The sequence below is a fragment of the Calypte anna genome, chromosome 1 (assembly GCF_003957555.1).
Source record: "Calypte anna isolate BGI_N300 chromosome 1, bCalAnn1_v1.p, whole genome shotgun sequence".
In the NCBI taxonomy this organism is placed as follows: domain Eukaryota; kingdom Metazoa; phylum Chordata; class Aves; order Apodiformes; family Trochilidae; genus Calypte; species Calypte anna.
In genome coordinates this window covers 129,451,796-129,595,974 of record NC_044244.1, presented here as the reverse complement: position 1 = coordinate 129,595,974, position 144,179 = coordinate 129,451,796, and the positions used below count along the sequence as shown (strand labels likewise).

General features: G+C 37.0%; 1 protein-coding gene across 1 annotated transcript; it reads right to left on the bottom strand.

Annotated features, from left to right (window-relative positions):
* Positions 1–37,564: 37,564 nt before the first annotated feature.
* PRKX (protein kinase X-linked) lies at positions 37,565–93,963 on the bottom strand. Its single transcript, XM_030451996.1, has 8 exons — positions 93,474–93,963; positions 62,518–62,686; positions 58,134–58,397; positions 52,157–52,276; positions 46,273–46,368; positions 41,963–42,020; positions 39,494–39,571; positions 37,565–37,713 (listed from the first exon to the last, which is right to left on the bottom strand). Exons 1-8 carry the CDS (start codon positions 93,658–93,660, stop codon positions 37,588–37,590), a joined length of 1,098 nt encoding a protein of 365 aa, XP_030307856.1. The 5' UTR covers positions 93,661–93,963; the 3' UTR covers positions 37,565–37,587.
* Between the last annotated feature and the right edge of the window lie 50,216 nt (positions 93,964–144,179).

Genomic DNA, 144,179 nt, shown 5'->3' with positions numbered 1-144,179 from the left:
TAGAAGGTACTTATAAAAAAAAAAAATGCTAGGGTTTTTTCGACCAATTTACTCAGTTTCTGTGGGCAAATCCATGACCATGCTTTGTAGCTTCCACAACCTGCCCTCTGTGTAACTGCTTTTTGTCCTAAATTTGAAAATACAAAACCAATGGTTTGTTTAAAAAGGGGAAAAGGGGAGATATCACTTAAACAAATGCATACGTTGAGGCTGTGATGGTTTTTATATATTCTGATGGAGATGGGGTTTTTTTTTTTGTATTGTTTGTTTTATTCTCCAGAAAATATGGTAAAATCTTCCATAACACTGTAAGTAAGTGAAAAGACAAAGCCTGTTTCTTCCCACTTCCCCTTTATGGAACTGTGACATCAAACATCCAGGCAGAAGGTGTCAGGCACCACTTAATCACTATGGGAGCACTGTGAATTTCCTGCTGAGTGGTGTAATGACTATGCCAGGTGTACATTAACAGAGAATCAAAAGAGTATCAGTTTAATATGCTTATTTGAAATATTTCTGGAGGGATTTTCTAATAGCTATTTCTTTGCCCTTTTCTCCAAATATCATTAATGCCTATGCTCTATTAGAGTACAATTTATATGTCTAAATATTTACCAGACATTTTAAGATAATTGGTGCCAAGTACATTTCTAAGATAATTCCATTTCCACAACTCTTAGCAGAAGAGAGTTGCCTAAGATAATTGTTGACCATAGCCCACCAACATAGTACCAAATCACAGTCTGTCCTAAATTTTTTGTAATACAAATGATGCTAAGAAGAAAATTATAATAATTATCATAGAATCACAGAATGGCTTGAGTTGGAAGGGACCTCAAAGATAATCCGGTTCCTTTAGAGAAACAAGATAAACCAGGTGCCTCGAGTTGCCAAAGAGTGGGTGGGAGTCCACCTGTGCCTGGTTAGGGCAGGCCCCCTATTACCAGGGGGCCAATAAAGGTGGGACACACACCCACAGAGGGCAGCTCAGCTCACTCTGGTGTGAGGCAATGGAGAGGCCAGCAGCTTGTCGAGCCTCAGAAGCAAGAAAGGCTCTTCCTGCTACAGGTTCCAACTTCCCTGCCATGAACAAGGGCAGCTTCCACCAGACCAGGTTGCTCTGAGTCCCATCCAACCTGGCCTTGGACACTTCCATGAAGGGGGCAACCACATCTTCCTGGGAAACCTCTGCCAGCGTCTCACCTCTCCACTGTCTCACCATTCCAGTTCACCTGAAGCTGGAGTACAGGGAAATCCCATGGAGTCCATTCTTGTCTATGCTGGGTATGGTCAGCTTCATCAGTTCTAAAAGCCATGTGCTGATTGAGATAACAGAAGGTGCTGCCAGAGAAAGAAACATCTACAGCAAACAATTCTTTTGCACTACCATACTTCTCAGCTAAAGTTCAGCCACAAAGATCACAAAAATGAAAATCCAAAATGAGAGATTTTAGGGAAAATTCTTCTGTGATGTTGCCAGTGTGGGCTTGAGAGGACTGTACTGCTGTATTGTTCAGCATCCTTAGAATGAAGCTGGAATTTCAGAATTCAACTTTGGAGAAACTTCAATTTGGCATTATTTAAATTCAGTAGAATCCAATTTAGACATAAAGGACTAGGCTACATTTTTAGACAGGACACATGCATGTGTATATAGATATATATCATTTTTATGTGTATATAAAATTATAGGAATCCAACATCTACCTCTGCTATAAAAAATGCACACAGTTGGGGTTTCAAATATGCTGATAGATAAAACACATCTGTTTTACTACATGGGCTGACCTCTCAAAATGCATCTACATTTTCACCCTGTGACCTAAGCAGCTGTGTGGTTCATTTAAATATGACACTTTTTTGTTACTATTAAGAAAAACAGAAAAAAACACGTGTATATATATATATATATATCTTCTAAAAAAAAAAAATTGTGACCTATAAGCAGTATAGGTGCCTCTCTCATTCTCTCCCACAGCTCTTAGGAGTTTACAGTTTCTTAAAACCCAAGTGAAAACAACCCCCCCATGAGATATTACAGTTTGAAAGCTGGAAATGAATTTATGATCTTTGTGCACTGATATAGCAAAATCAGTGCTACATAGCAGCTCCACATAGTAGTAACAACCTCTTTCTATCACTCCCTGTAAGAATGAAGAAAATCAATGAAAATCTCTTTCTGTTTCTCAAAAACCATAATCGAATATTTTGGAAATATATTCTATTAAAACACTGAAATTCCACATTTACTCTTTTTAAGATAATCTCATTGCCAGCCAGCATGACCTGGACAGGTTGGAGAGCTGGGCAGAAAAGAACCTGATAAAGTTCAACAAGAGGAAATACAGTGTCCTGCATCTGGGGAGGAAGAACCCCAAGCACCAATATGGGTTAGGGGTGGACCTGCTGGAAAGCAGTTCAGAGGAGAAGGATCTGGGGTCCTGATAGATAGTAAATTAGTTAGATAGCCATCTGTGTGCCCTTGTTGCCCGGAAGGCCAATGGAATCCTATGTTGCATAAAGAGTGGGGCCAGCAGCAGGTCAAGGGTGGGCATCCTCCACCTCTATTCTGCCCTGGTGAAGCCACAGCTGGAATACTGCATCCAGTTCTGGGCTCCCCAGTTCAAGACAGATAGGGAACTACTGGAGAGAGTCCAGTGGAGGGCAACAATGCTGACTGGGGATTGGAGCATCTCTCTTATGAGGAAAGGCTGAGAGAGCTGGGACTCTAGCCTGGAGAAGAGGAGGCTGAGCGGAGATCTTGTCAGTATCTACAAGTAGCTAAGGGGTGGGAGCAAGGAAGATGGAGCCAGACTCTTCTCAGTAGTTTCCAGTGACAGGATGGAGGCAATGGGAACAATCTGGAACATGGGAATTTCCATTTAAATATGAGGAAATCTTCCTTCCTATGAGGGTGACAATAGGCACTGGGACAGGCTCACCAGGGATATTGCACAGTTTCCTTCTGTGAATATATTCAAAACTTGCCTGGATCCAGTTCTGGATAATGTGCTCTAGGTGGTCCTGCTTTAGTGGGAGAGTTGGACTAGATGAGCACTAGACGTCCCTTCCAACTCTGATAATTTTGTGATTCTTTATTTTTTTCTGCTTAGTTAATTATTTATTGCACAATCATAAGGTTTAAAGTGACAGATATGTTGGATGGACCTATAACAACACAAAAGACATTTGAAAAGAAGACACTTTTGAAGAAGTGACTCCAGCTTTTTAAAATTTCGTCTATATTACATCTCACCCAGGTGCTGCCTAGGCCTGATCTAGCCTGAATCATGAGTTTGAACAATATTCAATCTCTTTTTTCCTGACAGATACGCTTATCTGTAGCAGGAACTCCAGTTCCTACTGTTGGGAACTCCAGTTCCTAGGGTCTGTGGTTTTTTGCTTGGTTGGTTGTCTGTTTTTTTGTTTTTTCTTTTTATTTTTTGTTTGCTTGTTTGTTTTTGTTTTATTTTGTTTTTTTTTTTCATAAAGATGTCAAATCTGTATAGAAATATTTCCAGAGGTTCCTGTTCTAAATGCAAACCTAAATGCAAAGCTGTCAAAGTCTCAATTCTTCGCTGTGTTTTGGTTGTTGGTGATATTTTCATTTACTACAGGAGAACCCAGGAATCTTATGCTCAAATCTTAGCAAAGTGAAAACACAAGAATATCACTGTGCTATATTGCCTTCCATTTGCAGATCATTTCTTTGCATCTGTAAAAATAGTCATGTAAATTTGTGCTGTAAAAACCCATTCCATTTCTATCTTTTGCTTTTCAGTAAAAATAAATTAAAATATCCAACTACTTTTACTTATTAGAAGTAGGATTTGGTATTTTAAAAAAAAGTTGAAAAATGGATTATGAAACTATAGAAGAAACATGAGAACAAGTGACAGAAATATATTATATTGGTCATTTAGAATGTGTGAAAGGAAATTTGCTAGAAAGTAAGTGTGGTGGATCTAGTAAGACATACCTTGGCACTGATGGTAAAATGAAGCAATGAGTTTGTAGCTTTCTCTTAGTTACCAGACAAATTTCTGATCCCTGGAAGTGTAGCCTCACACAAAGAACTGTTGAAACAGGCTAGATTCACTAAGAAAAATTATCTGTGAGAGTTCTTTGTGTTTTTGGAAAAGGGTTTGGTATGGCCCCTTATTTTCAGATATTGGCTTTGTATTTGAATTGGGGTTTCCATAGTCTTAAGGCTCAACCCACTTGGCAAAACTTGTAGTCATTGGCTAAGTGGGTGTTGTCATTTCTCCATGTTTAACAAACCATTTCATATGGAAATATTAAAAGCTGTAAAAAGAAAGACTGCTAAATCTTTTCAAGATTCAATGGTGGTACCTTACCCAGACAGATAATTTGTAAGCAGGACTACGTATTCTGGGATAATGTATACAGTCCAGTTGAAGATCAAACCATCTCTGGTCAGATTTTCCAGGTTTTCAGGGTGTTTCTAAACACCTTTTGAAGAGATAACACATCATCTATCTTCTCTGCACTCACTGTGTTTGTCAAGAAATAATTCACAGTACTCATGTGTTTACAGAATACAGGAAAAAAGACAAAAGACAGTCCACATGTCAGTCAGGAGAAGACGTTTCCATATTAAAAGAGGTCAAATTATTATTTGACAATGAGAGATTTATTTGTTCAAATATGAAAACAAACAGAACGACCAACCTGTACGTAAACCACTAAGATTTAAACATATGTATCTGTAGGAAATTTGTTCCTGCACACTGAATGATGTATGTTGTATTAAAGATAAAGTACCTCATGTAAGTTTGAATTGGATCTTAAAGATTTTAGCTTTTGATATGTATGTAACACTTCACACAGCCCTACCCAGAACAGAAGAAAACAGATAACTTCTAGATTTCTAAAATGTTCGGAAGAAAGGTCTAGTATGGGAAAAGTCTTCTTGTTTGCATTTGTTCAATTTTCAGGAAAGGAAGACTACTAAAATCCAATTATACATAGCTGTGTCCCTGGGATGAATGCCAGCTAGTGGCTCTGACTCTTCTCCTTTGACTTTTAGAGCTTTGGAATTACATCTGTAAAGAATTGGTAAGAAAACTAATTATATCAGATGTTTACTTCAATCTAATCTTCTATTTATTTTCCCTCCAAACTGCTACCTTTTCCCATACCTGTTTTCTCATGCTGTGATGGTGATCCTGGGCTGGTGAAAAAAAAAAAAGAAAAAAAAAAGTAAGTTCTGTTCTCACTTTACTTTGGCCTACTTCCCTACTCAAAACTCAAAATATCCATATTCTTTATTCTTTCTCCCATATACTTTCTGAGATGGTAATCCTTATACAAGCAAAGAAAGGGAAAAGAAAAACCTGTTTAAAATTTTCAGAATTAAAAAAAGCTCTGTTTCCTGTAATAAATCATATGAATACAAAGGAGTGATGCTGAAAAAAGTCCATATAAAAATATCATAAGAAACAGTCTATAAAACAAAGTATTATGTTCATTGAGGACCATTCTCAGTAAAAGTAACTTAAAACTAAGTCAGTGGCAAAAATGGGAAAACTGGCAGAATATTTCTTTAGACAAATACTTTTTTAACCTGGAATACATAACTTTCCCCCCAAAGACTTTATTTAGTCTAGTATCAGTAGAGGTGATACTAGTCCCTTACCACACACATCGTAAGAGCAGCTGAAACTGCAATACAGCTTTTCAAGGAAAAGCACTGCTGGTTTTGTCTTCCTAGGATCATCTACCCTGAGTCCTGCCAAATGTAGGCCTACAGAGCTGGCAGCAGTCTTTATTTTGGGTCTGCAACAAAAGAAGTGTGACTGAAGTCAAGGGAGGGAGCTTTCCCATTCTACTCTGCTATCAGGAGATCTCACATGGAGCAGTGTATCCAGTTCTGAAGCCTCCCACACAGGAAAGGCATGGACCTATTGGAATGAGTCCAGATGAGGGCCACAAAGATGCCCAGAGGGCTGGAACACCTCTTCTATGGAGACAGGCTGTGAGAGTTGGGCTTGTTCAGCCTGGAGAAGAGAAGGCTGCAGGGAGACCTTATAGTGTCCTTCCATTACTTGAAGAGGATACAGGAGACCTGGGGAAGGACTTTTTACAAGGCAATGTGGTCACAGGAGAAGGGGTAATGGTTTTAATCTAGAAGAGGGATGATTTTGCTTAGATAAGAGGAAGAAATTCTTTAGTGTGAGGGTGATGAGACACTGGAATGGGTTGCCCATGGATGCTGTGGAAGTCCCATCCCTGGAAGTGTTCAAGGACAGATTGGATGGAGTTTTGAGCAACCTGATCCTGTGAGGTGTCCCTGTCCATGCAGAGGGGTTGGAATTAGGTGATCTCTAAGACCATTCCATGATTCTATTATAGGATGAGTATCTATTACTGAAAGATAGGTAGATTTAGACTAGATCTTAGGAAGAAATCCTTACCTGTGAGCATGGTGAAACACTGGAACAAGTTGTCCAGAGAGGTCATAGATGTCCCACCCCTGGAAACACTAATGGTCAATTTGGATGGGAGTCTCAGCAACTATCTAGATGAAGATTTCCTTGCTTATTGTAAGGGAGATTGGACTAGAAAATTAAGATTCCTTTCCCAGAAAGATGGTAATTAAAAAAGGAGAAATACTTTAGTACAGAGGTTGAGAGACCTTGAGTGGAAACTTATAGAGAAACTCCTCAAGGAATACTATAGAAAATAAACAAAGCCTTCAAAGATAACTATAAAAATAGCTGGATTTCAAAGACTATAAAGGTTGTTACTTATGAAGGCCTTGTTTCCTCTCTGTACCACTTCCCAAGCTTCAGAGAAGGGACATCAGAAGGTGAAGTAGTTAATTGAATTCTACTAAAATACTCTTTTCTAGAAGGCTTCATACAAAATAGGCACAAATCTATTGTTAGCAACTGTATTGTAACAGTGTACCCTGTTACTTGTTCACTCCACTAACTTTCCCCTTTACTAGCCACATTCATCTGCCAAATGGCTATTCAAAAGGGAAAATTAATCAGAATATGCTTTATAATTCACCTGCTGAGATCACATTACTATTCTTGGTAGCTATTCCAGCAACATAGAGCAGATATCGTGCTGAATTACCCTCTCCATTGTGCTTGGGGGTCTGCTGTATTATTAAAGCAGTGGAGGGCAATAAAACCACACCTATTTTAATGTTTATATAAAATATTGATCTCTGTTGGATAAAGGTTTCCATTTTTAATGCATTACATAACATTCCTGACTTCAGTGACAGGGGTTACAATTTACGTTCTCTGAATTTATTTATATTTTTCATATGAAAAGAGATTTTTGCTTTGGTTTATATAAAAACAAGCAAAGCTGTTGAAAAGTCTGCACCTTCTGGGCTCAATAAAAGACCAAAATCTTCACTTAGTAACAAATGTAGTTTTCATTTCCTGATTGATGTATTGGTAAATACAGCTCTCCTTGGTTGCCAGGTGTAAGGAGATATCTTAGATCCACTCTGGAAAAAGATCTGGGTATGCAACTAGGAGCCTGATTTCTGGAGGAAAGTACATCAACATCTGCAGGAGATTCCCCAGGATCCAGTTGACTAATCCTATAAAGAACAATAATGAGGTCATAGACTCACTCAATTATAATTGTCACAAAAAGTATTTGCTGGGGTTAGAAGGCTTCAGCCCTCCTTTCTGATTCTTTTTCCTCTGATTTTTTCTGACTTTATTTCCTTTCATGTCTGATATTTTGATTCTGAGTTGGTATTGATGCATGTTAGGGACTGGGCTCTTTAGAAAAAGGTAAAGGCAAGAAGAGGGAGAGGGAAGGGAAAGGAAGGGAAGGCAAGGCAAGGCAAGGCAAAGCAAGAGGGTTTGGAGATGTGCTTTACCCTCCTGCAGCTGTGACATGCAGTTGTGACATAAGGTTTCAAAAGATAACTATTTTTTAAAGAATTTCACAGAAATTCAGAAGGGATTTGGGAAAAAAAATAATGGTTTTAGTGATTTTTTAAATATTTTCATCAGTCAAGGCTCATTTATTGAGTCAAGACTCAAATAAATAAGTCAAGACTCAATAAATGCTCTTATTTACTTATCACTAATTTTGCTAAAAGATTCCTTATTCTCTTTTACCCTTCCTTTCTTATAGTCCTAAAAAACTGGCTCTTGTTGTTGTTTTGGTTTTTTTTTCCTAGACATCCTCCCTCTTTTCTATTCCAGTACTGAACTATTCAAAAGTTCAGTGAAATGTCTGTAGATGTGTGCTACCCAAAACAGTGTAAAACAAATTATCAGATCCATCAATATACAGAAGAAATACAAACTAGATCAAGAGGAAACTTGGCACAACTTTTGTAGGGAAACAGAATGCAATGCTGCAGTTAATAGCTATTATGGAGTGGGTAGGTTATTATGGAGTGGGTAGGTTATGAGATGCAGATGGCTTTGGCTGCTCTAAAATGTAGATTCTCAGAAAGCTTAGGCAAAATTTTCTCCAATTCAGAAATGTTCTTAAAAGAGAGGAACATCTGTAAGACAGTATTGCACCTTCGCACAAGTGCTGGGTGACTCTGTAAAGAAACCTGGTGAAGTGCTATGAGTGACAGGTAATCTGTGTAGTAACATCACAAGCTCAGCTAAGCTAGGAGAAACTCAGCCCTCTGGCAGGGTCAGTTTTCAGAACACCATGCAAGTACCCAGGCAAGAAACCTTTGCCTCTCTGCTTGCATCTGGGGGCAACACTATTGCTCACTTCTCTCACATAGCTTAAGGATGGAATAAGTTAAATAATTCAATTTACCACCTGGACCACAGTTGTAGAGACACTAGTGAAGGCTGTAGTGTAACAAGGCAACCAGATGCCCCTAATTGCCAGGGAGTGGGCATGAGCTTGTGTTAAGCCCCCCTGTGCCTAATTAGGGCGGGCCCCCACTGCGCATGAGCAGGACCAGGGGGCCAATAAAAGGTGAGTCCTGAAGCACAGGCTCGGCTCAGTCCTGGGCTAGCCAGCAGAGAGGTCAGTCGCTCTTGGAGCAACAGCACCAATCTGGGCTAGTCAACTCTGAGAGCCATAGGCTTAGAGCATTGCTTGTGAGTCTCTGCTGGAACACCTGGTTGGACCTTGAAGCGCCGTTCCCTAAGAGAGGTTCGTCTTGCTACAGAAGGCAATGATAAAAATCTTGTACTGTAAAGTATGTGCCCCTTGTAGCTCGTTCCTGATACCCTGATCAAGCTTTTGCAGCCTTTACAAGTTACAGGTTCCTGTTCAGCCAACATCAGACAAACATTAGAAATCAAATTACAAGAATGCCAGACCAAATTACGGGTCTATAACCTGTGATTGAGTCTGTTTATAATAGATAATGACAGGCATGGACTTCAAGCAAATGCTGAGGAGAATTGATCTCCTCTGTGTATTCAGTTTGTTTTCTCCGTTAGTTTTTCCATATTTACGTGCTCCCTTTATGTGGTTTGTTCATCTGTGCTTAATGAGTGTGAGCTGTGGGGTCCCTAGGGTGAAGCTACGTTTATATGAAACATAACAGAGCAGGGTTTAACCAGGGGTTGTAGCTCTACTCTGAGGAGAATAAACATGACCTTTTTTCAACTTAGAAACCAGGAACATTGTATAATAGGCTATTCTGTTTATCAAATGTAGTATAACTACAGATGTTATTTTCTTTTCTCCTCTGACAAGTATTTTCCTGCATATGCCAGGATTCTAGAAATACTACAATAAAGGACAGGTGTTTTGGAATTCTTCATGTTATTTAATGTGTTCAATCCAATGAGATAAAATGAACTTTTAAATCCTGCAACGTATGTCTGATCCTTTACAGAAAACTAAACACAGTCTAACTGCATTTAAGGAATTTACAATGTAAATGGGAATTTCAGAAACTTGTTTTGAGATAAAGTTATCATATTTGGACAGAAGGATAGTTCATTCAGTGCACTCCTGCATGGCAGAATTAGGTTGGTACAAATGGAGTATATCCTCATGCTTATTACAATCTGAAATATCACTTCTGTACTGATTGTACAAAAACCTCTGTAACATCAAAGTATGCTTTGGAAGCAGATCATCACTTGGAAGGAATAGCTTACTGAATAGAGAGTTTGAGTCCCAGAAAAAAAATGCAAAATGAGAAAGGAGATTCAGAATACCTTGTAACATACTTAGATCATCTAAACATCCCTTCTGTTTAGAAACTGCGCGTTTGGAATAGTCTTGATTTCCATATGCTGACTACCTTTATTTCCTTTCATTGTGTATCCATCATAGTGCTAACTTCTATTTTTAAAGATATGACATGGAAGAGTTTGGTAATTAAATGCCTAAATTGTGTTTCATAATTTTTTTTGTGTTCCCTTTTAGAACATGATTTTAGAAAAGAGGTTGTTGGAGATATGGTCACAAATGCTCTGGGACAGGACTTATCGACTGCAGTGCAAAGTGATCTCCTTGGGGATGATGGTAATATAAATAATAATAAAATGCTAACAATTCTGCCTGCCAGGCTTCCTTCTTCAGGATATTACTGCAGTGCATCTGAATGTGCTTTGACGTGGCCAAGGTTTTTCACTCCCTTATTCTGGGAACTATGTGTTCCTTCCTACACATTTGTGACTTTCCATTAAGAGGGACAATAAATAATCGAACAGATTTATCCTTATTTGTGGTCAGCAAAAGTCAACGAATTGCTGAAGATTTCTTTTTAATTCTTGGTTTCACAGAGGCTTCAGATCTGCCAAGAGAAAATACTACATGAAACTTTCCTTCTGAAATATTGGGAAATACATACCTTTAGTCATTTACTTAAGTGTTAAGAAACCATCCAGACGCAGTTGCCATAAAATTTATAACCAGAACCTACCTTTAATTAAAACCTTATTGCAACAACAGAGAAACGGTGGGCTTTTCCATCCAGCCAAGTGGAATCTGCACATACTGGTTTATAATTCAATTTTTTTAGTGGCCTTTTCAGAGGAGGCTCTCTTCTCTTTCCTGTCTGTCTTCCATTATTTCTGGGCTGGTGCCACTATCACGGCCTGAGAGCTGCAAGGCCAAATCTGAGTTTACGCAATGCAAAAGAGCTGGTCCAGCTCTTCAGTCACTCCAGACTTGCATCTGACAGCACTCATGAAGCACAGACCTTGCACAAACTGCCAATAAAAGCCAACCTTCCCCACTGCATTCCTTTAAAAGCCACTATTGTTCTCATTCATGACTGAACAACTCAGCCTCAGTTTCAAAAGAAAAAAAAAAAAAAAAGTCCAGGCTGCACTGAACAACTTCCAGACGTTTCCTCCACCCTCAGAGCATTTCAATCCTATCATAAGGCTTTTGTGTGTAGTGCCCCTGAAGTGGGTATGGTTGTTATTATTCTCTCCAATAGGACAAAACCTCTCCAATTCATGCCAGCTTGATATTTCTTTAATCTTTTAAAATAAAGTTTCTGTATGTATGAACATGCAGAATTGGAAGAGACAAACAGCAAATATATGGTATAATTTTACTGGCAGACAAGTAGATGATGGATTATGTCTCGTGATACTTCAGCTTCTTAGGTATTAAACTATTTTCATTGTGATCCCACATTGTTTTCTAAATCACATTCTGGGCTTCGAAACAATGCAAGCATTTATAATTATTTTCATTTTACTCAGTCTTATGCTAGAAAAACAATGAGCTTCAGGAAGATGTCATGAATGGATCATTTTTAACACAAAGACATCTAGATAGCCCTCTTCACCTATTTCTGGTTTATGTTTCTTAATTTATCCCTTTACTACAATTACTACTAAAAATATGCTACCAACTTCCAGTGTGTTAGAAACAAAAGCAAGGGGATGGTCTTTACCCAAGAGACACAGCAATCTAAATTACAGGGCAACTAGACAGTTAAACTGGTGACCTATAAAAGAAGCATTTTCCAAAATATGTATTAAAAATGAAGTTGTATTTTACAGCAGCCAGTTTAATTTTTTGACATTATTTTTAGGAAATGTATATTAGAAAAAGAAAAATAGAGATACAGATTATTTATGTTCCCTGGTATGATACATACAAGATAAAATAAACCTGGGCTCTCAGCTGTGAACTAGAAGAGATGGGAATGAGCAGTATCCATGGGAAGGTCAGACAGATTTCAGTACTTTGTTTCCCATTGGAAAAGGGAGCAAGGTACTGAGGCCTCTCCCCACAGCACGAGGGAAAAATTAGATAGATTCACATAAAATTATTAAACAAAATCAATTCCTGGTGTAGGAAAGAATTTGTGGGAAAATGCTGAGTAGAAGGGCATCTTCAATCCTGCTTTCTGGTGCTTATATGACTTTTACTATGAGGAAAATATCCTTAAAAACCAGAAGCCTCTCTGCTAAAGGTGGGTCCAGACACTAAGTGAAGGATATAAAGAAAGAAAGCTTCTTCTAAGTGCAGTCCTGGACAGAATTAATCCCTCATGTGAGACTGTTGGAAGTCTCCTTCCACCTGGAGGGATTCATGCTCAAAGTTCCCATCAAGTCAGGCTGGGAGCATACATCAGAGCCCCCACTGAAGCTTTGCATAATAAAATCACTTAGACCTCACTCCAAGAGGAAGAGCAGAGAGATGCAATGTGTGATTCTATGCACACTGATCAAGGATATTTAGCTGGGAGGCAGGGCAATAACTAATGATCTATTATTTGTATCAGTTTGCAAAGTCAAAACCACATCCTCATCAAAGAGCACTCCTGTGAAATACAGAGACACCTAAACAGGGGATTGGTACAGCTCTGGATGGAACCTACTTGAGCTACCTTGCAGTAAATGCCAACACTGAGAGAGTTGTTCCCTGTCATCGGGATATGATGTTGTACCTAATCACCAATGTTTGTCCTGATTAATAGGGCACCTCTCCTTGCTATCTTTGGGATCCCTCTGATGTTTTTAGTTAGCTGCTTGCATTAACCTTTTTATTTACACAAAATGAACCAACTAGCATCTCTGATAGCTAATGATCTGGTCATTCAGCATTTATACTGGAAGTCATAAAGAAGGAAAACCTTGTGGACCAGATTGCTTCCATAAAAGAAGATAAGCTTGTTTCCATTCCTCATTTGACTGAGTATTAAAGAATTTTATACAAGGTATAAATAGCATTAATTAGTGAGCAGGAAAGGACATTCCTCCCTGGTACATTCACTAGAGAGGAGGTACTGTTGGTTCAAATCTTTACAAGCAAAGAGAAAACTGAATGGAATCCTGCACAAGTTAAGTAATTTTTCTGTCCACTGAAATTCTGGGAAAAAAAGGACCCACTACCTTGGGCACAGTCTCATTTGCTCTAGATACTCAGAATACATCTGCAAACCAGACAACATTAGCAGTTGTGATCATGAATCACAGATACTGATTACTGTCTCCTGCTAGGACAGTAGTGGACTAAATGTATCTATACTGCTTAATTACATACCTATGAACTAAGATGGCTGCTGTAGGAGAGTTTTGTGGTTCTCATGAGCACATGGTGCTAATGCAAAGTCCTTTATGGTAAGAAGATGAACGTTGGCTGGGAAAATATGTATATAATGGGTTGAATAATATCCACAATACTAATTTCTTCAGAAGAATAATATTGTAAAAGCATTGTCTGTCTCCATCTAAATTTAGCATGAAGGATCCTTATTGTTTTTATTTAGTGGATTAATAGTTAGCTTATCCAAACATCCTCTTTCCTCTCACTGTTTCCTTCCTTATTGCCTGTTTTTCCTCTACAGCTGGGAGGAAGCACTCCTTGGCCCCAGAGGACTGTCCATCAGGTTACATTGGAGTCAGCCAGTACTCCTCACTCTAGTTCAAGCTGAACATACATATCTTAGAGATGCCAGAAGACTAAAATATATGGGCAGTGGTAAGATTAGGCACAAGGGAGGGGAGAGAGAGGAAGTCTGTCATGAAGTAGAGAGCTTAAAATTTTTTCCCTTCTGTTCATCTCACTGCTGTCAGGAAGAAGAACAGATGCTCAGGAGAGTTTCTTATTCAATACAAGGCTCTCAGTCTTTGTATTGCTGGAAACAGGTACCTGCTAAATGTAGAGCTTCATTTCCCTTCCCTCCTCTAGGTGCTAGAAGGGATGAAGCCTCTGTTTCTCCCTACTTCCTTCCCATCTGGGCCATTTTCCTGTTGCAGCACCTTTCAGCATCTCTGACTGTTGCACCCAGGTCAGTGGCATGTGTGAGGAACTGGATTTTTTGGAAAAACCTGGTGAGATGAGGCTAGCTATTTTGCACACAAAACCCTAGAAGGTCTTAATGGGTTCGGTATGTGCAAGCTGGTTAAGTTCTGATTGAAGGGAAACATATAATCATCTCTATATAGTTGGAGGTAGTAAGAAGTGAAGTTATTAGACATAGTATGAAGGAGTTTATTAGGAGTAGTAAGTTGGAACTGAGAAAGCAAACATTTTAATATATGGAAAAATTGCCTGACAATGAGATCAACTATAGGTATGAAAGTATAGAATAAGAAAGCAGTAGAAACCACATTTCAAATTAGACTTAAGACTAGAAAATGTGCTGTGGGGAACACGCCTGCCTTGGAAGAAAGATGTGCCAATTGATGGAGTAAATCTTTTCCCGCTGCGCCTAGTATACAAAATCTGACAACAGACCCAACCAGACCAGACCATGATTTGAGGCTTCATGCCATCTCTGTTATGATCAGCAGAAAAATGTTGTATATATGCCAATATAATTTTTATAATATATTATAATTTTAATATATGCATAAGAGTCACGGAGGAGATGGGGAAAGGACACAAGGTAGATTAAGCCATTTTTTGCCTGATAAGAGCCAAAGAATACCTTCACAGAACTGTAACAATTATTTCAACACTTGCCATCTATTCTGGCTTTGTCTAATGATTTTATTATGTACCTAGTATTTTCTGGGTGGAGACGGGGGTGAAAGTAAGATATGTGATACTAAAAAATAAAGTTATTTAAGATTATCATCCAGAGTGAAGGGAGTGCAGGCAACGTGTTTTGCCTTTCTTGCTTTCAGCAAGAGGGGAAGGGAGCTGTTGGGAAAGTCTGGCTTGGGAATTTTTACAGCTTTATGACTATTGCTAAAGACAGCACGTACACACCGAAAACTGGAAATGCCCCCACCCCCCCCTGCTCTGTATTTATTGTGAAACCAAGGCAATAGCAGAAGGCATCAGTGCTGCTGTTATCAAGTCAGCAGGGAATACCAGAAAACCTCATGTTGTCTCAGCAGCTGGGAGATTCTGCAGCTCTGGATAGGCAGCAAAATCTCAGTTCTCAGCTAGTATGGCAGAACATGTGTGGGTCTAAGAAGTCTTGAATCAACTGTCAGACATTGCCTCAGGGCAAAAAGATGCATAGATTTTTCCACTGTCTTTTTTTGCAATCTCTCCACTTAATCCGTCACAGCAGCTTCGGTGAAACCCGATAGGTCACTGGTGGGTTGCTTCCTGCAGCTCCTGTTTTTTTCCTGTGCAGACAGTCTCAAAGAGCAGCTAATCAGGTTTAAATGTCTGGAACAAAAATACCAGAAAAGAGCAGAGGTTTGTTAGGCTATATTAATCAGCATATTGATTTTATATGATTAAATAGTGCTTTTAGATGAAAAAGGCTAAAGCCATCGTTGCAATTTTGTATTTTGGGGGGGTTTTCTAGTCTTAGGACTTGAGATTTATATTTTTGAAAAAAATATCTGTCTTGCTTTGCTTTATGCTAAGTTAGAGTTTTACACTCTCATGTATGGACTCTGGAGGTGTCTTTGTCCTCTTGTATAATTTTTATGTACAAATAGAGAGTATTTCACTGTGTAAACACATACTCAAATGAGGCAAATTGAGCCATTTCTGTTCCCAACCACCTGCTCTATCTCAGAGTCCCTACAAAGCAATTACACATCTGAGTACAATATCTGTGGAAATTGATGCTTTTTCATTACAAAGTCTTGGATAAGAAATTGTGAGTTTATATTTTTCATCATTACTTTTACAGACTTTGGCAGCATTACACTAGTAAATCAAATAAAGTCAGTTTCATTGTTTCATCCAAATGATAAAAATTTTGATCATGAGGTTTATAGAAAATATTGTCAGTGAAATGCTGTGGGGAGTTGATGGATACTTACTAATCAATATACCCAAAAACTAATGGCTTGTAGATACTTAAAAAACAATCAGCATATGGTCTTCAGAGCTCTGAAGCTGTGAACCCCCATTGGTATTTGCATTAAACTGAAACATTGATGTTCTTTAGAACATCAAATAGATGAACTCAAATATAGACCACAATAGATGAACTCAAATTTAGAACTCAAATATATGCAGTCAAAAGAAAATCAAGAAAATCAGGAAGTACTACAAGTTTGTGTTTTCTTTTCTGTAAGTGAGAGAAAAGATCAGTGTGTGTTTCCTTCATTCTTCTGAATTATGCTGTCACTTGGCCTGCAAATGCAATTAATTTGTCTTCATGACCATGCAATCTGAAATACTCTTCTGCATCTATGTTCCAGATCTGGCCTTTGACGTAGGTGACAGGATGATGGCTTCCTCTTAACCAAAGTTGAATGTGTTCTTAGAAGGTTGTCAAGAGTTCTCTCAGCTGTCCCGAAGCCTCTGGTGACTCAGTTCCATTATATTTCTTGCTTTTCATTTTAATGTAGATGTATATGAGTAGGAGGTACCCAGTGCCTTTTTGTCTGTTGTGCTCCTGTGCTCCTTGTCATCAAGGGATCAAATAGAGAAGAGTAAGTTTTTGGAGGTCAGGAGCCTTGGGTGTCAGGCTTAAATTAAACATTTAATTGAGTGACCCTCAGCAAGTAATTTCATTCTGCACATTAATTTTCCTTCATGACTGTCATTTGTAATATCCATGACACTGAGATGTCTGTGTGGCTGGGACTGTTATTAATTATTAGCATGACTCACATCCAAGAGCCCGAGTCACAGAGTCAACCCATCTGTGCTAAACACAGTACAAAACTGACAATCACACATATACAGATTGTAAAACTCATGTTTATCCCTAAAATAACTACAGTCCATAATGCAAACAGCATTAATGCTGGCTGTCTTTCATGACTCGTGCTCTAGAAAATCCTGAAGGAAGCAGAGCTTTGAAAATGAGACAAATAGATGAAACATCCACTAAAAATGACTTAGTCATGATAAGTTAGCTGCTTACCAGCATATTGTTTTGAGAAGCTTCTATCTGGAATATCTGAGGCAAAGCAGCTGTTTCCAGCTACACCCTTCCACAGTGAGCTTTGCATAGAAGGAGTACAGTGAGGACACATGAAGGCAGCTAGTGCCTGTATGATGTCACCCTGAAGCACTCAAACATCTGAGTTTTGGTTTATTTCATAAGGCTTTTTTTCATTAACTAAGCCAAATGCCGTGTTCTGTTATCCTAGTCCTTCCCAGGGATAGATTATAGCTGTCTAGATTATCAGAGTTCACTTATTTTGCTAACAATGCCCATGTTTCCTTCTCTTTACAGTATGATATGACATTAATCTTGATTTTCTACTGATCAGTCCAAGGGTTTTAACACTTAATACTTTTATGCATGAAAAGCAAAAGTCCTGTCAGCATGATACAATTAAATTCTCATTGACCCTTAATGTCTTTAACAGAACTTCTCACAGTCACATAATTACAGTAAATTGCAAGGAAAGTGTCCAGATTCAGTCATATCTCCTGAATAATAACTGCCTTCTGCATTCCTGAACCCAAAGCTTTTAGCATTGTTGTGAGATGTGTTTAAAGAACCTTGAAAGAGTAACAACTATAAAACCATAGCAATACCAGGAAGAAAATCCTACTTACATCATTGGTGATTTGTTAGATGCTGGAAAAATCACTGCAAATCATTTTGATTTTCCATTCAGAAATGAGTATCTAGGATTTAATCAAAATAATTTACTAAATACTGGCTCTCTGACCTACTTGCTTAGTAGCCAATCTACATAAAAACATACTCATTAGAAATGTTTCTGATTAGAGATATTCAGGATGTTCAACGAGTTTCAGAAAAATGAATAATATCTCAAGGCTTTTAATGGCAAGGTTCAGGAATGGATACATAAAAAATTAAATATCAAAGTAAGCTTTGATATTGCCTGTCATTCTCGCACACAGAGATAGGACATCAGGGTACTGACTGTTTGTGTCCTGAGACAGCCCACAGATTATATCTAAGATAGTGCCACCTGATATTACAGTCACAGACATCCTAAAGTAATATTTTTCTTTTTTCATATTTATGATGACTAAGTCGCAGTTTTAATACACACATACACACATACACACACTCACACACATATATGTACACAAAGGATTGCATGGACAATTTTGTACCAAGAAAGGAAGGTCTTTGTATACTCAGATCTTCTTTTTTACAATGCAGAACTTCCATGCAGTGACAGCTGGAATCATCATACACACCAACACCCTTCACTTCACCCTTCCCCACAAATGTCATTATTTCTGAATGTATTCCTGAAAATATATTAGTTTGCCACCTGCATCTTCTGGTGGCATTTACTGGCTATTGATTTACCAGAAATTCCCTCCTCTGAGTTCTCCATGCAGGACTGACCATGCACTAGTGAGCAAGTGAAGGGGAAGACTTGCATTTCAAGGGACTTCACTGATGAGCAGGAGCAGCCACCCAGTTGATTCACACCAGCAAAGACTAGTTCCCATAAATCTTATTTCCCTAGACTTTTCCTGCTGATTAAAGTGTCACCCGGTGATAATGTAGAGCAGAAGTGGAGGTTTCTTGGCTGCTGGATGCAGACATGACAACACTCAAGGTTCACAGATGGTTTTGCTTTATCAGAAAATGATCTCAGCTTCCACCCCCTAAATTTCTCATGCTAGAGGAAAATCAGAATAAACGAATAGAGCAGATTTTTGAGGAGTCGGAGAAGAATTATATTCCTTCAACCTAGGCACCACTAGGATCCCCCAGCCTCCAGCTAGAGCACATCCATCTTCCCTTACTGCTGTGAGCATTTAGGACAGGCAAAAGCCATTTTCCTCTCTCTCTTATTCCACAGCATGTTCAGGGCAGTGTTCAAGGCTGTTATATGCTTCCCCAGCCAGACATAGCAGCTGGGCCCAGGGCCAGGACTCCTACTCATTGTCCAGAAATGTGATTCTGATTTGGACTTTGTATTGGTTCAGGGAGCTGTGCTGAGCTTCCTTGGGGAAGAAAGGAGTTTGGCCAAAGCCTTTGTAACACAATGAGAGTGCAAACCCCAGAGCTGCAGAACACATAGCAACAGAAGGAGCTTTGGCCAGCTTCATTTATATCACTTGCAGCACTGCTATGATTTGCAGCTGCAGCACAACTGTATTGCCTGTGAATGGCAATAGATCATCCCTGCCTTCACAGCCCTGGAAGGGCACAGGAACTCTGACGTGTGCTGGAAGAAATGGTTCACACTGACCTCACAGCTGTTTGCTGAAACTTTGAAACAGGATTAGAAATACATGGAGATCAAGAAAAGGGGCTTCATGCTAGTATCTCGCTTGCATGGAGCATTCCCCCTTGGATATTAAATGCAGAAGAGTAAAAAGAAGGGTTCTTCTTCCATGAACACTGGCTCTTTGCAGACTCAGTGGGATCTTAGGTAGATGGGGACAGCGAAACTCAAGTCAGCTTGGCAAGGCTTGGCCACTCAGCTTTAATCATTCAAGATGTTTGCATTTTGTTTATTTTCTTGGTTGTTACATGATTATATAAGCAATCTGGTTTAAATAATTTATTCCCAATGCTTTCAATTTCCTCAGGAAAGAAGGAACAAAAGAAATTAAGCAAAGAGAAAAATGTGAAGTATTTCCAAGGTTTTCTGTCCTATGGGACCAGGACTAGAAAGACAGCAAGCTATCAAGTGTACAGTTACAAACTACAACTACTACAAAAGGAGTTACGATGCTGAGAAGGCAAGGATATGTATTTCCTAGTTAGGAAGGTTTACATTGCATAGAAATAACCTCTGGTCAAGGGATGGAGACAAAGACTCTCTGCCAGGCTCCAAAACCCTGAGCTTTTGCTCTCCCTTCCATTCAATCACACTAGATCCTTACCCCTACAATATTACAATGCTTCAAGAAAAAATAGTGGTCAGGTGCTGTGTGAAATTGGAGCTCAGAAAGTAAATAGTAGCCTTTGAATTTCTGTTCTTATTTTTTTTTTTTTTTTTTATAACTGACCACTGCATTTTGCAGAAGATAACAGTAGCACCATTTCCTTGGGAAACTGCTTTCATGGTTATACCTGCCAATCTGTAAAAGAGGATTTGAGGCTTTCAGACACACTGAGGCATCCCAGTAAGTGTGTTCATGTGTGTCTGCCTAGGCTCAAGAAAGAGGAAATTCATCCCCTTGACAGCAATATGTCTATTATTTCTAGCAGAAGCACCTATTTCACTTATTTGCTCTCTCAGATACAGACCTAATTTTTGTCAGTTTAGTAGTCTTGTAGTAATTCTTACTATGTGAGTAGCTGTAAGGCCATTTTGACACTTCCCCAGAGGCCAAGAAGCAGTGGTTTAACTGTGCTGGCCCTGTCAGCAGACAAAGCAGTATTTCAGAGAACAGGGACTCTTTCCTCAGCCACACAAATCTCTAGGAGATTTACAGCTCTGTGTCTGCAGGCTGAGTCTTTTATCAGAGGTGTCCTCTGAGGCATCACACTTATCTCTTCTCAAGTCACGGGGTATTATTTGATTTTTTAGGGTTCTAAAAAAAAAAGGATCTTTCTTTTTAATTTGCCAGGGTCAGACCAGATCTGGATATAGCTGTAGGTAGGATTTGACATTTTACACTTGAAAGAAAAGACCTTTATATAGAGCAAATACAAGGTCTGGATTCATTACACATTAAGATAGATCATTCTCTTTCTCAGCTTACTGCACTGGATTTTCAACTCTCATTTTAAAATCTTTCAAATAATTGTCCTATAATTTAGGAAAATCTTTGCTTAACACCTCCTGACCCATACTGCTGACACCACCATTCTGCAAACATGGGCACAACAGTTCTGGTGTAGAAAAGTCAAAAAAGGGAGAGAGAGACAGAGCAGGTAAGAAACAGAGCAGAAATTGTTTGGGGGCTCCCTGAGGGGCTTTGTTCAGATATCCATTGAAGTTTGTTCTTAGCAATTAGTCAGCAAAATCAGTTGCTTCTCTAGCTTCTACTATGATTGTTCTTCCGTTTTCTCAATCCCTGGCTAAAGAAAAATACTTTATATCTCTGGCTCTAAATAATTTTCTCCTCTCTCCTGCTACAGGATTTCTGCATAATTTTATCCCAAGAGGATTGAAAAGCATCAAATCTCACATGTTGATCAAAGCTCTTAATGATATGAATGTACTGCTATGCAATGGTACCAAGCAGAGTCATCCACAGGGGATGTAGCACAGGTAACAATATAGGATCTCACTATAAAGAAATTATTACAGCTAATGAAATTAAGCTATTTATGCTAGAAAACAAAATCAGACACAGCTCAGGAGTGGCACAATGGATAATTGCTACTTAATGACTAAAGTCAGTTTTTACAGGAAAATCCATGAGTGAAGGAGAGAAGGCTATGTTACTATATATGTGACTAAAGTAATATATCTGTTTATTTAAGTTATACACAATATTGTAAAATAGTGTTAATCAAAACTGATTGAAAGAAAGAGGACTGCAAGGAGAGAACAAGCAACTCTGAATTTACAGCCTCCAGACCCAAAGAAACCTGGACTTCCTAGCAGGGAAATGAACTTTGCTAAATTGATAGCAGCAGCCACAAGAAACAGGAGCCCTGTCTGCTCTTGTGAATGGGACTACACTGCTGTAAAGCGTGGTGAGGTGAGATGGGGCTGTCCTCACTCCCCTGCCCCCCTTGGGGGAAGAGGATTTCTCTGCAGAATGACCTACATCGAAAGAGCAGGCCTACTCCTAAGAAGCAACATGCTAAAATAATTAAAAATATTCTTCTTTTTTTTGGATGTTGTTTTTTCATTCAAGAGGCAAATGAAATCTCTCGTTCGAGGCAAATGAGACCTTACATCCTTATTCCTTTTTATTTAATTTTGGCTTTGGGACATCTTTCCTTTCCTACACTGTTGCTCTTTCCGATTTCACCTCTTACACCAGCTAGATGTCAGAGCTTTGTTTTCTATCTCTGGCTGCTATTTAATATCTTTGTGCAAACCCCAGACCACAGACTCTACCCCACAACTTGGGTTGGTTTTTTTTTGTTTTTTGTTTTTTGTTTCGTTTTTTTTCTTTCTTTCTTTTTTTCCTTTTCTTTCTTTCCTTTGTACTCTCATCTTACTAAAATAAAATGGAAAAAGGCCATTCCTTATCTTAGTTCCCATATTTATTCTACAGTTATAGGAACCATCTGCTGAAAGACTGCAGAGAGGTGTGGGTCTTTAGGTTTGCACATTGTACAGTGGGATACTTCAACATTTTCCAGAACAATTGCATCTACTGAAAATGCCTTTTTGAGGAAGGAAGCACTGAAGGTGGAGGCAACTCCTCTGCATCAGCTGGCAGGTCACATCTTCCCCCACTGTGGCACCATCAGCAGGGTTTTACCCTCACCAGAACAAGGTCATCCAGCTCCTTCCAGTGGTACAGAGAGCAGCGCCACTTCGTTGATGCCAGCAGACACTTGCTGAGACAAAACTATCTAAGAATTTTAAGTACTAACTTGACTCCAGAAGCACATCTATGACAGCTCATGATAGGTGCTGGACAACTGCCTGGAAGGTACTAAGCCTTTGACTCAGGCTGAAATAAATGATTCAAAGTGCCAAGTTCGCTTCATCACAGCATCTGTGCAAAAATCTGGAGTACTGCAGGTCTTCAAGATAATTTTTTACCCACTACTTGGACATAAGTAGGATATGGTGCACAGCTCAGACTGAAAAAGGTCTGCAGAAGCTCTTTACTGGATCTTTCTCTTCACTGTCATTTTACATAAGGATGACGCACTTTCAGAGTCCTGAATCACACCTTTCCAATGATTGTGTTTGGGACCTGGATATGAAAACATTTTTGTCTACTGGTAAAGGTTTTTCTTGGCTGTGAAACCATGTGTTAAAGCATTCTTATGAAGTGAATCAGTTTGTCCTTAATTTATCGCCCTGTTACTTCTCCAAGAGAATATTTAAAGCAAATATGAGAAATTCTGATTCAGGTTTGTTGGTGCTCTGTTGCTAGACCAAGTACCATACATTATTCACTTCACATTCATTCACAGAATACCTGATTTACACAATCAAAGATAATAATTGTTGTTTCATTAGAAGTTTAACTTTCATTAAACAGAAACATAATTGTAACCTGCTAAATTCAGTTAAGGGAGTTAGAATCATAGAATGGTTTTGGTTGGAAGGGACCTTAAAAATCTATTTCCAACACCCCTGCATGGGCAGGGACACCTTCCATTAGGTCAGGTTGCTCAAAGCCCCATCCAACCTGGCCTTGAACACTTCCAGGGAGGGGGCAGCCACAACTTCCATGGGCATCCTTTTGCAATGTCTCACCACCCTCACAGGAAAATATTTCTTCCTACTATTTAACCTAGATCTCCCCTCTTCATGTTTTAAACCATTTCCCCTTGTCCTCTCACTACACACCCATGTAAAAAGCCCTACCCAAAATTTCTTGTAGGTCTCCTTCAAATATTGGAAGGTTGCTATAAGGTCACCTCAAAGACTACTCTTCTCTAGCCTAACAACCCCAACTTCCTCAGCTTGGCTTCATAGGGGAGGTGCTCCAGCCCTCTGATCATTTTAGTGTCTCTCCTCTGGAAATGTCCCAGGAGCTCTATGTCCTTCTACTCCTAAACTATTACAGAACAAATAATCTTTTCCAAGTCATTACCATATTCAAGTGTAAGCCAAACCTTCAGATGCCATTAATTTGATGACAAATCTATTTTTCAGTGAGCAAAATCAATCTAGAAGGATAGCAGAGCATATCAACATCTTAAATCATATCAGAGTTACTTGTACGACCTTAACTTACCTGAATCAAGAGTCTTTAATGATTACTCATTTAAACAGCCTTACAGTTTCCACCTGAATAAACTTACATTCGCCACTCCAGGTAAGAACTTCATAGAAAATAGCAGAATAACAAATGAAAAACAAAATTAATGTTTGATTCTGAAAATACTCCTATTAGGTGCCTCCCAGTTCAATGAACTGTGTTTTGTGAGTGATGTCCACCACAGTCCCTGACCTCAGTGATGTTGTCACTTTCAGAATCACTAGTAATTGCAGACACAAATATCATAAAATATACACTTCAAGTATAAAATATCAAGTTTGGTGGACTTACAAAGTTATTAGAAAAAAACATTCATCTTGTGAATGAAGTCATAAAACTCTTGAGCCTCCTCAGACTCTCAGTTCACACTTAGTGTCTCAGAAGAATCCTTGATCCATGTGAACATAGCTCCTGCAGAGGTCTGTGCAATCTCCTTTCATCTAAGCTAATTTTGAAGCTTTTTGGCCATTAAACTCTCAGGACACAGTCTCAATTTCTCGATTAAAATTCATCACTCCTTTTTGAATGAGGATCCCTGTGAGGAATCAGAGCACTTGGTGCATGACTGTTAATGTTCTTGTTATCTCACTGTGCCTTGCTGTGCTTTTATTACCATGTATTACAATTTTGTGATCAGCAGCATTAGAAGCATTGCACAATGTTTTCAAAACACAGCAAGCTGAAAGTTCTGTACACAGTAGTATAAAATCAATAAAATGCTTTTAATAGTGCTGTGGCTCATTTTTAAAGAATAATATAACTTTTTTAGAACAGGCACTAGATTAAAATTTTATGTTTATTTATATAAGATGACACTTTGTGATCTTTGACTAAAAGGGTAGTTCACAGAGGAGTAATGCTTGCCAAGTTAGCTAAAGAGGAGCCCAAATTCTCATTAATTCAAATGGAAAGGAAAGGTGTTTTGTTTTCCTGCATGTCTTCAAGATAAATGCTTTAATTCCAAATTCAGAACTGTTTGGAACTAAGCCTGGTTAAAACAATTGAATGGTTTACTATTGCTTAAAAATAAATCCAACAACTCCAGAGTATACTATAAAAGTACTTCCGTGGTTATTTCATTCTTTTTTTTAATTATAAGTTTTAGAAGGAGAACAATTCTTTTATACTGCTGTCACTGAAAGGACAAGAACAGTTCAGGTTCTGTTAATTAACAGTGGTCAAATATTTCTTGACTTTGCCTGGAATGTTTACTTTTTCAGCACATGGTATTTCAGAAGAGTGGGATTAAAAAATAGATGATGCTATTGATATATATATATATATAAATATATATATATATAAACCCATTGCTAAGTAAACAAGGAGTACATCACAAGAAAGGCATTACTTGGAAATGGCATCAACCTTCCTCTGTTTTCCATAAAGCATATTCCAGGCCAATTCCCATGGAACAGTTTTCCGTGGAGTTTTACTCAATGTATTAGTAAAAGCCAAAATATTAAAGGGAATTACTTTGTTGCCACAAGGCAGCCTACATGAGCAATATGGTATTTATACATTTGAGGTGCTGGAACAAAGCTGGGTGGGCACAGACAGATCTGTGTCTTTAGACCTCTGGCACAGCTCTGTCACTCAGCCCAAGGAGCAGATGCAAAGCTACCCTAGCCTTTGCCTTGAATGTCTTTCCTGTAACATTTTCTTTTCCGAGAAGTCTTGCTTTGCTCCGTTTCTGTCTCCCTGTGATGAAAAAGCTGGCTAGCAAGCCAAAAAGGATCATGCTTCAGCTTCTGGTTTCTGGAAGGGCTTTTTTGTGATGACGCATTCTCCATCCCCACTCCAGCTAGCTCTATGGGAGCTCTTCAGTGTTTATGAATCATTCAGACAACCACGCCTGGTGGAAATGCAAAAAGCACAATATTGCAAGATTTCATTATTTTCCAGTATGTCACATCACCATAGAAAGAACTGGGTGGAAAGAAGTTTCTGGTGAAACTTCTTTATTTGACAGAGGCACATTTTGAACAGCATCCAGTACTCTTTGGATTCAATACACACCCAGCAACATGTGAGCACACCTATTTTCTGTTCCTCAGGGACAGAAGAGTGCAGTGCTGGGCCCTGCACCCATTTCACTCCATCCCCACTGCCAGAGGAAGGCTACAGCAGCTTTTCTAGACTTGAAAAAAATGAGGCTGAATGGCACGGCCATTTCAAACACCTCTGAGGTAAAAAAGTTTATTAATTGCTGGGAATGGGATTCTGCACATGGAAGGCAATGAGGTAACGTTCTTTCTAGCACAAACTGGCTGACATAGAAACTGTATTTCCTTCCAAATAAAAATCCAAAGCTGCCTATAGAGACAGTAAATCAGCACCACGTCCAAACAGAAGAAACGATTTGTCACAAGCAACCAGTGAGCAGCAGTTGACATCAATACAAAGTCTATTCCACAAGTTCAGACCTCCATTAAGTTAAGAGTGGTTATAAACAGTCCTTCCACAGCATCTGAGAAAACAAACATCTGAATACATTTCTTAGCTTGGTATTTCAACTCTGGTGAAGTTAAAGTTGTGAGAACAATTAGTTTATTAGTTTGGTGGCTGGACAAAAATTTTGCAATGGGAAGAACAGATAAAAAAATTGCTCTCTCTTTATTAAAATACACGAGGAAAAAAAAGCATTTCAGGCTTTATTTTTGTAACTTTTGAGGACAGCTCAAAAAATGTAATTTGGGATGCAAAATCCTGTTTTGTTGTTTTCACTCTAGATGGGCCTGTGTACACAGGGGGGTTGGACCAGATGACTGCCAGAGATTCCTTTCAACCTCAACCATCTTGTGATTGTGTGAAATGGTCAAACAAAAGTCAAAACTTTTCCTAAGTACTTCCTCCCATCCCAGATTAATTTACCTAATTTGATCTTTGAAGTCCCGAGACCCTCTGGTGTAATACAAAGGGACTGTGTATGAGATTCAGATAGAAAATTTTCAAAACCAAGCAAATAACTTCCTCTCCCACTCCTGAGACACTGCTATTTGTTAGTTACAAGTATTCTCTCCGCTCCTAGATGTTGCATCTGCCTTAAATCAGCTACTTAATGGGTGGTGGAGTTTTTTCGTTTGCTTTGATTTTATTCTTAGAGAAGTAGGAGGATACAGTATCACAGGAAACAGGCGCTGAAAATTTTCATTTCATATAGTCCCTTTTCCAGTTTGAAAACATGAAAAAGAAAGGAATGCTGCCTAAATGTGCTAGAGTGATACCAGGAAACAAATGCAATGGAAATATAACTTTCCCCCCTTCTTGCTACAGGTAAAGATTTGTTATACAGTATTATGTTACTATTAGAACAGTATGTAGAACATTTTTTTTTTTTTTTCACTTATTCACTGACCCAGAAATCCTATTTTTCTTCAACCTATTACATACAGCTTTACTTACTGAGTTCCCCTATTCAAAACATCCAAAATGAGAGAGATTGGGTTGATGTAACACATGACATTAATAGGAGAAACTGTCTTCGATCCTTAAGTTTGGTATCTTAAGACATTGTTTTAAAGCATTTTAACTTAATCATGCTACTGAAAATCATTTTAAAGACTCTAGCATGAGAGGGCTTTTGTTCTCTCTTTTGTACATTTACTTCTCAAACACATCTTTCATATGACTTATGTCTGTAATTTATCACTGCTATGTCCTGCAACACCTTTCGAAGAAACAGGATCAGAGATATTTTTTTTAATAGAACAAACAGAAGTGAACTCCACTGAACACCCCCCTCAAGGGCAACTGGGAAACAAGCTTGGACATGAAGCAAGAACTTCTAAAACAATACAACAAAATACAGCTATTGACATCTTTTTAATGGGAACTAGCTAAAAGAAGCCAGTAAGTGCAAAAGATTTTTTTTTTTCTTTTTTTTTTTGGCAATATATGAAACTACACTGTAACTCAAGACTCATTTTCAAGGCAGCTTGATTTTTTCCTTCCAATACATCACAAGCTATGGCACTACGCAGAGAAGTGCCAGAAACAAAGAGCACACTTTTGGACAACATACGTTCCAAAAGTCATTGACTGTTTCTATAATCTTGTTGTGCCTCTTCTCTTTTTAGCTGCTTGAACTTATGCCAATCTAAGATTGACTAAAGAGATTTAGAAAGAAGAAAGTTATGGACTGATTTATTTCAAGTAAAATTGAAAACTCCACTCGTTGTGCAGAACACAGTAGAAGCTTAGAGACATTTCAAGGTAAATGTATTCTCACTTGTATTTTTATTTACTACTATTAATTATTGTGATGGTTTGGTATAAAAAAAACTCAGAACAGAAAGACTCATAAGAAAGTTAAACAAGGAAGATATGTTAGATATGTTTCAGTACTGTCCATGATTTTGGCACTGGAATAAAATAGTTTTCTTGTTTTTAATTTTTAATTATGACAAAAATCATCACTCCCCTGTTTCACCACTGTATCATATCTTATGCTTTGAAATTTAAAAAATCTTTTGAAACTGCTATCAGCACAAGCTGAGTGGAAATTTATTTCCCAAGCTGACAAATTATCCATAATATATCCCCTATTTCACTGCATGGATCCTATCCCCTCATAGATTATTACCCATTACATGATATCTATTCCACAGAAATGCACAAGCTGAAAACTTGCTTGTATTAGCAGCTTCATCCTTCCTTCCGTACATATTGCTTAATACACATACAGGCACAAAAACAATGAAAAAGTTCTGCGTTCTAAAGATGCAGTGCAACCTAGCCTTAAAAAATGTGACACATTGCATCCTGTACTTCAAGCCATTTAATACTGCATGTAGATGTTCAGTAATTTCAAATGAAGAAATATATATACAGTTAACTCTTAAATAAGCTTGCTCTTTTCCATCCAGGTAAATGATGGTTTTGAGGGTATATAAGCTAAATTTTACACTTCTGGACAAGACATACTAGAGTCATACAAAAGGCATATAGAGTATGGATGAATGACATCAACAAATAATTTGTTTTCAGGAGGTATGTGACAACTAATGTGTCTCTTCTCATCAGTTTTTTTATGGAAGCACCACCGTAAAATCTGTCTAACACAAAACAGAGGTCAAGCTCTGAAGCATTCTTCATGATCTGCAGTTTGGAGAAATGCCCTATGGATATATCTTTGCTTCACTCTAAGACACCAGCTAGTACCACAGCTACAGGTTTTTCTAACAGTAATTTTTGACACATTGATGAAAGACAGGAATGGGTACCAAGTTCCTCTTTTCATTCCTCACTCATTTGATTCTAGTTTTAATCCTCAACTGAAGAAGTGAAATTAGCCTATCTTCCTGATGCCTGTTTATTCTTAAAATATTACTCTATTTTCAGTGTTTAAAGATTTTACATCAAAGGCTATGATATCTGTTGAACTGTATGCACAGATTTTCTCTATTTGACTGCCAAGCCAGTGTATTAAAGTATTAAAATTTCAAACCCGTCATATTTTGCATGTAAATAATCTGCTGTTGTATAAAAGAAAAAATGATTTTTTTTTTGTTTGTTTTTTTTTTTTTTTTTTGTTTTTTTTTAATATTTAATTGCTGGCAGAATCTAGCGAGTTCACAAGCATTTTCACAATCATGATATCCATTATCTCCAAACCAAGGGCCAACAAGATAACCTGGCTGGAGCCTAACAGTCACTCACATGTACTGATGGCCTGTCCAGGATAATAATAACAGTAATACAAAATTCTCCCTTTCCATAATGGTCAGACAGTAAAATAACAAACATACTCAGCTCCTAACCAAGCTTACTTAAGTGATCAATCATAACACTTTCTTTACTGCCCTGCCAAGATTTTGCTGGCAATTACATGAGTCACAGAAGCTTCATGTAAATCTTTTCAAATGGATTCAAAGTATATTGGCTGTGTTTTGTACTACTTGATACCGTACTGCAATAACCTTACTCCCCAGTGGTAAATACCTGCAGAGAGAACAGAAGAACTTCAGCTCCACTCAGTTATTGGAAATTCCTTTTCAGATCAGCTGAGCAGAAGTATTGCTTTTGATCCAAAGTTCAGTTCACAGCAGGGACACATTTCTCATAGCTCAGTTGAGTTACTGGGATCACTCACTGCTGCTAGGTGGCTGATGGAAGCCTGGCAGAAGCAAGGAAGTGGCTGGGCACAGCACTGCAGAGATGCTATAAGACAGAGGCCAGAAGAAAAATTCTAACCCTGAATATGCTCAAACCATGAAATAGATTAATCCGGAACAAATTTTGCTATTCCCCAATAATGCATTTACCAACATACTGACAGCTCAGTCTTCTTAACACAAAGACAAAACAATTTACCTATTTCAACTTTCTTACCTGCGCTTATTTTTTTTGCAAAATGTGTGACTAGAATGGGTAAAGGCTTCACCAAAAACTAAGAACAGAATGTTCAGTAATTTACTCAGCATGCCTCAAAGGAAACTATTTATCAGCAGAAATTAAAGAAATGCCACTTGTGAAGGTTTTACTTTATTAGCACAGTGTAGCCCTGCTTCAGCTAAATACTTTTACAAGAACCTTGATTAGAAGAGGGACCAAAACTAACTGAAGATTTCTTTTTAGTTGAGAAATTAACATTGGGTCAGAGAAAGTACTAAATGTTACACACACAATTTGAGACATTCCACATTTGTTCACTGAACTCCAGAAGCACTGAACAGAGAAGAATCTTTTATTTTTGTATCCTGAATTAAAAATTGTCTAATGCTTAACTTCTGAAATGTAGACTCAAAGAAAGCTGCCATTGAAAAGCTCAGAATTTTCTCAAGGCTCAGTCTTGAGACTCGCTAAGCAGCTCAGTTACACTCTCACAAAGCTGCTGAAAGAAAAGTACTTGGTCCTTTAAGGCAAGACAACATAAGCATTGGCTCTGAAAGAAGCCTAAAACACTGCATGCTTGAGTGAGCTGCTGTTTTCTTCATGTGATTTACAATAGAAGCCACATTCAAAACACAACCACCTCCTCAGTACAGCTTACACTTGTGCAAAATAGACAACTAAAAGGATGATGCACAGTAGGGAATATTCCTGTACAAGACTCGAAAAATATTTGGATACACTGAAACAAGGTCTTACAATTCAGCTTGGCAAAAGTTTACAGTATCCCTGGTTTCAATGATAAATATGAAGCTTGACATACTTTTTTTAAGGTGGATGGGAAGCTGGGAACAGCAGAAGAGCTTTTTACTTTCCCTGTGAAAAGATGCCTAAATTATGAAGCCAAGACTGTAGCAGTGCACATGAAAGAGCTGGTTGTATGAATTATGTATCAATTTGCAAAGTTACAGCAGTGCCAGTTCCTTTCAACCATTTCTTATGATATCATACTGTTACGAGTTAACAGTAGGTCACAGAAGGGTGGGCTCCTGTCAAATGCTGTTTTAACAGTGTTTTGCAGTAAAAAAGAGATAATGAACCATGGAAGTGAGACAGATTTGTGAGGAGTGAGTAACGGTATGTGAGCATGGTCCAGACAAAGTTATATACCAGCAAGACTTACCTGCCCTGCATGAGAGAAAAAGCATATTTAAAATGGTCTTTGTTGCATAAGATCTGGAGTTACAGAAGCAGTCAAAAAAAGACATAGGGTTAGAACAAATGAACAAAACCTCTACCCAATGGGACAAAGCTGTGGTAAGTACAAGATGCCAAACCAAATCGTTTACAAACACCATGGACACTTGCTAACATTCAAAAATTTCATATGATTTAACTGAGCAGTTCTTTTGAATCATGTCAAAGACATGACTAAAAGCTTTCCAGGGCTCATTGAAGCATTCCTTCACTTTCCATGAGCTGTTTCTTGAAGGACATGACATAGTGGTTTACAAGAGAGAAATGTCAATGAATAAAATTTAGAATTAAGCCACGCAGAAAGAAAGCATAAAGTTCTTTGTCTAAAATCCAACCCTTACCTAGTCCAAACTGTATGCAGCTGGTTCTATGTAATTATCGCTACAAGACTGAGCTGTGTAGTGGGTAAGAAAATATAATTGAGAAATTTTGTTAAAAACCAACTTTTCAAGTTCTTGATGAAAGATGGAATAAAGGTTTTGTTAGGTGTGGCTGATACTGTACAAAATTCTTTTGATGATTAAACAAGGAGATTGAAATGAGAGTTCCAGACAGTGTTCAGGTCATTAAGTTGTGAAAATGTCAAAGCAATTAGGGTCACATAATCAAAGTCTAATGAGAAGTCTGAGTTAAAACTTCTCATTATTTTGCGCTACCTGAAGTAAATTTTAATATATATCTTTGGGTGCTTCTTCTACAACAACTATGTTCCATCACCCGGGTCTTGTTTGGGAAAGACTTAAAACCCAAAAAGAAGGAACACTTGTTTTTCTACTCCTTTCTACTTAATAACTTTTTTTAGATGAATAACCTCTACCTCCCCCCAACATAAATGGAAGCAAACTAGGTTTAAACATTTAAAAAGATATAAAGATTTATTAAATGAATCAAGATTTGACAGATATTACATAAATTAAACAGCAATAAAATTTTACTTGGGTTTATGTACAGATCACAGTGATTTTCATTGTGCAATGAGGGCCGACTTTGTAACTTTGAACAGTACTTACACATGTGAGCTACAACAAGTAACCAGCAACACACAACATTAGTCCAAGTTCAGTCTAGAAGTTCAAACTGGTCATCCAGTACACAAATGCCTGCTACTACTATCACTATTTCCTACACAACATAGTATTTATAAAGCAGTCAAGGTTTGCCATAGAAAAGTGCAAAACATGAAAGTCTGTACACAGTACAGTACAAAAAGGAACCATGCTACAGTCATTGAAAGCTGAAGAATAATTCTATAGCATAGGAAGCACTGCATCACAACTCTTCTGAATGGCAAGCAGATAGGCTGAGCAACAGCCATATCTTAATTGCTTTCAAAACTGCAAAATCCCTGTTCATCCATTTAAACATAGTTTAGTACCTATATCTGATCCATTAACAATGACTTTCTACAGTGGAAGATCACATTAGTTAAAGCTCAGTAGCACACATATTAATTGATCAAGCTAATTTACAGGAAAATCTACAGCTTGTTCTCCATTGAAATCATGATGCATTATATCATTTGGTTACAAGGCAATTGAGTTTACAATGCATGTTTATCACTTAAAACCTCAAATTGGGCAATTAAAAATATATATGTATATAAAACTCAAAAATAAAGGTTGTTTTTTAATGTTTTAACATTCTTGTTCACTGAAGCAGAATACCAAAGGCCTATGGGCTCTTGCAAGAAAAAGTCCTTATATAACAGTCTAGATGCAAAACCACATTAAGAGAAGCAACCACAATAAAATGAACTTCAGATGATAACATACTTGAAGAGAAAATAAATGTTCCACTCAGTTTAAAAGAAATATACATAAATCCAGAGTCCTTAGTGAAGGGTATATCCAGGGACTTCTGCATGAGCACTCTAAACAGAACGTTAGTGGCCCATGAAGTCCCAGCAAGGACTTTAAGTAAGACACTCATTTGTGCAAATAAATAAAATGGGCCAGTAATATCACCTCATGAAGTTCCAGATGGTGGAGAAATCACAATAACTTAAAATGATGCTTCAAAAATGTTCTGGTTTTAAGTTTACCATTTTAATTAAAAACAACTGAAAGCAGTTTTGTACCAGAAAGCACATTGACGAGGTCAGTAGTTAGGCTTACATGTATGCACATGGCTCTGGAAACAATATAAAGTCAATGGATGAGCAATACTAGTAACAAACATCATACTAGCTTGTTTAGTCTCTATCACGATAAGTGTCAGTGCATCCACTGCCAGCAATGGATAAGATTCATTCAAAAGAAAATCCACTATCTCCTGAAGCATTCAAAACTTCTAACCACCAATGTGGCACATTAGTCAAATGCAACTTCATTTCCTCAGCTTTGAAGACTTAAACACAGTGCATTTTTCTAATTTGAAAAGCAAATAAATTTTTATTTAGCACACTTGCTTGTTTCAATAGATAAGTTTTTAGAAATTGGTTTTGTAGTACTGAGATTTCAAAAACTACTGTAAGCTTACAAATTAAGCCCCCCTTGATCTGTGCTTGCTCCTCTTAAACAAATGTGCTTGACTTTTTCTGATTTACTTGGAACAAATAGTTCCCCATATAAAAATACAGTGGACCAGATTAATTCTTTCAAGTATGTAAGGTTAAAAGTTTCCTATGGATTTTCCTATAATTCATCTTGCATTCCTACACAGTATTCACTGTGGCACTTGCATAACATCAAGAAGCATTTGTGATATTTCAGAACTATATCACTTTGACATATCCTGATTTTGTTGTGCATTTCTGCAAAGAGTTATGCAACCTCTTAAATTTAGACTTGCATTATGAAAAATAGATCAAATATCCTAGAAACGTCAAGTTCTCAGAAGCACTTCTGTACTATTTAGAGCTAAACAAAAGAAAATGAAGGTGACTTTTCCCAAGGAGACTCCAGCTGCACACAATAATAAACATGGTAGTATCATTAGTGATTATTAGAATGTCTACTTCATAAGCATTCAGGGTTTAGTTTTGAAAAACTGAATCTTTGGCCTACATTTCTTATGTCATTTCAGACCAAAAATGTGGAGAGCAGTTTGTAGGAGAAACTATCTGTATGATCTACCCAAAAAGTTTCCTGTAGAGCCATGAGTCATAGTAGTGGAAGTAGAGTGGGCTGACCATGCTTTTGAAAAAAATATTTTTGGTCTGAGTATCGTAATTTCACTAAAACTTATCTAAAACCACAACATCTGAAAGAATGTATTTACTTTCTGAAATCAAAGCACTTCAAAATCAATTCCCCTATAATTAACACAAGTATCACAATAAGTAATATTAAAAAAGAACCCAACAAGCCTAAAAAAGTTCCTGACTTGAATACAATCTCTTAAGTTTATGTGTATTCATATACATAGATGCACACATGCACATACAGGTACTTGGTGCTACTTAAAAATGAAGTACTAATGCAAATACTTCCTCAAGCTGCTAGACAGATGTTAGTACAGCATGAAAAAAAGACTCTTTACATCTGAAGTTTGAACTCTGTATATAAGTAATTCCTGGCAGAAGAGACTTTAGGACATGTACAAAAGCAGAAGCAGAAAAATCAGCCTCTAATATACACTCAGTCTTCCATCTGATATTCCTGAAGGGCCAAGCATTCAATACAACTATTTCAATAACGAAAAAAGTCTGTTATGGCTCATGAAGACAGCAAGCTCTAGAGAGAACATCTCCATTAAGAGCCCTTTTATCAGTATGCACTGAATAGTATGTTTGCAGATTGTCTTCATGTGAGGAATCTAATTTCAGACAGTGTATGCTCACTCAATATCCTTGTTTCTAAAGAGACATTACTGTAACAGAACTTCATAAATTGGCCGTAAGATGCATTTTAATACACAATAGAGCATGCCCTTGTCTTTCTGCTTTCAAGTACTATGGTTACAAGTGTGAGGCATTGGAAATTTTAGGTAAAAATCTTGTTTAAAACTTAACTATTTTTATTTTTTACAGAGAATTATAAAATGTGTATAAGATGATGAAAAACTCATTTTTCCTTTTAAGATTTTTATTCCTAGAGAGCTTCTTGAAAAACATTATTTGAAAAATAAAAATCATAGACTCTGCAAAGTACAAAAATTTACATCTTTGCACAGTTCCTGTGCTTTAGCTGTATTGTTTTCATTATATACATATATACTAATTTGTGCTTTTAATTACACAAGTTTAGTATAAACTTATAAAATTAAGTCTATGAGCTAACTATGCAAAAAGGATCTGGGAATAGCAGGAAACTTAACTAAACCATAAGTTAAAAAAAAAAATAATCCTAAAATATACCATTTTAGTGAGTCTACTTCAGAGCAGACTATCAATATTACATCTTCTTAAACTAAAGTCCAATGTTTACAGCAAAAAATTCATGCCTGCTTCCAACTCTTTAGATATTTACTATATACTAATATGCGTATCTGAATGCTGTATCATTCTCTCTTCTCCACAAAAAATCTTCATTTATGTACGAACTCCATTTTGTTCTCTTAGCACTTCAATTTCCTTCCAGTTTCTAAAACAAAAAATAATGAAAGAATACAAAATATAATGTGGAACATGTGAAATGAATGACAAGTACAAACCTACCACAGCCTCCTCTTCTCCAAACTACACAATCCCAACTCCCTCAGTGTCTCCTCATACAACTTTTTCACCAGATCCTTCACTAGCCTGGTGAAGCAGCTTCACTCCATCAGCTCAATGTCTTTCTTGTAGTGAGGGGCTTAGAACTCACAGTACGTACGGTGTGGGCCTCACCAGTGCTGAGTGCAGAAGGATGGTCACTGCCCTCATCCTGCTGGCCACAGTATTCCTGATATAAACCAGATGCTGTTGGCCTTCTTGGCCACCTGGGCACATTACTGGCTCATATTCAGCTGGGTGCCAACCAGAACCCCTGGGTTCTTTGCCACCAGGCAGCTTTGCAGTCAGTCTTCCCCAAGCCTGTAGCGTCGCATGGGGTTGTTGTGACCGAAGTGCAGGACCTGGCACTTGGCTTTGTTAAACCTCAAACCATTGGCCTCAGCCCATCAATTCATCTTGTCCAGATCCCTCAGCAGAGCCCTCCTACTCTCCAGATCAACACTCCCACCCAACTTAAGTCTGCAAACCTGCTGAGGAAAAACTCAATCCCCTGATCTAGATCATTAATGAAGCAGCACTGGCCTCAATACTGATCCCTAGGGACACCACTGATGACAGGCCACCAACTGGATTTAACTCCATTCACTATAACTCTCTGGGCTTGGCCATTCAGCCATTTTTTTAACCCAGTACATCTATGTCATGAGCTGCCAGCTTCTACATGAGAATGCTGTGGGAGGCAGTGTCAAAGGCTTAACTAAAGTCCAGGTAGACAATGTCCAAAGCCTTTATCTCATCTGTCAGTGGGTCACCTGGTCATAGATCGAGATCAGGTCAAGCAGGATCTGCCTTTCCTGAACCCATGCAGGCTGGGCCTGATTCCCTGGCTGACCTGTACTTGCCAAGTGAGAGCACTCAAGATGAACTGCTCCATAATTTTTCCCAGCACTGAGGTCAGGCTGACAGGCCTGTAGTTCCCTGACTCCTCCTGGCCCTTCTCATAGATGAGCACCCCACTGCAAGCCTCCCATCACTTGGGACCTCCTTTGTTAACCAAGACTGTTGATAAATTATGAAGAGAGGCTTGGTGTGCCCCTCTACCAGCTCTCCCAATACTCTTGGGTAGATCCCATCAAGCCCCATACACTTGTGAGTGCCAGGTGCCACAGCAGGTCATTAACGGCTTTTCTCCTGAGTTATGGATGGGATTTGTGCCACTCTCTGTCCTTATCTTCCAATTAAGGGGGCTGAGTACCCTGGTGGTATCTAGTCTGGCTAATAAAGACAGAGGTAAAGAAGGCACACCTGGTCACACGTAGATATTGCTGTCAGAAGTTCTTGAAGATTTCCAGATCTTTAGGAGGTACCGGAGGTGTCTTGTTCCAGTCATCTTCAGGATAAGCTTCAAAATTGGAAGTATCTCCATCATTGGATACTTTTGGTACTATAGGAGGCTAGTCAAAACAAACACAATGAAAATGTTAGCACAGTTCCTTCAATGAGCTCCTCTCCATTTTTATTAAATCAGAAATTCTGTAAAAGACCTACTAAATAAAAAAAGGGTAAATATTTATTCAAGTTCTCTTTTTTCAGTATTAATGTATGGCATGAGAGAGATGCTTGCAGCTACACAGACACGTTCCAACACTTCTTCTAATACTTCAGTTAAATATTGAGATTAAAAGACACTTAATAATGCATGTACCAATTTTGTTTAGCAGTCAGGTTTTATCTGCTATAACTGAGCCTTTAGGCACCTGCTCTTACAGCATAATCTGCCACTTCCCTTCCTCACTCTTCTCTTCTATGGCCTGAGCAAAAAGGAATGTAATCACATTAGGTTCCTTTCAGATAAGAACGAGTAACTGCATTCTAACTGTAGGAAAAAAGCCTTCTCTTTTCACTGCTTTCAAATAAATTGACTGCTTTTAAGGAGGTTGAAATGACTAACATCTGTATGCCTCGCACTACCTTCTATGTTTTTTCCTAGCCTAGAAATAAATCCAAGCAGGTAAAGAAACTGCTGCAGTGTAAAAACTCATTCCACAAGGATGTCTGTAAAACCATCTTAATTCAAATGGATCTTTCTCAAAAAACTTGGAGGTGCCAAGAGCTTTGAAGTAGTTGTGTTTTATCCTTGTCTTTTATCACAGAATAGTTTGGGTTTGAAGGGACCTTAAAGATCACTTAGTTCCACCCTCTGTATTATCATGGTTTGTGTTCCTTGCTGATGCATGCAACCAGAATTTAGGAGTAAATAACTTGGAAGAATGTGACTTCTTTATGATAGATCTACATAAAACTTCAACTAGGTGAATTAATCACTAAAACCAGCTCAAAACCCAGTCATTTAAAGCAATGTAAATGTGTTTGGTTTAGTTTGGTTTTTTAAAAGGAAAAAAAGTCACCTACAGCTTTTTATCAGGATGTTGTTTACAAGAATACATCCAGAAATTTTTCATCTCTGTTTTGTAAGGACTCTTGCATTGTAAGAAACTAATGCAAAGAAATGAAAAAGCAAAAATTTGATTGGTACTTGACTGACTGCATATGGCAACCTCTGTTGCTGAAAATCACTGCTGCAAGAAATAGTACTAGTTAGAACTTAAGGAAGGAAAGAAAGAAGGTAGTTTTGCTTCCAAAGGGCTTTAAAAAGCATTTTGCAGTGTTGATAGCTTCTGCAAACGTTTGCCCTCATATAATACTAAAATTCAGTGTTGTTAAAAAGTATGTTAGCATTACATTCATAAATCCTTCTCTCACACCTTCCCTTGTCGTCCTACATATATATGCTTTATATTTTATTAAAGCATTTACCTGAATTGAACTTGGCACAAAAATTCAAAGCCCAGAGTGAAATACCTCCCCAGATACAAGGGAAAGTGACAAAAAAAGAAAATGAAAAAAAGAATATCAAACCAACAAACCACCCAGCACTTCCCATCAAAAACTCTAAACTGAAAATTACTTACTGCATTAATCAACTTTATCAAAATAAAGCAAGTATATTTTTTTACATTTCATATATAGACAGGAATGCAAATAGACATGTAATTAATTCTGCAGTGTAAAAGGGCAAAGATGCATGCAACTACTGGTGTGTGCATATACACATGTGCTCAGACTACTCTTATGAACACACAGATGCAATGAGCAATAAAACCTCAATAGATCAGTTTAAATGATCAATGATTTCTTGTTGCCATATCCTATCAATTATTTTGAAGAAAATACCTTTAGTCGCCTTTGAGGTACAGCATCCCAATCTATAGACCTGAACCATCGATGTCTCTTGACATCATCTGCTCCATTCTTTAAAAGAAAAAAAAAATTTACTAAGTTATAGGAATGCCAAACCATATATTTTATCATAAAAACTCTGGCATCAAGGCAGACTAATGGTCTATTTATCCTTTTTTTTTCCTCACGTGATAAACATTAAAATATTCTACAGGATAAATTCATAGCTTTGTTTCCCCAGCAGATCCTGAGTTCCAATAACAGGAGTAACTGGCATTTTTAGCAGCATTCTTTAGACACAAGGTAGATCAAAAGTAAGCTTTATACTTTCTAATTCTCACATCAAAAATGAGAAACTGAGGGTTAATTTTGCCTTATATAAAAGTCATGTCTGGACAACACATAGTTTTATCAAATATTACAGACAGTTAGTGCCAACAAGAAGTTCTCAGTACTGTTAGAAAAGTGTGTGTGTGTATAAACATTTGTTTTCATTTTAGAGATACAGTTAAAGGCATATTTGTCTTCCAATAATTGTTCTTTACTGGCTGTTTTGATTTTGTATATAAATAATGAAAATTTTTTTCCTTTCTCCACCCTCCCTCCCTGTTGCAGTTTGATTTTAGCACAGTCTCATTCCCAAGGAGGTAAGCACTGGGAAAAAATAGCTGGTTCTGTCTCGAGCCTAATAACAGGACAGTTTTCTCATGCACAGTACACTGCTCACACATGCAGCTCAATGGAACAAAGCATACCACACATTTGCTTTTTTTCAGATTTATGTGGAGTGGGACTGTCCATACTTAAATGCACAGAGGTAACACAGAGATTATTTATCACCAAGTTCCCTCGAAAGCAGATCTGACTGGATTCTTCACCAGAAAATGCCCAATGTAATTTAAATCTTTTAAAACCAACTACGAATAAAGAAAAGAATCAGGCTAAGGACACAATTGCCCCACCCCCTCCACACACAAATCCTGCTTCTAATTAGAACTATTTTTGATTTTGTCATTTGAGCCAATTGCAGGGAAAAACTCCAAAAAACCTCCAAAACAACCAGACTAAAAAAACCTGAAAGACAGCCAAACACTTTACCCTCAACTGATGTTGAATAAAGAAAGGTTTGCTTTTGTTTTTGTTTTCCTTCTTAACTGTCGAAAGATACAAAACTTTACACTAGCCAGTAACTTTCCAAATTTTCAGTTTATGAAAGTTTGGTTTTAATCCTCCTGCTGCCTTGCCCACCCCTTAAAAACACTGCAAAGAATTCTGAAGGATAAGAAAAACATTTGTTTCCTAGCTTTTCTTACCAGTCTAAGGCTGTGCATAAAGGAATTATGGACAGCAGCCGCTATACTTAAATAAGTACGTTCAAGGAACTTGGATGGCAGTGCATTTTACCTTCTTCACCTACATGAACTATAAATCATGCTTTGTGCAAAAAAGCAAACCTCTAATCTCCCCTGTCCCAGGAAATGTAAATTGTAGCTAGCTAAAGATTACACAAACTAATTTAGGTGCAACACTGAGACAACAGTAATAAATCAATGAATATAGGATTAAATTACTCTGCCAGATGGAGAAATCAGGCTATGTTGAGTTTTGTGTGGTGCTTTGGCAGTTCCATTTAAGTTCCCATCTTAGTTCAGGTAATGCACTACCAACCACAGCTACTGCACAGCTGCAGAGCTAAATAAGCTGGTAATAGAGCTGACATTTTCTTGGCATTACAAGTAGTACCAGATTTGGACACCTCACAGAATTCATTGGGTTGCTTGAGTTCCTTCTTGACATATCACAGATATAGGTGTATTTCTGAGGTAAGCTGGAATGCTACCTAAGAAATGTGAGCATATCTTTTGACTAGTAAGTTCTTGCCTTCAGAAGTCTGTTCAAAACAGGATGAATAATTCTTTTTGATGGAAGACCATTTGGCTGTGCTTTATCAGCAGCACCACCAAAGTACAAGGCATATGACCAAATATCATGGTACTACAACAATCTCTATATTCATTAAAGTATTTTTTTTTAAGTTTAAAAAATTATTAGTGTTTTTGAGATTAAACACTCCAAAGAAGGAAACAAAGCAACTGGGGCTCTGTCCTACAGGACTTAGCACCATGTTTCTAGTCTAATATAATTAAGTCTTCAAATTAATCAGTAAGCAGGTAGGGGTTTTAATTTATTTATTTTTGGGAGGGAAGGAAAGGTGGAGAATGGAGGGTGGGTTGGGGCAAAGAGGGAAACTATCATAAAGGACATCATTACTCGAAACAAATAATAATATGATTTCCAGAAACAGATGGTTAAACATTGCATTTAGGATTGCACAACCCAAATAATGTATAGAAAAATATATTGCAATTTCAGAGACACAGAGGAGCTTTTCTACATCTTTCTTACACAGTTCTTTCAGCCTTCTGCTATCTTCTGCATTACACCTACACATTTTATACTGACCTTCATATTTCCTAATCGTCTTGTCCTGTCAACCACAAGCAGCTTCTTAATAAGGTCTCTGTGGTAAATAAAACATGTTCTTTGTTAAACAAAAATACTTTATATTTGACAGTCATACAAACACAATATGAGCATATTCCCCTTTGAACAGCTGATACTGTGTATAATTTAGTCATTCATTTCTTTCACATTTTAGGACACTTAAGAGTGAAAGATAAAAAGGAATAATTTGTTCTAAAAGGAACTTGCAGAATTGCATGTTCCTTTTAGACTTTAAGAAACACAGGAGAAAAACATCCTTTCTCTCTTCCCTGCACACTCCCACTCCTCCAAGTAGTACCATATCTATCTTCCTTTTTCTGTATTTTGCTGGGCATTTAAAAAATCTCAAAATGGATCTCAAACCAATCTGTTAGAACACAACTGTAAAATATGTACACAAAATACAGATAAGGCTGCACTCTCAAATTTATGCATTGACATCCAAATGCTTTAGGCCGCTAAATATTCAGGGTAACCATGGAAGAGCTAGTCACCTTCTTAAAACTAGTAAAATCTATGAGCTTTAATTTAATTGAAAATTAAATGCCTCCCCTGAGATTCTGGTTCATTGAACAGTTGTACATAAAGCTAAATGACCATTCTAGAAGATATAAATAGAGATATAAATGACTTCCATTTTAATAGCAAGGTGCTTTAAATATTAAACACCAAAAAACTCCAAGATAAATCAAAGTGAGAATCACATTTTATTGATGTAGCTTGAATAGTAATGAGCTGAGAGAAAAATCTAGATGCACATTTCTATAAACATTTATCTCAAAGATTATTTTGACAGTTATTCTTAGAATAGAATTCCAGTGTCACTGCATAAATTACCATGACTGAATAAAACAAAAGTTTAGCCATCCTTGTTCTTTCTACATCTCCAAACAGGCCTAAGAGATGGAATACTGCATTAAATTCTGGGGATCTACAGAGTATGGCTAACTCCAGCTTTCAACTTTGCAAAAGTTTTTTTTAAAAAGGCCACTTTATTTACAGAAAAGAATGCAAAAATAATAATGACACTACTCCTTCCTCTCCATCCCTAACTGTAACATCTAATAGTATTTTGTGCTCTAACACAAAAGCAATTCTGTCCCTCAAATCACAAAAGCATATGCACCAAGAATACGTGAGCTGAGAGTGCATATGCTAGACTGCCTGAAAAGCTGTTGTATTTGGCAGGAATATAGTTCTAAAATTAACCTGGAAAAATATGCAGTTGCCAGATAAAAGGAGACTAAAAAAGTGAAGGTAGAAAGCAGTCTTTAAAACTCATGATCATTCCAGCCAATCAATGTCTGGATTAGATAAATCATGTGTCTGGCTCCTTTTACAGTCACCTTTGTAGAAACACCTCCTAGTTTTTGCAGAGAAGACTGCTCCTTATGAAGAAGGATAAAAGAATGGCTATAGCCAAAGTTTAGAACAGAAGTTGAATTGAAAAGAAATCCAGAAACCCAAAACTAGATTCACATGCTATATGTTCAATGATAAATCATGCAGTTTCCTATTCCAATATAACCAGAAAACATTAAATGGATCGTTCTTGGCTTAATTCAGAAATTTAGCTTAGAAAAGCTCAGTTAAGGGATGATCTTGCTCCAGAATAACTGTGTTGTCACTAAAGATGATGACATTTTCTGTATTCAGTAGAAGAAATACCCACATTGAAACAAGTAATAGAGAGTTTAGCAATTTTTTATTACACAATTTCTGAATTCTCTCTCTTTTCTCTTATGTTTAAGTCAAACCAATAGATGTGCTACTGTAGGTATTTGGGGAATTAATTATATCTCAAGATATTTCCAGACAGATAACCATCAAGGTGCTGCACTGATGTATGGTTTGGTATTTTTCAAAACCATCTTTGGAATCTGAAGTTTATAAAAGCAAAAAAAAAAACAACCCTGAAAAATAGATAGAAATAACTTATAAACTCATTAGTGGCCAATTAGTAGGTAGAGAATAATTAATAGTTATATTTTAACAAAAATCAACTAACACAAAACTCTGCTGACAGTCTTCTTTGAATTTCTATTGGTTAATTTATCATCATGACAGAAGCTGCTCTTTAGAGAAATCTGAGGTTATGGTCAAAGGTGTCAAGGACTTAATGTAGACAGGACAGAGGATTTGGAGAAAGCATCTGACTGAGTTGCAAGATGGATAACAAAGGGCCACAGTAGAGAGCAACATGAAGAGATACTAGCTCATCAGCACTTATACAAGACACACAGCCATTGTAAAGAGCAGTAAGAGGGTGAACATCATGCAGCAAGGAGGGAAAGCAAAAGCGGTACAAATTCAAAAGGCTAACAGTGAGGGAGGGTGACAAGGGGTTAAGCAGATAGAAAAATGTCTAAAAAACTCCAGTAAGTTTATATAGTACATCAAAGTAGGAAAGTTTACTCAGAGTTCAAAAAGGAAAACAGTTTTGCACCTACAAACAGAGCACTAAAGTTCAATTGTTATAAATTTATAAATTGTTATAAATAAAAGTATAGCACTAATCCTTCAGACATAGCCAAGATGCGACAAGACCCAATATGATCTTCGTTGTTCCTGAGACACCAACTGACAGGAAGAAGAGAGAGAAAGGAAATGGGATGCAAGTAAGGTAAGAAACAGGCTGTCTCAGAACAGAATAATCTTGGCACTTCCTTCAAGCTAAAGGTGCAGAGATGCCAAAGACTATCCAGTTCTGCATGTTATTGTTTAAAAATGGGAAGAAGAGCTGATAGAGCAAGACAGATACATTATGCTAACAACTCACTGAAGAAAGCAGTTGAAGCCTCAGGAATGAGATCACCAAAAACCAAGGTGTGAAAGGAGGAAAGCCCAAGCTAGAAACCCATAAGACCCTTAAAGGTAGGAATGTAATGGGAATGAGCTGCCAAGCACTCTCTGAAAGAACATCTGGATAAGAAAAGCTGGGAAAGAGCTGTATCAACAACTGTGTTGATTAATGTATCCTACAGTTCATTAGCATGTCTAGACTGAAGACCAATCTGTGCTTGCTACCAGAACTAGGAAACTTCACAGCATCAGGGGTCTTCTGGATAGTAGAAATCAGTGTTGTTTGTAAATGTCAAACAGAAACAGAAGCTAACAGCATATCTAATTTTAAACACTTTCATTGTTAGACAGGCTACTAGTGATAATCTAATCTGAGCTGCTCATGTTCTGACCAGACTCTTGTACCTTAATGCACACAACATTACGCAAGATAACTTGGTTTTCTTCCTAAATCAGGCAGGGTCAGGAAGACCTGACAATGAGACTAGACTAACTGGAACCAGCAAGTAAAAACTCTGTTAAGAGCAGACACAAACAGATCTCAGCCTAAGGTGATGTAGACATGCTTGACTGAGTGCACTTGATGACTAAATGGAGTCTTAAAAAAAATCATCCTCAAATGATTATTTTTGCAAGAGATTTCATAAAAGTTCAGAGAAAGTTTGACAGATTTCATTAAGATTTGCCATACAACAACATTTACCTATTTACCTAGTGTTACAGCAAGTAAGTGCCATCTCTAGGGTCACATCTTCAAAACACCTTGAATAATTGACCAGTTTATACTAAACTTCCTGTCCTCAATCACTCATCACTGCTTTAGAGAAGAAACTTGATGTTCAAGATTGCAGTTTGTTCTAATGCTTACTAAAAATTATTTAAATTATGGAATTTTTAAACTGGAAAAAACTATTTCATTTGTAACACATCTGCAATGCTTGCAAAATACTAGGAATAAAACCCATTCATGTATATAAGAGACACTGAACTATGGCCCTACTATCTGGAGTGGAATTTGATTTTACTCTGAAACTTTTCAAGTATCAGAGAGTTCATCCATGTAGTTATGATGAGACTGATTTAATATATGTGCATACAATGGAACAGTTTAGTGTTCACTTGCTGCCCTCCTAACTTTTACTCCTATTAAATTATCTCTTAATTTCTTTCTTCCAGGCAACAACTTGGTACCCATGAGCTTTGTACAAAGTAGAAAAGCATTTAATATTCCAAAATATGCAAAAATGCAAGAGAGGCAGATATTATCTTACAACTGTACATCCAGCATGAAGACTACTAAACACAGTTTTACTTGGGAGTGAAAGAGTAAAAGTAATCTGAAACGTTTTCTAACATGGTGTTTCAGAAAACCAGAATCTGGTAGCTGGTCTTCTGTGAAGATGCATTAGAAACAGTGCTCAGGAGGTACTTAGATTATAAAACAGTGTTGGGAGTCATGGACTTACTTTACATACAAATCCAAATGTCTCGGGAAATCTATTTTGCCAGCAAGAATCTTCTGATATATACCAAATGGATTGTCATCAAAAAATGGAGGAAACCTATTTCAATACAGCAATTTTTTAAAGGTTAGAAAAAGAATTTCTAAAAATCTTATCAACAGTATTATGTCATATTAATTATTTTCAGAAATCATAGATGATATAGTTCTTTTTGTAGGGCATCATGAATCAAATACTAACTTGAAGAGTAACTTAAGGCTGCTAATTGCAAAACAGAAAACATTTTTCTATGCAACACATTGAATAAAGAATTAAAACTGAAGTATTACAAGATATTTTTCTTGTATTAACACAGTAAGAATATAAACAGATTTTTATGAAACAGATTTTCAGTGTTAAAGTAAAAAGTGCTATGCCTTTATCAATAAAACCAAATGTATATTTTTCAAAACAGCATTACTATTTCTGATCTTGCCCAGTAACTAGTCTCTAGATAAAGTATCAAAGGACACTCATATGAATAGATCGGTCAGTTAAGCTTTTTACTGTACTTCTTGAATTCAAATATGCTTTGTTAGAGATGGTTTGAAAGAGACAAACTGTTCAGAACCTGAAATTCCCTCAAAGGGAAGCTGTGTTGGACAGCTAAAGTACTTACTTCCTAACCTTTCCCAGATAAACAATAAGAAACCAAGATGCAATTAAAATTCTGTATTTACTATTGTTGAGAAGTTCTTCATGAAGATATGAGCTAACAGAGAGTCTGAGATTGTTTTCTGCTGTGCTTTCTTTACTAGCACAATACATACCCTTGTTACTGCACAAGGCAAATAGTATTGGTACATCAATACAGCCAGTATAAGCAGCATAGACAACAAGTTTTCTGAGTGGCAGTCCCCTTTTTAGAAGTAGAAGCCATTCAGGGAAATGGAATGACTAACAACTCATTCACTAATCTCAGTCCCACCTTCACTTCTGTAACATGACCAAAGCATGCCTCTTACTATGCTCCTCTCTCAAACTCCCTACAGAATAGAAACAAAAGGGATTTTGAGTATCAATCATATTAATAAAATTCAACAACTAATACAGTCCAACATCTAAAATATTAAATATCTCCCTAATGTTTTACAATTGCTTCCTCAGATTACACAATTGTGTACATACACACACAAATACAGTGTGGGACTTTAGAAAATAATTAGTAGGAAAAATAAGGTGAAAACAATGTTTTTCCATTTCACATTTTCTTTAATTTTATAATATTCAAATTAGCTTATTCTTCAACAAGTACAATGCATTATTTCCATTATGCAAGTATTTCCAGAATTACTAATTTCTTAATTCCTCAGCTGGTGGATTCAAGTGGATTAGCAGCTCCTTTGAAATGCTGTAAAATTCAGCCACAAACAAAACCAAATTCTGTTAGAATAGTTAAGTAAAGCTGTCTGCATGCATAAGGAAAAACAGGTAATACTTCAAAGCACAGGAAAACATGAAAAAACTAGCTCATTAAAGAAAGACTGAAGAACATTTGTTGGTACTGTTCAGAAAGCCTAAGTAGTTTTATTATGGAACAACTGAATATTCTCATCTAGAAAGAAAATGACAAATATAAGATTCTCAGGAAAAAATATTAGTGTTTTAATTAATTTCTGCTTTGACACCAAAGAACAAGGAAAATGTGACATATTTAACATGCATAAAAATTTTAAACACAGAGACTGTCATATAAAATTTCCTTTTCAGGCAGGCAACATCATGTCCTTTGCATTATCCAAAGCAAGTTGACACACAGCACATTCAATGTCCAGTTTTGTATTTGTTATTACACATCAGTGTTCATCAATGCATAAGAAAATTGGAATGAGATTTTGTATCTCGGTACTAGAAAAGTGTCAGCTGCAGTAAGCAGAATAATCTCAAATGCAGGTTTTTTTCCTCCATTTCCAAACATTCTGTACACCACTGATGTGTGAAATCAAGAAAAGTAGTATATGTTTTTGCTTATTTAAATATGTTTAAATTGCTTTTTGCTTTCCCACTTTGAAAACCTGAAATTACTGTGTCTAGAATTCTTTAGAGAAATTCAAATCACACTCAGCTATAGAATAATTTAATGGCAATACTGATTAAAGTGCATTTGAACTGTATGCAAAATAAGGACAGCTTTGAAAGATTGCCTAGTTCTCTTATGGACAAACCAAAAGCAACAGTACAGGTTTTAGACAAAACAACACAAGTATTGTGCTGGAAGCTACTTAATAAATCAACAAAACTCCCTTGAGTTTCAGACTGTAATACAAATACAAACAGCTGTCTTTTTTCCACCAACTGAAAAGAAGCTGAAAAAAAGTTCTCTGTATAGGGGACAACAGCTGCAAACCATCCCTTTTGCTAACTGATTAGTAATAATGGCACTGACATTGGTCTCAAGGACCACCGGCAGTTTTTTGCACTGCAGAAGTTGTAAAACCTCAAGGGAAAAACCTGCAGGTCTGAGAGCATGAAACTGCAGACAGGAGCCATTAGCAACTCTAAAATTATAGAACAGTACATCACATAAGACCACCAAAGAAAAACTAAAAACAGAAAGCCCACATTAAATGAGAAAATTTAGTGAGCTGAATGTCTGATGACAGTACAATTACGGCCTAATATATCTAATGTTAAATAAAAATAAAAAGTGCATCTTCCTCTAATGTAGATTGTATCACAACACACTCAAAATAACTATATCTTTCAACTCTTTTATTAATAGCATGTTTAGCTTGTTTAGATTAAGTCTGTGAACTCGATATTGCTAATCTGTTCTATAAAGATTTCTTCTCACTCCTAGTTCTACTTTTTCTTTCCTGTTCCTATATTTTACTATCTTAAGCCTAAATGGGAACATGGCTTAAACCTAGGTATGTGCAGATCTAGAATTCCACACACCTCTAGAGATTAAACTGGAGAAATCAGACACTGTAGAACCAGAAAGTGTGGTTTTGTTTGTTTTTAAAAGAACCACTTCCTTATGCTCATATTTACCAATTATTTTCAGTTGCTTTTGGGGTTCAGAGAGCAACTTCAGGAAATAACTACCAAATGTCCTAAGTAATTTACTTGAAGACAATAACTCAGTCTTTAAATCAGGTTTCATTCACCTTCAAGTCATTTTCGTATTTCATAAATTTCTTTGAATTCCAAGGGATAAAGTTACCCAGAACTATTTTTTGCATTAAAAGACTTGATAATAAATATCCAGCTATATCTCCTGTTCGTGCCAAAAAGCATTTTAAAAAACTATTGCCGACAATAGTGAAAGTCGATAAATTGCTTTAAGTATATACCCTACAAGACAATCTGCCCTCCTAAAGACATATGCAAGCCACAACCCCTGACCCCATCAATCCCCCAAGCCCCAGAATCTTAAAAATCCTAGACAAGTAGTACCAACCTATGCCTACCCCTTAAAAAAAACCCAAACAAACCAAAACAAAAAAAAAAAAAACAAAACAAGCAAAAAAACCCCACAAAAACAAATGAATGAAAAAACCCACCACTGAACAAAACCCAAACTAACAAAATCAAAACCCAAACTAAACCAAAAGAACCCAAACAAAACTGGAGAAGTCCCTATCCCAAGGGAAGGAACAGGGACTCCATCTGAACACTAAAAAATAAGAAAAACCCCATGAATATGAAGAGGATATCTATACAAATAATGTAGTAAAAACTCTTGCGAAATCACCTGCAGCAGACACCTGCTCTGTCAGTCAGCCTGTATAAAATCTCAGCTGCCTTCTAGAAATGTGTAGTTTATCTCTCTTGGTTAAGAGTCTCTATAGCCTAAGTATTTATATTAAGCTTGGGGGAATCCAGATCTCATCACTTCAGATATATAGTGTCAGGATACATAGGATCCTATGTGGAAATGGTTGCAGCTGCTCCCTTTTTATAATGAATATATACTGGTTTTAATTCAGTAGAATATATAGTTGTACTTCAGCTGTACTTTAGCTGTACTCAGCTGTAATTCAGCACTGACTCCACAGATGAGGTGTTGCTTGACTTATCAGCTGTAGTCAGTAGAATTACTAATTAGAGTAGAAATAGAAACACGGTTTCCAGAGTTGAGAGAATCCTACTAAAATATGTCATAGAAAGGAAAAACATCCAATATCCACTTACACTGAGACCACGAAGCCCAAAAAGAGCGGAGTGGTGCCACTGAAATTCTTGGCAGGAAGGTAAATCACTTAAGACTACAGCTGGGAGACTGCAGCACCTGCACTCATGTTACAGTACCAGATATTTTTATCTACACCCTTTATGCTGTCTAGAACTAAGATTAGTAGCAACAAAGCTGCTTGGAATCTCTTTCTCCCCTTTCATTCTGCTGAGAAGGATTTCCTTAACCAGTTTGAACTGCTTGCCTTTACAGGGAACACTGAAAGAAAGTTGAGGCCTGGGCTCAGCATAGATCAGCCTACAGAAATAAAGTTTTATTACACAAGTCAGCCAAACCTGCCTGGGTCAGCAGAGAACTATTAGTAGTTTTTTAAGCTTTTTCTGTCCAGAAATTGCCTTTGAGATTCAAAGTAAATGCATATGTAAGCATTAAGAAAGCAAGCAGTGGGCAGCAATGCTGTCCTGCAATAAAGTTTTGATGCTATTGCATTGACTTCACAGCAAACGTGGTGGACTGGAGCTCTAAAGTGATCAAACATCAGGGAAACTGCTCAGGCAACCTGACGAGATTGTCAAAACACCAGAACAGTAACTAAAGTAATCCCGAGCTGTATAGAGACAAGGAAGAATGAATCCATGCAAGAATGTTTTTGTTCTGGCCACTCTGGACCTGCAGATGCAGAATGAGAGGCCACAGAGGCAACCTGACGCTCCTTCAGGGAACAGCAACGCACAGAGTACACTGGGCCTGGTACCAAGAAGTTCTAATGGCTATGAAACCAAAACTAATCAAATATATTACACTTCTTCTGAGGCAATGAAAGTCTTGTTTCCACCTGCATTTGTTTTACTGCATCAACTATGGCAAAATCAGTTTTTTCAAAACTGCAAGTACCTTCAAATGATATGGCCAAGATAAAAGACAAGGAAAAGCACAGAGATGCCTTGTTCCATGCACAAGCAGAATTTCACGTTCTTCCTGAGCCAGTAGATTGAAACCAAAGCAAATTAATACGATTAATTTTATCAACCTATTACTTAAAACCAGAAATAGTAAGTTACATTAATAACAGAAAGTCTCTCTTCAGTTTAAAATTGTATATTCTGGAAACACTGTTTGGGAATCAAATTTCAAAAAATTAAAAGTAGAATTTGAGCAATCTAGTTTCCAAATAGACCCTTTAATTTTTCCCCTATTCTTTATTCTTTGGTTTAAAGAAAATCAGCATTGTGTAGTAATACCAGTCTTCCTACTTGTCTCTATGCATTTTTACAGACTAAAGCTCCCACTGAAAATACTAGTTCAGTATGCTAGAAACTAATTACATAAGGTTCAAAGAAAACTGGTAGGTCTCTTCTCCACCATTTATATATACAGTACTTTATGTATAAAAATCTAAACTTCACAAAACCTGAACTTCCAAAACAGATAAATAAATGAGAATCTGTTAAAAAAAAAAATCTCAAGCAAAAACCAAACAAAATCAACAAAATCAGGAACTTAAAAAAAAGAATGCCCCTAGCAACACTAATACATATTCTTTTGCACACTTTCTCAATTCCTTTCTTCAAAGGCAAAAAGGAAAATGGTATATCAATACTAAACGGAGCCTGGATTTACTGTTCTTAATATTGTACACTGAACTGGTACAGAATCGTGTATTAATGTATCACATATTATTGCTGCAATATAATAATCTTCACCACTTACCCTGACAGCATCTCAAATATAAGAATTCCTAGGGCCCACCAATCCACAGCTCTTCCATGGCCTTTGCTTTGTATAACTTCTGGTGCAAGGTACTCAGGAGTGCCACAGAGTGTCCACGTCCTTGGAGGGAAAAAAAACCAAAAACCACAAAACAAAAAAATGGAGTCTGATGTGAAATTGAAATAAAAGTAAGAGAAAACAAATACAAACACACAGGAAGTACATAATATATACCTATGTATTTATTGTTTACAGGAGCAAGAGAAAAAAGGCCTCTACAAGATGTAGCAAGACTGCTTTGATGAAGAGGGTAGATTTAGGCCAAACATGAAATAAATTGTTTTCCACGAGGGTGGTGAGACTCTGGAATAGGTTGCCCAGGAAAGCTGTGATGCTCCCCCTCTGGACGTGCTCAAGGCAAAGTAGCATGTGGCTCTGAACAACCTGGTCTAGTGGGAGGTGTCCCTGCTCGTGGCAGGAGGGCTGGATCTTTAAGATCTCTTCCAACCTAAACCATTCTATGATTCTATGGTGCTCTCTAATTCTCCTGTAACTGAGATAGACAGAAACTAAGAAGTTTCTTGGCTGCAGGAAATACATATGCACTCAGTTTCCTGATTTCTGGTATATTATTCCATCCATTAGGCTATACATTGCATTGAAATTATGAACTTTAAACTGTACACCCTGGGAGTTCATTCTGATAGGTCCAGCAAAAGGCAAGATTATTTTCCATTTCCAGCAAAATGAAAAGGTTTTCTTTAGAAAAAAAATAGTGAAAGAAGGGGAGATAAGAAAGTAGTTTAAATCAGAAAATAGCTGCAGACATAATAATTAAGATTGCTTTTATAAGCTAAGTAGCTTTTCTGAAAAAGTATTGAAGTGTAACCTGTCATCACCTCAACAATATACATTAAAAGGAAGAACATTCCTATTTTTAATTATTTAAAATGTTTAGAAAGTGTAGGTAAGCAAGTGTGAGATATGTAAATAATACTATTTTTAATCTATTTTTTAGTCATAACTTTCTAGTGTAAGCTCAGAATATAGAAATGTTATATTGTTACCTAGCTGAAATATATATCAGGATGAACAACAATCACCTTTAGAAGTAATATGCACTTCTTTCAAATTCCAGTCTTTCCTACTACTGTTCAGCTAAACATAACCCACCTTTTTTTCTTACCATAGAAAGGTACCAAAATGCACCTTATGGAATACCAGACTGTCAACATTTTTTTAAAAAATTAAATAATGCATTTGTCTGAGACGGTAGAATTATTTTAAACACAGCATTTAGGTATTTTTTCCTTGTTTTCCTTTTGTTTGGTTACTTTTTTTTCAGTTCTTAGCCTTGATTTATAACAATACTTAAGATCAAGGAATAGGATCTGTACATTCAATCAAGACTTTAAATGAAGATTTATGATACATTGAGCTGGACTTCTTTAAGCTTGATTTCAATACAGCAAAAGTTAAATTTCTCCAGCTAAACAGTCAGAATGTTTGGCACACTACATGCGCTTCATGGTTCTTAAAACTAAACTCACTAGTGTAAAACATAAATCTTCAGTTTTTATCATTAAAGGGTGGCATAATTATTACTGCTAGAAAATATAAGCTCTCATTTTCCAAACCAGTCACACACAAGAAAATTTTTACACACAGCACTGCTTTCACACTACTGCCATCTAGCAGTTGCCTAAGTCAGGACTAGGTAACTGAGAAAACCTGTAGTCTTTTAAAAGAATATTGTCCCTCTTCCCTCAAATTTCAAAAGCTATAGAAGTACTACAGTCCATCTTAGGAATTTTTATTCACACTGATTTAGCCAGCTCTGCAAATGAAGCAGCTGACAGTTTTACTGTATTTGGAAAGAAGGGCTCCACAAATAAACCAGTCAGGGCAGATGCACTTGTCTAATGGACAAGATTAGCAGGACAAGGCACCACACTGGTCCTCCTTTCCTTCCCCAAAACTGCCAACACTATGAATGCACAAATTTAGGAAAGATGCAGTCTTTCATCAAGGTTTTCATCCCTTATCAAGAACATCTACATACAAATAAAATCAGTATAACACTTGACCATGACTTCCAGGTCCCACAGAATTTGCTGGTGACAATGTAGCTAAAATGACCCTCAGTTATCACACAGGTTAATAACAAGACTTTTTTTTTTCAAGCAAAAGGAAAACCATAAATTAAGCAAAGACCAATTTAACTTGAATTCCTCTCATTGCACTAGGAAATAAAATTTCTTAACCCTAGCAGGTCATCTCATTCTCTTAATTTCAATCAAAAAATTCAAGAAATTGAAAATTCAATTCAAGATACTGTTTATTAATACACAAGAACTCGGAAGACACTCAAATTATTTGTCAAGCTGTGTATTTGAGCTGGAAGATAACTTGTATTTCCTCTTCTGTTGGTCATGAAACAAACTATTTAATAATCTGGAAAATGCATCAAGTAAATTCTAAAAAAAGGTCATATCATGGTAAGTATTTTCAATCATTATTTCATGACTGTTGCATATTCATCTGAAAATCCAGATGATCCTTCTGAAGATAAATTATAAAGCAGAAAAATAAGAATAGACTGTTTGCTCCAGACTGCTGCAAAAAAGTCCACCGCTCTGAGTTAAAATAAAAATTGAAATACAAGTAATCAATAGTTAATAAGGTCAAACATGTAATTTTAAAACATGAAAGTAAACCAAACAATTGACTCTGGTTAAAAAAATCAAGCTAACAAATAATATTTGGGGACTTGTATATAATGTCATTTATAGAAGTTAACTCTTGATGCTTAGCATATTTTAGTGTTCTATAACATTCAGCATCCACCTCTGTAGTCCCTGGCAGGCCTAGTGAATAGGCCTAGACATTCTTGCTTCTACAGTGACAAATAATACACTTTGCAAACCATACTTGCTGTGACTTGTTTTGTTGTTTTTTTTCAATCCACTCTGCAGAACAGTCTTATGGAACATCCAGCTTAAGCAAAAGTAACTCCAGTATCTGTAAGGTTGATCACTAGGACAAGTTTCATAGTTTAAAATCATCTGTTCTTTTTAGCAATGTAAACTGAACAAACTTAAATTAACATTCCACACAAAAAGTGTGGGGGGGCAAAAATAAAAAACCATGACTGTCCTAAGCTTCCTAAATCAGGTCTTCCTGTCCTGATTTACCTAAAACTTCCAAAACATTCTAAGTGAAGTCTGTGCATATTATAAAATAATGAGCTTTACTTTGTGCTTCTCTTAAAGAACACAGGAATTACGAACTAGAGAAAACAAAATATTTTTAAAAATGTTAGAAAGTTCAGAATCATGTTAAATGGGCATATAACCAAAAAGTGGTATATGCTTTCCAGAAAAGGGAGTATCTTAAAATGCAATGGCTATAAAGGACAAAGCAAATCCTTTCTATAACCTACAGGTAACAATAATTTATGAAAACCTTGTCCCCATATTTTTTCTTGTCATTGCCCTTCTTTTAAAAGTATTGGCACGTCTATTTTCTCTGAATGTGTTTAAAAGAAACCGAAACAATTATTGTCTTCAGTTAAGCAAGGGGGAAAACAGAAGATATGGACAGCAGCTGAAGCAGTGACACACTTTTCTAGAGGAGAATTTTTAAAAGTAGACTATGACTGAAAAGGGAGGAACACGTATAAACAGAAGGACATATCAGTAAGTAACAGAAGCAGACAAGACAACCTGCTCTCATTCCTTTCTCTAGCAAAGAAAAAAAAGAGCCTATTTTTTTAAAATATTTTTATTTTATGCTATGTCTTCAGTTCTCTAGGAATACATTTGTTGCTTTTAAGTGGCAAGCTTCCCCACATCTTTTTGAAAAATGTATTGTTCTATTTCATAATTCTTATACACCGTATGTGTATATACATACATATGTACACACTCCCATACACACACATAAGACTCATGTATAGATGCCTGCCATGCATAAAAATTATCAAACAGTTGCTACACTTTTGATCAAATAGCCTATGAAGAAAAATAACTTACTGGAGTGCAATAGCAAATAAATTGCTAAAACTGTATTTTTTACAGTGGGCAAAACTGCAGTGTCAAAATTAGTAGAGCCAGTGGGGAGAATACCATGTAGTTCCCAGAAAAACTCGAAATCTACATGAGAAATAAACCAGACTTGCATAGGGAACTACCTGTGCTGTAACTGGCAAAGTGCTCGCTCTTTTCAAGTTTATGTTCTGTACTTATATCACGTTGTACACTATGAATATAAAACTACTACAGCTCTCTACGATTCAATTAAATGCAAATTGATCAATTTCATTACCCACCCACACAGTAATACAGGACACAAAAAAACCCAACTAAACCCAACAATTTAAAACAGCAGTGACAACTTGCTTTGATGGAGAAAAAGGTATTTGAGCAAATTTACTCTTACATTCCAGATTCAAAAAATGGAAAGCCACAAAAATGATCAGAGGGCTAAAGACAGGCTGAGGAATTCGGTGGTGTTCAACCTAGAGAAGAGAAGGCTGTGATGTGACCTTACAGCAGCTTTACAGTACCTGAAGGAGGCTTACAAGAAAGCTGTGGTAGGGCTTTTTGCACAGATGTGCAGCAAGAAGACAAGGACAAGACAAACTTGGAGAGGAGACTTAGGTGAGGCATTAGGAAAAACATTGTTTAATTTGAGGGTGGTGAGATGCTGGAACAGGTTGGCCATGGACATTTTGCCTGTCTCCTCCCTGGAAGTGCTCAAGGCCAAGTTGGATGAGGCCTCCAGTAATCTGATGTAGTGGAAGGTATGCCTGCCATGGCAGGGGGGTTGGAATTAGATGACCTTTAAGGTCCCTTCCAACCCAAACCATTCTATTCTACAAAAATCACACTCTGATGTAAACTACCACTTTCTTTAAGGAAGGGCTGCTTCTGTTGTGCCTTAAACCCACAGAAATCCAAGAATAACCACTAAGTGGCAGTATCTACGTGTAAAAACGGAGTACAAAGAATCTGTATGAAAACGTCTTATAAAGAGATAGTCCTACTTTCTTACCTGGAATAAGCCTTACTTCTTCCTGCTAAAATTTATTTTGATTTAAAACATATACATGTATATAAATGACAACATTTGTACACACTGAACTGTTGCAAAAGCAGCAGGCAGTTAAAAGATGAGAGGATGAGCACCAATGTAACACCTGACCTGCCGACTGGGCTACTTCAACAGGAACAATCAGATATTGTCTACCTCAAGAGGTGTCCAAAGGGCATATTACTAAACCTTGTCACACCACTTTTTAAACTATGAGAGGATAGTTTTTTACTTTTTTTTTTGTTTTGATTCCAATGACAGCTCTTGCTTCCTTTTAAAAACATGTAATATAATCTTGGAAGAATAATTCAAACAGAGGGAATAGTGGGAAAAAAACCCAACAACCTCCTACATTATCTAAAAGTTTACATATGCTAGTAAAACAGACATAAGGCTGACAGGATACAGTTACATAAATCACTCTGCTGAAGCTGGCCTGATTGTAACTGTCTAGGTTTTGCAGTTCCATTTTAGCAACAGGCTAGTGAAAACACTATCCAGTTTTAAAATTCTATTATCACATTTCAATAATCTCTCTAAAAGAGAGATAATGTATCAATAAATAAATATCTCAAATTTTTTTCCTATTACCTCACTGAACTCTTTTTACAAGATGACTGCTGAAAACTTAAATATACAAAAATACTCATATAAAAATATTGTTCTACAGTAGCTTATCTGTGATATTGGTCCTACTTATGCCTAAATTGAATACTGGTTTCCTTGCCTCCATTTTAAGAAGATAACTTCCTCATACTAAGGGATTTGCTATGTGCGAACCACATGGAGTCTTAGGGTGAAATGCTGCGCTCTTAAACAAACCTTTTTTCTTTCAACTGTTTAACATGCAAAAACATAATTACCATAACAAAAGCCTACTTACCTATCCACCAGCTTTTTAGCAAATCCAAAATCGGTAAGCTTGATATGTCCTTCTTTGTCTAGTAATATATTTTCAGGTTTTAAGTCTCTGTAAACTATTTCTTTGGAGTGCAGGTATTCTATCGCACAAATAATTTCCGTAGAGTAAAAGAGTCCTGTGCTGTTGTTGAAACGCCCCATGTTGCGCAGGTAACTAAAAAGTTCTCCTCCTGGCACATATTCCATTAACATATATAAAAAACGTTCATCATGATTGGTCCAAAATCTGTAATAAAAACGTTATTTTATTGAATAAAGAAATTCTCTGGTTTTCTTTAGAAGCAAATTTCTGTAAAATTAGCAGTGTTCTACTATGTACATAATTAATGATGGTTCCTATTCTGCAAATATTAATATCCCAAGAATCTAACAGGATTTTATAATGGACATTTAAGTAGCTGATTTAACCAGAAAAGTAAAACATAGTTCAGGATGCACACAGCAGTGGCCTAGAAAGAAAATCTGATTGACAGACTCCATTTCATTTTACAATCAAGTCTCTGCTAAGGACCTAATAACTGCCTTATTATGCTTCTACGAATTCTAACACACCTTCATTTTATTTAAATATTGCCAAAGTGATGCGTAGTGAGCAGAATCCACCTTTGTAAATATGTCCATGACAATCTAGTCAAGAACAGGACACTAGAGCTCTCCTTCCCCTCTCCTACCCCTTCCCCCCTGGAAATAAACTACCCTAAAGCATCAGATCACAATGCTTGTTTTTCTACATTATCTTTAACAAAAGCAATAGAGAAACAGAAATTACACCATAGCAAGGTTTATTTCTGTACCTCTGATTAACCTAGTAGTAAGTATCTTCCATTCCTCAGACTGTTGCCTTTACTTCAGGAAGTATTATTGTGGAACATTCACTAATAAATGCAGTAAAGAACAGCTAAGGAAAAAAGAAAATAATTCCATGTGGCTTTCAATAGAGGAAAAACAGAGCAATATTCTCTTGCACATTCCCTGAAAATAAGGTGGTTTTCTTTCTACCTACATAACAACTAACATGACACACACCCAAATGCCATTCAACAGTTAAGAAGAAAATAGGTATCTGGTAACATCCTGAAGAATATTAAGCCATTTAAAGAGCAGCAGCTATCTCTATTACTATGATAACAGATAAAGAACTCTGTATCCCTACCTACTTTACTAATGCAAGAGTAGAAGTTACTTTAGCTTCTAGTAACTGCTTCCACAGTATCAAAAGAATGGAAAGATCAAGTATCGTTTTTTTTTTTTCCCCCCAGGGTTTTTTGTTTGGTTTGGTCCCTCCCCCATCCTTCATTAGATGGTTCATAATCAAGGCACAGAGTCTCAAGAAAGATAAGCAGAGCAAACTGAGCTCCCAAGCCCATAAAGGACTTTTGCTCAGTAAGACTTCCATTCTTTATTCCAGTACTGAGATGTATTTTAAGCAGTCAGGCAAAATTGCATCTACAATAGATGAAGAAGAACAGGAATGAGCAAAACACACCAAACTACATGTTTAAAAATCATATGTAGGGGAAAGAAAGGGAAACATCTGACAGAGTACAGAGGGGGAAAAATGGATGAAAATACAGTATTTTTACTGGAATAATTTCTTTAAGAACTTTCACTTAGGTTTGTTTATCAGTTGGAAAATGGACAGATAATTTGGTCCACATGAAAAGTAACAAAATGAAGGCCTTTAATATTTGCAAAACTGTTTACTTTGAATGGTATTTTAATATAAAAAGTGAAAATATAATAGAAATTGTGATTAGAATAATATGCATGGTGTCACATAGCTTTATAATTCAGCTTCACCAATGAACTTTGGATGCCCTTGTGAACTCTCAAGGACAAATAACCTTAACATTTTAGCTTACAGGACTGTAAGACATAGTTGAATTTCAATAAATCTTGCTCTCTTGGAAACAAAAACAAACGTAAATCAAAGATACATGTCAAAATTACAGCACAGTATGAACTACTGCACCCACAGAAGTACAACATGTCATTCAAACATGGTATTGGAGATTGTCTAGGAATCTCCAGTGACCACTTGGTTGCAAGAGCACCAAACAAGCATTTCCAAAAAGCAGTTTAAAAACATAAGTAGATTGATAACTTTGGTATCTGTAGAAAAATAGGAGCATCCTATATGCAGGAAAGTCATTGCTCAAAAGAATAACAAGAAAAAACAAATATATTTATATAGAAGTATTTATACATAGGAAGATATAAGAAAGATGAACATCAGAAATAATTTTACAGTAATGGTGCACTTAATTTATGCATTATAAAGTGATAAAAAATAATCTTCTGCTGAATTAGCACATATTGCTTTTTTGCAAGCAGAGGAAGATCCTATTCACATTTAAGATGGTGACCCTAATTGAAAATATATAAAAAAGACCATGTAGATAACACAGGCCAAAGGCACTGAAGCAGAACTATGCAGATTTTTTTTTCCCATTTTTGCCAATCAATTTTAATTAAAGAATTAATGGGAAAAAACCCACATACTGGGCAGGGAATGAGGTGGCCACATAAAAAGCTGTCGTTTTATTTGTCATACAGTGCTAATTGTCCATGAATGCTTGTGTAACACAGATCATACAAATATTAACCTGACTTAAAAATTAACTACTTCATTTCAGCTAGCTTGTTTGTTGTACTTTGCTAAAGAACAAATTCATCACCACATGACCAAACTGGATGAGATTTTGAGCAAACTGGTCTAGTAGGAAGTGTCTCTGTCTTTAGCAGGGGGATTGGAAGGAGATTATCTTTAAGGTCCCTTCTAACCCAAATCATTCTGTGATTCTATGAATTACACAAACATAGCTGATGCAGCATCTCCTTGAACATGTGAATAAAAAAGATGGAGCTTAAGAACATTTGCCTTGCACACAAGTGAGCTTCCATTTGAACTGTGTCTTGCCTTTGGACATTTTAAAAATCTACCATTTTGTATTCAAGATATGAATGAAATCCAAGAAAAATTATCTGTTTGTATTTTTGATCACTTCTGTATGGACACAAACCCTCGCAACCCAGCTTCTGACGTCTCCTCCAAGCTTCTCTCTTCCCACACTAATTACACTGTTCCAGACCCACAGACATACTGGGCTGAGGCTTTTTCATCAGTTTGTTGCTCATAGTATTTTAAAAAAAGAATGTACCCATTTACATAGTTATAACACCCCGTTCCTCCTGTTCCATCCATATTTTAACTAGTCTAACTAGATGTACTCAGCCTCTGCATCTTGCTTTCCTGCATGTATCTCGATATATGTTAGAAGTTATCTTACTGATACGATGCCACAAACAGGATTTCCAAACACTGGAAACCAATAGTATCATGATGCTGGAAAAATCAGGAGCACTTGAGGGGAAAAGCCTCCTCCTGCTGAGCTCTTTTCATCTTTCAAACTACCATGATTTTGCTTCATCTTTTCCCTCTGATATTTTCTCAGCCCGTGGAAGTGGCTACAAAAGTATCCCTGCAGCTGCACTCCCTGCAGCTAGAGATTAACAAAGGCTCATTTTTTCTAATTTTATGTAAAACTGATTAAGGCAGGTAAATGAAAAGCAAATCTTCATCAATGGCTCTCTATCCTTGCATGAGAAAATGTAAATGTAAATTAACTGTGCAATCACCCAGAGGTTTAGCTTCCCCATTAAAAGATACGGACTCAGATACACCAAAGGTGTTGTGATGCTGTGAATAGAAATGTATGATGCTTTCTCTCCTTACTAGAGGAATCACTGGGATCATTAGAATCACCACAATTTCACCAGAAAGATGTAGCTTTAAAATGTTTAAATCATGAGTCTCAAAAGGATTCTACAACATAACCACAAATATGGGAAAATAAAAAGGACCAAGATGTGCTGCAGTCACTTAACAACTTTCAGAATAAAGTCTGCAAAACTAAATTTCACAAAAGTTTCAAAAGGAGATACTTACATCTAATTATATCTTTATCTAGATAGCTACAGGACACATACAGGTAGAAATTCTTCATTTCTCACCGTTCTAAATCAATCTAGAAGTAATTTTGACGAGCTAATACTAACATTGTTTCATTAGTGTTTTCTCCTCACTTCAAAAAATTTCTATAGCATGTAAATAGGAAAAGAAGTAAAGCTTATAACAAATTATTGCTACAATGTTTAGATTATGCCTTTAGATTTGAAAATTTTCATTCTTCTGTAATAAATATTTTAGTTTGAAATCTATTTTAGTCTAGATTCGGTAATAGTAAATGCTTGGTACCTGTTAAGTAAATAAGAACTTGCAAAGAGACTCTGGAACACTAACTGCACTTTATATAAGTTAAACGAATTAAAAAAATACAACTTACAATCTGATCAAAAAGGGGTGGTTGACTTCTTTCAAAACTGATTTTTCATTGTGCACATGTTGCTCTTGCTTCAGTCGAATGACATCAGGAATGCTCATCACTTTCAGTGCAAAGTAACGTTTGGCCATTTTTTCCTTCACCAAATGAACACGTCCAAAGGTACCAGTGCCTGAAAAGTTGAAGAAGAAACACCAACTTATTGTAACAAAGAAAAAAAACAGGGATAATTTACTAAACTAAAACCTACACTCAGTTCTTGGTTTGTTTGTTTCTTCTCAACCATATACTAGTATTACATCTTTTAACTGGTTTTACACATTTTTTATCTTGGAATTTCTCAATTTTCAGTGATAATGATTTAATAAAAACAACAGTAATGTGATGTTGCCATTCTTTGGATAGACACTGGAAGAATTTCTTAGAAAGAAGAGAAGTGGAACTGAGAAAACGTAAATGAGATGTATAAAAAAGAAAAAAGAAAAAAAAGAGAAAAGAAAATTAAAAAAGAAAGAAAAAAAAAAGAAGAAAAAAAAATATATATGATTCAAATGTAACCAATGTAAGAAAAAAGCAAAACTGTTTTCAAGCATAGAAGAAAGGCTGGGAAACACTCTCAGATTTCAGAGATCAGTTTTAACTTAGATCAGGTAAGCAGAGGTGACAAACACAGAATTAGCATTCAGCTTGTATCAACAGCATGTTGCATAAAAACGAAACAAAAAACAACAAAATCATCACTGAAATATAAATGATATATATATATATAGTTTGATTGAAATGTATTTAGTAATTCCTCAACACAAAAACTACTTAACTTTCTATACATTATTTATTAAAACAAGATAGCTAAAAATCAGAGTGTAAAAGTAGGAACTCGTAATACAGAGGACAGAACATACAAAAATAAATAGAAATATTCATCTACCAAGTTTTGGTGACTGAGAACAGCTGTCTGCAAGTATTCAGGTGAGGAGATTCTCCATAAATGTATATAGAATGGTGAAGCTATTCAGTAGAACAAGGGATATGGAAAAAAAATCCTAAAAGTTGCTTAAACCATTGAAAAAAAACTTTAAAAAAATCTGCTTATTCTGGTCCATTATTATATTACATGGAAACAAGATTTCAGGCAATGTTTTTGTAGTTAATGTACTTTTTTTCCAATTCACTCTTAAAAAATAGAAAAAAAATTAAAAATATTGCCTTTTAAATAATGTATTGTGCACTTCTCTATTCAATACAGTAGTCATTAAAGTTCCTTTTAAGTGCATTACACTCAAGACAATTATACATAACTGAATTGAGTATTTCTTTTAGTTTGTAATGAAAGACAAAACTAGCCCATTTGGCTACACTGCTATTTATACTGCAGCACAGTGTTATACATTTGAAGATGAACCCACATTTCAGCTCACTGGGTGGTTGCTCATTGTTTTTTTTCTCATTAAACAAAAGCCCTGTAGGTTCCATTAGAACAGAACATCAGATATTTTAATCCTATTCTCTGACAGAAATATGCACCACTACAGAGGACCCTTGGAATTCAAGCCATTTGCCTAACTTGTGAAAGGTCGCCCTGTTTTTCAGAAACATCTTCCAAAAAAGCTGAAGTCTTACATTTAAGCTCATAATTACCCCCTTTGCACATACCCTAGGAAGACAGCACACAGACCAGTTTCAGTACTATTAACTGTTATGTCACTAGACTTCATATTGTGTTGATACGTTATGACCAATCTATACTACAAGACAATTTTCTTAAGATGTGTAGTGGGTGCAGGACATGAGTATTATGTGAAAATAGATTTTTGAGAAGAAAGTGGGAGAGACCAAAAAAAATGAACTTCCAAAACTGTATTACTTGAAGAGTAATAAAACAAGGGAGTTTCTGCCTCTTGTAGGTTCAAGAAACTTAAGAATTTATATGAAAATGTATTTCTTTTCTCTGTGTATTCTCACTTAAAAAAATTACATTCTATTGAACAGTTACTGTTTCCAGACAATTGTTATACTGCTTAAGAGTACAGCATATGCTAAAAAACAAACCAAAATACTCGTATTAAAAACTAGAAACTAACAACTTCAGTAATCCAATTTTATGGAACTTACAGCTCTATTACCAATACAGCTTTTAAAACCAGCTTTCAAGATAAAACTTCTCACTACACAAACCAACCAAGGATTACAGTTATCCAAACACAAAAGATACTATCAAGGTAGTTTTATATTCCCACCTGTCCTGAGTTACACTCCTTTAACCCAGACAACTATAAGCAGGTCTCAGATAAAGCCTGTTGTTAGAGTGAAGTAAGGCACCAGGCTACCCTGGAAAATTTATCAAGCAATTAAATCCTCTAACAGTGTAGTCACATTACATGACTAAAGCTGTAAACAACCTTAGTTTCACAGAGACGGGTTTCTCCAGTAAAAAACAACAACCCTCAAAAAAACCAAACCAAAACCAAAACAACCCTCAAAAAAACCCACAGTGAAAAACCCCAACAACAACAAAAAAGACAAAAACACCCTGGAAAAAAAACCCACAACAAACAAACAAAACAACAAAAAAGGCTCAAAAGTTTCCAAACATAGTTCTCTGTTTAAGCTACTTAAAAATACTGATTATTTATATCTTTATTAAAAACATGGACAAAAAAAAAGTACCTTGGGTTATTTCAGAATTAGATGAAATTTAAGTTCTGAGTAAAAACACTGTCAAGAATAACCACGGTCTCATTGGACATCAAAACTAAGTCATCTTGCTTATTAGGACTTCCAAAGATGAACTTGGAGAAATTAATGGTACCAACAGTTTTAATGTAGTTTTATATGCATTATGTTTATATGCATATATTTTTAGCTGGTTTGATAGACATTCTGATACTTCCATCGATATATTCAACAGGAAAGACAGAAGTGAACACATACCTCATTTTCCCTTGGTCTCTAATGCTCTCATGTTTCATGTCTTGTTTTACTTGCTCTAGAAAATTTTATTTTAGTATGCTTTAATTTTTCATTATGCTATTAGTCTAACTTTACAAATGGTGCTGTTCAGAAGCAGTAGCAGGAATAATAGTAGCACCCAAGTTCCATTTGTTTTCGCTGAAGAACCTGTTGGGGACTTACTTAGCAAGAGTTACAACTTTGGAAACATGGTCCCTTTAAAATCATCTCTGCCAGAAGCTACTTAAGCCTGTCAGGCTATTCCAGATAGTGGTAAGGACTTAATCTAGATAGCCCCTGGGAATCTAGATAGCTTCTGGGAAAACCAGAAGACATGAGCAAGAACATCCAACTTCCCTAACCAGTTTTATTGTTGAACTGGTTGCAATTTTTTCAAACATCTTTAGCCCAATTTAAAACAGCTGTGGAAGGTGAGAAGACAGTACAGACCAGTAAGTCATCTAACATTTGTTTTCTGATGTCTTTTCTTATAATACAAATTTTCTCCTATTCAAGGTCTCAGAAAATTAATTGGGCCTACATCAGTTGGTAGTAACAGTGCCCAAACACATAGCCACCACCCATCCAACACTTTTGAGAAACAATATACTATCTTCAAGCTCTAGAGAGTATTAATAGTCATGTTCTGAAATTTGCTTACACCATTTAAACTGTTCTGTTAAACTCCTCTCACTGCAAAGAGAAGCAGAGAGAGCATAGAGAATACTACTTATTTGTTCAACCAAGAAAAAAAATAACTTTAATAATGTGGGGCCAAATACAAGGGGGAGAAGGGGAAACTTGCTGAAACTTAAAAACAGCTATATAAAAGTATGCAAATCAGGTTTAATAATGCCTTTGCACAGCCACATACTGGACTAATTGCTGAGTTTTTTGTGATATTTGTGTTTGGGTTTTGTTTTCTTTTAATGCATAGCCAGTCTTCAGACAACCAGAAAAAGTTTGCATTCAAAGATGACTACAATTCAAATATTTCCCTTCAAACTTCTGGGTTGGATCTCATGCTCATGCTTTTAGCCATTTCTGCAAAGATTTTTAAAATTCTCTTCCTTGCAAATGCTGGGGAGGGATAGAATGGCACATGTTGGTCAACAAAGAGTTGTTGTAGTTATTCAGAATCATGAAAATCTTGCTGTTTTATAAAAACAGGTCTTGCTGTTGTGTCTAGGTGGAAATTACCCCTCACATTCATGGAAAGAAAACCAAAAAACAAAAGGAGCAAACTGGCAGTGTGTAAGATGGAGGCATAACTCCAGAAATTTGAGAGAAGGTTTTTGGAAGCAGGAAAAGGTAGGGTTACTAGTCTTCTATCAAAACAATACTGTCTCCTGCCCTCAGGAAGGAGACACGAAGCTCCTGGAACAGCTTCCGTTAAATCCCATGGAAGAACTGTTCAGGTTTTTACTCTGTTCACCTCAGAGATCAGCTGTATAAATGGGACCTTCTGTGAGAAGTAAGCATTCTTTAGAATTACTTTAAAATAGAAATATTCTGTACCTATTTTGTAGATAATAATGAAATGAAATACAGTTTTTACAGGTATGTTCACTACTCTGCTAACATTTCTTTAATGTTTAGTCCAGATCAATAAAACTTCAGGGACTGTTTCATTCTGGATGAGTCCTGGGATCTACCAAGTACCATCTTGATGTAGGAAGAGCAATAGCTACATATGCACACATGCACATACCTGTCTGTCTCTATTATAGAACTTAATGGCAGAGTTTGAGAGTTGAAAAATGTGCTTACATCAGAAATTAGATCTCATTAGAACAGCTTTTATTAGGTAATACTTTATTTTTGCTGCTACATATACAAGCAGTGAAGGTAACAAAGCAAAGAATGTGTTGGTGCTATTTGCAACATGAAACACAATTTAAAATTTTTAGGACTACATGAGCAAAATGAAGAAGCATGCAAAATACTAACCACTAATGCAGTATAATCTCTTTATAACAGAAACAATAAAATTTTTTGATCCCTTTGCACATTCAACATGGTTGGAGAACTTGAAGGAATGCCAGAAATCTTCTCAATTAGGTAACATTCTCATGTTAAATGCACAAAGGGAGAAGCCCAAAAACTGTGGAAGACCAGCTTGGTCTAGGGATCAAATGCAAGAAAGGAATTGTCAGTCATACAAACCAAGCTGGATTCCCTAAAACCATGCAAAAATATCGTAGCCAGCTTCCAGGATTTTACTGTCTTTGAAGCCTCGTAGAAAAGAATAAAGAATGTGGGAATATTTCTGATGCAATTTTAGATATTTTTAATGCTAGGAAAAAACAATCCTGCAACTTTTCATCAGCTAAAAAACTGCAAAGTGAAGTAATGACTACTTTGCTATTGATGTAGGTGACTAATGTAATGCTTGCTTTCCCTCTTTATTTGCTCCCATTAATTAGGCCCAGCTGCTCCAGTTTGCCATCTTTTAAAACCACAGCTTTTTCTTAAAACCAAGTTTGCTGAGCTCAGATAGATAACATCTGTTTTAATGAAGCCTAAACTAGGTCATGTGAGATCCATGACCCTGAGGGTGCCTTTCTGAGTCCCAAAGGAGTGAGTCCTGACTTCCACAGAAGCATCTTTTTATAGGCATTTTTTTTTTTTTAACAAATAAGAAAATTGTCCTGCTTTGCCACATTTTAGTCTTTACTGGTAGCCACAAGCACAGAAGTCTTAATTCTACTGAGTATCAAGGATAAAATAAGAATAGCTTCAGATTACAAATTTACTATTGAATGTCAAGTTTCTTCTGTCATTTAATCTCTGCCTCATTTTGGGATGAAACTTGACCAACCTAGCAAAACATGTTTTAGAAGGAGGTGTGGGGATTGTCAGTAATTCTTGACAAAGAAGGGGAAGAAGGAGCACAGCAAAGGAAAGAGCCAGCCATAATCAACTGGTGATCAAAAGATTAATACTTGAAAGATGTGGCTAAACCACATGACACGCCAGCTTCTACAACAGAAGATGTGTTTGGCATGTAAACTTGGCAACACAGAATGAAGATGATGATTTTGTACATTACAGTAGCTAGGCTTTTGGGGGTTTTTTGCTTTTAATTTTTCAATTAATAGGCCAGCGTCAACTGAAAATATCTTGCAGACTATCACTCAACTTTCTTAAATTCAGTGTCTTCACACTGTTCCATAAACCAGCTGGGGAATGATTACTATGATTATCAGACTGCTGTTTCTATACTTTTACACTTCTCTATAGGGTTCTAAACTAAACTGAAAAACATGCCAGAGGAATAAATACATCTAGAGAAAGTTTTACAGGCCATCAGAACAGTGTTCCATCTAGAACTGTGTATCTAATACTTTTGAATGCAAGAATTAAACATCATAGTTTTTTGCAAAGCTTTTGCATATCCTTCAATGATCACGTATCTGAGGAGACAGCCTAATCAAGAGAGCTTAAAAGCATTTAAAATAGAGATGCCTTCTGTTGTGTTCACCATGTGCAGGTCTGCCAAAGCAGCTTGCTTCTATGACTTTGTTCATTCATCCGCTCTGATGATTTAGTTTACACCAGGAAAGCCCTGGACAAAGCCAGTATCTCTCTCCTTAGCAATAATGTGATATACAACACAGCAAGATATATGCACACGACATTCCAGGAGAGACTGTAACTTTTTCAGACTATCTGTCCCAGAAATTCTATTGCCAGTAGCATACTAGTGGTATCTCTTCTGTTTGAATTCCATCCTCATCCATTGTCAAGCCAGTTTTCTACTGAATGCTTACTCCCATTAAATCTTTAACCCAGCTCAGATGAAGTTGAAAAGCAGTGATGCATGTTCAAAATACAGCCTAGTTTTTGATTCCAAGATGCTGCTGTAAAAAATTTCCACCTCTTTGCTGCTTGCAGATTCCAAAGTTACGAAATTTTCGGGTTCTTTCTTGGTACACAGGGAGCCTATATCAACACGTGACTTAAAACTATATTTAACCATCTGCAGTTTGGTATAGCCTCTTCAACTTCACACAAGATCTGATACACCAGAGAATTCCAAACAATTGTGTCAACAACTCTTGTTGACCCACCCATTTCAATGGTTCTGAATTGCAATCCTGAAGAATTAAAACCACAGGAATCTCTAAGCTAATAAATACCCAAGCTTTGTGTTTTTCACATTGTTCAGAGACAGGCTTCTGATTTCTAAAAAGTGGCATTCAACAGAACATCATGACACAGAAGTTCCTTTCTAATTCCAGGTAGTTTTTTTAATTCTTTCCCCCCACACCTTATTTGGTCTTTATAATAATACTGTAAATATCAGGTTATCTTTATACAAACTAAGAAGAATCCTTGGAAGTTTCTCCTCTCTCTATTCTTTATTTTGAAATACCAGGGACTAATAAATGAGATCAGAAATTCACCATCCTGCTGGTGATAAGAGAACCTTAAAGACCTCCTTAGCACATTAAGTTTGAATGTGTGTATACGTCTCTTCACAAAAATTAACATCCACAACCTCCAGAATGATTGTCATAAAACTTTGATTTTTTGTTTTGGTTTTCTTTTTTTAACTCTTCCCATGCCTTTTGCTACCAGTGATTCGTGACACATTGATACACAGAACATGAACAGATCAGCAGATGCACAGTTCTTCCTCCCTATTGAATATAGGATACTGCAAAGTCATTATTAGTTCTACTTTAGCCTAAGTGTTAATGCATCACAACTGTAAAACTGTAAAGACAAACATTTTATAAAACATCTCAAGTAGAAACTTTTTAAAGATGTACTCCTTTTTCATCTAGTACCTAGGCTCTATACCTTTTTACTTAGCTAAATTTAGGCAGCCTGCTAAAACAGCATATTTTAATGGTAACGAGACCCTGCTAAAAGTCAAGCTTATCAGTCTGACCCTATTAAAAAAACCAAACAAAAACCCACCAAAAAAAAACCCAAAACCCCCAACAAAACAAAAGCCAAAACAAAACAAAAAAAACCCAATCAAAGCAATTTGGTATATCACACTTTGAAAGACAAGCTCAGTTATGCTAAGAATCTGGTACCCGTGTGGCTAGCAACACATTTGAAGTTAAAACACTAGAAAACATTAAATTATGTATTTCAGCTGATAAGAACATCGAGTAATTATGCATTACCAAAAAAGGTCTCTTTTTAGTAATTGGGAAAGGATCTGTAAATCACAAAGTACACTACTGAACTCATATAATTCAAATCCTATTCACAGAATTGCTTCTTGCAGGTATGAAGAGATCAAAATAAGCACATTAACTGAGAGCTCCTTGGAATGAAAATAATTTTTTAAAAAATTCTCAAACAACAGAAGTCAGATATAAAAAACCCACCATCTATCCACTTCCTGTCCATCATCCAGTGCCCAAAATTCCCATCAAGTTTAGAGCAATATAGCTTTCTAAATAAATTTGTGCTCAAAGTTAATTTTTAACTATTTTTTTTTCTTTAAGTGTTTAAAAAAAAAGAACTGTGAAACTTCTTAAAATGAAAAATGAAACCTAAAACAAACTGAGGGACATTTGGGCTGGAATTTACTATTTTTACCAAGTGTGTTACACTTTTGCTTACTACAAATAATGCAATACAGCACTGCATCATGAAGTAAGCAGACTCAGACATAGTATGACAATCAAAAGGTGAGTCTAGTATTATCCCAGGTACAATAAAAGCTAAGATTTTAGGCTACAAGATTCCTTCTGATTAGGGGTGGGGGAGAGATAAGAAAAAAACCTGCAATTACAAATATTTTTATAGTGTAATCCAAAATTATGAATCCTGATCACTCTTCTCACACTGTTTAATTTTGGGTCTGCTGCTGTGAATACATAGCTCCTACTTCTTTGGTTAGGATTAGTACTACATTCAAAATTTTGAAGTGGATTCTCCCAGGAGCAGTCTAAGCCAAAGAGGATTAACTTCTAACGTCCTATTAAGATGGATAACGTGCAGTTTATCTCTGGTGCATAAAGAATAATTTCTGGCAAAGCATTAACACACCATTTTTCACTGATCTACCCTGATTATGAGCTAGATGTGCTTCTCAGTGATTTTCCCCTCTCCTCTCAATGCAGGTTAAGAAGAAAGATGGTGAGTAACACACAGGGTCATACTCAATTGGAAAAAACAGCTCTGTTGCTAAATTGAATTCCCACAAACAAATCTTAAGAGGACAGTAAAGTTTCCTCTCTCATCTTTTTCAGCACTTCTATCTTCACCTTCAGTTTCCCTGTTTCCATGAAGCATTTCCAAAACTGATTTATCTAGCTGCTTTATTCAAATTAAGCGTGGAGATACTTAGGTTAGTTTTCCACTGAAAAAAAAAAAAAAAAAAAAAAAAAAAAAAAAAAAAAAAAAAAAAATCCCAATTTGGTGTATTACAAAGTTCACAAGACCTAAAACCTTTACAAGTAACTAACTAAAGGAAACAAGCATTAATGTCTGAAAAGTTTAAAACAGGACCTCTGTAGAAGATAAACTGCAGTTCAGGTAACTAATACGTTGTTCTATTGCTTAAATTGAACATGTTGGGTGCTATAAGTTGCTATGAAACTATTACATGGATAAAGCTTACAATTATACATAACAAAAACAGAAAACCGTAAAATCAAATTGATCAGCCCAGACAACTGAAAAACACAGCTTTGCACAAAATTCATGTTCTCATCTAAGAAATATTAAAAAAAATTAAAATAAATTGATGAGTAGGAAACACAAATGAAACAATCTGTGAAGGATTTTAAAAAGTCACTTTGTTTCACAGATGTTGAAGTTACATGGAGTCGGACAAAGGTCCCTTCCAACCCTAACCATTCTAAGATTCTATGCAGCAGCACAGGTCAAAATTTTAACAGCAGCCTCATCTGAATTCTGTGAGGTTAAAATGGGGTTCTTAGAAGGTATCCAACATCTGATTTGCAACTTTCCTTTTCAACCCAGAAATATGTGCCTCTTTGGGGGGCAGGGGAGGATTTATTTATTTATTTTCAACTTAATCAGCACATTTTTGTCTGTCCTCAATCTCAGCTCTTGAAGATTTCTTCCTTTGTTTTATCCAAAAGGATTATTTGATGCTTCAGTCCAATTTTAATGCAAAGAAAGTATCAGGCTTAATATTCTTGACTGTGTCTATCTAAAAAGCAAACACAAAAATCTTGTTAAAGTACAAAGGTTTATTATTGCTGACCAAATGTAATAAAGGCTACATTGTTTGCACTTGACTCATTTCTTCCTTCACCAGTGCTGGACATAAGCCTTTGAGGGGCTGGCATCTCATATAATACATTCCTTTCAATTACATTTCACTTCCATATTCATTGAAAATAGTGCTAAAGGAAGAACAAATCAAGAGGCACTTCTCACATAGTGCACAAAAAGTGTATTTTCAAATAGTTTGAAATAGATTATTTACTACTTAATATGGTATTTCTAAAATGATTTTAAGGTATGAGATTGAAGAGTAAATTATGTCTAGAAGTGCATCAATGAAGGCAGATCAAAGTCTTTGACTTAATTTGAATGCACTCTGTAGTGTAACGAGGCAACCAGGTGCCACCAATTGCCAGGGAGTGAGCATGAGCTTGTGTCAAGCCCACCTGTGCCCAATTAGGGTGGGCCCCCACTGCGCATGAGCAGGACCTTTCTTGGCCCCCTGATCCTGCTCATGCCCAGTGGGAGCCCACCCTAATTGGGCACAGGTGGGCTTGACACAAGCTCATGCTCACTCCCTGGCAATTAGTGGCACCTGGTTGCCTCGTTACACTACAGCACTCTGCACATTTTAGTTGCCTTGTATGTTTCAGGAAACAAGTTAATACACAACTAACAGAAAACTGTTCAAATTTACCTATTTGCTGCTATTTAGTGCTATTTTTTCTGACAAAAATTAGGTACAGAAGGCCCTAGTTGAGAAACACACTTGCATATGGATCTAAGCACATCAGCTTAGATTTATTATTATTTACATTTAGCTAGAAATGCCAGATTGAAATCCAGATACAGAAGGAAAATTCTACCAGATACAGAAGGGAAATTCTATCAAGTTAGCAGTGAAACTGATGTTCAGTTCAACCTTTCGTCACTCAGACTTGACTGTAATTTTTTAAATTTCATCAATACACAGCTAACTCAGTAAATATCGAAACAAAATAAACAAAACACCTCTGGACATTCACATTGCCTGTCCACCATGTAGTAGTTAAAGGTCTCAAAGTGCCAGAATATTTGTTCTTCAAATTCTACCTTAAGATGGCTATTTTATAAAAATGACAAACTGGAGCTTTTTCTTCTTTTAAGGAGAAGATTACCACAGAGGACTTCAGAGATCCATAGTATCTCTTAATAGCTAAACACTAAAAGATACAATGGATATATGTCCTGAAGGACTGCCGTTGCAGTTTATGGTGGAAACTTAAAAGTCTTTTCACAATGCAAAACCAAAAAAGTAGTAAAGCTTCAGGCTAACAGTGTACAAGTAGTAACTGACCAGCTTGTTTGTACCCTAAACACAAGCTGAGAGACAGAACTGCCCCACCTTTTAGGCAAACAACCTACTGCCTCTGCAGACACCTTGAGTTGGAACTTTCTCACTTATGCACAGCATACCTTTGGACCAGTCAGGGAGAAATGCTTTCAAAATCAACAGAGTGGAAAAAAAAGTAACTTTTGTGTTTAGTTGAGCAGTTTACACATCCAATTTATGAACTCAGAAGTACCTATTTCTCTCTACAGATCATAAAGTCATTCTACACAAGTAGGTTCGATAGTCATTTACACTGCGTAGGTCTACATTCAGACAGAAGAAAGAAACCTTCAAGTTACATGGCCTGATGAGTGCACATAGGATTTCATAACATGGAAATTATTGGCACAGAATAAGCTAATTTGTATAAGGATGTATACAGTGCTGAAGTTTAAAAAAGAACTTAGTAACTCGCTTCATTCTTCATACAGGTCACTAAAACTATGCCAAATGATACCTATGTATCACTCCAGTATTCAAAAAGGAAGATCCAGGCAATTACAGAGCAGTCAGCCTCACCGCCATCCCTGGAAAAACGACAGAGTGGCTCATCCTGGAGGTCATGTCTAAGCACATGGAAGAGAAGATTATCAGGGGTAGTCAGCATGGATTTACCAAGGGGAAATCAATTTTCACTAATCTGATAGACTTCTATGATGTTGTGACTGAATAGGTAAATGCAGGGAGACCAGTGGATGTTGGCTACCTTGACCTTAGCAAGGCTTTGGACACAGCCTCCCATAACATCCTCATGGGCAAGCTCAGGAACTGTGGGATAGAAGAATCTGCAGTGAGATGGATTAAGAACTGGCTACACAATAGTACCCAAATAGTGGTGATCAATGGTGCAGAGTCCAACTGGAAACCTGTAACTAGCGGAATTCCCTAGTGATCAGTGCTGGGTCCAGTCCTGTTTAGCATCTTTATCAGTGACCATGATGATGGGACAGCGTCTTCTCAGCAAGTTTGCTGGTGACACAAAACTGAGAGCACTGGCTGATTCATCTGAAGACTGTGTGACCTTTCAGCAAGATTTGGACATACTGGAGAGCTGGGTCAAAAGGAACTTAATGAGGTTCAACATGAACAAGGGCAGAATCCTGCACCTGGGAAGGGATAACAAAATGCAGCAGTACAGGTTAGGAGGTGATCTGCTAGAGAGCAGCCCCATGGAGAAGGACCTTGGAGTCCTGGTGAACAAGTTTTCCATGGGACAGCAATGTGCCCTTGCGGCCATGAAGGCCAATGGTGTCTTGGAGTGCATTAAGAGTACGTCTAGCAGAGCAAAGGAGGTTCTCCTCTCTCTCTACTCTGACCTAGTGCGACCTCACCTGAAGTACTGCATCCAGTTCTGAGCTCCCCTGTTCAAGAGGGACAGGGATTTACTTGAGAGAGTACAACAGAGGCTACAAGGATGATGAAGGGACTGGAGCACCCGTCTTATCACATTCAACTTGCAAGCTTGCACTTAAACATGTTTTCTGTAATTTTATCTGTTTTTCCAGCTTATACACCACAAGAGAGTCTTAGAAAACAGTTGTGTACCCTATACTTGAGCTGCTATGCAGACAAAACCACAAAGAAATCTGATAAAACGAAATTTTCTAAAATTTTTATTTAGTTTGATCTTTGTTTTGAATTGGTAGTACTGAGTACTAGAGATTTTATTATACTATGCAAAAAGGACATAATACCTTCCTAAAAGACTGAAAAAATTTCTTTGCACACGGAAGGAGACTTTGCTAATGTCTACAAGCATCTGAAGGTGAGTGCAAGGAAGATGGAGCCAGACTCTTCCCAGTAGTACCAGGTGACAGGATGAGGGGCAATGGGTACAAGACGGAACACAGAAAGTTTCATTTAAATATGTGAAAAAAATTTCTTTACCATGAAAGTGACAAGGCACTGGAACAGGCTGCTCAGGGAAGTTGTGGAGTCTCCTTCACCAAAATATTCAAAACCAGCTTGGATGCAGTCCTGTGCTCTAGGTGATCCTGATTTAGTGGGAGAATTGGACAAGATGATCTCTAGAGGTCCCTTCCAACTATGATAATTCTGTAAGCTATGTAGTGTGCCTGGCCACTGAGACCCTGTATTCTATCTTTTGTAAATTAAGTTTTGCAAAACAAAATCAAGCTACAAGTCAGTAAGGTTCTTCTCCCAAAAATGATTTAAATCTAGAACAAGCACTGAAAATGGATTTATTTTTGCTTAAGGGTTAATACATTGAGAATTCACAAGTGGAACAAAGTATCCCTCAAAAGGAAGACTTTGTTTATACTCATGAAGCAGTATCATCTGACATTCCTGAGAGACTATGGAGTAAAGATGTATTATGTATCTAGAATTTACTTCAAATGTTCATTACCTTTCCAAATTCTCTCCTACTATAACATACAAAATAGTGAAAAACTGTCCAAGGTAAAGTGATGAAATAACTGTTGTTTGGCACTAGAATGGACATAGTATGCTCCACATAAAGGACTATTATGAAAGAAAGAGGAAGTAAGTCTAGAATATTCAAATAAAGTCATATCTGATATGGAACTGAACAAATACACTAACACAAATATTATGTTTCAAAATCCTAGTCTCCAAACTCCATTCTCAAATATCAAACAAACATTTCAGAAGAAAATCTCTATGCTGCCCAGGAACTTCATTACTGATAGAAGTAAAGATTGAAAATATTGTTTCTATTAATACTGAATGTTACTGAAAAAATATAGTGTTGATTTAACAATTATGTTCAATATAAACATTTAAATACTGTAGCAGAAAAGGACTGGTTTTTTTTTAATTTTTCACACTACTTGGGTTTGTATGAACCACTGCACTATTTTTTCTATAATACAGAAAAATAAGTAAGTCTCATCTTAATATTCTGCTCTGATCTCCAAATTGAGTTCAGTATACTATGTGACTGACATAAAGAATGGCAAGATCAAGTTTTCTTCTGGTTTTACCACGCAGCTTCTCAATCAGAAAGAATCACAGAATGGCTTAGGTTGGAAGGGAATTTAATGATCATCTATTCTAACCTTTTTGCCATGGGCAGGGATGTCTCTCAACTAGAAAAGGCTGCTCAAGGCCTCATCCAACCCAACCTTGAATACTTCCAAGGAGGGGGCATCCACAACAACTCTGGGCAATCTGTTCTATAGTCTCACCAGCCTCACACTTCCTGATATCCAGTCTAAACCTATTTTCCTTTAGTTTAAATCCATTTCCCCTTTTCCTACCGCTGGACACTATAATGAAAAGTCTCTCTCCAGCCACTCTACTGTTTTCCCAATTAGAAGCCAATTGCCCTTGTTGGCTTTATACACGTACTTCCCTTTCCCTCCAACCACCAAACTGGGATCCAGTCCCTCTGCAATACTAAACCTCTGAATTCCATACCAAAGTAGTCCATCCAAGCCAACAAAGACTTAAAAGCTATATATAATGGACAATTATTTAAATGGACAAAGATGAACCAGTATGAGAACATTTGAGAATTAATGAACATAAAAAACCTACGTTTGAAAAATTATGAAACAATACACCCAAACAACCTGTAGATAAATTCCTTTCCTGAAACAACCTTGACTTTCAAAGTGTGTCTCAAGAAATGAACAGTACAAGACAATCGAATTTAAGAGGTGAATGGGTTACTACCGTCAATACTAAAGTAAGTTTCAGAGGCTACGGCAGACATCATAACTATCATAACAATATGATTCATTTTCCAACAGTAAGAATAGACTTTTTGGCTTTTACCAGATGACATTTTTGTGCTGGACACTGTTTCTATTTTGTTTTTTCCTTAAAAAAACAAACCAAACAAAAACCAAAAAAATGAACACAGCAACAACAAATACAGATAAAATCACCTTTTATTATTTATGTAACACTACTTTCATTAAATATATTTTGCTAATTTGCTAATCTAAAAATGCAGGTGGAAAGACCTCACAAACATGCAAGGATCTAGGTGAGCTCCATAAACAAGAAATTCTTTCCAATCCAAATCAAAAGACTGACATATAAGCTTATGGAAATAAATCTCATTTGCAATGACTACTAGATGGTCATGAAAAAATATTTAAAGAGTAAATATATATGCATTAGAAAGTATCTATCAGATTTTAAATTATTCATGAGTTACCATATGAAACTGAGAATTCATTCATATGAAGAGTAAAGAGAAGGATAAGGTTTAAAATTAAACATCAATGACACAGAGAAACAAAATATCCCACAGTGCATATGCTTCAGTCACATATGGGCCAAGGCTTTTATGATTCCCAAATGGATGCTTTATTTGGACAGGAAAGCACAATTTAGCTTACTTTGACTTACATTCACCAAGCTGCAATATTCATTGTTAAATTTCCAAGCTACTATAAGCATCGGAGAAGAGCTAAGCTCATTGCTTCTTGGAATATTTATATCAAAATGCAAGTTTCAGATCTATTTTATACTACTTGATGTTCAGTTTTATAGAATGACCAACTTAAGGAATATAAATCCATATGTGTACTATGAGAAGTCTTAAATCTAAGAAAATCAAAACCTGCATTGCAGAACACTACTGAATCCCATTAATGGCACAGTATATGCTCCTTCAAATTGTATATAGCCTTTCACAATCCAGAACTCAAGTTTCATTTCGATGGTAATTGTGTTCAATTTCGATTTCCAGATTGTTTATGGGTAGGCCTTTCTTAAATATTATGTGTCAATTCAAGGACTGGCTCCATTAAAATAATTAAATTCACTTCATCCTCCTGTTGTATATGAATAATGCCACAGACAAATACCTGCATACATCCGGAAGAAGTAAGAGTTGACACATCCAGGAGCATGTACCTTACACAAATCCTTCCAAAAGAACTGAGAACTTGCCTTAAAATATTAAAGCACTTGGAACACCGTCAAACAAATTTAATTCAGTTTTTAAATGCACTGAGAAGACCACCTAACTTTTCACATGAATTGAGTTTGGGCTCATCCCTATTAGACCCAGTTTTCAAGATTCTTCACCTTAAACTGCTGAATCTCATTTTAACATTTAATTGGATTCACCCACTAACAGGCTCTCTGTCCTAATTAGACTGGCTAATCTAGAGAATGCTGTACATGAAAAACAAAGCTTAAAAAGAAAACAGAAAAAACAAACCAACCAAACAAAAAAACACCATAAGGAAAAAAAACACCAACAAAACAAACACCAAAAAACACACACACACACAAAAAAACAACCAACCAAAAAACAGGCTGCCCAGAGAGACAGAGATATTAAAAAAAACCCACCTGAATGCAATCCCATGCAATGTGTTCTCAATGCAATCTTCCTCAACAAGGGAGTTGGACTAGATAATCTCTGGAGGTCCCTTCCAATCCCTAACACTCAAACTCTGGGATTCGTGTTACCTAGTTACACCCTTTCTCACAAACATCTACTTCAGACACAATAGTATAACTTATAGTGTATTTACAATACTGCAAGGAAACCAATTCTCAGCATGGAAGGTTTATCAAATGCTCTGTTCCACAGGCCATGAGGAGTTATTACCTGGATCTTACCTCATAATGCCCTGTATAGTCATAAAGAACATTATGTATATTATACAGTTGTAATAATAGTGAAGGCTGCTATACAGTCCTTAGTAACAGAAAACAGGATTTCCATCCTATTTTATCAGAGTTACAGTTACGAGATAGTCAGCCACACAGGGCCCCTGTTACATGCCCAGTGTTCTCACTTTCCAGATACTAAATGCAGTTAGTCGTAATACTCAGATCTTGAAAATAAAACCAAGTTCTCTTGTTTTTTTTTTCCACAAGAATAAATATTTCCTTTTAGATTTTCAGTTATTTTGCTTTGCTATCCTATATGTTTTCATCATACTTCAGATATCTTAGCAGCATATACCCATATATGCAGATGTATAGGTATTTAATATATATACACACACATACACCCACAGCCATTTACCCAGCTACAGGTTAATTTGTTTCGTTGTTTACTGCCACAGTTGCTTCTCACTTTTCCTCTCTCCCATTCTCTCACCCCACAAAATCTCAAAATTATCTAAACCTAGTCAGATACATTTAAAACCAGGATCACAGTCTGCAGTAAATATAGCAATGAATACCAAATCCAACACCACCTTGATAGGATAGATTAAATTACAGCTAACTGAGTTCATGAACTGTAGTTCACATGCCAAGAGTGCCTGCCATGCCCTGGTAGACTGTTTCTCCAAAATTACAGAATCACTGCTCACTAAGAGGTTCACTCACTATTGCAGTTTACATAACCACACCTTTTAACAAAAGTGTATTTTAAATTATTGAAGAATAAGTATATTGACATAATATATAATTCAAGACTCACACAAGCTCATATGTGCTACAATTAGAAAGCAGGGACAGATACAAGAATAAGAAATAACACAAAACAAATCTATCTGGGCTGGGTTATTGATTCATGTATAACCCAAATCAGTCACACCTGACAGTCACTGGTATATGATGGATTGCAGTTTATAATCCATTAGCACTTTTTACAGAAGCTTGAGCATGTTAAGTTTTCAGTAGGAAAGATAAAAGACACATTTCTGCCCTGAAGAGACATAATATGTGCCAAACAAGAAAAATTATTAAACTTTAGATATTTGCTGTTCTAAGAAGTAAACTACAGTGTGTTTCAGATGATTTCATTTTTCCTAGAAACAAGTAACAGTCTCAGAAGACAGGACAGAGACTGATTAAATTATTAGTTCATATATAAAACATCCCCCTATATCACTGATGGAAGAGGAAACTAACATTGCACTGTGCAAAACACACCTCTTCAGAAGGTACTGGAAGAAAGTTGTGCCAATGACTGCTAATATAAATATCCGTAATAGGATTTGCCCATACACAAGTTAAGTACCAACAGTGTTTAAATAGTCCCTAAGCACCTGCTTTCACTGAAATTCCCATTTTAGTAGAGTCAAGCTTACCAAGTTCCTCAGTCTTTAAAATGAAGTCTGTGTACAACATGTAAAACTATTTGGAGATAACTATTTTATTGTAAAAACGTATTTTTCTTGTGTATAAATGTAAACGAACTGTATGCTACAGAAAGATTTGTAAAACAAAGTGCTCAAACAGCAGTTTTTTTCCCTTTTCACTGCTCTCCTTCTCCCCCCCAAGTGTCCTAGCATTTTTTTCCTACAATCATTGTTTAATTTTATTTCAAGAATCATATTTCAGAGAACCAAGGGAGGCCAAGCAACAAAGCTCTGTTTGTTCTCAAACAATGCAGCTCCTAACATCCCTATCAAAAATAAAAGTCAATTAGGTGAGAAATCACAAGTTGGGGAGTATCTGGAGTTCTGAATCTCTCTCTAGCTGTTACCTCCAATTGCTAGCAGGAGAATTTTTTTCCTCTTTCAAATACTTTAAATGCAAAAAACAGAGATTAGAGAGGTTTATCAACATATTGTATTACGGGAGATAAACTGGCAATATTCAAATCAGGAGTGCCCAACTTTGGCACATCAGTGAATCTGTAGCTGGCTTATATCCAGATGAAGCAATAACAAAATTGGTGACATTACACACTCAGTATTAACTAGTAACAACTACAAGTTCAGATATACCTACTAAATCAAGCACTGTAACACATGATTCTTCACATATAATGATTTTGAAAACTCAACCTTGCTCCTAGCCAGACTTTCACTCTAATCTACTTGTTTTGCTCTAAAAGAACAGAGGAAACACAAACCTACCTAAAAAATGTGGAAGAGTGTCTCAAAACAACATTAAGTCCCCTTATCCTATGCTCTTTTTCCAACATCATTTTCAAGTAGGAATTCCAACATTCTGAACCAAAAGTATACCCTTGCTTATGCATTAATCTCCATTACTATCTGCCAGAGTTCTCTGACTATTCATTCACTTCAGTAGTGCCCAATTCACTAATAAAGAACACTATTAAAACACAAATAGCAAACATGAAAATAGTCAGTAAAATTAAAATTAATACAGAGGTACGAAGTCTTGTCTCCTAACAGTGCCAAAGCATATGTTTAATTGCAATTAATTAATATCAAGATTCAAGGACAAAATTGTATATATTGCATGCTTTTATCACTATTTTATCACCAAGGTACAGTCCTAGGAAACTCTTTAAAACAATGTGAAACACACATATTCTAAACTATTTTATCAGTAACTATACAAAAAGCTACTGCTCTAGTTTTAAGTTGGATGAGCTTACCTGCAGGCATGTCAGAGAAAAATACAGATTACTAAGAGACTGGCTAATTATACACAAAGGCAGCTGTCTTTCACATTTCCCATTCCACAATGTTGCCTCAGTATTTACTATTAGCATGTATTGGAAGCTTTTCTCAAAAGCAAAAGAAATTCACTGGCAAGTAACATCACCTGCAGTATAATATAATTAATACATATTTCATATTAAAAGAATATTAAAAATCCTGACTAAACACAATTTTGAGATTCTATGTCTCAATCTGCTTTGACATCAGTCATCAGTGTGGTTAAATATTTATGGAATTAAACCATAGCCACATCTTACGCTCAGAAAACTAAAACATGTTACAATTTTATTTTTTTAAGGGATAAGGAAAAGTATTGTTCCAAAATATCCTTTAGATGTCAGATATTATTTCACAAAATGTACAGGACCCACGTAAACTCTCCTATCACAAATTTCCAGAGCATTGTTTTCCCAGAATTACCCCAAAGCAAGCCAGCAAGGCTGTCCTCTGCCTAACCTACAACGGTGCAGGCAGGAACACTGAAAAATTTAGACCAAACTAACAAAGGCAGCAAAAAGTCACCTCTACCACCACTACCAAAATAAATCTTTCAGCTTACAATAAGTCTAGTGTTGCAAATTAAGAGTTGTGATAGTTCTAGAAACTCTGAACTATGTTGATCACTAAAAAAAAAAGAGAAAGAAGAATGTCATCAATTCAGTATAATTACTATATCCACCACTCCTGTGTATAATGACTGGGTGGGTTAAATAAAGACATACTGCCTAAGTCTTCATAGGCCTTTTAAAGTCACAAAAGTCTGGGAGAATTTACTGGCCTCAGAACACAAACTGACCATACCAATATGCAACCTGAAACATTTTGATGAAAGAGAGGACTAGAACTCCAGTTTAGAAAAAGACTGACCAACACCTGTCCTCACTGGTTGTTTTCCACCATCAGTCAAGGAGTTACCCACTAATCTTCCTGAAAACAAACTAAAATTTTACAATGCACGCTCTGAAGCTATTTTTAGCAGGTCATGCAAATTAAAGCTGTACAGGATACCATCTCCTGCACGCAAGAAGCCAATAACAAAGCTGAGGCCAAGAGGTGTGAGGCTAGAGCTCTGTCATCAGTTTTGGGGCAGGTGGCTAGAGGAGTCTGCAATTATAGCACCAAGTAGTTTTACATAAACACAAGCTAGCTCCCAGCCTCTTAGTTTTTATATTCACTATCCACATAGCTATTACAGTGCACCCTCATTAGGGGATCAGCAAAGTAAAAGCCTTCAAAACAGGCTAAACTGGGTGGAAGAATCTACAGGGGGGATAGCTCTTTTAACATCTGACTAAATTCTGGAGTATTTAGTTTACTGACTGGAGAGCCACCAGAGGGGCATGAAAAGCAATACTAAAATACTAACTAGACATTTTGTTTTAATGCAGAGAGCTCCCTGCATCTTCAACAATTATGGCAGCATCATTACCATAAATATTTCAGATTGCTCAGAGTCCCCATGCTCCCCAATAGAGAGAGAAAAACACTTAAGCACACGTCATGAATGCTGTGCAAGAAGCTACATTTTAATGAAGAACCATACCAAAACTCAAATACTGCATAGATAATACCCTAAATTGTCACCTTATATTATTTTGATAACAGACCATTACTTCCTATGTAAGAATCAAGAAGGAAAACCAACAGCAACAAAAAAACAACCCAGAAACCCCCCAAACAAACAAAAAACACAAACAACAAACAAAAAAAAATCAAGGGAAATAAATATATCTTAACAGCTGCATGTGATCCACTCTTGTATTAAATTAGATAACCTCTTTTTTCCAGACAAAATAATGAATTGCAGTGATAGTTTTAGTGCCTTTTGAAAATATGCATAAGATAACGTCAAGTGCACACAAGAAAAACACAGGCATATTTAAGTCAAAGGTTCCAACTGCTAATTATAGTTTATATTACATAGCTCTTCTGCCTTGACTTGCCTTTCCCAAGAACACCGATGAATAAAAAATATAAATTATTACACCTGAAATTAGCTCAGAAGCAATCCTTTAAGAAAGTCCAAAGTATTCTATTTAAAAAAAAAACAGCAAAAAAACCCCACTAAATAATGCTAGATGTTATAGATACTGTATGAATAGCTTGTAGAAACAAAGAACTAATTGCAGTTGATAGCCATTAACAAAATCTGTATCTGCTGACAGAGAAGGAATAGAAGATTTTTCCATATTCTCTTTCTTTCTACGTCAACGTGTTGGACTGTAAACCTTATGTTCCATGAGTTTATATGAATTTGACTACATACCCATATATACGAAATTTGCAATCCAATACAGGAAGCTGAATATCCAGAAAAGAAACAAGAGTAAACAGGATTTTACACAAAAATTAGTCTGTTGTAGACACCATAACCTGTTGTCATAAGGGCTATGAAATACATTGCAAACCAAGTAAGACCATGTAACAAATTTATTTTTACTTTGGTGTTAAAAAAAACACTGCCCCCAACAATGAGTTGTAAGACTAGAAATCCATGCACTTCTCAAATTATTTAAATTGCCTGAGGGGTGAAGTTCAGATTTACTTAAACATAAGGTAGGCCAAATAGAGCTGGACTTTCCTGCTTCTTCTATGGACTAAGAAAGTTGAGGGTCAAAGCAAGACTTCACAATGGTTCCACTGATTAAATCTTCCCAATAGACAAGTCTAATATTCCATCATTATTGATATTGCACAGAAATACATTATAACATGCAGTTTAGTCACAAAGAAATAATGTTGCCCTCACTAATTTTAATGTGTTTCAGTTATAAATAAATAAATCAAAACACACATTAGCAATATGTCTGAAGTGAAGCATATCAAAGCAGACTAATTGATTCCCTGCAGAAAAATGACAACACATTTACACAAAAGTTCCTGTCAATCAGTAAATAGCCTAGCTATCAGCTGCTCCAAGCTGGGCCAGGAGTGAAGAAAGACAGCAGCTGAGTGGAAAGCTTTCACTAACAAATATCACAGATAGGGCAGCTGTCAGAATTCATACACACACACAAAAGAATATTGAGCATCGAAACTCTGAACTGCAAATATCCTCAAACTCCCTTAAAATAGGCATTTTAGTACAGATTTTAGATTTTAGTACAAATCCTTCAGGGTAAGCAGGAAAGCTCTCCTTACCAAAAGCATAAGCACTCTAATTTGTACTTTCAATACAACTAGCAGTAATAATGAAATTCAGTGAAAACATTTTAAAACTAGTTTCGGTATGTCTAAAAAGGAGAACTTTAATTGGTATTCTACAACATAGGTATGTCCAGAAGACCAGACTCTGAATATTTCTAGGGACATGGGCATGCTGGAGCGTGTCCAGAGAAGGGCCATGAGGACAATTAGAGGGCTGGAGCACCTCTCCTATGAAGACAGAGAGTTGGGGTTATTCAGACTGGAGAGGAGAAGGCTCAAATAAGACCTTACTGTAGCCTCCCAGTATCTAAAGCGTACATATTATCAAATATTATCAATAACAAAAAAGATACGTATTTCAAGTAAAAACTAAACCACTGTTTTTATGTGAAGTGATTAAAAAAATGTTAGACCTTTCCCTTCTGCGTTTTGTTGTTGTTGTTGTTTTGGGGGTTTTTTGTTGTTTTTTTAAAAGGGACACATTTGTTCAATGATTTGAAATAGAGTCTTCATATGGGGAAAAAAAAAGAAACAGCCTAATTAGAAGAATTGCACTAGGTGTACACTAACACACACCACTTGGTAAAATGTTACTTACTGACATCTCTGAAGGTGCTAAAACCCTCTAAAACTGTAAAAATGGGAGGATGCTTTCCCAAGTAAAGACACTGTGTTCAACTGCTCAAAGTACTACAAGCTAATGCTGAAAAAATTTGACACTGATGAGTATCAACAGTAAGGGAATTGTATTGTTTAGCCTAAACTAATTTGGTTAAGAACACAGTATGCCCAGACAAGCCTTTGCAATGTAAACATGAAGTTCCCATCTTTACTTCACCAAAATTCACTCTTCCTTGCTGTTTGTCTATGCCTCTTGCAATAAACAGAAGTGGTACATACACTCCACCACTCTTTTCTTTCCTCTAATATTTGCGTATTGCAACATCACCCTTAAAGTGAACCAAACCAAAATTAAACACACTTTAACTCAGAATTTGTTTCCCTAAGTTTTTATGATGTAAAAGTCAAAATATCAAGACGTTAGTCTCCAAAAGGCTGCTCTCCCTTTAAGCTACAAACAGCCCAAACATGCAGACTCAGGAACCTAACCAAAGAAAAGGTGAGTTAAGCCATATGCTGCCCACCACCAACAGTATTTTAAGTTCATATCTCAGTCTTTTGAAGAAAAAAAATATAATAATTCAAATCTTTATTTTTTTCTAGGTTTTCTATCTTTTTCAGCTTGTGCTGATGCATGACACTTGATGAAAGAATTTTTCAATAGTTATCTTCACCTGGAAAACAGGTTTTATTTAAGCATAAACTTGGCAGGCAGAAAGTGCAGCGTTCAGTGCCTTTGATGTTGTGGGAGAAGAATTTCACATGCTTCTTATTTCTGAAGTATTAGCACTAGCTGAGTTCCAGATTATTTGCATTGCAACAAGTACTTTTGTGCATCTCTGCATTTTTTATAGGACTTAACAAATTATTTATCTTCAAGAAGTATATATGAACGTCAAAGCCCATTCTGTAACACACTGTCAAGTTCACAGCATCAGAAAAAGAACATAAAATTTCTTTCTGCAACCAGTTATCTAAACAAGATTAAGTCAAAAGAAACAGGACAGCAAACACAAGCTGTCCACCTCAACACTGATTGTGAATACCGAAGACAGAAAAGTAGAAATGCAAACTTTCAGTTTTCACACTTCTTTCCTTTTACTCACACTTTTCTGAACTTTGGGAAAGATAAAAGAGAGTATTTTTTTCAATCCATTCTTCCCAGCCTAATGAGAAGAACCACTGTGTGGGAAAGGACCTGTTACTGCCTACTCCACAATAAATATTACATTACTGAAACTCACCTCAGCAGTGGATAACAGGAAAAGCAAGAGAAGAAAGTTGAGTCACACCTGGTCACTTCCTCTGCAGAACATTAGCTATAACAATACTAAGAATTTATTTTGGGACAAGTATGATCTTGTGGGAGGGAAAAATGCAGTAGCACAGACATTCCACAGACAGAGTGAAAACAAAAGCCAAGTCATTTAGCTTTATGACTAAAGTCTCAAAGATGTATATAAGTAATGGTGAACTTAAGTCACCATTGCAGACTCAACATTCAGAACATGTTTTCTTTCAAAACTCTTGGTATTTCAAGACATTGCCAAGTAAAATAATGAATTATTATTTATCATTTCAGTATCAAGGAAAGGTGACAAAACAGGAAAAAAAATACTCACACTTCCCTTAGAACATAGTATTTTAAGTAGGGGTGGACCTTGCTAGTGAAACCAAAAATAACACTTAGTAAGAAAAAGAACTAATTTCAGCCCTTTTAAAAACAACAACAACAATAAAAGGCCACCAGTGTTATTTGCTAGTAAAGAGGAACTCCGCAATTCTGATGCAGAAGTTTTTTCTTAAACTATATACAGAGAAAACAGTATGCAATGTTCTATATACAAGTAGATTTCTTCTTGCAGCATTAGACTACAGTTCCGTACCTGCTGTCTTGCTGATATAATTCCAGTTGAAATAGATTTGGCTAGCATATTTGGTGTGTGTCAACACAGTAAAATTAAGTATTTAAAAATATGTTGTGCCTCACTTTTCCCACATGCTCCTAAAAATTTTCCCATGCTCATAAAAATTAAAATACTGGTTTACCCAATTTTTAAATTCTGAATTTGTTTAGTTTAAAACATTTCATGGGAACAGTTGTTTAAAAGAATCTTTTCACATGAAAACACTATTATTAAAATATTTCAATCAATTGAATAGATTTACAAAGCCCAATTTACATTTATAAAGCCTGCTATGGAATTCATTGCACTTTGAAAACTGGGCAGGAAACAGATCACAGGACAGAGGGCAAGAATAAGTTTGTAAACTTTTTCTTTCTAGAATTCTCTTCCTTCTCTCTTCCCTATTACCATTTTCATTTAATAACAGAAGATCTGGTCCTTTATTTCACCTACCCAATAGTGAAGAAATATCTCCTGGTTTTCCTGTACATATTATTCTAGGTTATATGAATTAAGTTAATACTTCCATTTCACGATCACAGAATTGTCATGCTTTGAAAAGTCCTCTAAGATTACTGTATTCAGCCATCAACCTTCACCCCTCAAGAAAAAAAAAAAAAAAAAAAAGACCCCATTAGAGTAGTCCTGAAGTGCCCCATCTACACGTTTTTTAATACTTCCAGGGATGGTGACTCCACTACCTCCCTGAGCAGCCCATTCTAGTGGTCACTCATTCAGTAAAGAAACTCTTCAACTCTTCCTAATATTTGGTCTAAACCCACCTTGGCACAACTTCAGGATTTCCTCTAGTCCTATTGTTACTTGAGAGAAGAAGCCAACACCCAACTTGATAAAACCTTTCAGATAGTTGTAGAGACTGATAAGGTCTCTCCTCTTCTCCAAACTGAACAATCTAAATTCCCACAATTTGACTTGTTCTCTATATCTTGGATGCCCTTCTGAACTCACTCCAGCAACTCAAAGACCTTCTTACAGTGAGGGGCCCAGAACCAAATACAGTACTCAAGGTGTGACCTCACCAGTGCCCAAATACAGAGGCACAATCACTTCTTTTCTCCTGCTGGCCACAGTATTCCTGATATAAACCAGATGCTGTCAGTAATCTTGGCCACCTGGGCACACTACTGGGTCATATTCAGCTGGGTGCCAACCAGCACCCCTGGGTTCTTTGCCACCAGGCAGCTTTCCAGCCATTCTTTCCCAAGCCTGTAGTGTCGCATGGGGTTGTTGTGACCAAAGTGCAAGACCTGGCACTTGGCTTTGTTAAACCTCAGACAATTGGCCTCAGCCCATCAATTCATCTTGTCCAGATCCCTCTGCAAAGCCTTCCTACCCTCAAGCATATCAACACTCCCACCCAACTTAGTGTTGTCTACCAACTTGCTGAGGAAGCATTCAATCCCCTCATTTAGATCATTGATAAAGTTATTGAATAAGACCAACCCCAAAATTGAACCCTGGATGACACCACTGGTGACCAGCCACCAAATGGATTTAACTCTGTTCAGCACAACCATCAAGGCTTAGCCATCCAGCCAGTTTTCAACCCACAGAAAAGTACACCTAACTATGCCACAAGCCACAATATGGATATGAGGCTTTGTCAGTGTCCAATTGCAGCCTCTCTGGCTGCAGTAATAGGAAGGTTGCTCTTTTTAAATGCTCAGAAACACAGATGACTAAAAAACTATTCTATTAGTCTTCACAGTCCCTCTCCTCCATCACCCAGACTCACAAAAAGTTTGAAATTGATTCAGGTAAGTATGGGTGAGCCATGAATGTTCAGCAGTTACATTTCAATGAACATGGTGGTCATGACATACAGATTTTTGCTTCTGTGCAACACAGAACTACCTTAGTCTTGGCACAGCTGAATATGTAAATTTATCTGAGATTCATAAGGTCCAAGCACCAGTTCCTGAGCAAATACTTGCATTTTGACCCCCTCTGAAAGGAGAGTCATGAGTACCTAAGTAGAGAACTCAACACCTTCCAGCTCCAGAGCAAGAGTAGAAAAAACATACACCTCAAAGGTTCAAAGCCTACCTTAAACCTGTCAGGAAGTACCCTCAAAGAAATATTCTTCCTGTTCAACCTCGCTTAGTGCCAGAAACCAGTATGTATCCCTCTCCAAACCCATAACTCCACATTATCAGCTAAATATCAGGGCATTTCCCTCAACAGCATACCTGTACTCTGGTCTCCACTCCCAATGCCTTTTAACAGACACCAAAACAAAGGCTGAGTCCAGGGATGTCTGGGAGAGATAACTGTCCTTGTATTCATTATGTTAAACTGTTCTCCTCTTTTGCTCTTCCCTCTCAGAGAGCTCCTTGCTCAGCTAGGGACAGTGTCAAACAGAAAACACAGAGAACACACCCAGTCCTGCCTTGCACTATGGTGGTGGGGTTAGTATATTTTAAACCTCTTAGACTAGGAAGAATATTTAAAACAGTAGCTATTATTATCAAAGAAGACAGTGTTTCCAAATTTTTTTTTTTTTTGTGATGAACTTGATTAGAACCTTCTCTTGAAGGACAGAAAGACAGGGACAACTACAATCTTACAGATACCAACATCATTTTGTTACCTTAAATATTACTCATTAATAGCTGTAAGAGCATCAAGCTCACCTGACTATTTTGTCACTTTCTCAAGCTGTTTTTTTTTCCAAGGCCATGCTGTTTCTAAGCCTGGGTATGTCTGCAAGAAGCAACAATTATTCTAGTAAAAAAAAAACCTAGAACTTCTGTTCTGGTCATACCCCTTCTCTCCACAAACATCTATCCCAGATGAAGCAGTGAGCTTTCAAGAACATCAAAACAAAGAAAATGGCTATTCTTATCACAGCAATCAAACTGCAGATGACTCTAACTTGCTATAGTGAAATTGATGACAACCTACTAATCACACCAATTTTGCAGGGAGATCAAAACAGAAGACTGAGCATATTGACTTAAATCACTACTGAACAAAAAATTCTAGATATATACACTTTCACTACATGTGTTCATATAAATCTAACCTTTACTTCACTACCTTAATTTGAAAAAGGTTTAAGCCAAGCTTTCCAAGCTAAATTACACAGCTACATAGTATTCTGCAGTATTCTGTACAGATTTTAACTTGTAACCCATTTAACTCAGGAATGCAACGCAGCATGTTAGTGGGTGCGTAGGACACAGCCCACCTCATGCGGAGCTACTAGCTCAGATCTCAGATGCACTACAGACACACCAGCAGAGCACTGCATCTTTTACAAACTTTGCCACTCGAGAGGCAGTTCAGTTTCAGTACCACTTTGAGGCTTCCGTATTGCTTCCTGGTCAGGAGCTATTCCCCCTTCCCTCTTCACAGTCTTCTACTGAGGCACATAGCTTTGTCATAAATTCACTTCAAACCCAACTACCAAAAAGTAATCTCAGCTTCTTAGATAAGTTAGGGCCTTATTTAAATAATATCTGTGCTCGTTTTTATACCTTTCAAGTTTTGTGGTTTGTCTTCCCTCTCCCTAGAAAACAACCAATACCATGTTTCTTAACAGATGCAAAGAATTGTCATCTTCTCAGACAGAGTTATATGAGGAAAGAAGGGAGGGAAAAAAAAAACCACCACCAAAAACCTCTCAACCAAACCAGGGAAGACAAAGAAGGAAGACTGTTCTTTAAGCATTCTCTCAGTGCCCTGGTAACCATGTATCTGGTCCTTTTCAATCCTATTCCCTTCTATGTGTCTTCATCAAACAGTGTTCTCAAGTGTTCTCAAACCCGTCTTCTCAGTGTTTCTTAGTCTTCCTCTATACCTTCTGGAATCACTGCATTCCTCTTCCTTACATTCTAAGGAGCAACTTAAAGAGCACTCGAAAAAGTTATGCTGTTTAAAACTGACACCAGGATTATGTTTTCATTTCTTCATTAGCCTTAGGAAAATTTCCATGACTACTATGCCTTCTTTAAAAATTACTATTTTTCTTCACTTAAGTCATAATCCTCTGTGATGACAGTCATATCCACAGACACCAGTCATGATGAAACAAACAAGATCAACCATTTCTGGTGGGGAAGAAAAATAGAGCGTCACAAGCCTTCAAAGCCATCTCTTGATAATCTCCATTTCTCAATAAAATGTACATTCATATTCCAAAACAGAAAAATTATTTCTAAAAACTAACGAGCTTCAGAAGATGATAACATGGTCTTCACTGATCACATCTGCAGGCCTTTCCAACTCTATATTTAAAGACCTACTAAAAACATCAACTTCACCAAGAACGGGTTTAATTTGCACCTGAAGACAACTCAGGCTAAATTAAGATTTATAACATTTACTGGAATAACTCTATCCAAAATCATTTCACTGTCCTTCAAATAAAAAATAAATAAAAATAAAACTTCCATATAGTTAAATGTACAAGCCTTCAAATTAGGAGCAAACTGATCTAACTATTCGTATGTACATTCAGACACAGCAAACAGATGCAGTGGATATGAACATCATTCTCTGAGTTCTGAAGTACTAGTTCATTAAACACATGCATATACTGAGCAATGCTGCTGATTACAGAGTTTTTAGTAGCTGTGGTAGACCAGAGATGCAACCTTGCCTTCTACTATAATTCTACACATGCAAAGCATCTTTGCATCAGTATTCAGGACGGCAGTGCGTTGGGATTTTTGAAATATACTTAGCTGCATTCAGTTAACCTGTTTGATCTCTCCACTGGCCCGACAACTACATTTAAATGATGCATTTTTTATCATGATGCAGGCAAATTGAGTTAAACCAGACTGATCAGGTTTTCCACTAAAATTTCTTTCGGCTCCAGCACGCACTGTCCCTACCTCACAGACAGGCCAAACACGGGTTACAGGCTCGTTCAGCTGCTAGACCACAACCAGGGATCTCGCAGCCCACGCTGATGACATCGGCACCAGGGGGCCTCCTCGGCGGGCACCAGGGACAGACAATGCCGATAGCCTCCAAGCCCAGCTCCCAAACCACGAGAAAGCTGAGGCGCGTCTCCCTCAACGCCGCACGGCCAACGCAGGCAGCCCTGCGGCTTCCCGCAGTCTCACGCCGGCCGGCGGCCCCCTCCCCAGCGCCGCGGTCCCGAGTGTGCGTGTCGGGGGGAGAGATCATCCCCCACGAACGGCACCTGCCGGCCGTTAAACGGCTGACGCTCCGATCCCGCTGCCTCAGAAGGGGCCCAAGAACGCCGAGACGGCCGCGGCTCCGGGGAGCGGCGGGGAAAAGAGATGGAGGGGTGGGGGGGGGGAAGGCACGCCCAAAAAAAAAGAAGACGCTGGGGAAGGGGACAACTGGGCACCACCAGGGCCGCGCCTGCCGGGAGGAGGGGGAGCAGCGCCCAGCACAGCCGCAGGCAGGCACCTGGGCAGCTCCTTTGTTCCACCCCGGTCCCGCCGCCTCACCCCTTCCCGCACTCACCCACGGTGGCCAGGGTCTCCAAGTCCTCCAGCTTGTAGGAGGCGGGCTCGGGCGCGGCAGGCGAACCGGGACCGGCGGGGCTGGGGGTCGGAGCGGCGGGCTGAGGCGCGGCCAACCCTGCCGCTGCCGCCACCTCACCGCCGCTCTTCGCCCCCATTTTGGCCTTGGCGGCGCTGAAGGCGTCCATGGGGCCGCTCAGCGCATGGAGAGGGGCGAGTCGGGCCGGCGAGGGGAAGTGCGAGAAAGGGGAGCAGCGGAGACGCAAAGTTTCAGTCTTCAGCAGGCGGAGCAGCTGCTCCCGGGGGCTGGAGCCCGTTCCCGCTGCCGCCTCTGAGGGGGCGAGGAGCTCTTGAGCATCGCGGCCAGGCGCCGCGCCGCCCGCCACTCGCAACAGGGACCGCCGCGCAGACAGACAATGGCGAGGGTGAGCCCGGGCGGGCCGCGCTGTGCCGTGCCGAGCAGTGCCGCGCCACACGCGGGGCGGAGGGGCGGGGTTTGCCTCCCTGCCGCTGCAGCACGGTCCCTCAGAGGGCTGGAGGGGCGGGGAAGGGAGGGGGTGGAGCGGAGTGGGAAGGGGGGGGAAGGCGGGAGGGAAGTACCGCCCTGCCGCACGGCGGGAGCGCCGAGTTCGACTCTGGCCCGCGGCGTAGCCTGTGGGTGTCTGGTAACGCCGTTGCCCTTTCCCTGTGCTCCCCTAAACCCACGTCCCGCCTGAGGAGCAGCACGGCGTGGGGGGAGAGGGATGGAGTAGGAACGGAGTGGGACACAGGCGGCGGCTGCCGCTGCCCCCCCTTCTCCCTGAGTGCCGCGGCTGCCGGAGGACGGGGGAAGTTCCTCGTCACTCCTCATGGAAAGTTAAAAATTATTTAAAAGGTCCTCGTAAAGCGGCTTCCTGTTCCATTTGCTTTCACACTGACAGCTCTGGGGAGTCAGTCATCCCCCACGCGTGGGAGTGCGGCTTGAGGCAGCTCCAGCGTTTCATGGCGAGCGAGCGTCCCTCAACCCGTGCGTTTCGACGGGTTTCTCACGCGTTGTTTCACTCCCTGTTTTCAAGTAGGTGGGGAGCGCCCAGAGTCCCTCTCTGAGTTCCCTGCTCCAGCCTGCGAAATGTTTAGGCAGCCGGGGGTGGTTGGGGGGTCCGCCGAGCAGAACTGAGAAGGCACCTAAGGGTGCAGCAGCCGAGTCCCGAATAGAGCTGCTCCCACAGCGGCCAAGGAACTCTTGATTGTGCCTCAAGATAGGGAAAATTGGTGTGTCATGTCAAAAGTTGGGAAAGAAATCTTATTTCACCTTTTTCTGGCCCAGTGTTATGGAGTTCACCGCTCTTATCCTGTGCTCCAATGAACAGGTTATCTGTAAAGCTGGTAATGTCAGCCAAGTCACACAAGTGGCCTTTTGCATCAACTTTTTATTTAATGTGCAGACATGGGTATATAAGGCCTATGGGTTTCTGTGAGGGAGTATGCTTAGTAATAATGAGAAATAATTCTGTGTCAATACAAAAACTGACTATTTATGGAATACATAAATTATATATCAGAATCGCAAACTTATATACATCCTTCCTGAATTTTAAGTGATCCTTACAGCCTCATTATAGTCATGATGCTCAGAGGACATAGCATGTATTTTTATCTTTTAGCTTGTTGACATGAAGGGTTATGAGTAATTCGGAAAAATGCTAGGTCACCTTTGCTTCCTGTCAGCCTGTGAAAAGCATCAGTCAAGGAGGGTGATGTCACTTTTGCTACAAAATTTAAAATTTTGCTTGTGTTCACTTTGGAAGGCAAGTTTTGCACTTCTGTTTTGCTTTACTACTTTATTTAATTCCCTTTTTGTGCTATGTTTTGTATATTATATATAAAAATTATCATGATTCCTGCCTTAAATATTTTAAAGATTTCTTAAACTGTAAATTGTAAACATTCTGGTGGCCTGTAAATTTAGTTCCTGTTTGGTCAAAAGATGAGCAACACCTCTCTTAACAGTAAGATAAAAGCCAGAAAAATGAACATTCATCCACTGAAGAAACCTCAATCTATGTAAAAATGTAACTTTATTTTTTAGCCAAATAATTCCAAATTGAGATGATTTTTTAGAAAAGTTCAAGCTTATTGTGTTCATAATTTTCAATAGAGTACCTGAACTTCAGACTATCCAAGAGGATCAATATCTGCTCTTCCTGAAACCTTTTTGTTTTTTTTAATAAAAACTAAGAAACCATTCACTACTCAGATGTCAAAAAGGACATAAAATGCTTTACTGAAGGTATTGATTACTTTCAACTGGTATTTCTATTTATGCTATAAGCTTTACTTAGTAATTGAATTACTTGCATTCAGGAACTTAAAACTTTATTTAAAGATCCTCCTGGTGCCATGATTCAACAGTTGGTGGCCAGAGTGACAGCACACGTTCAAAATGGCTCTGATTCAGGGAAGTTTGTAGGTACAGGATTAACTCCATTCAGCACAGTGTCTCTCTTATTATGACTAAAGTTAGCTTCCTTCCTTGCTAGGCTAGCATCCAAAGCATTCACTAGCTGAAGCAATGTAACTGCAATGTTTATATTTAGAACGTCAACATATTATTAGTGTGCTTTACCACCTCTGTATAACCTACTTAGAATTAATCTTGCAGATACTGGATATCATTCACAATCTTCCAGGGAAAGATAATGCCATTTGTTCTAAATACGAGTCTGAGAATCAAAACTCAAAACTTCATAAATTTTATGTGGAAGCAGAGCAAGCCTCCACATTGCAGTAGTGGATATGAAACTTAGTTTCTTGCCCTGTTTGGCCATGCTTTGTAAAAAAGTCTGCAGCCCTGTCCTCCTTTTGTCTTTCATTTTTTGCCACTATTTTAACAATATATGGACATCTGGTCACAGGTACTTTTTGAAGAAACTTAGCTTTTCTCTTTCCCTCAATAATTCATAGTTCTCATCTTTTTCACTTTTCTCACACATGCAGCAGATACCTACATCCAGGTTACTCTGGCTTGAAGCATAGTTTAATGCCTTTATCTTGCAGGTACTTACATCAAGGATTAGCTCTGGTTTTATTTTCCCTTAAAAGTACCAGACATCACAAATCATGCTTCCAAGGACAGGGAATGCCTTACTAAAAAGATTTGGGTTTTTCAATTTTTTTTTTTTTTTTTTTTTTTTTTAAATCTAGAGAACAGTAGTTTAAGTAGTCTTCTTAATGCTCATATTTTTCAGTAAGAGATTTTTTTCTTCCATTTGAGCTGCAAAAGTGTTCAGTGTATTTACATTTCTTTATAAGCTCAGAATTTTGAGGGGCCAAAACAGTCCCAGGTGCTAATTTGGTTACTCTGTGCTTCCTCTCCTGTATGAACATTTGCCAAACTTCAGTTTGCCTCACCTACAGCCTCACCAGTAGTTCAATGATTTCTTTGGATGTTCAATTAGTAATCTCTCTCCCATTCCTTCCTTTTTGTTTGTTGGTTGGTTTTTTTTATCCCCTTCTCCCTTTTTCACCTACCCCTCCCCCCCCACCAGACACTGTTGATTAACAATTATAAACTAATGGAAAGGAATATTGACTTTCTATCTATCAATGAATTAACGTAAGACACCATTTGTCTGTCATTTCAAGGGGATGTTGTGATACACGTCAGACAAATGGAACATGATTTAAGCACCTAACTCTTGGTCTTCTGGTTCTCTGAGAAAGGAATGTCATTTAAATGTCTCCATGACTGCAGACAAAAGAGTCTCCCATGTGGTCTGAGCAGGTAATTTTCTCTACCTGAAAGCATGCTTTTTTCTTTCCTGCAAATATATAATTTTCCTTACAAATCTTGTTAAAGAGTATCTTTACCATCGCCTTCGTGGTAAAACTACTACAACAAGTTTTCTAGGGAACCTGTTCAGACCTGTAGGGAGGAAATAGAGAAGTCCTTCAGCAGAGTTATTACTAATAAATAGCTCCATATCTTCTTTTGTCATATTATTTACAGTGCCTAAAAATGTGGAACTGCTCTGAAAAGGAAGAATAACTAGTAAAGATAACTAGTTATGGGATATTTTTATTATTATTATTTGTTTTGTTTTGCTAGAGAAACTCATGATCAGACAGGTTCTATGAATTAAACAAGCACCTTTTCATGCAAGAAAGCTCTGCCTGTGACAAAGGAAGGGGAAAATTGTTCCACCCATCTGAAGTAGTTCCTTCATAGTATGGAAATAAGACCATTTGGATAATGAATGATCACACATCATGTGAATGTATCTACACATTCATAAAGCAACTATCACACTTGTATTTTAATATGATTATGATTAATGTTTGGTTTGGGGTTGTTTTTTTAAGCACTTAAATGATTATGAGTATAGTGGCTGAATCCGAATGAGAATTTAAGCACCAAGAATGTAACATGGATGCCTGTCTCCAGAACCGTGATTCTGTTGACTTGCTGAGTTGATGCCTTGTTTCAGAAGTGCATTGGTTTAAGCTGGTTCAAATATGGAAATACTGTTACTAGGTTGTCTAGACTTCTGCCCAGTCTGAGCAAGTTTGTGCCTAGATTCTGCCAAAACTAGATGAAGATCTGGAAACAAGATGTTGCTTTGCCTACATTTGCTGAGGAACTTGTTCTGTCAAGCGTTCTGAAAGCATATCTAACATACATGCAAAACTGCTCCCCTCACAAAATTGTGGCCACCTTTTTAGAAAAAATCTTGGAGGAATGGTGTGTTACCTAATAGGAGACAGTGAAATATCAGCATCATGGACAACCTCTCCAAAGACAAATGGTGATATTTTCTTCAGATGGAAAAATAGAGGAGCAATGCACTATGCCATTTCTTGTTCATTCTTTTCCTCAATGAATTAGTTATGAATATTCCCAGTAGTGCTTCTCATCTTGAATACTCAGGATAGCATTCCTGTTATAGCGGTTACTCAGCAAGAAGAATATCCAGCATTTTTGATCTTAATGTATGAAAAGGCTTCTCCTTCCAGCCTCCTTGCTTTAAAGTACCAAAGGCAACTGCAGAACATATTCTCCCATATTGTGCATTTCTACTTCACTAACACTCCTTTTCTACTGTGTCCATGAGTTAAGGTGTTTGGTTTACTGCTCTGTGAAGTTCTGCAAAAGTCATAGAAATTAAATATAGCACAAATCATATTTATTTATACAATTTATGCTACTAGTGATGTGTTTTTACAAATATTACCAAGGTTCTGCCAAGATTATTGGAAAGCAGTAAATTACACAAATTATTAAATGGGTTTGAGATTTATAAATTTGTTTTTTCTTAGGAATATATGCATTAGATGAAGTTCATAACTTTCAGAGTTGGCAGACAGAATAATAGCACCCATCTGTTGCTACCAACCTCGGGAAACTAAATTATCTCATCAAAAAGTCCTTAGGTAGATAAATGTAAAATTTCTGTCACAAACTATTTACCTCCCTCTGTATTTAGAATAAAAGACTTTTAAAGTGAAATTTCAGGTAATTTCTTTTCTAAGGCACACACATCTAATTTATGAAGAGAATAAAAATAATTCAGCATGCTGCGAAATTCTAATTGGTTTCATGCTGGTATTTTCAAATCCAAGACCAAGGACTTCCATAAGGAAAAGCAGCTAAAATCTTCCTTTAGTTGGAGGCATCAAAGTGAGAAAGATGCCAGGCTTAGGAGTCCATTGTATCTTCATTGATTTAGTGTCAGGTTTTCCCCGTGTCACAATTTATGTGGGCTTCAGGTTTAGGAAGGTGTGGTTCATTTTAAGCTTATCCAAATCCAAGCTGCCACAAATCTATCATCCTCCCTCTCTCACATCAGCAGTCCCACCCACATCCTTGCTTTTGCATTTGACAATTAGATAGCTGCCAGGTGAGCCAGTTCAGGAAATCTTTCAAAGATTTATTTATCAAATAAAGTTATTAGGGGGTTTAGCCAGAGCAGTTTGCCAAGTGATTGTCATGCACAAGGTTTTAGAGTATTCAGTTCCCCAGTAACTCAGGTGTAGGGAGTTCTGAGCAAGGCTGCATTTCTGTCAAGCTGGTTCAGCTTTACCTTTCAGTTTCTTATGTTTATACCTTTGCTGCACCTCCCATTGTCCCTTAAAAATAAAAATCAGCACTTTGGATACTCCATGGGTACACATGGCTGCAGCTGAGGTTAGTGTTTCCCATGAATGGTTTTTAAAGTGTTCTGGACAAATAAATCACTTCACAGTGGTATTGAGGCTGGTCATAAAACCAGAGGAAAGAGATGGACACCTCGTCTAGATTATCAGGATTTATTTTATTCTCAACGTATCTACTTAGCTCCACCAGGAAGTGTGTAGTTAGATTTAAACCAGGTTAGCTCCAGGCATAAGGCTGGCATTCCCTCTCTTAATCCTGTAATATTTAAAATCAGCTAAACAAATTCTGACACTTACTTTAAGTTTAGGCAAATCTCAACAAATCTTTGCAGTTTCGCTCCAAAGGAAAAATGACACCTCAGTCATCCACATTTTACAGAAAACTATGCAAAGATGTTTCATAAAAATTTATATTCATGGCTAAATGTAAGCAAGTCTTGTTAGTTATTTTTTGAAAGCAAAATACTTGCATGCATGATAGCTGTGTCTTTAAAAATGGAGTGACACTGACAAGAACATTATTAGTTGAACCCAGCAACATTTGTCATGCCTTTATTATCCATAACTGGTATCTTCTTGTGTGAAGTAGTATTTTTTTTTCTTAGTCTGTTCTCTGATGTTCTGTAATTCAATAATTTAATTTAATTTAATTAATATACTATCAATCCTGTAAATTCATTCTGTAATAGCACGCTTACCACTTAGCTCCCCAAGATGTCCTGATACACTTTATCTTTCACTATGAGTTAATATCCTTATAGAAACATGAGTGAAAGCAGATAGAAAAGCCTTCAAAGTATTTTTGCTGATACTCTTACAATCTGATTACTACTGATGGTGAAGAAATAGATTTTAGATTTTTAGAATTAATTTTGAGATCATGTATGAAATGAAATTTATGTGTGATTTTCAAACCCTTTTTCTGCTAATCAAATATATATATTTTGTCCAACAAATATAATGATGTAACTGTGATTCTTTTGTTTGATTCGTAAGAGTCATTGCAGGCTCATTAAGCAAAGTATTTAAGCACCTACTAAATTTCTGTTAGTTTCAAGTGTCTAGATTCTGTCAGTCAATGGATTAGTGACAAAGTGTGATATTTCAGTGACTACAGCTGAGTTTGCATACATACTTAAATTCATGCCTGCACATATGTGTTTTAAGGTAACACATAAAACTATTCAAGAATGAAACTGAGAGTTAATCTATTTCTCCTGTTTTTTGGTTTTTTTTTTTCCCTTGTATATTCCTTCTGTATGGTGTAAAATATGCAAAATAGTAAACATAAATATATAGTGCAGTGGTGGGCAATACTGAACAGGAATCGTGATGGGTTCAGCAATATATAAGCAGACCAGTAGTTCATCTTGCAAAATATTTAGTGACATAACTCTCCAACAATACTTAGTATCTTATCTCTGGCCTTTGAGTTGATCTTGATTCCACTCCTTGTGTTTGTTGGAAGGCAGTGAATCATTTCTTTGGGCAGCTGGAATGAATCACTTGTTCATAGTTCTGTTACGGATGAGTACTTTTAGAGAGCCAAGATTTGTTTCACAGCCATATTATCCAGGTTTCAGACTGATGTAATTTTACAAACTTTACACAGATAAAATTAGCATTATGTAATCAAATGTGAAATTCAACAACTGGAATTTAAGCTACTAGCATTTCAGGAGATAGGTAACTGTGTTCAGTTGATGCACTGTCATGCATTTCCTGCAAGTCCAAGGAGGATGAGGAAGACACAGTCTTGGATCAGAGGAAAAATTAATTTCGGAGGAAGAGATGCTTTGATTTACCAAAAATAAAGGGAAGTATTCTTTACCAGCTTTGAGGTTAGTGTATCTAAGAATCAGATCATGTTCATCATGAGGCAGAGAAGTTATTTTCATCATTAAAACCTTCACTTTATCATGGCTTATATCCAATGTTCTGGAAAGTTTCTCAATATGTTTATGTCTTTTTTGGCATGATTATTTTCCTTCATCCACCCATCTACTCTTGTAGGCACAGGGATATTTCTGTGATGACAGAGCCTTTGTATCCGGTATAATCTATGTACACTTGAGGTTGATTGGTTGGTTTGCTGTGATTAGTTAATAATAGCACATGTCAAATATTAAAAGTGGTTGTTTAGATACTGATTCAAACCCGGAGGAAATTAACATGTCTCTTGGAATTACCAATGTCCAGGATTAGTAAATAATGTGATTTTGTAAAAGAAATTATTGGGAAGTCACCTTACACGAAAAGGATCTTTAGTTCCCATGTTTCCCTCTCTAATTTCAGTGAATTTTTCAAAAAGTATTCTATGCTTGTTGATATTTACTATGGCGTCTACATCTACATATACATAAATCAACAACTTTAATATGTGTTAAAAATTACTTTGATTGTTGTAACTTGGAATCCAGTTTTAAACATCACCATTTAAACGTACCAAATGTTTTCCTTGCCATGAATATAGGCAATTCTTATAATATTTTTAAGTTAGTCTCAAATTCTGCAGATGCCTTTTTTCATGCGTGTTAGCATTCCATTTGTGAAGATGCCTCTCACTGGCTCTGATTATAACTTTTTACCTGTTTTGGTATATTCACAGATGAAGAAAACTGCAGGGAGAAGAGAGGTATAGGAAACTGTACTGGAACTTCAGATAAACCTTTATAGCTCCTACTATCCTTTATAAACATCATGGGGAATCCTGCTCATGATGAAAACCATTGCCATTGATTTCACTAGGCTCACCTCTAGGGCATGGAGCTGACTGCTAATCATCACACCATGGAGCAACAGAATTCCCAGTTTTCTATTGGAAAAAATTATGGAGTTTTGCTTTCAGCCATAGGTTGTGTCTCCAGAGTCCCCAGCTGCTCCATATGTGCTTCACAAAGCCAAAGTTTCTGTTTTCCCCTTTTCCTTTTGGTCTGATACTGTGATGCATTAACAGACACGGGAGAATAAGGCAATGACCATTCTCTTAGTTATGACATTAAGGTCACATTTCTTTATTTTGTGCACCCTTAGTATTATGTATTTTTTAATGTATTTACCTGCGATTTATTTTATTTAGTATATCTACTCTCATTTTCTTTCCATACATAAGTTAAGTTCTGCTTTCAGATGTGCCTGTGTGTGTCTGCAGCCTATTAAGGGAAGGAATATGGGAGAGAGGACAAAAACTGTAATAATGTTCTTTCCACACTTATTTCAGAACGAATATTTTATTATTTAAGCAAATTATTATAATTTTGAACAGTGCTATTTTCCTTCCTTCTCTTTCCTGTATATGTATCATAAAACCACACCAATTTATATAATCTGTTTTATTTAAAAAACCTCTGACTATATATATTTTAATATGTTTTTAATTTTTTTTTACCTGTGGATTTTACTTGGGCTGTGTTTAACTTCATTAACTGCAGACACTGCAGCATAGGGATAAAGTTTTGATCTTCATTTGGTTACGCCTTTTTTGTGACTGTTATTTTTCAAATAATTTACTGCCTTAACCACTTTATCAGTGGTGCTGCTTTCATGTTATAAGAAGCTGTTCTCATGTTTATATACTGTGGTCTTCTTATCTACTTTGTTTTCATACACCCTTTCATCAGCCAGCCAGGCAGTCTCCTTGGTTAGAACAAAGTTCATGTCTCCTAATGACACTTCTACAGTTGCAAAGGCTATTACTCAAAAATTGGTAGAAAAATGTGCCAGGTGTCTGAATCCTTTTCACATTCTCTGTTAAAAAGGATACCCAAATTCACTGTAGAAAAGTATGGTATGTGAAAAACGACAAATATAAGTAATAAATAATAGCAGATATGTAGGCTGAGGAGAAAGAATGTTCCTGTTTGAAAAATGACTAAAATGCAGGGAAGGGAGGGTAGTAGGAATCAAAGCAGCACTTCCAAGCTACACTGCCAAAGATGAAGGATGCTGAGAATTTCTGAGCCCCAGAGAGAGCCTCTCAAAGGAATAAATTGGCAGGGATTCTTTTTTTTCAGTTTCCTTCTGAACTTTTAGTGGGGAATAGCAAATTACATTTCACTGAGGACCAAGAAGGCTGGTCTATAGGAACTGCTGAAGAGATAAATTGGATTTGAACATCCCATGGCTCATGACATGACTTCCCTGGTGAGCTCTGCCCATTTCAAATCACACAGGTGGAGCTGGAAATAAATACACATATGGGATTTGTGTGTGTGTGTGTCAAGGCATCTGTGCTGCCTGTAGTTTATGTAAACTTTGGTTGGTTTGGACTCCAGATATTAATCTGATTCTAAAATTAATAGGAATTAAGTTAGCAAAAACTTGTCTGCATTCATCAATTGGTTTTACTATCTGAATTTGAGTGTCTGGAACTCTAGGATTATTGAAAAGGCCATTCAGAAAGAAAAAAGCACCAAGGTTTGCTGGAATTCACTATCAAGTATTTCTTTAGCAGTCTAATTTATTCTTTTCCAAATTTTAATTGCACAAAGCAGTAAACTTATTGAAGTGTAACTATTGTTGCAAAGGTAATAACTTTTTTATAGTTTTAAACATTTGCTGAAAATATTAAATTATTAAATTATTTCTTGCCAAAGGAACCCTACAGTGCAGAAATAAAAGAATGGCAAATGATAGAGTATTGACACATGTAAATATTTGTGCTAAGGTCATACAAAAAATTAAAATATTTTTATTTTATCCATATAACAGAAATACAATAAGTTGTCATTAGAAGTGACTATGCATTAGACATCTCAAAATAAAACTGTAAGATATAAATATAATAAAAATATTATTTTTTGTGTGAGAGAGAGGTCTGCCTATATTCTTAGCCATGTTCATGCTGTAGCTGTGGCAATCATTCATCACCACGGAAATAGGTCCTTTCAGTGGAACCTGGTAAAGTCTGAGTTGGGAACTATTTTAAGTGGTGGAAAATTATGACCTCTGGAGCCCTTCAAGACATCTTTCTATACCACAGGAAGATTTCTGGTGCTATCTATTTGCCTGTACTTGGAAAAAGTTTCATATGCTTACAACAAGGAAGTGCTCATATCAAAACTTTTGCAATTATTTTTTATGTTGTCTGAAGAAAACAACTCAAATTATAGACATACTATTTTATTCTTTAGCTTTTCATTTTATAACATGTGAACATGAATGTGAAGTGTACCAGTAGTATACCTCTTATTTTAGTCTATTTCAGCATCTCTGATTTTGTCTAGATTTATGCTAATGAAAGTCATGTGTTTTCTGAGAAGTTTACATGACGCAGTGGAATTAAAAACTAAATTAGAATCAGAATGTATATTGCCATATTTTTGTTTGAAAAATGTTTCAAATTTAAACCAAACATTGCTTGAGGGTCTAGCATTTTTCTTCTAGAGACACATTTGATAATTACTTGACTGCCTCTGTGAGTTATGCTTTGCACCTTCTTAAAAGCACAAAATTACAGTGTAAAATGCCATGCTATATCTTTGGTTCTCTTTGGGAAATCTCATCCAAATTTTTTTTTCAATTTAAATTTTGAACACAGGCACTCGTATTCAAGATAAAAGGCATCTTTTTGAATGAAATTCCATTTCTGTGAATGCAGGGGAATTACCTGCTTTTTATTTTCCTTCTGCAAAATTCCCTTTGTTTCTTCCTAAAGGACTGGATTATTTCTGTGGCATAAAACAAAGAACTAATGAGCACTTGTAACTCTGATGGGATGCTGATATCAGAGCTGCAGAGCCCAGTCCACTGAGTGAGGAACTGCAGTCTTCCATGAGTGAGTGGAGACGAGAGAAGGCAAGGGCCAGTGTGGTGAGGGCAAAATTAAGACTTTACTTTTTTGTACAGATTCATAATATACAAAATCAAGATGGAAATGCAGGTGCCTTATTGCCTCAGCCATTGGGGCAAAATGGCATTCAGGATAAGTTAAACAGCCCTCAGCTTATTGTTTCTTTTTTCCACAGCCCCTTCCACTTGTGCCCTCAGTTGCACAGCCAGCCAGTGAACTGTCCTGACAGTCATCAGGCTGCAAACTGATGTAATAGAAAGAGAGGGCTTTTTTCAGCCTCACCAGTTCCTTGATTTGGGTCACCACACAGCTGCAAAAATAGCTCTCCCAGAAAAATCGAAGAGGTGGTCAGGAATAGAAACGCATGTACCCTCCCTTCTGTGTGAGCCACGTGCAGTGTGCTGCAGCTGAAGAAAACCACAGAAGATGATAACCTCACAGATATATTTTTTGTCAAACTGTTACTTATCATTGACTCATTACAGAGCACAGTGGAGTCACAACACCTGTGTTTTCTCCTGAATCTAGCTGGTTTATAAGACCACCGTTCCCAGAAAAAAAACCCCAAACCCAACAGCTTACATTTGCTTATCTACATTTAATTATGAAATTGCTTGTTTTAATAACTATATATATTTTTTTCTCTCTCCTTACCTGCCCTTAATGATTTCTAGCATTCTTTGGACTACAAATACAGTTGAATCTTAAACTGTAGTCCTAGAAAATATACTCCATGAACTGATTCCAAATGAAGTTATTTCTTTTGTATTCCTGTTTCTTTTGCATTCCTATAGGGCATTATCTACCTTTTATAATGTAGACATGTCTTTTGTTGTTGTCTTTATTTCTTCTTTTGGCCTTCTCTTCAACACTGCTTAGGAAGAACCAGTCTTCATGAGGCTGAAAAAGAAATCTCACATTCTAATGTATATTTTTTTTTTTGTGATCTTACTGCTTCAGTCTCTCATCTGAGCCATATTCAAGAAGAGATCTTGCAAATCTTCATTTCTTTTTATCATTCATAGTTCTTTACTCCCTTCCTTTGAAACACATTCCCACACATATTAGATAGGTCCCCTTATGAATTTCTCAATAGTTATTATCTTTTCTGATTTTGACATTTTTTCAGTCCTTCTCCCTTTATTTCACGTCTGTTTTTCCTGTCTTTATCAATCTTTTTTCTTCTGTAATTGCATCTTTTTGTAATATAAAATATGTAAAATCTGTCATGGCTGTTAGTTTGAAGACTATATCCTTTACTACTGTAATACGTGTAAGGTTTTTCTCCCCGTCTCTCCTCTATTTCATCATTTTGAAATACAGTCTGTTTTGGAGCTTTTGCTTTTTGTTATTTAGCAGCCAAGAAACGTTTGTATCCTCCATTCTGTTAATTTTCATTTTAGTTTCTGGCATATTTCACTCATTGTCACTCACAGTTGTCTTCCCTTTATTCAGCATAAAGTAAGTACAGCAGCTGAATTTAAAAAAAAAAAACAAATGGATAACAAATCAGGAAAAAGTTAGAATTTGTTTCCACTGTGGAGTGAAGGGTGGGACAGGCTCCACAGTTATCCTTAGCTGGGATTTTGGAAGCAGTGAAGTCATTCAAGTCCAAGCTGACAGGGCTCTTTAACTCAGGTGCACTGATGGCTAATGCAGCAATGATGCTTGTCTTGTACCTGGTGAATATATTAATGTCACTGCACCCTGTAGTTGTGACATCAGTGAGGACCATATGGAAATAGAAATTCAGCTGAAGAGGAAAATATGATGACAGCTTATGATACAAGCTATATATGTGATTATAAAGTCTGCTACTTCATTTGCATCTGGCAGCCCAAGGTATCCATTTCCATCTCTGGCCTTACTGTGCTCTTCACAATAATTGTGAAGTCACTTCGCTGCTAAGCTTTGTCTGGAAGAAGACCCTGGAGAAAAACCCTGCAGAGAAGGTGTAAAATAGCATAAAAATGAAAGAAATAGCTTCAGGCTTCTTAATCTTTTTTTTTCTTTCTTTTCTTTTTCTTTTTTTTTTTTTTTAGGTTGAGAACAGCCCTGCTTCTTTTTGATCCTGGCATCACTAGCACCAGAAAAAGGGCTACTCATTAGCCATTTCTTCTCTGTGTGATTGTATAGCCTATGACATTTCTGCACCATCTTAAGAAGTCTAGATGATTCCAGAGGGGCAACCAAGCCAGTCTTTTGTGCTGCAGGGAGAAGAACTGTGCATGCCAGGTCTCCTCCCAAGCTGACTCTCAAAAAGAAATCAGGTAATTCCAGAGTTTCAGAAGTAATCCCTGCTTTGAGTAATGAAAGATTCACAGAACAAATGATACATGTCCTGATTCTATAAGTGCTCTTCACAGTTTATGAGAACTTCTAATTGATAAGCAGAATTTAGCCTTTGTGTAGGAGAGACTTTCTGAAATATCTTCCATAGGGTTAAGCAACACTGGGCAGTTTAATATTCTCTAGCACGTTCCTGGGCCCTTATTAATATAAGAATGAAGCACAGTCTGTCAAATTGTTTACTTGACAAGAAGTCTTTTGATCTTGTTCAGCATTTATAACCAGAACTTAAAAGTCAAGCTGGTTTGGTCAATGATGATAGAACAGTCTACACTTCTTCCATATTATTTCTCATTAGATGTTCTTTCTTGCATACTATTCCTTTTACTAGCATTTAACTTTTCAATTCCTCTAATTAAAATTCAGCTTGATGTGTGCAGTGCTACCTCTCTTGCTCTCTTTTTGTGCTGTTAGAGTGTATCTATTGATTTTAATGATCACTGTTATTGTTTTGCATTGTAGTAGAAAGCAGAGATTGATAAACAAAGGAGCAGATATGGCAGTGGCTGTACAAATGCTCTCCTCTACTGCCCAGAAGTCTGTTCTTCCCAGGAAATTAATTATCATTGTTCTAAAATAATCATACTAAAATAGTATTTTATGGTAATTTCTTCCAAGGATTTTTTTTAAGATTTTCTAAAGACTGAAACTTCACTTTTTGTCCCCTAAATTAAGGTCTGAGTATCATTAATGCTCAGTCTCTGGTAGTTTCACCAGAGCTGCATACCCTACCACATCAGAAACTTGTACACTTTTTATCCTTATGTGGACATAGGAAGCCTATTTCATATTTGGTTGAATTAGAAAATCTCATACATTTTATTTTTACATTTCGAAGAAAAATTCACATTGTTTTTAAGTTCTTCAGGAGGTGTTCTCATTTGAAAGGACTGAGATTGTCCTATACATTGCTCACTGGACTTAATTAGGAGTAACAGTTCCAAAAATACCATGTTTCCATCATACTGATTAGGCTTTCAAATTTTCACTGAATTGCCCTTCCAAAGTAATGAAAATGATACAGATATTTTTATGGTCATGGTCATTCAATCAATCAGTAATAGTATTTTATACTAAATCTTGTGCCAATCATAAACTTTTTTTGTTTTTTTCAAAAATGTTTTTTAGAGACAATATTTTTAATTATTTTTGAGAAATAGATAAATACTGGAAACTCTTTCATTATTTTTATCTCCATGTTTCAGCATGTATAGAATTCTAGGACATGCTACACCTTTAATTTATACAGTTTTTGCTAGATGATTCCATGGTCATTAGCATGCCTTCAGATTGCTACCATAATTAGTCACCATGTAATCTATAGCCTAATCATCATATATAAATTCCCTACTAATTACCCTGTAATCTACCATTTGTTGATTAGAAGAGCACGGGATGAGTATTTCTACTATTATTAATCTCAATTTACAGGATAATTATAGGGCTGCTACCGATCGTTCTTGTTTACTCACTTGGCTGTTGTACGGTATTTGTTGTGTGAATAAAAATCTCCCTTTTTATGTTCATCCATTTTAAATCTTACTCAGCTTCTCCTTACAGGCACTTCTAGCCTGCATTGCTGTTTGGCTGGTACACACACAGGTCACTACAACAGGTCATCCTTTGTTTTCTCTGAAAAGCACCCAGGCAAGTTTTGAGGCTTCAGGATATAAGTCAACATTTATGTGAAATATTTACAATGCTTATGTCTAGTTTAAATATAGGGTGAAACTCTGCCCATGCCAAAGGAAAAACACAGGGAACAGTTGCGGATCAAGAATGTACACATACCTGCTCTGAAATTCAGGAGGAGGCAGTGTGGTTGGAGACTTGGGTGAAGATGAAAGGAGAAAAGAATAAGGTTAATTTAAATGTGAGGATTTACTATAAACTGCCAAACAGAAGGAGTAGGTGGATGAGGCTATTTTTATGTAGCTATGTAACGCACTGAAATAGCAGGGTTGAAGTAGCTGGCTTTAATTAAGTTTGTAATTTTGGAAGAGTAATTTTTCTTTTCACACAAGGAATAACACCTTGTCATATGGACACAGTATTTTTATTTGAATAAATTGTTTGCACTAGCAGTTTTAGATGTAATCCTATCTATCTTACGTTACCCCCTGAAAATCCAAAGACAGAAGACATGTTGATATAAGTGATTGTGATGTATATGAGATTCTAGAAAGAGGATACATGGATAAAAGACTAGGAGAAAAACTAACAGAAGTTTATTTCAACAAAGGAGATTTACCAAATTCAAAGTGCTGTTATGGAGAGGACAGAATGTCCTCTTGGGAGGACAGAATGAGAGAAGGATAACTATCACAAAAAGTGAGAATTTAAAAAATATGATAGATTAGAGAAATTATCTGAAGTGAGTAAGATGAAATCCAATTTGAAACCAAAATGCATATTGAGGCACTCAAATCAATATTTTGGAGATATTGCATACAGCAAAATAATAAATGTAAATCAACAGTGTGATGTGGTTAAAAAAATGCAAATTTCATTCTAGAGGGCATTAGCAGCTGTGTTATATATAACAAAGGTAGCAATTATCTTGCTTTTTCCAGGCCTAGTGAGGCCTCAGTTAAAATGATGTGTCTAATTTTAGGAATTACTTTCTATGAAATATGTAGGCAAGTTAGAATGACTTCAGAATTTAAAATGCTAAAAGATTCAGATAATATGATCTCTTAAGACAATTTGGAAGCACTGAGATAATTTGTCAAATAAAATAAGACTACTAAAAGACTCATCCTCCAGTATATACACGATGGTATTCAGTTATGTTCTACGTTCCACTGGAGGACAAGAAAAACATTGGCTGAATTTGCAATCAGGGAGGTTTAAGTTGAATGGAAAAAGAAAATATTCAAAACATATTGATAATTAATAACAGGGATAAGCTGCCTGGTGTAAAATAATATTTTATTATTGGAGGTTTTGAAAGAGAGACTAGATGGACATCGTTTAAGAATGGTCCAATGTGCCTTAGTAGAGGGAGATGGAGTCAATAACTTTTTTGTTTTCTGCCATTCTGGCATCTCTAGGATTCTTTTAAATAGATGGCAATAACAATCTGGTGAGGATTTTACCCCCTAAATGAGTTGAATGTGGCTAAGTGTTAATATTTATATAAACCAGTGTAAAACTAATATCGTACAGCTCGAGCCTGTGAAGACTGGGAAGCTAGGGCCTTGGTTAATACTTAGAAAATGTAATGGCAGAATACATGAGTAAGATTTATGCCCCCTTACCTCTTAACAACTACATCATAGTATTTCAAAATTTTTGTAATTATAGAAGTTAAGATTAATGCTAACAATTTAAAATGAAATTATTTCCACTTGAGTGCCTTCCTTTGCATTCAGATTATAAATTCTCATTTTAATTGACTCATTCTAATAAGATTTTATTCTTGTGGGTGATATATTATCAATCTTATTTGAATTAAAGGGAACAGATGCAGAAATTAACATAAATAAATTAATAAAACTAAGTGAAACTGTGCCTTTGGTAATCAGGTAGTGTTCTAACTAGGAAAACCAAAACACCTCACCCACCTTAAATATTGAAGAGAGACTGATTTTTGAGAATAGGCTTGGAAAATATAATGCTCTCATCTTCCTCATGTTAAATTTGATGTGTAAAAAGAAAATTTTATTTACATCTCCCTATCAAATCTGTGTATGTCACAAATTACAGAGAAATCATCACTCTCACTCAAGATTTAGACTTCTACAATGGAAACCACTGCCACAAAACCAGTGTTATAATTAATAGAATGATTTAATAGCTGGGTCAGATCATCATCTATTTTTAGAGAGGGTCAGAGCTGCTACCCAGGAGTTTTTATGGTTTGGGATTGAGTGTTCAGCAATGCTGTCTGATAAAGGATATTTTAGAATTTTGATCATGAAAAATAGGTGTTACCCCAACATATTTCAAATTACAACACTTCTTACCAAAAAAAAAAAAAAAGGGGAAAAAAAGCAGCAAAACTCACCAGTAAATATTTCATTACATGGAAAATAAAACTGCAAAATAAGAAACTGATGTACTCTAAAAAAATAGAAAAATTATAGTTCCACACAGTGGCACTCTTTATGCACTTAGTGATATTATTATATAAATGATGTGAATGATCACACTGAGATACCTATCTAGAATAGGTTTTCCATTAACTTCTGTTATGTAGAAGAAATTATTTGGGATAGTAATTTTTATGACAACATGACTGAATCTCCTTAAAACCAACACAGTCATAAGTACTAGGGAATGAAAGGAATAAGAGGAGATGTATCCCTAAACTGCTGTAAAATATATTTGTTGCAGGCAACTCAATCAGTATTGGTAGTTCAGATTTGATGGCAATATTCAGAATGTTCCTTCTTTTTCAATACTTGCTTTTGAAAATAGAAGTGGTACTCTGTTCTACTTTTCCATCATATTTTGCTGTCCCTTTTGAAATCCAGACATTCTAGGTTTTGGAGAACTGCCATATACAATCACAGGTCAGATTTCTTAGATTTCATCAGTAAAAGCCTTAGGCTTATATTCCAGGATAAATAAGGGAATTCCTATAGCTGCTGTCACTACGCTGATACTATAGATGATGTGTTTACTGCCTAAAATTAGGCTTGCAAGCTGCAAAGTAATTTTTCTTTAAAAACCTGAAGAAGTTATAAAACAAGAGGATCTTCTTAGTTAGGCCTCTTGTCTGCTGAACTAGAACATTGTTTTATGAAATTTTCTCTGAGTGCCTGCCTCAGATGTAGAGGTGGAAGACCCTGGATGATCAGTTTAAGTGGAAGAGGCCGTGATATGCAGCTCACTGGAACTGGGGAGTAGCAGGGCAGGAATTCAAGCTTGGCATCTGAGATCATCAGAGACAAATCTTGTTATCTGTGAAGTATTGGCACAAGATGGAGAAAATGTGTGAGTGAGATGCTGAAAGGGGAAAATCATCATTGTGCAGTAGAGAAGAATGGAAAAGGGAAAAACGTGGCAACCCATGGGGAAAAAACTGGTGCGGAAGAAATCGGAGAAGATGGAAAAGAGTGGGTAAAGAATGCAAAGGGTCTGTGACCTTAGTCACATGCTCCTATTAAAAAATTAGTTTTGAAGTAGAAACTCTTAGACTGTCATCAATCCTCTGCTGTAGTCTCCCGTTCTACTGAGAACATATCCAGACCATCACAATGATACAGCAGTTTTCTTATAGTTTACTTCAGTTTACAGTTTAGAAAATACATAGAGAAGGAGACTCATTAGAGAAAGTTTCCAAGTACTCAAAATTAAGAAATGCAGACAGAGGCCTCCTATGCTAAATGATTCCCTTTGTTTGCATGATCACAGCACCTGATCCCATGGTCCTGCTTTTATAACGGAGGCAATTGTCATCACAACACCTTAGGTTTCATTTTCACTGCAGCTGGAGGCTTTGAAAAATTAGTGTCTCACTTTCCATTAAATAAACACCATCTATTCTGTGTACTACAATTATGCACTGAATGTGGCAAAACAATAATGACCGTGTAATAACATTCATGCTAATACAGTTGGTATAGTGGGAGCCTGAATCAAGATGCCACAGGTGACCTTCATTTAGTTGCTTCCAAGAGCTTGATTTTGTCCATTGAGTTCTAGTCTGAGCTGTTCTTTACTTGACCTTAAATTCAACATTCTAAAATTGCCTGTGAAAAGTATGAATTATCACGGCTAAAAATCTCTCTACAACCCATCTGTTTTATACTTATTCTGAAGAGGAAAATTTGCTTTTAAAAGCTGCTTTCTCATCCAAGTTTTACTGGAGCTTAATTTCCTCACCCTTGTTTCTAGGCAGTTTTATACCAGCATTTTTCATCTATATGTGATTATTTCTTCTTTTTGTTTACATTCATCCCTTCTTCATAGTAGATGGTTCTAGACATTTCGGTTTTTATGGTATACCTATTTTTCAGTCAGGATATCAGATTTCTTTTGCAGTACATTGTCTCCTTGGTATTGTGATATGAGAATATTTTTCTCCTAATACAACAAGTTTTATTATTTCTGTTCTCTCTATCTCTAAAAGTAAAGCTTTTCAATAAAGCTATAAACACTTTTTCTGGCAGAGTCATTTTGCATTGCTGCCTGATTTGTATTATTCTTGCAGCTTTATTACTGTTGGCTTGGAGCTTTAACTAGTTTTACTCAGTATGTGCGTGTTCTTTGTAACTAGAAAATCAGTAGCAAGGTTTTATTTTTATAAACTGTTAATGAATTCAAAGCAGATTTTATTTTATTCAATTGTGTTCTTTATCTTTTCTATTTTCCTTGACCTGCCCTCTTTTTAATATTGTATGAATATGAAGCAATCTATTTGTACATTCAGGGAAAAAAAGTCCCTCACAATTTCCCCCCACCTTCCCCACCCCAATTTTAAAAAAATTTACGTTGATTGGGCAGAAGGGGAAGAGTTTGAAGGACCCTGTCTCCTGTCTCAATGTCTGGAGGCCTCAACTTTTGCAGTGTGCAACTTTACCTTTTCCAGAGCATTTGCCCTGTACACAGGGTGGGGCAAAACCTGTCATAAGGCGTCCTTGGAGCTGTTGTGACAGTACAGATAAAGCAGAAACACAGTTTAGCAAGAAAGATCTGGTCTGTGGAAGATGTATAAAGTCATCCTGTGCTGGGTTAAGAACTGGCTGGAGGGCCGGGCCCGGAGAGTGGTGCTGAACAGGGCTGCATCCAGTTGGTAGCCGGTCACTAGTGGTGTCCCCCAGGGATCAGTGTTGGGCCCACTTCTGTTCAATATCTTTATTGATGATTTAGATGAGGGGATTGAGTCCATCATCAGCAAATTCGCAGATGACACTAAGTGGGGGGGAGTGTGGATCAGCTGGAAGGCAGGAGGGCTCTGCAGAGGGACCTGGACAGACTGGAGAGTTGGGCTGATTCCAATGGGATGAGGTTCAACATTCCAAGTGCCAGGTCCTGCACTTTGGCCACAACAACCCCATGGGGAGCTCCAGGCTGGGGACAGAGTGGCTGGAGAGCAGCCAGGCAGAAAGAGACCTGGGAGTCTGGATCGACAGGAAGCTGAACATGAGCCAGCAGTGTGCCCAGGTGGCCAAGAAGGCCAATGGCATCCTGGCCTGTATCCGGAACAGCGTCACCAGCAGGTCCAAGGAAGTGATTCTGCCCCTGTACTCAGCACTGGTGAGGCCACACCTCGAGTACTGTGTCCAGTTCTGGGCCCCTCAGATCAGGAAGGATATCATGGTCCTGGAGCGGGTCCAAAGGAGGGCAACCAGGCTGGTGAAGGGACTCGAGCACAGACCCTGTGAGGAGAGGCTGAGAGAGCTGGGGCTGTTCAGCCTAAAGAAGAGGCGGCTCAGGGGAGACCTCATCGCTGTCTACAACTACCTGAAAGGAGGCTGTAGCGAGGTGGGGGTTGGTCTCTTTTGCCAAACGACTTTCAACAAGACAAGAGGGCACGGTCTTAAGTTGTGCCAGGGGAGGTTTAGGTTAGATATTAGAAAGAATTTCTTTACGGAAAGAGTGATCCGGCATTGGAATGGGCTGCCCAGGGAAGTAGTGGATTCTCCGTCCCTGGAGCTATTTAAAAAGAGACTGGATGTGGCACTCAGTGCCATGGTCTAGCAACCACAACGGTGGTTCAAGGGTTGGACTCGATGATCTCTGAGGTCCCTTCCAACCCAGCCAATTCTATGATTCTATGATTCTATGATCCTCCCCAAGGCTTACCACCCCCATCTTTCATCTGAAGGTCTCGGCCCTCTGAGAATTCTGCTGCCCTGGGAATGTAATTCCAGATGTTTCCTCCAATCCTGAGCTAGTCCTTCTTTTAGTGGTGCCTGTATCTTGCTCATAAGCAACTTTGTTCAACTCATCCTTCACAAATACAAGAGTTGAAAAGGATGTGACAGGGCAAATGTTCGAAAATACTCTGTGTAGTACAATTTTACTCAGCTTACAAAAATAGCTAAGTGTAAACCCTGTGGATAATAAAAGAATGAATTATTGAGTAGTGTCAGAATAAAGCAGCTCCTGGTAGATTTGCTGTGTGGGAAGAATGAAGATGACTGGAACTACTGTGATAGCAAAATGCAACAGAACATGAGAAAGACAAATGGACAGAAGCTGTCTTGTTAATTATCACTACTATGAAGCTGTTAGTGGGTTGTCTATGTGCCAAATGCTGCTTTCAGACAGTTTATTCTACATTGCTTGCTCCCTCATTCCCCCCTCTTTCCCTTATGCTAAACAAATGAAACCAAATGAACTTCAAGAAAAAAGCAGTATACTTTTTTAGTAAATAGAAGTGTTGCTGTCTTTTTTCTCCCACGGGCATGGTAACACATTATGGAGTAGCCTGTTCAGCTGTTCTTGAGGAAAACATGGTCATAAATGTATCAGAAAAGTGGTGATTGTGGTGTATTTCTTTTTTCTGAGTAAAAAAAGAAGGTTTACATGGTGTCTCTGTGGACCCAGCAATAACCTTTCTTTGGATCTCTTATCTGTGGATATCACTGGCAATTTACATTGAGTAGATAATTGTGACATAGTGGATTCGAAATGCATGACAGGCATCATGAAACTGAGTAGCTGGTTCACACAATATGTTTGCTTTCTTGTTTTTCACTTTTTTGCACATTCCTGTTGAATAGGTATCTGCTCTTCTAGTATTACATTAATATTAAATATAATTTAAGTAAATTTAGTGACAGAAGGCATCTGAGAAGCCAAAAGAAAACTGAAAGTTGACAGGTAGAGAAAGGTTAATTGAATCCTCAGGCACCTAAAACAGCATTAGAAAATATTTGGGTGTCAGTATTGAGGGATTTTTTTGATTTGGATTAATTCCCTGACTTTACTCACCAGGTAAGGAATAACTTTAAACATGCAGTGAAAAAATGTCAATATCTTTAATTTCATACATCATACAATTGCCAAAAGCTGTAGGTATATCCAGTGTGGGTGATTACCTAGTAGTGATCAAGTAGAATCAGTAGCCATTAAGAGAATTGCTACCAGATTTCAACAGCAATATCCTGCTAGGAAACATGAAGCAGTTTATGACATTTCAGGACATTGTTCCACACTGTGAACTCAGAGAGACATCACTGCAGTGATTAGACATGCATTTTATGTTTAAAGCACTGAGACTAGAGACATTTTAAATATCTGGAATCTGGAAGAAGGAGCTTTAAAAAAGCATCTGACACTATACAGCAATGTGCCCAGGCCCATAATCATATTATATTCATTCCCTGGCATTAAGAACTAGGCAAAGTGGACAGGATATATGTGGAAGTATTTCTGTGGGCAGTGGAAAAATGAATGTCATTATGACCTGTCTTTCTGGTCCTCATGACACTATAGATCTTGTGGCTAATTATTTTCAGGCCACTGAAGATGTTTTTTAATAATCTATATAATGTCTTGGAAAACTTCTTTACATCAAGACAGTGCTCTGGCAACTGGGAGCCACATGTGCAAAATCAGATTCTTTCCTCAATTGATGAACATTAGTAACTGGTGATCAGTATCTGGTGACCTGTATAAGCATGGATTTAAATCACTAGTTTTAGATGTAGAAGCTTGATATTTCAGAGCTGCTTTTTTGTTGTTGTTTTTGGGTTTTTTGGTGTGTGTTTTTGTTTTGTTTTTTGTTTTTGTTTTTGTTTGTTTTGTGTGTGTGGGTTTTTTGTTGTTGTTTTTGTTTTTGTTTTGTTTTGTTTTGTTTTTTTTCTCCCCGAACTTTGCATTTCACTATGTTATAAATTTGCTCTGAATTACAGTAGTGGCCAAATACCAAGTGACATTTTCATTCCATTCATATCACCTCCAACTATTCCTAGAGTTATCTGGTTTGTAGAGAAATTTAATATGTAGACTTACAATATTAAACAAAATTTAATAGTTAGGTATCAATAATGCTAAATCTTGTATTCAGATTTATTGTTTGGGAATAGGGACAGTATGTATCAAGCTGGAAGGTATTTTGGACTGGGAGCTCCTGAAGTGTTTTGTGCACCTGCAGGCCTGGAGCAAAGTAAAGTCTGATAGTCAATACCAAAGAACAGGAGGCTCTATGTTTGATGCACACCACATGTCAGTGTCACCCTTGCTGGACCTTTGAAGGAGCACAAAGTGAGTTGCTTCCATGTCTTTTTTTGAGCTGGTTCTTTTGGCTAAGGCAGATGCAGGCAGAGCCAGGACTTTATTTTTACATCTGTTTCTTTGTGAAGAGGTTCTGGTTGTTTTCAATAATAGCTTTAAACAAGCTTCACAAGGGGGGAAAATACCTTGTGTTCTGACCTCCACGTCTTCTATGGGATTGCAATAACTTCAGGCATAGTGTTAGGTTCACGACTTAAAATGGAAAAGACTGGCAATCTCAGAAGCACATGTCAGAATTTAGAATAAAGATATATTAATATTATTAGACATTTTTGTATTCTCTTAACTACAAGTATGTTGTCTTTCAAGGCTGTTGTTTACATTAGAACTCTTATTGGTGCCAACAAAAGCAAGGCTTGCCTCTCTAACAATAGGAACCCTGTTATTACATCTTGCTGAGTGCTGGGAGAAAAATGTTTCCCTGCTGCCATTGCTCAGCTCTACAGGAACAAGCAGTGCAAAAGGAAAGTATGTGATCCATTATAGCTTATCTCTGAACGTGGCCATACCAAGACAGAGAGGATTTTTTTTTTTGCATCCTGTTACACAGAAACAGTTCAGCAACTCTGCCTATTGTTAAGGAGCTGTCAGCACCGTGGTAGCTTGGCTCCACTGGACTGCTGCCCAGAGCATGTTAGCAGTAAGGGGTTAATGAAAAATGAAAGAGGTGGAAAGCAGAAAACATGATGAAAGAAATGAAGTTAATTAGTCAGCAGAAATGATGCTGACCCTCTCTCTGAAAATAGCATATTTAACATGTCTTACAAGCAAGAGCAGAAGTATCTCAGTGACATTGGTTTTGTGGTAGGAGAAATATAAATAGAAGCAGGCAATTATGGAAGCTATTGAAAGGAGAACTAGAAAACACATGAAAGACCTTGGGATCACTTAATCTGACTACAAAGAAGTAGGAACCTCAACATTAAAGCTAACATTAATATTCTCAAAATTAATTAACAAAATAAAAATAATTAAGATGAAGTAGGAAACAGGCAGCCTCACTAGTCTGTTAACCTAATTTGTCTAGTAGAGGTTTGCTAGATTTTTTTAGTTTGTGGTGTTTGTTTTGTTTTTTGTTTTGTTTTTCTTTGTTTGTTTGTTTTTTGTTTGTTTTGTTTTTTAGTGAATTTGTTATAAAAGCCAGAAGGATAGATGACTTATTCTATGTCTTTCTTTTCCTGGTGTGGACTGTAAAACATTTGTCTACCTACCCTTTTTCATTTGGATCACCTTTTTTTCTCAATAGGATATGGATTAAAAAAACTCCTTAATTTTCCTTCTGTTTCCTGAAGGCTGTATCATGGCAATTTTTTTTTTTTTTATTTATGTAGGAAAAAAAAAAAGAAGACAAAGTGGAAGATGATAGACACAATGCAGAGTCTTATTTTTAGTTGTAGGGTTTTTTTTGGCACAGTTCAAAAACAGTTCAAAACAGAACAGCCAAGTCTTTGGATGTGTGCCAGGCCTTTGAAACTTTTGATGAGGTTTAAACCCGATGAATCCCACCCGTAAACACTACCCACCCTGTTCAGTCTGTGCCCACATTTCTCACATTGTATCTTGAAGCAAGATCCAGTGACTTGTTGGAGAGAAAGAGCCAGTAGTTTCCTCACTGTACGATGAGGTAATTAATTTCTATCGGCCTTTTTTGAAGGTATTCTGAGGTTGGAAAAGTCATTTAACTTCAAATACAAACCGACAAAAGCAGAGTTGACATGCTTTTGGCTGAATCTTTGGCCACAGATTATACTGGCACAAAAGCAAATGGTTCATATAAACTATTTAGTTTGTAGGGAGAGTGTACAACTGATCAGCGTTTTTGGGTGTGGGTGTGGTATGTTCACAGCAGGTATGGTTTCGGGTTTTTCCAAGGTACCTCTGAGGTTTGGACTAATAAAGTATTCAAAATAAAGGATGGTGACCACATCAGATTTTAAATGCAAGAAACCCAGCCTCTGTTTTTAACAATAAGCTCGTAATAGCTTTACATAAAAAAGCCAAAACAAAACCTTAATAAGTAGTATGGAAAGCCTCACATAAACTCACATAAAAATGGGGAAAAAATAGGCTAAAACCCACTGCAGAAAGTATTAATAGAAGCAGTGTAGTGAAGAATGAAGAGATTTCCAGTGGATGGAAAGCCACCATAGAGAAACAGCTTTTGTTTTCTCCTGTAATGAAGGATCATCTTGCAAATGCAACCTTACACAGGAGTGGAATCCAGTATGAAGGGTGTGCTCTATGTATCATGTTGCAGGGAAGCCACAATGTTTTACTATAGCCTAGATTTACTGAGAGTCAAGCAACTGTCAGCCTAAGGTTATTTAAGGACTCCTGCATCCACTTAAGCTCCTCAAACTACATACAGGCAGCCAGCTAACTCTTGAAGATACCTTCTCCAGGCTAGAAATGCGGGGAAAATTCAAGTGCTGACAACTGAAGAGAGATAAAAAAAATTTATACTAATCAATAAAACTGTGGAATAGTTGCTAACTGCTAAATTATAGTAATATGACCTAGGAAAAGTCCCAAGATTTTTCATAAAAGTGCTGTATGTGACAGACAAAACGAAGCAGGCAAATACAGGCTCTATATGCTGCTGTTCAGGTAATCCTAGTATTTCACTTTATTCTGGATTCTCAGTGCCTCCCTACTGCTCTGAATAGAGCTGATTTTACACCTTGTGCTAGGTGATTGAGGCAGCTAAACTTGCTGATATGGTAGGCTTGTATTTTCAGAAGGCAGAACTTTTAGGTATTGTGCCCTGCTTTGTGTCTTTCCATAGTAAACTCAGGAAAAAATAAAGGTGATGGGGAAACAAGAAACAAGCTGATGTTTACTAAGTTACAGTTCACTTGGATGAAATAGAACAATTAGCTTCTCTAGCATTTTATTTCATTAATCCTGTAATCTAAAGTAATGCCTTTTGGCAGTTTAGCTAAAAATAGTTCTGCTGAACTAAAGTGGAATTTAGTTCTGCTAAAGTGACATAGAACAGAGCTTCTAGGATACAATACTTTAAATTTTCAAATATAACTAGTAAGAAATTTTCAATTGCAAATAACACAAACTTTAATTTACCATAATTACACTTCCATAAGGAATTAAATGATGTTCATGGGCATCTTTGACTGTTGGTGCCTACATGCTATGCAATGTAGATTGTAAAGAACACAGCTCATTTCCAGTAAATATTTTGCTGATCAATATGTCTTTTGTATCCAAATGGATCCTTTTTTCTTCCAAACTAGGTGAGGAATAGTTTAGCACACTGAAGCTCTAAAACCAAAACCAAAACAAAAAAATCAAACCAACCAGTTGCTTTAGAAATAGCTTGCTAGTCATTTATCATCAATACATGAAAAGCTACCTTTCCATTCAAAGGATTAACAGTCAAGATCCAATTACAAGTTGCTAAGACATTTTCCTGGTAAAAACTATTGTGTCTGTGTAATCGCATTAGTTGTTGACTGGCTTCTATCTGGGCAAGGCAGAATGTCATGACTGATGCAGACACTTGGCATATGCTAGCTCAGGCCAAAGAGCATTTTAAAATGGATTATTCACAGACCAGCTCTTGATACAGGATCACAGAAGAAACCACATCTGTGTTTGCCCATCTCTATGCCTAATGCTTTTTCATGGTTATTCAGTGGAGAATTACTGAAAAGCACTTTGTGGAGCTATTCTCCATCTCTTGTGAATGTGCTTTGGCTTTAGATTTTCTTTTTTGATTTATGCAGGACCTTTTATACCACTGGATACACTTTAAGTCTTACGGTTGCCTGGCTTAAAGCAGGAAGAGCTAAAAAACTGTATATTTAATATATGTACACATTTATGCAAAATATACTTATGTATTCCTAAAACAGAGGAAAAGATGAATTAATGAAGCTGTGTAGATTGCAGTCCAGAAAATAGCTTCATAGTATATACATCTCCACATCAAAGATACAAAATAGATCAAGTTCTGGTCATCCTGTTAAATGGTACTGCATACCTAGGCACAAGCAGCTGTTATGAGCTCTTAGGATTTATCCTAGGTGCTTAGAGTCTACAGGCAGACACTTAGAATCATAGAATCATAGAATCATAGAATCCTAGGGGTTAGAAGGGACCTCGAAAGATCATCTAGTCCAACCCCCCCTGCCAGAGCAGGGCCACCTAGAGTACATCGTGCAGGAACGTGTCCAAGCGGGTTTTGAATGTCTCCAGTGAAGGAGACTCCACAACCCCCCTGGGCAGCCTGTTCCAGGGCTCTGTCACCCTTACAGTAAAAAAATTTTTTTGAATATTCAACTTGAACCTCCTGTGCTCCAATTTACATCCATTACCCCTTGTCCTGTCACTGGTCACCACTGAGAAAAGCCTAACTCCATCTCCCTGACACTCACCCCTTACATATTTGAAAACATTGATGAGGTCACCCCTCAGTCTCCTTTTCTCCAAACTAAAGAGACCCAGCTCCCTCAGCCTTTCCTCATAAGGGAGATGTTCCACTCCCTTAATCATCTTAGTAGCTCTGCGCTGGACTCTTTCAAGCACTTCCCTGTCCTTCTTGAACTGAGGGGCCCAGAACTGGACACAATACTCCAGGTGCGGCCTCACCAATGCAGAATAGAGGGGGAGGAGAACCTCTCTTGACCTACTAACCACACCCTTTCTAATGCACCCCAGGATGCCATTGGCCTTCTTGGCCACAAGGGCACATTGCTGGCTCATGGTCATCCTCTTGTCTACCAGGACCCCCAGGTCTCTTTCACCTACACTGCTCTCCAGCAGGTCAGCCCCCAACCTATACTGGGACATCGGGTTGTTCTTCCCCAAATGCAAAACTCTACACTTCCCCTTGTTGAACTTCATCATGTTTCTCTCTGCCCAACTCTCCAGCCTGTCTAAGTCTCTCTGAATGGCAGCACGGCCTTCCGGTGTGTCAGCCACTCCTCCCAGCTTAGTGTCATCAGCAAACTTGCTGAGGGTACACTCTATACCCTCATCCAAGTCGTTGATGAAGATATTGAACAACACCGGTCCCAGTAAGACACCAGAGTGACTGTCAGTTACATGCATTTCCATACATTATTCCTTCCAGCTTAGTTCCAGAACAAACTCTATTAGCTTACATTAGTATAGTCTAATACACTTCACACCAGCCTAACTCTAGCATTCCTTCAATATTTCCAGGTGGACTTAATCCTAATGGCATCAGTCACATTGTCTGATTTTTATGGTGGTGGCTTACAGTTGAGAACATGTCCAAGCTTCTTTCTCCTTTTGGGGTTCTATATTACTATAGTTTAAATGTGGACTTCATGTGGTTTAACTGAAATTACATATCTTGAGCAGAGCAGAGACAGATATATTCATGTCCCAGGCCACACTTCAGACCTGGGACTAGAATAAGAGTTCTCCACCAACTCAAAATTTTCTGCATCTGACTTGTATTTCATAAGTGTGGAACAAGGAGACTCCTTTTATTCAAAGGAGCTCTAGCAGGAATTGGGATGCAGCCTGTCAGAATGGATAACCCTCTTCTCATGGATATGGAGAAGAGCAAAATTACACAAGAGACACACAGAAACAAGAAAAGAGCAGGCCGGGAGAACACATGGAGCAGAGTAGCAGGCATACAAAACAGCAGACACATAGGAAGCCAGTATGCTGACAGAGTCTTGGCATTACCTCTCTTTCATGAGTTGTGTGTGAGAAGAAGATTTTTAGTTCCTTTAGCAGTTTACTTACTGAAAGAGCCTTTATTATGCTAACTCTGTGATCACTGCCCTCTGAAAAATTACCAGAAGAATGTATATGGAATTATCTGCTGAACTTCGTTCTGTGTTGCCAGCGTATGTTTTTTTGAACTTCATGCATGAACATGCCCATTTCTCAATACAACACTTTCTTTTTTCCTTTTTCTTTTTCCTTTGTTCTTTCTCTTTTTTATTTTTTCTTTTTCTTTTCTCATATAATTCTGAAGATGGAGAGAAAAACCAAAGCAAGCCATTCGGTCTTGACACTTATGAATGCCTCGTTCAATAATGAGGAGAAAAAAAATCAGTGATAGGACACTCAGACTCTGTTTAAGGCATCCACATCTTTAAGCAGATCTTCAACTAAAAATAGCTTCAAACCTAGTGTGTATTTATGTGAATAATTTACATTACTCTTTGTGTGTATAAAGCACTTAAATCATTGATTTTAGAAGAACAGAGAACTTATTTTCCATCCAACACTGCACTGACTCTAAATATTTGTAAATTTCTATTTTTGGCATACAAATCAGAGAAATAAAATTAGGTGAAAGGATGAGAGAAGTTTGACTCATGCAATACTGTGATTTTTCAAGGTTCAGCATGTGGATGCTCTGGCAGACAGAACTGGATTATATTTGTCTTTTGAAATGCTTTCCAAAATATTTTGAAAACATTTAGGTTACAATGTAATAGAAATACAAATAATTCAGAATTTCATGATAAACATTATTAACTCTGTAGTGAAAGCTATTCAGAATGTTTTAGGTGAAAACTACTGCTATCTTGCTGAATTGAGAATGGGTCGCTGCAATAGGTATTTTTGTATTAGTGTATGTCATAGGGGTTTATAATTAAATAGTCTATGATGAAATTGCATATGCCTGTTTTGACAACTTGTTGTTTTAAAAATAAATTCTTTTTCATCATTAGCTTAGGACATCTACACACTGATAATCTGTAGATAAATTTCCACTCTGCCCCCAGAAAAGACTATGAGAATGTTTTTCCCTGTCTTTTGGATCAGGACCATATTTTATTCCCCCACACTATGATTTAGATAACTGTTCTCAATCTATTCTCCACCCAGCCTATATTTGTGCTTGGGATTGCCCAGACTCAGGTTGCAGGATCTTACACTTGGTGTTCTAGAACTTCATGAGGTTGGCATGGGCTCAAGCTCCCTCTGGGTGATCTCCTTTCCATTCAGTGTCTCAACCACAGCACACACCTTGCTGAGGGTGCACTCAGTTCCATTGTCCTTGTCACCAACAAGGATGTTAAACTGTGCCAGTTCTTCAGGAGCTCCACTTGTCACTGGTCTCCTGTCTTCAGTGATGAATACATCTGGATATTTGTAATGATTACAGTATTTGATATAAGTTTTATGAACTATTTGAGATAACTTTTTGTCTTTTTTTTTTCTTTAAATCTTATTTTTTTACCCTATTGCTGTATTTTCTCTTCACAGCCATCCAGCTAGCACTTATAACAAATGAACCCATGCTAGTTTCACTGAATATTTTTTCCAACTATTCCTACAGCTTTAAGAATGGTGCTCTCTACATTCAGTAATGCAAAAACACAGGGAAATTCTGGCCACACAGTTCAAAAGACTATTTCAAAGCAGTTATTCTTGGGGACTCAACTGTGTAGCAGATTCTTACAAAGTGCACCAGGTAGGCGATGTTATTATTACTCCTGAGCTCTGTAACTGGAGCACCATAGGACTATCCTTAAATGGGGTTTGGCCAAAAGTTAGTGTGTGTAACAGGAATATTTCCCAGCTGTTCAGTATCTTTTCCATATGGCCTAATGCCAAGCTGCTAATTTATCCCTTCGCTCTATTCCTGCTTCTGTGATAAATGCTGGAGTTATGGCAGAGACATGACTGGATTTTTGGATGAGTAGATATTAGCTTGCTGGCTTTATCTTCACAGGGGAAGACATTCAAAGGAAGAACTGAATTCATCTAGTAATGTGAAGTCCTCGGGTAGAAGACAGTTTCATTACTATGTCACCTTTTATGAGATGATGTATGATTTATACTACTATTCTGAATGGCTTTTGGCACAGAATAAACTGGGTGAAGAGCTCTATGTTGGAGCAATATTTTGGAACACAAGCAATTTTGGAAGAAAAATTTGTTGACAGAGAATAAGAGATGAACATAAAGCACAAAAGAGGGTGTCCCTCTTCTGTCAGCTTCAGCACTCTCCAGAAGCCTTTTTGGCCATGGGATTTCATTAGGACACACCAGGTTGTGGATAGACATTTATTTCCCTTTGTGCATCTGGTAAGTTTGAGAGCCTGAGGAAGGCTGTGGCACTGGGAGCAGCCAGCTGGGGTGGCAGCATGTGGGGCTGGCCTGGTAACCCAGCTGGAGCTGTGATTAGCACCATTTCCTTGTGCTCGCTGTGACAAGTTAAAGTGTCAAGGAAAGAAAATTATTCTACTAATTCATTTCCATGATTTTCTTTAATAAGTAGGGGTAGACAAATGATGCATTTCTGAAATTTACCATTTGTGACCTAGGTGTGCATAAACTGGATGGGAAAAGAAGTAATTTTATATCAAACTTTCTACCTACTGATTAAAAAAATCTGTTTTATTTTTTTATATGGAAGGTATTGAAAGACATCACTGCATCTTATAAAAAAATGTCTTTAATAAAATAAAAGATTAAATCTAAGAGGGACAATTGATTGTTTCAGAGGTAGTTATTTGGCTTGCCGTATTTTATCACCAACATGATGTCCATGGACTGGTATTGGCCAATGTTGCATAAATGATATATATTATTTTGGATGTTGCATTAAAAAGTGTGGCCTGAGTCTTAGGAGTGAATGTTTATGTTGTTTGAAGTTTAAGCTAAAGTTATACATATTATTTTATTAATTAGAGGACAGTTACATCCCAGTTGGGTATTTCAGCTACAGTGACTGAGTGATGCTGATTATTTGTTGCCATCATTCCTGTGTTCTTGCTTTATCTTTCTCTGAAAGGGTAAGATAAATATTTCATGTTTTATTTTATGAAATATAGCAAAATCTGATACTAGACAATTTTAATTCTACAATCCTTATGATCGACTTAAAATATTCTGACCTCTAAAGATAAAAACAAAGGAAAAAGATATTAGATTATATTTGGAGGAGAGAATCACCTTCTCACAAGCAATGAAAATTAATGTGACAGTCTGACTGCCCACCCCTAACCTTGTGGTATCCTTCTGGAAACAGCTAGCAATATAAGTTTAATGAGTTAGCATTGCAGAAATACTGAGAGAGAGTTTACAAACTTGATCTTTGCCAAGGGACCAAGAGGCAATAATCTGTGGTCGCTTTTTTAAATGAATTTTTCAGTGGCAAAGCAGAAATATAAATTTCCACTTTAGCCTGAAGAAATTTTTCAGAGGAAAAGACAATGAAAACGCAGGACCTTTCCTGATGCTGTGAAGGGATGTACGTATATTTTTAGTAATTTTGGAGAAAATGTATACTGAATACTCTTATTTTTGAATCTACTTATAATGTTTTACACTACTCCAGAAATTTTCATTCAATTAAGTTTGTGTAAAATAACAACAAAAATTCATTTGGCCAATCCAAAGAAACAACTGATGTATAGCACATGCCAGAGCCTGCTCTATTTTCCAGTCTTCTGTGCTTCAAAATAGGTTTTGCTCTTCAAAGGATTGGCACAAGAGACAGTACTACTCCTCACAGCTGTTGCAACATTTTCATGGCAAAGCATATTATTATGGACCCATAATATTATTATATGCAGAACAGATTATTTCAAAAATCCTTCGTCAATAGGATTTTATCTACTGTACACAAAAGAGCATCTCTAATCCATGTCCAGTAGATATAAACATGACCAATATTTTAATGAGAAATGGTCTCTGAGCAGTGGTCTTATTTTTCCTATTAAACACCAAAATATTTTTCTCTTGGACTTTTATTCGGGTTCTGGGAAAAAAAAATACATTATGTTAGTTTTCCACCAAATTTAATATGGATTTGCATACTTTAGTATAGGATTCTAGAATCATCCCACAAAATTTTCTGTCTGAGACAGTTATCTGCTAAATCTTAATTGATTTAATAACAGATGCATAATATATTTAGCATTAACAGAAAAACATATACTTAGTTTCTAGTACATTTTATCAGGTTTTGCTGTAAGGCATAGTACACAAGGGAATAAATAAATAGATTGGTTTATTTATAAACAATAAAATCTAAAACAAACACCTAAATTAAACATTGGTTAATTATTCCTTTCCACTTCTTCCAAGATTCCTCCCATAGGAATATATGCAACTGTGAGGCATTTCTGAACAAAGACGTGCAAATGTGTGTTTGTGCTTTCTGTTTATTTGTTTGCTTTGTCATCAAAAAGCTCATTTCAGCCTTTGTGCTGATCAGTGGAAGGAATCCTCAGTGTTTCTTTTCTTTTAATGGAAGCAAAGTGATGGCCTTCAGGTTTAAAAATACTTTTCAACTGACCTGGTCCTAAAACCTGCCTCTTTTAAATCTGTTCTTGTGACAATATGTAAATTTATTTGCTTAAGAGATGCTTTAAAAAAGTTGATATAGACTCTTTGTAACTGAACCTGTATTTCAGGAAGTGTAGCAGTCAATGGACAAACCTCTAGGAGGAAAAACATAAAAATTATAGCACCCTGATTTTGATTTATTGGATATTAATTGAATTACTTTGCCTTGTGCATGCTTTAATAATTCAACACATTAAAAAAATTATATCAGCAGCAGAAATATATAGCCATACTGCTGGCTGACACCACTAAGTGTAACAGTGATTATTTTTGCTTGCTCATCCATGAAGCTTCATGGATCTGAAATATGCAAATAATTTGCACTTCTGTAGACATAAGGCAGGCAGCTCACACCTCCTCAGCAGGCTGATTTGTAGGGAAAACAAATCAATAGTGTTACAGAACTAGTGAAGGCATGTTTCACTTTCCTTGAATAAAGAAGTCCAGAACTGTGGGTAGCTGTATACATTAGGAAATTATACAGTAGCTCATCAAACAAGTATTATTATAATGAATTTAAACATAGAGATAAAATGTGTTCTGAATAAGCAGCTAGTTCCATAGATGATGGAACATTTCTTTGCCTCCCTTAAATGCTGTAAGAAAGAAGAAAATACTTTTTTGTTTGTTTTATTTGCCTTTTTCCTTTCATCCAAATATTCAAAGCATTTGTTATTGGAAGAATTTCAAAAAATAATGGGACATCCTGAGAAACTGTAAAATAGCAGAAATTCTTCACTTTGAATAACATAGTTGTCTATCAGCAATCTTCAAGGAGATTAAGAAATGAGATATTTACACATCAGAGTGCCACAAACAGACTTCTGTGGGATATTTTTCACTACATGACTTTGGGTTCAAATAAGTAAAATTCTCTTTTACAGGTTCCTTTTACAGGTTACCAGGTTAAAAACTAAATTCATACAGAAGGAATGCATGTGTACTATTTTGTATTGCTGAAACCTGGGAGAACCATACCCATTTTTTGCTACTAAAAGTAATCAACTCTACTACTTTCCAGCAGAAAATTCACAGAAATATATCCATTTTTATATGATTATTATATGATTATTTTTATATTTACATATATATATATATTTATATTTTTATATGATAATTTTCCCTTCTCTGACCATGACTCCACAGAAGGATGAAGCACATCCATACAATACTTCATGGGAAGCTGTAAGACACTGACTCTAAAGAACAGCCAAAAGCATATTTCTTTTTAAGGGAAGTGTGGATATAACAGTTCTTTTTTGAGACAAACTAGAGACATTTTGACACAAAAGCATCAAGGAAAAGTGTCTGTAAAAGTGTTTGTAAGTCATAGCTCAAAAAGCTCATTAAAAATCAGAATTATCAATATTTTGATAAAAAGCATGGATGCCAAACATATTTTCTTCCACTGTTTTTTCAGAGATATCAGGGAAAACTTGGGGAAAATTTTAAGTCGTGAGTTTGTTAAATAGAGGCAAGTGCTACTGTACTGTATAATTGTTTGCTGGGTATTTGACAAAAGAACCCTATTATTTGTGTGTGTGAATATCTCTGTAGTCAGTTGTGGTTGCCATAAATGGAAAAATTATTTGCACTTATGTTCAAGGCATCTTCTTTATACCTGAAGTTATAAGAATTCAAGCAACAATGAAGATTCACAATGCATAAACCATAGTAGGTGGCTAAAAGCAGTAATGCAGATTGAACAGTGACTGCTTCCATTAAGGTTTTCATAGTCAGATCCAAGAATTAGCAAAATCTATCCCCTACTTCCATGTCCCCATCAAATGGGGTGTGACAGAGGATAAAAAAAATAATTTCAGAAAAAAAAAAGAGAATTTCAGGTTTATGCCATAGGCAGCAGAGTTGTTCTTTGTAGAAATAGTTTATTAAGAGCTAGTCTTCCAGTTGTATTATGAAAATATTTTACATTGATGATATGTGTGAATATTCAGAGCACAGGTCTTGGCTTCTCACTGCAGAATTATGTTTAGTCAGTCAAAGTCTAGTTAAAATGTTAAATTCTCTGGATATGTAAACATGCAAGTCTTATAAATATGAATTAATTGCGTTCCCACTGTTTCGCTTTTTGTTAGTGGCCAGAAAAGAACAGATGATTTTTCTTTATATAGATTAGCATTTATTGTATTTTTTTCCTCTCATTAGTGGTAACTGATGCTGTGATTCCCAAGGCTGTATACAAGAATGACAGGACTTAATTGCATTTATGCTGAAAAATAAGCACATTAATTTCAGTATTTATGTGTGTAGGAGATATTTTTATAAACTATATATTCTACAGGACCCATTTATTTTACATATGTTAAGCAATTTTTCTCTGGCTACATAGAGACTTTTCAGAATGCATTTGGTGATCAAAGAACAAAGACGAGGTAGATTTAGTCAATCGTACATTACCAGTCTACTTAAAATATAATATATATTTTATTATGAATAAAAATAGAGTGATTTAGAATTAATATTGTGAAGAAAAGTAGCTATCCTTTTCTCTTGGCTATACAGTCTCCCAGCTAGAACACCGAGTCCAGCTACATCACCTAGATGACATATTCTCACATAGTCAAGCCCATATTCAGGTAGCTGCATGCTTTCCTGGAAGAAGTCTTCACTGATAAGGAATCTTTCACCTCATCTAAATACATTAACAACAAGGGTATTAGAAAAACTGAATGGTGATGTGCATGGCTAAATGACACCTTCCTTGTGTTTACCAAGCATGACCCTTGCTAGTCTGGGGGCAAAGGCAAGTAGATGTCTGTGGTTTGAATTCTCCACAGGGTATGGGCTTAACATTTACTATCAGGCAGCTTCAGGCAGTTTTCTCTTTAGTGTGCATAAATGGTGAAGTGCCCTATTACAGATATTTAATATTTTCTATGTATTGTGTCCCAACTATTTTTTAAGTCCTGACTATGTGGTGGATACTTTGCCCCTGTTCTGGTGTGTATGGACACATAGTAAAAGACTTACTCTGTGGTCAGGTTTTTGACTCTGTAACTCAGAAAGTAAGTAGAGGTGCTCTCAGGATGATTTTGTAATGTAAAACAAAAAAACAAGGAACCAACAAACAAAAAGAAAGAAAGAAAGAAAGAAAGAAAGAAAGAAAGAAAGAAAGAAAGAAAGAAAGAAAGAAAGAAAGAAAGAAAGAAAGAAAGAAAGAAAGAAAGAAAGAGAAAGAAAGAAAATAAATGTCCCACATGTTTAACGGTATCAGGACTAAATTTTCTAAGGACAGATATCCATGTTTTAGGAATTACAATAGTTATCTGCTGCCTCTTCAAACTTTGTCCAAACACTGAAACAGGTTTGAACTAATCTTTGTGATACAAGAATTGGAAATGGGACTTTTTTTGGGGGGTGTCTTTTAAATGTGTTCCAATATATGAATGGAGATTATAAAGAAGATAGAACTACACTCTTTTCACTGGTGCCAAGCAACAGGGAAAGGGGCAATGGGCAGCAAGTGATACCAAGGAGGTTCTTTTTGGACATCAGAAAACAATTCTTTATTGTGAGGGTGATTGAAAACCGGCACAGTTTGCCCAGAGAGGATGTGGAGTCTCCATCCTTGTGCAACTGACTGTGGGTGGTCCTGCCTGAGCAGAGGGGTTGCACCAGATATCCACAAGGTGTTCCTTCCAATCTCAACCACTCTGTGATTCTGTGACCATACAACATGTGTTTTCACAACAGGATTTTAATGTTCTGGATTGTTTCACTGTATCATTGTTACAGGAATTGATATTTGCCTCTTAATACCATGGGGTAGGGAGAAGTACTACCCAAAAATATGCATGTGGCACTATTTTTATCTTATAATTTAAATACCGATATAATCTCAACACTTGGCTGGGTTTCTCGGGCAGGAATGAATCTGCTAACTGGTGCAATCATTGGAACTAAACATGCTGTGCAAGTCAGAACAGGGATTAGGGCAGGAAATGTGACGGGGTTTTCCCCTTCTGAAGGCATGGCAAAGAAATGGTTTTCCGAAAATGAAATTCCAGACTTATGAGATTTTCCAGTCTACATTTGTTTTCAGTTAATATTTTAAAAATACCTATTTTACATTATATTTTTAGACATACTTGTGTTGTATGACCCACTTGAGCTTTGCATTAACTGCACTTCATTGGCAGAAATCTTTAATGCTCATGCATTGCCATTCAGAGAGACTTAGACAGGCTGGAGAGTCGGGCAGAGAGAAACATGATGAAATTCAACAAGGGGAAGTGTAGAGTTTTGCATTTGGGGAAGAACAACACGATGGCCCAGTATAGGTTGGGGGCTGACCTGCTGGAGAGCAGTGTAGGTGAAAGAGACCTGAGGGTCCTGGTAGACAAGAGGATGACCATGAGCCAGCAATGTGCCCTTGTGGCCAAGAAGGCCAATGGCATCCTGGGGTGCATTAGAAAGGGTGTGGTTAGTAGGTCAAGAGAGGTTCTCCTCCCCCTCTATTCTGCATTGGTGAGGCCGCACCTGGAGTATTGTGTCCAGTTCTGGGCCCCTCAGTTCAAGAAGGACAGGGAAGTGCTTGAAAGAGTCCAGCGCAGAGCTACTAAGATGATTAAGGGAGTGGAACATCTCCCTTATGAGGAAAGGCTGAGGGAGCTGGGTCTCTTTAGTTTGGAGAAAAGGAGACTGAGGGGTGACCTCAGCAATGTTTTCAAATATGTAAGGAGTGAGTGTCAGGGAGATGGAGTTAGGCTTTTCTCAGTGATGACCAGTGATAGGACAAGGGGTAATGGGTGTAAATTGGAGCATAGGAGGTTCAAGTTGAATATTCGAAAAAATTTTTTTACTGTAAGGGTGACAGAGCCCTGGAACAGGCTGCCCAGGGGGGTCGTGGAGTCTCCTTCACTGGAGACATTCAAAACCCGCCTGGACACGTTCCTATGCGAAGTGCTCTAGGTGGCCCTGCTCTGGCAGGGGGGGTTGGACTAGATGATCTTTCGAGGTCCCTTCCAACCCCAAGGATTCTATGATTCTATGATTCTATGATTGGAGCATCATTAGAAGAGATGCATTGTGAAGCTTGTACTTGTATATTGCTGAGCTGCATACATGCAACACCATCTTTGCACTGCAAACGTCTGTGTTTTTTGCATATAAAGATATGGCAGTCAAATTGTACTGCATATTTCTGTCTTTTACACACAGAATCACAGAATCACAGAATCACAGAATCCTAGGGGTTGGAAGGGACCTCGAAAGATCATCCAGTCCAAAGTATTTTTCATTGCTGAAGGTTCTGATCTCAAATACTCTCTGCAATTGCCTTGAAATGGTAATTTAAATTGTATTAGAGCAGATTCTCACTATATGCACTCCTTACATACATAGACTCACAAGCATACATGTGCATATGAGAATATGAGTAAAATACAGGCTCTGTACAGGTACACAAGGGGGTACTGATCATACAACACATGCTCAGAGAAAGACAGTTCTTCTACTGTACATGTGCATAATAAAACATTCCTTACTATAATTCAAAATCTGACCAAGAATCAGACTCCCCTGAAGTGATGTTTTTTGCCCACAGGGTATGCAAGGTCTGCTGAATCACTTCACAGTGAGGTTATTCATGAGCACCTGGGCTTGTTGGTGAGTGTGGTGTATGTTTCTGTAACATGTTTTACACAAAAAATGATGTCAAATAGCTCATCATCAAGAGCAACCAGCCCAACAGAATGGGGTTGCTGTGACTTTAAGAGAAATGTGGCTGATGCAAAAGTGTATGTTGAAACATGGTTTTGTGAGGGGTTTTTTGGTTTTTTTTTGGTTGTTGTTGTTGTTTTTGTTTGTTTGTGGGTTTTGTTTGTTTGTTTGTTTTTTTTGTTTTCTTTGTTTTGGCTTTTAGGTTTGTTTATTGGTTTTGAACACTTACCCTGGTCTTAACAGAGCCAATTGTAATACTGACAAGGGATACGTGAAATCTTCACTTTATATTAGAATATGTAGTTCAAAAGAAAAGGAATAGCTGTTGTTCCCCAAGAATAACATAATTTTAAATAGTTGATTTTTTTCTGCATTTCCCAGAAGGGGAGGAGATATAATGATGTAGTGACAAAATTATTTCTGCATAGGGTGTGCTGTGGAGACTTAATGTGTGGTGAGGTGAGAACAGAGCTACTGCAGGTGTGCAGCTTTGCAAGGTGCTAATTAGAAAGCAGGGCAACATAAATAAGAAGCACAGATGGAAGTTGTGGAGGTGATTGGGACAAAAGGTACAGTGCCAACTCACTTTCTTCTAACTTGTATTGATAAAAGGATCCTGATTCTTTGGTTTAGCTGAGTTAGTCAGAAGTGAACAAATTTAGTCAAAAAAAGAGAGAGAGAGAAAGATTGGAGAAAGCTTTGAGAAAGCTTTTTTATTAATTCGCACATGGGAAAGAGTGCCAGATTTTAAAATCTGTTGAGGGAATGGGAATGTTAACGAAGATAAATTGATTACTTTTCCAGAATTTGTTCAATAGGCTGTTTAAGCTTGAAGTTTGCCAGCTGCCAAACAAATCCAATCTGATGCTTCTTGAGAAGAAAAGCATTCACCTTACCTGTTATTAGGAAAGCTAAATAAGAAAGAATTCTCACTCATGCTTGAGTATCCATGTCTAAAACAAATATTTCCCCCAAAACAATAAGTCAAGGTTTTAAACATTTTCGAAATTCAGTAATCAAGCAGAAAACTTTGATTGAACAAATGCTTCATATTGATTGTGTGAAAATCCAAATTGAATTCCAAATTTGACATCTATTGATTGATTTTCATAACAAAAAGTAAGCATCTAAAAAAATCAGATTCTGAATTTTAAAAAGAGGACTTTTTATTGAAGACAGTAATTCTGAACTAAAAAGTTCAGAAACTGTGGGAACATGGCATTATGCCTTATCTTGAAACTTCACGTTCATCAGCATCTGTTGTACTTTTAGGGAGATCAGTTTTGAATAGTATGTTATCCCTGTGTTTTTATTAGAAGGCAGAATACATTTCCCTTGAAGTTTATTCTTTGCATATTGTATATTCGTATTCAAGTTCTATAACAGGAGCTGAAGAAGTCAATGCATTGAAATAAAAAAAATATTTAGTACTTTTTTCCCCCCTTAAAATAACTATGGAGAAATATAATCTACTTTGCAAAAACATATTTTTTGCAGTCAATACAATTTGATTTATTTAAAACCTATGTAGTTTGCCTATGTTTGAATGTTTCAGAGAGTTATTTTGTGTGGACTGTTTGTAAATTTCCCAAACTGCAGTAATTACTTTTGATTAGTTAGTCAAATAAGCTGTTCAGATGTGGAGTACATTGGTTTCTGCACATAAACTTGATTAATATAACTTTCTCAGATGAAGGTATCTTTATTCTTTCAATAGCTCAATTAAACAGTAAAAGTCACACCAATTTCTGGGTGAAGAAATGAGGCATGGGGTTATTTCAGTTCTGATACACAGAAATCCATTTAAAAACAAGTAAACACTGAAAAAGCATTTCAAGGGAAATAATGGAATTTCTTTAATAAACTCTGGGTAAAATCATGTCAAACTGGTGGCAATATACCAAGGAAATGTCTGTAATACAATAGATACAGATGGTCTTTTTAAGTAGAGTAAGGAATATTCTGAGAGATCAGAAATCCCTAGTTATTTTCATAGTTTTATTTTTAGTTCTGTGATTTAGACAACTGACTGAGATTGAATGAGATTTTAATGGTAGAAAATAAAATACCATTCAGAATCTGAATATATTCAATATATTCAATATTCAATATATTCAATATATTGCTCACACAAAAAATTATCATTAAAAATACATTCTGTTAACATGGAGTCTTCCAGAACAAGACCTCACAGAGTTAATGCTAATTAACTTACTTAATGATAACACTGAGGAAACCAAGGCAGAGTTTAGTGCCTAACGTTAAACTCAGCAGAACCACATAGCAATCAGGAACACAAATGTGGCTCAGAGAGTAGAAATTTTACTTGAATGTCCATTGTAATCAATGGGAAGACCATCGTGAAATCCCATACTGCCAAGGAAACTAGTTCAGTGGTACGCAAAACTGATTTTTTCCTTCTAGTATTGGCTGACTGATTATGGCAATAATGTGTCTTTTTTATTAGTATTATTAAAAATACTTTCTCTCCTAGTAATTTGCACAATACATGGTTATAATATAAGCTTATATATAATATATAAGCAAGGCCAAGGTACCAGTTGTACTTTATAAGATTAATCAGTGACTTGATTCACAACTCTCCTAACCCAGTAACACCAGCTCTAAAATATAAGATTGTGCAAGAAGACGTATACATTAAACAAGAGCATTCACTCTTTTGAGCACAGATAATTTCTTTTTGCTTTAGGGATTTAAAACAGAGAAAAAAAAAGGTATAAATGTATGTGGATGCTTTGGACCATGAAAACTGGTGATTAAAACATGGCATTTCATCCTGCACTGATTTAAAGGTAGTTAAAAATTCTGAGCTGTCAGTGTTCACTTGCAGCCCTGAAAGCCAACCAGGTCCTGAGCTGCATCAAAGGAAGCATTGACATCCAGTTGAGGGAGGGGATTCTCCCCCGCTGCTCTGCTCTTGTGGGACCCCACCTGGAGCACTGTGTCCAGTTCTGGAGCCTCCAACATAAGAAGGACATAGAGGTCCTTGAGCATGTCCAGAGTAGAGGCACTAAAATGATCAGAGGGCTGGAGCACCTCCCCTATGAAGAGAGGCTGAGGAAGTTGGGGTTGTTCAGCCTGGAGAAGAGAAGGCTCCAAGGTAACCTTATAGTGGCTTTTCAATACCTGAAGGGGGCTTACAAGAAAAATGGGGTAGGACTTTTTGCACGGGTGTGTAGTGAGAGGAAAAGGGGCAATGTTTTAAAAGTTGAAGAAGAGAGACCTAAGTTAGACATTAGGAAAAAATTCTTTTCCTGTGAGGTTGGTGAGAGACTGGAACAGGTGACCCAGGGACATTGTGACTGCCTCCTCCCTGACAGTGTTCAAGGCCAGGTTGGATGGGGCCTTGAGCAACCTGATTTAGTGAGAGGTGTCCCTGCCTGTGGCAGGGAGGTTGGAACCAGATGACCTTCAATGTCCTTTCTAACCCAAACCATTGTATGAAAATGCTGTTTGTTTTTTTTTAAAGGTGCAAAGGTAGGACACACAAACCACCACAACCAGTTTTTCTTACGCTTTTGAATTTCTGTATTTTTAAGGTGCAATAATTTTGTGAAGAAAAATCAAACCAGTCCCACTGACATGTAAGTGATTTTCAAAAAAAAAACCCAATGGGTGATAATTGAATCAACTGACCATAAGTAGTTGGTTGTCTGGTGATGTAGATACTTCATGTCATTCTGAAGCTCACTTGAGTTTTTCACACTGTGGAGTCACATTCTTACTTCCTCTCATGAGCCAGTGGGGATTAAAAACCACTGCCATTGGTTAAACATATGATAGCTCCCATTTATATTTAGAGCTTGTGAACCTTCCAAAATGTGACAAGTTTTTAATTCCCATTTGTGCAAGGAGTATCTCATACCATTTTATAATCTGTGAAAACTGAGTATCCTCCTGTGTTTTAGCATTTTCTCAGCTTCTCATGAATGCACATGTAAGTTTGCATGTTTCTTTGAGAAGGCCAGAATGCATGACTGCAGGGTGTTTAATGTTTAATGGGCTAGAAATTAAAGAGAAATAAAGTACCATGGTGCAGGGACCCATCCAGGTGGTGAGTACCTGATTGTGAAATGTATATATTGTGATGTATGGATTGCTTGATAAATTTACATTCTGTCCCTAGAGGAGGGTCAATACTGCATAGCATTCCTTCTAGTCAGGATGGGAATACCTACAGCTGATCTAAATTAATGTTCAATTCTTAAAAGTAATGTACCATGCAGCAGTGGAGCCTTTGGTTAGTGAGGTAATAAAAAGAAGCTTAATTGGAAATTCTTTTGAGAACTTGCATGTACTGTACATTATTAGCCTGGGGTAGGTCATTCTCACCTCCATTAGTTTTCTGACTGATAGAACACATTTGCATTCTGCAGGATATGATTTTTTTTTTCAACCCCCTGCTATTTTCCTCAATACTCTTGCATTTTTTTCTTGCTCCAGTAAAGCAGGCTGATGTAACAATCTGGTCTGTATCGCTTAAAACTACTCCCATTGTCTTTAGACAGGTTGGCTGCCAGTTCAAATGGTCTTGTTGAAACAACGTGCTTTTACCAGGCTACACTCAGTTCTTCTCTTAGCAACAAGAGGTTCTGACGTTAGCAAGCTTATTTTGGAAAGCTCTGCTCTGTTCAGTCTGGGATCAGAGCACCCCAAGGGCTTGAAATCAAACTTTCTAACCTGCAAATTAATCAACAAGCTGCAGAATCCTCCTAGAGACAAAGCAAAGATTTGTTTCCACATTCTAAAAAAATAAAATACTTAGGGTAAAAATTAAGATGAAGTAATGCATAAATGTCCAGTTTGCTATTGGTTTACACTGCTACATTTAAATCAAAATAGCATTAAGTAGCCTAATGGCATTGAGAAGCTGAAATGAAGCAGTTAAAAATATCAGTAGGAGATTCTGGTAAAAACAGAGTAATTGTACAAAAAAGGATTTATTTGAATAAACAAGATTATAAAAAAGAAAAAAAAAAGTTGGAAACTGCAACTTGCTACTTTAGTGACTCCTTTTTTTCTTCCAAGAATCATGTGAATAAGATTTTATTTGTAAAAATGTTTAAAGGAGGAACAAAGCTTGAAATGCAGATAAATATTCTCACCTGGGAAAGCTCCCAAGGGCTTTCAAACCTTGTTCTGTGGGTCTCAGGGCAGGGGAAGGAAAATTTAGCTAAGAAAGGATAGAGAAGAGAATACATCACAGAATCATAGAATAGTTTGGGGTTGGAAGGGACCTTAAAGATCATCTAGATCCAACCCTCTTGCTATGGGCAGGGGCAATTCCCCTAGATCAGGTTGCTCAAAGTCCCATCCAATCTGCCCTTGTTTTGTTTGTATGTCTTTTATTCCTATATTATCCTAAGAAGAGACAGTAATATGCATTTTAGTGTGATTTGAATGTGAATATTACACACCCAAATTTAAACACTTGCATCAATTGTTTTCCTGAGAACTGAGAACTGACAGACTGTACAATGGAGGAAAATAGCCATATTGTGTGTCTGAAACTGTGTTTGGCTGCATCTCCAGGTATAATTCATGTCTGAGTTTTTATAATGATCATGACCAAGACATGGTCCAAGTTTGTGCCTCCCTTTGGGCTGGTTTTGATCACTATGAGAATCAAAGTTCACTTCAGTTCCCATTGACTTCAGCAGGACTTGAGCTCATTGAGCATTTTAAAGATACGAACAGTACAACAAAAACACCAAACTCTTATAGTGTTTAAGCACGAGGTGATCTTTCTTTGGGAAGAGGAATTTGAAACAATCAAGTGTTGCCTCTGGCATGCCATCAGATGTGTTTCCCTTTTATCTCCAGAGTGAGTATATATACATCAGCAGCAGCTCTAGAAAGGGAGCAGACATGGTAAACCCTCAAGGATTCTATGCCCATTAGACAAGTATTACTATGAAGAGAGTTGCAGTCACTATCTGCAAACAAAGCAGATTCAAGGGAAAATCCTTCTGACATAACCTTTCTAAAGTAATCCTGTTAAAGTTTTACAAATCCTTCTGTTTTACAAAATTTCTTTTTCAAAAAATGTAAGAATTTAGTTCTGAGAAAGTTATTTTAGAGTAAAATTAGTGACAACAGACTTTTCCAGGGCTTTTGCTATATAAGATACTGGGCACACACACTGCTACAGATGCTAGATTTTCTTGGATTTTCAAAGCCCTACTAGTAGGAGAAAATGATGAAAGTGCCCCGAGGAAATATTCTTCTGCATAGAAAAAACCCTCCAAACATAAATAATAGTAATAAATGCATCTAATTTTTCCTATACTATCCTATGTTTGGAGACCATCCAGTTCCTTTTTCAAGGCCAGCCTTGCATAATGTAGCCAATAGATCAACAGAATGTGTTACTAGCATGGCACAAATCACAGGACAGGCTGGGACACAGAGTTACTCTGCTGATGTGCACAAGATATGTGTGTGGCTTCTCTAGATACTGCTAAAGTCTCCCAATTCATCTTTGTGCCTGGCTGCCAAGAGGAATTAATGCATTACAGGTTTCAAACTGAAATATAGAACAAAGCTACTAATTTAGATTGCATTTTATTGTCAAAATAAAAATGCAATTGAATTCTTGCATATTGGAAGGCTGGACTTTTTGCCAGCTGTCCAAATGATAAACTGAGAACACAACAAGAACAGTGACAAGGAATAAAATGCCTTCCTCAAGGAATAAATTAACAAGTAATCAGAAATATTTTTTCTTATGTACTTAATAATTATTTCATTATTTTTGTTGTTTTTCTACAAAAGACTACTATGAATCTATAGAGAAATGAAATATATTTCAGTATACACAACAAATAAAATTTTTATATTTTATATACTGCTGTTGCAATTAATTTCAGATTAACCCTAAATATTGTTTTGTTAGCCTGGTATTGTCTGGTAATAAAGAAATAAATAAAGAAAAAAATAGATACAGCAATCAGTTTCAATTTTGTTAAGCACTACTAGCAGGAAATGTGTTACTGTAAGAGTTCAGATCATGCAACACTAACTTTTTGAACTTGTTTTTCATCAACAAATTTCTGATGAGCACTTCATTTTGCTTACTCCAGAGCAGATATTTCTTTGTAGAATTAAATTCAAAAGTATTCCCATTAGACCTCTTCAGGGAATATAATGCTGAGTCCTAGGAAAGAGAGGAATGGGAAATGTGTATGCTTTGCCAAATGTACAACAGGTACTGAGATCTTGAGAAATGTGAAATTTGTTCCATTGTGGAGCAAAGCATTCCATAATATAACATGTACAAAGTACTCCTTTTTTCAGATATTCTATTTCCTAAATCAAGTAGTTTTCTCTGTAATAGATTAATCTTACAAATTACTTAAGAAAACAATCTCTGTTTCTACAAAAATATTAAGATAAATGAACTGTTTTATTAAGGACAAGCCTAACAATAGTTGAGATTACCTCACTCTTCTATATTTCTGTTTTAATTTTCTTATAAATTTGCCAAATATGAATCATCTGGGTGCATGTTTCTGAAACTGGGTTTATCCTGGAATGGGATTATTTTTTAAATTGAAACCACAAAAGTTTGGCCATTATTGAGACAAAAGCTAAGAAAGAAAATATTGTCCCTGGTCTATATGTAATAGCAGTGCTTGAAAAATCTTTTCTGAAATGAATTGTATATATTTATATACAATATATTATATATATAATTATAGCTGTATATATCTGCAGAGCAAGAAATGCTGTTGACATTTCTTCCTTGCACTTGAAGGATGAACTCAGTATGAGAACAAGGTATAAGATGTTGCCATGGATGTGTTTCTGAAAGCCAGGTTAGAATTTGCAAACCTCTGGCCTTCTTCAAAACCCAAGAAAAGGAAGTGGTTTTTGGAGTGGACACCTCTTCTGTTTTTCCATTGACTTCCTTGAATGTTCTTTATGTGGTGAACGTGTGGGCTCAGATCCAGTAGAGCTATAGGGTTTTTCCAGCAGAAATCTTGACCTGGATACTTGAAATGAGAGATGTTACCTGTTTACCCTGATGTGTGCAGATCTGTGTAGGAAGAAACAGTGTCATCTGAATGAAGATTGTCTTGAAATCAGTCCGTGGATGAGTGTACAGAAGTGCACTGAGGAAAGGTGGGTGAGGAAAGGTGTGGGTGAGGAGGCTGAGCACAGTGGAGCTGATGATAGGAATTTGAGGAAAGAGGACAAGAGAAGTCCCCATGAACAGACTCAAGTTAGGAAAGGGGTAGGCATTAAGTTGAAGACTGGGGATGGTTAGTCAAGAAAATTATCAAGGTCAGGTAAGAAATTTGAAAACTGGATGGAAGTGCCAGAAGGAAAGGAAGAACTGTACCAATAAAAAGAGGAAAGCTGGGAATGTGCTAGGTAAAACTAAGATGTTCAGGGAGTGATATTACCACTGGAATCTACAGAACTCAAGAAATGTAGACAAGCGAGTGACTGCTCAGCTTACAGAAATGATCTCTTGCAAATAGGTTAACAAAAATATGCAGGCTCAGTACCTGAGGAGGGAAAAAAATTAAGGAAAAAGATTAAGGGAAAAGGTCACTGGAGTGGGAACAAATTGAGATTAGGGAAATTGTTTGCCTAGTGGGACACTATGAACCATACATTTGTGTTTAATTTCTATTGTATTTTTCACTGTATTTCTTCAGTCTCCTCTCTCTAATGCTTTTATCTCATATAGAGTGAAATCTTGACAGTTTTAGGCAAGGTTCTGGGGAACACCACTCTGTACACAGTGATTGCCTAGTAGATGAGACGATGTGAAAGAGATGGGTTTTCTCTTTAGAAGGCTGCAGGCAATATAGTACTGTTTTAACAAAGCTTAACTATAGACATTAGAAAAGTAGGAGCATAAGTGTTTAAAAATAACAATATCTGTGTGTTGATCCCACACATATAGGAGCCCAAACCTTCATTTTGGGTTTCAGTATTTCACACTTTATCCCTCTCCACAAGAGAGTATTGCTCTAAGACAACCTGAACTTTTGAAATAGGACATTTAATCCTCTGAAAACCTGAAGAGCCACTCCAGCAGATGAACCCAGCCAAGTCTTCAAATTAAAAGTCTTTATGAATTGTTTCTCAGTGATATTGCCAGAGGATTAAATCCAAATCTAACCAACTAAACTCTCCTTCCCATATACTTTACCTGAGAATTCTGCTTTTCAATTGAATGAATTACAAATAGGTAAGGCATTCTGCAGAATTTTATTAAGAAGTTATAAGAAGCAACTGAAAATGTCTATTATCAACAGAGGCCAAGGGGCAAGAGCAACGACTGTATTTGGGTTACTGAGAAAATCTATACCTTTCTTTTCAAAGCTGGGAATAAAACTGACCATATCTGAGGTCAAAAAAAAAAATTCTATGAAACCTGCTGTGAAAATAGTATCTCTGGGACAAATGCTCATCCACACACAAAAACCCCCAAAACCCAGACAAACCAAAAAACCCTCTAAACAAAAAACCATCAAACAATACAAACGGAGAAAAAATCCTGCTACTACTCTAGCCTAATTTAAGCCATGGTTTCATAGTCCCTATCTATTGTGGGTGTTTACTGACCCTGCTCTGAAAATCCAGAAAAGAAACTATGCAGTTCTTTTCCTGCCAAATTGCCTTTTAGCCAGTGTTGAGTGGGTCTAGACCCCCACAGAAACACAGCCTGTGGCAGCCTAGGTATCACAGGCTGGAGGCTCACACCTTTCTGATGACTTGTGTGAAAATCAGGATAACGTGGTCTAACAAAAATTCCTTTTTTTCCTGATTTTTGAGGGGGGTTAATACTACAATTTTCAAATATTAGCTGTATTAAAATAACATCATTAAAGACCAGAAATTAGACTTGAATGATTACAGCATATTGTGTAACATTTTTCTGACCCTGTCAGACACTTGTGGCATGACTTAGTCTTTAATTACAGGATCACATACTATTTTTCCACAGTAACCCTGCCTTATTTAGTTAATAGGTCAGCCCTGTTCCAAGAATGGTCCAGGCTTGTGCAGTTAAAGGTGCTGATAGCTTACATGTGGAACCACAGTTTCTCATACCTTAGTTCTCCACATCTAAATTTGGTATAATAATACCTTGCTGCCTCACTGATGTGTTGTGAAAATAACTTAATTGGTGTTTGTGCATCACTTGGAGACTACGGCAGGCTACAGGAAAGCCCAGGAGGAAAACAATAATTTTGTATCTAAGGA

What these genes read in the sequence shown, in the direction of transcription:
- PRKX (XM_030451996.1), bottom strand. Translation starts at nt 93,660, where the DNA reads ATGGACGCCTTCAGCGCCGCCAAGGCCAAAATGGGGGCGAAGAGCGGC. An exon ending in GGAGACCCTGGCCACCGTGG is followed by an intron (nt 62,687 to 93,473) that starts GTGAGTGCGGGA and finishes TCAACTTTTCAG; the next exon opens with GCACTGGTACCTTTGGACGT. An exon ending in GACGATTAGGAAATATGAAG is followed by an intron (nt 39,572 to 41,962) that starts GTCAGTATAAAA and finishes TTTCTTTTAAAG; the next exon opens with AATGGAGCAGATGATGTCAA.